At 40.3% G+C, this 118,954-nt stretch overlaps 4 protein-coding genes across 4 annotated transcripts; 1 reads left to right on the forward strand and 3 right to left on the reverse strand.

Moving 5' to 3' along the window:
• Positions 1-8,696: 8,696 nt before the first annotated feature.
• LOC149024894 (multicopper oxidase LPR1-like) lies at positions 8,697-12,920 on the reverse strand. The gene is made up of 3 exons (XM_089145092.1): positions 12,442-12,920; positions 9,765-11,219; positions 8,697-9,668 (listed from the first exon to the last, which is right to left on the reverse strand). The coding sequence occupies exons 1-3, from the start codon at positions 12,649-12,651 to the stop codon at positions 9,615-9,617; spliced, it is 1,719 nt and encodes a 572-aa protein (XP_089001218.1). The 5' UTR covers positions 12,652-12,920; the 3' UTR covers positions 8,697-9,614.
• A 7,270-nt stretch (positions 12,921-20,190) lies between these two features.
• Positions 20,191-74,665, forward strand: LOC149024895 (actin-interacting protein 1-2-like). Its single transcript, XM_089145093.1, has 6 exons — positions 20,191-20,685; positions 47,223-47,384; positions 62,138-62,324; positions 62,468-62,887; positions 65,611-66,018; positions 73,991-74,665. The coding sequence occupies exons 1-6, from the start codon at positions 20,294-20,296 to the stop codon at positions 74,246-74,248; spliced, it is 1,827 nt and encodes a 608-aa protein (XP_089001219.1). The 5' UTR covers positions 20,191-20,293; the 3' UTR covers positions 74,249-74,665.
• A 743-nt stretch (positions 74,666-75,408) lies between these two features.
• Positions 75,409-78,074, reverse strand: LOC149024896 (uncharacterized). Its single transcript, XM_089145094.1, has 3 exons — positions 77,553-78,074; positions 77,328-77,403; positions 75,409-76,816 (listed from the first exon to the last, which is right to left on the reverse strand). The coding sequence occupies exons 1-3, from the start codon at positions 77,589-77,591 to the stop codon at positions 75,720-75,722; spliced, it is 1,212 nt and encodes a 403-aa protein (XP_089001220.1). The 5' UTR covers positions 77,592-78,074; the 3' UTR covers positions 75,409-75,719.
• Positions 78,075-101,472: 23,398 nt separating this feature from the next.
• On the reverse strand, positions 101,473-112,745 carry LOC149024897 (U1 small nuclear ribonucleoprotein A-like). The gene is made up of 5 exons (XM_089145095.1): positions 111,975-112,745; positions 111,598-111,770; positions 111,338-111,431; positions 104,761-104,855; positions 101,473-102,665 (listed from the first exon to the last, which is right to left on the reverse strand). The coding sequence occupies exons 1-5, from the start codon at positions 112,057-112,059 to the stop codon at positions 102,372-102,374; spliced, it is 741 nt and encodes a 246-aa protein (XP_089001221.1). The 5' UTR covers positions 112,060-112,745; the 3' UTR covers positions 101,473-102,371.
• Positions 112,746-118,954: the final 6,209 nt, after the last annotated feature.

Below are 118,954 nucleotides of genomic sequence, written 5' to 3' on the forward strand. Positions count from 1 at the left end.
ATATTCGTTCATCAATCAACTTATATAGATAATATTTTGAAGAGATTTTATCTAGATAAAATACATCCATTGAGTACCCCAATGGTTGTGAGATCGCTCAATATAAAGAAAGATTCATTTCGACCCCAAGAAAATAGTGGAGAATTTCTTGGTCATGAAGTACCATATCTTAGTGCAATTGATGCATTAATGTATCTTGGTGATAATACACAATCGGATGTAGCATTTTCTATAAGTGTATTAACAATATTTATTTATTCTCCAATACGAAGACACTGAAATGTTATAAAACATATATTTCAATATATTTGAGAAATTATTGATATGATATTATTTTATGAATGTGGATATCAACTTACTAGTTTTGCAGATGCAGGATATTTATCTGATCTACATAAAACTAGATCTCAAACATGCTATTTATTTTCAAGTGAATGTTAGCTATTTTATATTTGGTTAAGATCAATGATACAACACATTCATGAAGTATGTAGTCTTCTACTAGAAGAAGGAATTTCAACAATATTATATGAGGATTATGCTGCATGCAAAGCTCAATTGAAGGGATGATACATCAAAGAAGATAGAACGAAGCATATTTCACCGAAATTCTTCTTCACTCTTGATCTTCAATGAAATGGTGAAATATATGTTCATTGAATTCGTTCAAGTGATAACTTGACAGGTTTATTTATTGAGGCGTTGCCTACTTCAAATGTTGAGAAGTTGGTATATGATAATGGAATGTACGTATTCAAAGATACTCAATGATGTTATCATCAGGGGGAGTAAAATACGTCTGCACTCTTTTTCCCTTAACCAAGGTTTTGTCCCACGGTTTTCCCGGTAAGGTTTTTAATGAGGCGACTACCAATACGTATTATTTAGATATGTATACTCTTTTTCCTTCACTAAGATTTTTTCCCACAGAGTTTTTCTTAGTAAGGTTTTAACGAGGTACATTATCTATTGATGGACATCCAAGGGGGAGTGTTATAAATAATATTTATTATGGATGTCCATTACCCCAAAGAGATTGTACTTCCAATTGAAGATCTCAATTACCTCAGGATGCAATATTGGTGAAGATCACAATCATCTCATTACACAATATTGGCAGTCAATATTTCCATTCTATGCACCTTCTATCTTGGGCGGCAATCTATCTTTCCATATCAAGAATATCTTTATTGTGCAAGAATCATATATTGTATTTCCATATCAGAGTAGATGTTCCTTCTACTATAAATATGTAATGCACTCAACTGAATGAATCAGTTCTGATTGAACTCATCTTGTCTTTCTTCTTTATATCTAATATATTTTCTCTTTATTTTATAACAAATAATAATAAATAGGACAAGATCGAATTATTTTTCATCACATATATTCCAGCTCTTATAACATCCATTCGAGTCTCACTTAAAGAATTATTTTATTATATTAAATAATAAATCCATGTATATTTTGTAGGCTACACATATTTGACAAAAATAAATAAATAAAATTTTATAATACAAAAATAGATAAATTTCATACTAGTATTTTTTTCAACAAGATATAAGGAAATAAAGCATCATACAAAAAAAAAATATACGTGACTTCAATCCTAAAAAGTAGAATGCAAACCAATATTTTTTTTTTGGTAACAGAGACCAATGGTAATTAATTATTTTACTATAGACATTTTATTTACAATATAAAATCAAATAACAAAAATTGCAGAAGAAATAAAAAATAATAATATAAAATTAAATAAAAATTAAAAAAAGAGAAATAATAAATAAATTGAGAAAGAGAAAGAGTTCCTAATTGTGGATAATATTTTTTTTGTCAAATTTTCCTTAACTCACACTTATAGAAACGGAAAAATAAATAGGAAGAAAGAAACCGAAGATAATAAATAAGAAGAAAATAAGAAAAAATGGGAGAATAGATAGGATTGAGGAGTTAGTTTCTAGTTATAAATGACATTTTGAATATCTAATAAGATTTTTTTTCTTCAAAAATATCATTTAACCCACTTTATAGAAAGATAAGAGAATAAATAAGAAAAAAAATGTGAGAGAGAAAAGAGGGGAGAATAAATGGATTCACATCCTCTTAATTCTCTTCCCTACAATTCCCTGCAATTCACATATAGGATTGTGACATGTGGCATTAAGTAATCATACGGTCACCCAATTCAAACTAAATCTAATTTTTATTTAAATTCGCCCATATTTTCCTCTCTCCTCTCTCTTCCTAAAATTTAGAAAAATCCCCAAATCTATGGGATCTTCTCGTTTCTCACTCTCCCTTCTTTTTTTTCTTTTTCTTTTTGGGTTGCCAACCCCGGTTGGATCTTCTCGTTTCTCACTCTCCCTTCTTTTTTTTCTTTTTTTTTTGGGTTGCCAACCCCAATTTCCAAGGCTTTGCTATGACTAATCCGGTGTTTGACCCAAGTCGCACACCTGGCTATGGTGGGTGAGTCTCCCCATGGGGATTTTTTGCATCTACAAGGTTTCGATACCGGAACCTTGCTCAAGCGGACCAAGCTGCTTACCACTTGAACCAACCCCGTTGGTTCTCACTCTCCCTTCTATGCTCATGGCTCTCACCTCTCTCTTCAAAAAATTCAGAAAAAAAAATCCAGATTTGCAGCAGTTTTCTCTCTTCTATGCTCACGGTTATGTCCTCTCTCTCCTCACAAAATTTAGAATACCCTAGAATTGCAATGAGATTAATTTAAATGAGGCGACGAAAAGCTTTGCAATTAGTCGTAGAGATGGGTTTCATTTACATATCATATGTTGTTGATGATAAAAACAATAAACTTACATCTACACAAGCAGGACTTGGAGATCTGTATTTTTTCTTTTTCTTTTTGGCTAGCACTTGGAGATCTTTATAGATAGGCAAAGAAAGTATCTAAGCTCCCGGTGATCTCAAGTGTATCAAGTCAAAAAAAAATCCTTCCATGGATGGTTTCCTCAGCAGAGGCAAAACGTTGTTTTGACATGGTATCACTCAGCCACAAGTTATCGCTGAGGAGAGAGATTAGGAGCAAGTTCAGGGCTTTTTTTCAATTTCGTGAAAAGAGATGAGAGAGCCGTGAGCATGGAAGAGTATAAATAATTTATAAATTTTAGGAAGAGAGAGGAGAGAGGAAAATATGGGTGGGTTTAAATAAAAATCAGATTTAGTTTGAATTGGCCGACCGTAGGATTACATAATGCCACATGGCACAATCCTAGATGGAATTGCAGGGAATTATAGGGAAGGAAAATACAGAAGATGTGAATCCATGAGGGAGCCATGAGCATGGAAGAGTATATGGGTGGGTTTAAATAAAAATCAGATTTAGTTTGAATTAGGTGACGGTAGGATTACTTAATGTCACATGGCACAATCCTAGATAGGAATTGCAAGGAATTGTAGGGAAGGGAATTACAGAGGATGTGAAACCATAGTTGTATGGACGGTGGACAGGCTAGGCAGAGAGGATCTAGACTCCTCTCTAACATGAAATCCACCTTGACTAAAAATCATGATCCACTAAAGAAACTAGCAAAAGAGTCATCTCTACCATGGGAAACCAATATCAAGCTAAAATTAACCCAAAAATGGATTCTTTTCATGCTCGATCGAGATATGAAACTACTTACCAAGCTAAAAACCCGAGGGTGGCTCAATTAAACCAACACCTCCAAGTAGAAAGTCAAGGTTTGAACCCCTCAGGACCAGGCCTGGGGCAAAGCTTTGCCTTATATTATCTAATGCCCCCATCCCTAATATAGAAAAGATCGCCAGTTCAAAAAAAAAAAAAAAAAAACCAACTAACCAAGGTCTGCAATCCCCATTCACTAGAGAAAGTTGTTGCTCCTACTTACTGACCTGGTCATTGGAGGCGGCTTCCCAATCCTCATGGCCAACACGCTCTCACTCTATAGTTTTCCTAGACCGGTCTAAGTCATTTGCATATTCACCCAGCCGGAAGTGTCATTTTGGAGGCAAAACTTGCTGAATATTCGTAGCCTCTTATACATGTGAGCTTCAAGCCTTAGTTTTATACCAAAACACCACTCTTCATCCTTAAATTCAGAATATAATCCCTTCATCACATCTTTCCTACTAAAGCAAAGTTTCAATTTCATAAAAGCATGGCCGAATTTTAGCTAGGCCAGATCAGTAGCTCCCCTTGGGTTCCTGATCTTATAGAATACTAGCTCCCCGAAGTGACTGCCATATAGTTAGAGCCAGGTTGTATGAGCTCAATGCCAAAATGTGATGAGAGGTACTTTATGAATATCAAGATTAATATACTAGTTTAGTTCTGCTTCTGCTACTTGAAATAGGCACCAAATGTGAGCCCAATCCATGTAGTCTTGCGATTGAAGGCTTAAAAATCTCTCAGCTAAGTCTTCTGCTATGAATGGGTGATATTCGTCTTGGAGGCCAAATTGCCAATGGAACTGTCAGGTGTCATTCTGATACGATCGCAAACGAAGAGAGAAATGAGGGGAAGAGTTCAGAAGAAAAGGAACAGAGCAGACGAAGTTTTGAGGAAGACGAAGTTCTTAATTCATTGCCTCTTACCCTTCCCTTTACAATTATATAGGGTTTCTTGTGTTACAAGGAATATTAGGTGCATCTCTACCATTAATTATTCACATCAGCCCTCATCCCTTGCCAATATAAATTTGCTGAAATGCGCTCGTAAGTTCGAAGATAACCCGCATGCCCACCTTGAGGGGAATTATGAAATTCTTGCAGGAATCTTTCTCGCATAGGTGAGGGAATGACTAAACGATTCTCAAATAATAAAAGTCCACTAGCAGTGGTATACCCGGCGGTAGATGGATCATTAGCGAGTAAAGCTGCGTGAATGCGTTGCAACTCCGACGAGGCTTCAGTGGCTTGTCGTAATTCAGGTAAGAAATCCCAAATTGGTTGAGATGATAGCACCTGGTTCAGCATGGTGAGTTGACTTGGTGTGCTTGAATCAGATGTGTTAGATGCAACTTGTTGGGCTAAGCTTAGCGTTGTGGGCTCATGGGCTCTTGACAAGGCATCTGCAGCTCCATTTTCCCGGCCCGGTTTGTAACGAATCTCAAAGACATAGCCCAGAAGTTTTGTGAGCCACTTTGTTTGTTCAGGTGTTTGAATCACCTAAGCTGTTAATTCCCTCAAACTATGCTGGTCAGTGAGTATGTAGAATTTTCGCCCTAACAAATATTGGCGCCATCGTCCCACTGCTTGGGTTATAGCATACATCTCCCGCACATACGTGGAGTCAGACCGCATTTTAGGTGAAAGCTCCTCTCGAAATAGGCAATTGGATGACCCGCTTGCATTAAGACGCCCCCCACCCCCAATCCCGATGCATCGGCTCTATAGTAAATGGCTCATTGAAATTGGGAAGAGCTAACACCGGGGTATGAGTGAGTAGGTGCTTGAGGTTGCCAAAGGCCACTTGAGCTTCGATGTCCAACTAAAAGCCCCTTTTTCAGCAAATTAGTAAGTGGAGCCGCCACCTTAGCATAATTTGGGATAAATCGCCTATAATAACCGTCAGCCCAAGGAACCCACGTAGCCCTTTCAAAGTAATGAGCTTGGGCCATGACATTACAGCTTCCACTTTTGCTTTATCCACTGCCAAACCTTGTGAAGAAACAACATGCCCAAGGTAATCCACACTTTCTTGTCCAAATGCACACTTAGAGATTTTAGCAAACAACTATGATCCCGCATCACTTCAAGTACTTTCCTCAAGTGTTGTAAGTGAGTTAACCATGTTGAGCTATAAATCAATAAATCATCAAAAAACACTAGCACAAACCTTCGCAAGAATGGCTTGAATATTGTATTCATCATAGATTGAAAAGTTGATGGCGCATTGGTCAAACCAAAGGGCATGACCATAAATTCATAATGCCCTTCATGAGTTCGAAAAGCGGTCTTTGGTATATCCTTCTCATTCACCCGTACTTGGTGGTAACCTGACCTTAGGTCCAACTTAGAGAAGTATCGGGCTTCATGCAATTCATCAAATAATTCATCAATAGTTGGAATAGGAAACCCTGTCCAACAAAGGATCGCATTTAGAGCTCTATAATCCACACAAAACGCCATGTCCCATCTCTTTTTCACCAACAAGACGGGGAAGAAAATGGGCTCGGCTGGGCGTATAACTCCGAGTTAAGCATGTCCGCAACTTGCCTCTCTATTTCATTTTCGAAAATATGGGTATCTCGTAGGCCTTACATTTACGGGCCCATTTCGGGTAATAGATGAATGGTATGGTCTTGGGCTCGTGGAGGTGGAAGGCCCACGGCTCTTGAAAAATTGAGTCATATTCAGCTAACAATTGGGCTATATCGGGGGTACGGGCTTGAGTTCGGCTGGCCGCTTGAATTAATTCAAGTTTGTATAAGGTGAGCCCAGTCCCATTTGCAAGTAACCTTTTAAAACCCTGATACACTAGTAATTCTGGTTCTCGTGGCCCATCACCCAATAACATAATTGTGCTAGGCCCATTTTCAAATTGGACTGTTTTCTTTTTGTAATCAAACACTATTGGGCCCAAAGACTCCAACCATTGCACACCCAATACCAAATCGGCTCCACACAAAGGAAGGATGAAAACATCAATATTTGTAGAATAATCCCGAATAGTAATAGGCAAATTACGACCAGCCCTTCACAGTTAAGTTTATTGCCATCTCCCACCATACCTTCACGTTCAGCTGGCTCCACCATTAGATTCAAATGCTTCACCACGTGACTCAGAGGAAGTTATGTGTACCGCCTCCATCTAACAGAATTTGGGAACACCGACACCGTCCAGCAACAACGCCTGTTAATCGGATCGTTGTCGGGGAAGTAACTCCGGTAAGAGAATGATACGAGAGACCAGTGGGCGAAGTTTCAGTCATTGATGGCATTTCTTCATCCATTACAGAGGCTAAGTTCTCTCCTGCGGCTTCATCTTCATCTTCAAATTCTAGCAACAACAATTGACAATTCTTACATCGGTGTCCTGGCACGAATCGTTCGTCGCAATTAAAACATAGCCCTCGCTCTCTTCGTTGTTGCGCTCCGTTCCGTGAGTCTCTTTCCGGTAAAGTTTGATTAGCGAGGGAAGTAGGGTTGGCTTAGTTCCTCCACCGAGCCGCACTAAACGCAAGTGGTCGGGCATTAAGAGGAACAAGACGACGAAGGGTCGCTGCTCCATCATTTATGCTCGTGCGGCCTAGCTAACGCCACCCCGATCATTCTCGCTGGCCGGAATGCCTTTACTTCATTTCGGAGTTCTGGTTTTAGCCCTGAAACAAAGTTACTTACCAGAAAAGAAGTTGGAAGCCCTTCCACCCGATTGGCCGAGCCTCACCGAGCTGGATCCGCCACGGTGGTTTGCGGGTCAATTTTGCGAGAGACGCCCGAGGGTCTTCGAATCTCGTTGGTCCAAATCGTACCTCTAAAGCATGAGCGAAGGTTGCCCAATTCGGAATTAATTTGGATCGTTCATCCATTGAAACCACCGCAACGCCTTACCTTCCATGTGAAACGAGGATAGTATCAATCGCCGTCATCCGGAGTGAGATGATACTCGAAGAATTGTTCAGCTCGAAAGATCCAACCGGAAGGATCGTGGCCGTCAAACCTAGGAAAGTCCAAACGAATGGCACGAGTTTGAATTGCTCCACCGCATTTGACGTAGCCGATGCACCGGCACCGGCATCCCAATATTCCACGAGTTTCATGTGACGGCGATGCACTTCCCCGTGAATCCATGGTCGTAATTTGACCAAACTCCGCTAAAGTGCCCCCGCCGCTATAGCATCTTGCAGTGAAGTAATTGTCGCTGGGTGCGGTAGCGCGGTGGCGAAGAGTGTCGCGTATGTCGAGCCGAGTACCCTCCCATAGTATCCGGCAGGTCGGACCAAATGATACGATCGCAAACGAAGAGAGAAATGAGGGGAAGAGTCAAGAAAAGGAACAGAGCAGACGAAGTTTTGAGGAAGACGAAGTTCTTAATTCATTGCCTCTTACCCTTCCCTTTACAATTATATAGGGTTTCTTGTGTTACAAGGAATATTAGGTGCATCTCTACCATTAATTATTCAGCCCAAATCACAGCCGTCCAGCTACCTAACCATCTGGAAGAAACTAACATGCGCCTAAGTCCGGTAAATATCAAGAATACCGGGCGTTTGATTACGCGTGACGAGCGACGTGGCTGTGGTGTCTTCCCACTTGAGTTGCTGCTGCCCGAGTCTCCACTACTCAGATCCATATTCGCAACACATTCTCTCAGATATGCAGTTTGTTCAGCACACTGGGCTCATATCTAGTTCATTTATTACTGTAGATGTGTGATAAGTGTCTTAACATCACATTAACATCACATTTAAAGATTGAGATCCATTTATAAGTCACATTAATTTTTTTTTTAATTTAATCACAATTTTTTTATATGACTTGCAAAAAAAATCAACCATTTAATGTGATATTATGACACATATTACATCTCCACAAAGAAATGATGGTCTATTTCCTTGTCAAAATGGACTGGATAAATTTTCTGTAAAAACTTGCCTCTATGGCACATAAGGCTACTTTCATCAGTTACTGCAGTCACTGTTGCAAAGGACAGTGATTACGAAAGTGCAGGATTTGATCCCCAATGAAGCAGTTCAGAGATTAGCCTAGTTCAATGCCAGGATTATCTTCGTAGCCCACACGTTAATTACAAGGCAGAGAGATATCACCAAAAGGGTTGCGTTCAGTTGGCAAAGATTAACGTCTCTAAGTTAGAAGAAAACAACGCCAGCCACTTGGGGTTTGCCATACTTTAATATGACGAAATTAGGTTAGGTTAAGTTTGATATGCTGAATCGAGTGTAAGTATGAAAACCAAAGTTGAGAACCTCGTAAGGGATCTAATATTTTGGAAGCTGAGCTAGCTAGTGTGACAAATTAAAGCTATGTTAATATGTATTCTCAGTATAGATTCTGATCCCAAATATATATTGAAGCAATACGACATAAAAGAATTGGATTTCAGAAAACGTTCTAGATCCAGAATCTGTTCTGAGAATGCACACTAATTACACAGCCAAAGTTTGTTCCTGTTGGCATTGTGTAATGATATGGTGTTTTTCTTTTTCTTTTTCCGGTAAAGGTAATGATATGGTGTTGTGAACACTAATATGTAATGCAGAAATAAGACTAGTTATCAAGCAGAAATGGACCTGCTTAATGTTTGCTTCCTGCCCGCTGCTTCCTGCCCGCTAACCTCATCTCCTCTCTGCATGCATGCACGATTGATGTTCCCTCATCTTAAATGTATGAGTTTATATTCTTGCAAATACCACATTTTATCAAAGGCCACAAATTCCATACCATGCACTCTTTTGATTTTCAATTTGTATTCCTTCCTGTCATTCCCATTACAAGCCCTGAATATGACTAAACAAGAAAAACCAAACCCTTGGGGTCTCTAGATTTGCTTTGATCACTTCCAGTATAGCTAACCCAGCCTTTTGATATGGATATGAAAAACCCCAACAAAACCTGCAGGTCTTTCTATGGGGCTTTAGCCATTCATGCGGTTTACCTTACCTAACCTCTCAACTGATCATCTTGAAAGGCCGCATCATTTCATTGTCTTCATGATCCAGAATCTGCAATGAGGAGACAAATAGATTATCTAACCCACTTCTCTTCATGAGACATGTATATATAGGGAGAAGAAAAAAGTAAACTTGGACAGAACTTACATGGCAATGGTACACGTAGCCTGGCTCTGCTGTCGCATCGAATGTATAAGATGCATTTGAATGTATATATGAGAATCTGATTAGAATCCTTGTCAGATGACCTGGTGTCATCTTAAACACATTCTTCCATCCCTTCTCATGACTTGGCACCTTTATCTTCTTGCCACGTGCATATTTGCTTAGTTGGCACTTGACCGCATCATTCTTCTTCGTCATGCAATCTTTAAACTCATCAATATTCACCAGCTCTGTCTGATCCAATGTCACGAACAACCCCAGATGTATATGCAACGGATGATTATCTTCCGTCAGATTGATCACGTTCCAAATCTCAGTGGACCCAGATCTTGGCATCTCAGTTGCGGGCTCCTGATATGATTTGCCGTTAATAAACAGATGCGTTGGCTCATCGATGTTGCTTGTGTACTCATACATCGCGATGTATCGTGTGGTTCTAGCACTGGATACATCAGGACCAGGATATTTGACCAACTTCGCTGGCACACGGTAAGAGTCAACCTCTTGCTCCCGTTGGATCAGAAATTTCATTACTTTCCCATTAATCTCATCCGTCGGATCACCCGATGGGAATGGATATGCTGCATTATTGGCTAAGATCGCCGAATCGGATTTCGAAGTTGAAAAGTCAATAACAACATCAGCGATTTCCGATGGTGCCAAGAGAAGCTTCTTCAGCATGACTGGTCGAGATATATACGCAGAATCAGATCCGACGTGGATAAATCTCATGCCGTTGGTGAGGAAGAATCTAAAGAATCGGGCATTGCTGGCATTGATTATACGGAATCTGTACTTCCTACGCCGTACCGTCATACGAGGCCAAGCTTTGCCGTTCACGATGATCACATCGCCGAAATACTCCGGTTGCCATTGTGGGTGTATGGAGGGGTTGTTTCCGGTGGAGTTCATGTAGAGAGAGCCATCTTTGCGGAAGCTACGATCAAAAACAACCAACGGTCGATCGAATTCATCTCCATGAGGGAGGCCTAGTGGAGCTTCGGTTTCTTGGTGACGGATGATGTAGGCCCCAATCAAACCAGCCAGGAGGTTGACTCTGGTCAATCCCATCGCGTGATCGTGGTACCAGAGATTCCCTGGCTGTTGAAAATTTTCGTATGAATACGTCTTCTTGGACCAGGTGGGGCCCCTATCTTTAAATCCAGCGGTGAACCATGCTTTTGAATTGCCATCGCTCTGAGGCTCACCGATGCTACCATGAAGGTGGACCACCGTAGGGACACCTCCGTGATTGGGTTTGGCAGTTGGGATAGTGGGGTCCCATGGTAAGATGTGTTTTGGAGGGAGGTGATTCTGCCACCTCACATGAGTTTTGATCCCTTGAAGGGCCTCGATTGTCGGGCCAGGCACCGTCGCTCTACGCTTGGTCGCACCATAGGCATATACCTTCGTTGAAGGCAAGCCCCTGTGAAATTTCTGCAATCAAAAAGAAAGAATAAACATTTAGTGTTGCTTTCTTGAATATTCAATTCAAGGACGAGAGAACAAATGCTGCCTGTGAACTCTTTACCAAGAAGCTTGGGTCATTTCCAACTCAACAATCCTTTGACAATAATGCTGCATGAACTCTTGCTTGATACCAGTTTTGCTCGAGTCGATAAGACTATTTACCATGACTAGCAAGTAATGCAAAGTCATTTCTTTGTCACTGACTCACTTGTCAGTGATGAAAAGAAGATAAAACAATAACCAGTAGCCAATGTGGTGTTCTACCGTTCAATCGAAATCGATTGATTATACCCGAATGCAAAATCTTTGATTCGAAAAATCAAAGCCATGCCCATAAATTTTTTTTTGGTAAAGCCATGCCCATAAATGATGTCAAGTAAATTCTTACCAAAAAATCTAAAAAAACCTATTCAGGTGAAGTGAAAAAAATTGAAAGCAGCCCTTCGCTAAAATCAGTTTTTCTTTAAGTAAAAATCTTAAAATCCGATTGATCAAAGCAAAATTTAGATCTTGGATTTTTTTTCTTTTTTGGAGGGGGATTAAAAGATCTTTGATTTTAAGATTAAGCCATAATGATGTGAAGGTTTCTTACCAAAACCAGATTTTCAAAAATTAATAAACTAATCAGGTGGACTGAATTCTTACCCACAAAAAAAAAAAATTAAAGAAAAATTGGGTGGAGTGGATTACTAATCACTAAAGGTGAAGCCTTCTTCTTGGCTTTCGTCGCTTTCTCCCCCCAAAAATCCTTTCCTATGTGAATTTTGGGGACTGAACAATTCTAGTATTTCAAAGCCTACTTCAGCTATCAATGATTGCCTTTGCAGAAACTCCGAGAGAAGAAGCGATAAGAAATATGAAACAATCCATGGTGGTGTGGTGGTGAGTCATTTTTCTAGAGCTTTCCACTGAAAAAGCTAAACAGAAAGCCAAGTAATGATACTGAAACAAAGCCAGGGTGCACATGTGACTCCATTTTTCTAAACTTTTGATTCCATGGCATATAGAACAAAGAACAAAGCAACAGACAGACAACCACTGGCTCATGCTCCTGGGGCTCCACATTTGTTTTTAGCCCCAGACCCAGAACCAGAGTGCTCGTGATAAAGCTTCTTTTGAAACTTGAAACCATTACCAGATGAAGATTGAACAGATAAGAGTAGAAGGAGAAGTAGCACAGAGAGCTTACCCATCTTTTAAGGTACATGCCGATCTTGATGGTTTTGGAGACGGGAACACCATCCCTAACGCTGAAGCCTTGGACTCTGGGCATGTCTGGAAGTTCATCCACAAACATTTTCAACCTAGATGGGCTTATCAATTTGTCATCAGACGATGCACTGTTTGCAGTTCCCCAGAAAGCTAAAGATAAGAAGAATAAGAGCAGAGAAACCTTCATGGCTGGCTTCTCTGCTCAGGCTGAAAAACCAACTTGAGGCTTGGAATGTAAGACAGATTGAATTAATAGGAAGGAGAACCTGAGAAAATATAACGTGCAGAGATCTACACAATTAAAAACCACGAAAAGAAACGATTTGGTAGGTATTCATCTTGAGAAGTGGAGAAGGAGTCGCTAATTACTTCTGGTATTCTTTCCTTTGGGTTTTTTCTTTTTGTTTTTGGTTGGAGGGAGTAATAAGTCTTTCCTTTTGGCTTAATCAATTATTCTAACTCTCGCATACTTTTTTTCCTCTTTACTCTAGTCTTCTTTCTCTCCTGAACTTTTTAAATACCTAAACCACCCCTAACCTGCTAACCCCTATTCCCTCAATTGATTTTTCTTTCTGTTTGCTGTCGCAATATCGAGGAAGTTCTTGGAAGGCGACACTAGATCCTTTAGGATCCAATGGCTGTGATCTTTTTAGTTTATGTGATCAAACTTGTTGAATTCTAATAAGTTCCAAGTATCCAACTGTTGTTTTACAAAAAATAATTAAATATCTTCTGCCCAATAGCAAATAAAGACTCCTTTCCAACCTCATCTTCTCTGTCCAACGGCCTCCGCGTTTTTTACACTGGAGGTGATCTGTATTGAAATTTGAAAGTAAAAAATAATAAATAAATAAAAAGTAAAAGAAAAATAGAAAAAAATAATATACACACCCTTATTTTTGGCATTGCAAAAGGGAAGAGAGGAACCAATGGGAGTTGGTCCAAATGGTAAGCAGCTTGATTTTCTTAAGCAAGTTTCTGGTATCTTTATAAACCGGGTTTGACAAACCCAAAAAAAAAAAAAGAGAAGAGGCCACCAAAAAAACCAATTATATAGGCTAGTGAAACAGCCTAACTCCAGATCTACCCAGTGCTTCATTGCTTCTCTCTTATAGAATAAAAGATGGCTGCTTAAATTTTTTCTATTTAGTTAAATATTTGAGTGCCTACAAAATCACTCTTTATTTAATTATGAGATTTTGAACCCGTAAAAATCTTTTGAATTTTGTTAATTTTGTATGTTTAGAGGTATGCAAAATGTGTTGTAGATTCTTTGTCCACAATGGTCTTGTTAGTTAAGCTCTTGATTGAATGGCTATTGTCCACTCCTTGGTCATTATTCTTAAGAGCTCTTGTTCTCAATGATTAATTTTCTTATCAAAAGATAAAAGAAGTTTTTTATGTGTGGATCTTCTTAATAAGTATATTACATCAAAATCCCATGGCAACAAACACGTTTCTTAGTATTAAGTTTTTTCAACTTTCTTTTACCTCCCCCCTCCCCAAAAAAAAATCAATCTAATGACCAAAATACCCCTCACTATATATCTTATTTTATTTCTTATGCCAATGGCCTAATCCTAACCAAAGTTATGGCTTTTGATACTTAGGCAACCACTCCAAGTCTTGAAGTCTCATGTCACTCTCCCTCTTCCTCCACAACTCTCATTGGTAGTGGTAGGATGTCTACAACCCTCATCGTGGTCACAGGTAGGTGCGTTGTAGGCCACTGGATACTTCCTTTGCAACATCCATGTTTGACCGAATCGTATCGGGTTAGATTTAGGGTTTAATGTACACTAAAACACACATTGCCCACTTGTTTGCTTACAATTACCCTTATTGAGCCATTTACACACAAACACACACTCACTCAAACTCAAACACTGTATTGGTAACACGCCACACAAGGTGCTCGACAAGTTGCATAAGTGAACACCGTGTAGTGCACACACACACACATAGAGTGCCCCACATGCTGACTTGGGCACGCAACCCCCACCCCCACCCATACCCGGCACACACGCACGCCCAACACCCCCACATTGCACCCACACCCCCACCTACAGCCAGCACACACGCTCGCCCAGCGCCCCACACAATTAGCCTCCTCCATACACGTGGAAAGACTCTTTAATTGTTATATTTCATCTTATTTTGCATTCAATTCTCTTTAACTTTCACAAAAATAAAATTCTCTGTAATTTATACAAATAGTAAAAAATAGAGGTAAATGATATCATTGTTGAATATGATTTTAAATTTTTTCCATGTAATACATTGTATAAATTTAGGTGGCTAGCTTACACAAGAATAGCTAGCAATGATTATAAAAAATTAATTTTAGAAATATAGAGGATAAGTCTCTGAATTCAAATTCAAATCCACCGTAACTAGCTCTATTATCTTGATCTTATTTCCAACCGATCAAGAATAATTTGAGTTATAATTAAAGTATCAACAAGTAGTAGAATTTGATAGTAAATAAATTGTAATTTGATCAAACTCTATAATTTTTTAATACTTTAACTATAACTCAAATTCTTCTTGATCGGTTGGAGATAAGATCAATCGAGAATAGAGCTAAATACGGTGGATTTGAATTCAAAGACTTATCTTTTACAATAAATTTAAATTTGACTTCCTTTCTCTTTATTACCTATGCAACCAAACGTAATTTATGTTTTATGAGAAACCATTGCCACCACATTTTTTTTAAAAAAGCTTTTATTGCATTTTTAGAGAATCTTTACTTTTAATTTTTAAAAACGAAACTATACATCATTGTTCCTTAATCGATTCTTCAATAAAATACCAAACATCTCTCCTCCCCTTGATGTTATCTTTAATTGATAATAAATGAGTGAAAATAAAAAGGAAATGAAAAAATAAATGATGATCTTTAATAATAAATGAAAAAATATAGAAGCTAATCTTGAACTTTTCCACAACTCAAAATAGATAGTCTTACCAAACTTGTTTGGGTGTTGCGCCACCGGGCAGCCTACAAATCAAGATTAAAACTTGTGGTCCACTCGTTTTGCAGTTCAACTTTACCCAAAATAAATTCATTTACACAAAACGAGTGATAGAAATAACCTATCGGTTTTCGAAAGGATTCTATTGGATTCATATGATAATCAGATAATTATTTTCTTAAGTAAATTATTCTAAATGGCCATGAATATAGATTGAATACAAGTTTTCGACTACCTGTTTACATCTTTACCTTTTTATTTTGTGAGGGCTAGATTTGAAATTTAAGAATTTAATAACTTTAGCAGTTATTTTAATAGAAAATATAGAAAAATAGTCATAAAATTTATTAAATTAAAAATAATAAATCCAAATAAGTAACTTAATCGGATAATTTTATCAGAAAGATAGTAATCAGTAAGACAGGGGTATACCATATCCGCATACTATTAATAATCAAACGCAAATTTCAGTTATCCATTTACACCCCTAGCTGTACACAGCATAAACAATTCTATTATCCCACCGCACCCTTAAGGAGAAATTTTTACAATATTGAAGAAAAAAAAATCCTAATTGATAACCACAAAAAGTATGGGAATATATACCTGCAAATATTTGTCCTTTCTTTTTTTATCTTTTAGAATCATATTCTATCAAAACCCTTTTCATCGAGTACTACCTGAACACTTTTTTTTTTTGGTAAGGTTACCTGAACACTTTTGACTATCCGGTGAATATTCTCATTGAACTCAGCATTTTTTTCCTAACCAAACCCTACAAAAAAAAAGGAAAAATCGTTGCTCCTTTCCGTCTAAGAAAAAGAAAGATTGCTATTACAGCTTAAACTATCTTGTGCCTCAGAAAATAATTTTTTCATGTATCCCAAGGAATGGCTGTTTGAGTATGTAGCGTGGAGTCTGGACGACCATGATCTGATGAGAATGCAAAAGGAAGCATCGTTGTCTGATTTAGACTCAAGTAAGCTTTCTGGTCTCCCTGAAAAGCAAAGAAAACAGAACTAACTGGAGTTTTGTGGTTTTAATTTCTTCAGATGATTTGTGGATTTATGTGTTGGAATAGAAAATATATAAACTAACTAAAAATAAGCCAACGAATTATTGTGTGATTGAATGACCTTTAGATGATCAAAATTATTTTTGATTTCATGAGGGTTTTGATATTAGTTTTGACAAATCTCTCATGCCTTAAACTAGCTTAATTTCCATGAAACCCCTTTTAAGGGTGGATTCCACTAGACAAGGTTTCGCTTTCAATTTGAAATTTCTTGAAATGAGGGTGCAGAGTTGCAGGTGGAGACTTTGAGGATAGAGAGATTTTGGATTGATTTAATCTCTCTATGTTTTGGTGAACCATTTTTCAAAAACAAGTTCTTGCTCTTTGTGTGTCTCATGCGGAAATTAAATAGTGGAAACGTGTCTGCATGAAAGCCATTTGGTTGTGATTCTGGTTTTGATTCCCATAACCTAGATATGCTTAGACTTTCTGTGTCAGTCCATCTCTTCCACTAGTCAGCTTGGGGGAATAAAATTCCAAAAGATCTGATAAGAAGGCAAGAAGGAAATGACAAAACCACTGAAATAAGAAGAATGACAAGAACGATAGCGACCTGCACTTTCGTAGTTCCAACTTTGGCCCATGAATCCTAAAGTAAATCCTTGATTAGCTAGCTCTTTGATGTCTTTCATCATCAGAGTAATATCTCCATTTTGCTTTTGTGGCTTCTTCTTCAATGAAATGAATGATTAAGAGCTTTAAAATCTCATTTTCTGGAGGAAAAATTGGATTTGTCTAAAGGGTAAATGGGCCAGCTCAGATCTTTTCTTTCTATCCATCATTTTTCTTCTCCTCCATGTGGCACAATTTTATGGATTGAATGTGAAGGCTCATATGGGGGCTTTCAAAGGTCTTTTTGGCTGGCAGAGTTGAATGCTGAGAGACAAATGGGTGGTGCTCGAATCTCGGTCTCGATTTTGATCATTGGCATCACAGTACTGTACATTTAATGGGCAACACTAAAGTTGAATCCCTCAACCCTTCTGACAGTAGGGGAGGCACGTTGGGGCGGAGGTCATGCCCCCAGATTTTTTAAAATTTGAAAACCCTTATGTGTTTTCTTTAATTTTTTCACTTTACATGTGAAATACTACTATTTGTCCTCTTCCAAAAATTATAAAAAATAAAAAAAATAATAAAAAAAGATGATGGGTAAATATGTCATTTTTAATCATTATCTAATAGTTATCATTAAACTCTTAGTTTTATGAGATAAAAGGTTAAATTCTAATTAAAAACTAACTCACGAACCGTGAATTTCTCCCTATTTATTCTGTCATATTTTCATTTATATTTATTTTCTCGTGAATCTCCTTTTCTATTCCTTATTTTTTCTTTCTTTTTTTCCTCACATGTCTCACAAAATATTGGAGTAGTTAGTAGATATTGGAGTTTTCCTAAATCTTTTCCACAGTTATCAGGTATTTACAGTTAGTAGATATTGGAGTTAGTTAGTAGATATTGGAGTTTTCTTAAATCTTTTCCACAGTTAACAGGTATTTACTCTCTCTTTCTCAAAATTTTCATCTCTCTCTCTCTTTTTCAAATTATTTCTCTCTCTCACACTCACAATTTTTCTAGTATTCTTTTCATAAAGCATAATTTTTTTTTAATTTATTTCGTTGTTCTTTATTTCTTCTCAAATTTTGATTCTACTAATAGTAATTTAAATCTCGTTAGAATTCAGCATTAATTTTATCAGATCTAATCATAATCATTGATTTTTTTTAATCCTTAAACTTTCTCTTAAAATTTCATTTTCTATTAATGAAAATTTAAATCTCTTTTAGAATTTCAGCCATCAATTTTATCATATCTAATTATAATCATTTAATTTTTTACTTTTTAATCCCTGAACTTTCTTAGGGCCTGTTTGATTACTTGAATCCAAAAATTTTAAATCTTTGGATTCATGAATCTAAGAATTATACCCGTTTGGTTGTAAAAATCTATAGATTCACCTTTTTACACTAAAAAACGTGAATCTGTAGATTTATGGGTGAGGGGTGAAATCCGAAGATTTCAAAAAAACTATACATTTGCACATTCACAAAAATCACGTCGATCAAATAGTTTTTTTTAAGATGAATCCACAAATTTCATTCCACAACCAAACATTTAATTTTATAAATTATGACTCCATAGATTGAAAATCTCTAGATATTTGAAATCTCCAAACTCATGTAACCAAACAGGCCCTTATAAAGTTTCGATTCCTACTATCTCTCATAATTTTAGCCCCTATGATTTATTTCTCACTAGAACAGCTGATCAGCATCTCCACTCTTGATAGGAAGTAAATGACAAAAAATAATAGAACTGAAAAACGCAAGTCCCGACATGATTAGATTTGACATTTCAATCTTAATCTAGTCAATCTTGATCCTAAATTTTTTATGCAACTTTCATCCTCAAGATAAGACAAGATGACTTTAAATTATCATAATCAAACTTAACAAACTAATTTTTTTTTATTAAATAAAATAACAACAAAACGTGAGATTAAATTGAGGACTTCTATATTACCAACAAAAATATAATAATTGAGGACTTCTATTTTGTAAAAACCAGGCCAGACTCGTTCAATTCTTCTCTAGATGACTTTTTGGTACGAATGTTAATATATTGGATTCAGTTTAATAAATGGTATTACTATATTGATATCGGATATTCTGTCTAATTCAGTACCAACAAAAAAAGAAGTAATAATCTATAGATTTTCAAATGAATTTGAAATAATAAATACATGAACGTGCGTTAAATATTAATTTTTTACTATCTATCGACGTATATATGCCTAATGTATCCCAAACATATGCCTTGTTATTCCTTGTTGTGTGTTTTTTCTTCTTCCGATAGAGTCGAGGTTCATTCAGATTAGCTTACGCGTATTTTGACTACATCCTCACGACGACTTTACACCATAGACTAAGGGCCACACATTGATGGGTTTCACTTTTTTATTATTTTTCACTTTTAAACCCTACTATGCATATGTGGTTATGAAGCCGTTGGGGGAGCGTCAACGGAGATGATCCACGAGTTCACATGCATCCTCTATAATTCCTTGTAATTCCTATCTAGGATTACGACACGTGGCAGTTAATCATCCAATAGTCATAATTAAAACTCAACTAAAAATTGAATCAATAAATCTTAAAATTTTATCTAACTTGTTTTTTTGAAGGATTTATTAGATTCAATTTATAATCGGATTTTAATTATAACCCTTGGATAATTAACTGTTGCAATCTTAGATATGAATAACAAGAAATTGTAGTGGGTGAATATTGTAGATGATGTGAATCCGATGATCCACGTTCGTTAAAAGACCGTGATTCTTGAGATCATCAAAAACATTATGGATGTTGTCCAATGGTGGGTTAGTAAAGCGGTTAAAGCTCAACCTTCAAGGGGGAGGTCTTGAGTTAGTATTCATTTTGCGGCATTAATATTCTCATTCCCATCCTGGTATATAAGAAGTTCTTAATAAATAAATAAATAAAAACATTGCATATATTCGAGATCTTTTAGGGCGGGTCCGGTTTTAGGCACCATATCCGAGACTCCGAATCAATTTAGTTGCGCGCATAATCCACGTGGCAAACGGTTCGTCACTCTAAACCCGCTCAAAATGATATCCCCGATTCGCTGATTCCACTTGGCACTCTCGCTCTCTCTGGAATTCCTCTGCTCTCTCTGGCAATTGCAGAAACAAAAAGAATCCAAGGGGAAGATCTGCGAATCTCGTTATTATAACGACGAAAAACTAGAAAATGGCGGAACTTTCAGAAACGTACGTTTGCGTTCCCTTGACTGAGCGAGGTCGAGGGATTTTAATCTCCGGAGATCCTAAGTCGAACTCTATCCTCTACTGCAATGGCAGATCCGTCGTTATTCGCTACCTCGACAGGCCTCTTAAAGTTTCTATCTACGCCGAGCATGCTTACCAAGCCACTGTCGCTCGCTACTCCCCCAATGGCGAGTGGATTGCTTCTGCCGATGTTTCTGGGACCGTTAAAATCTGGGGCGTGCATAATGATTTCGTCCTCAAGGCTGAGTTTAAGGTTCTTTCTGGTCGGATCGATGATTTACAGTGGTCACCTGATTGCCAGAGGATCGTAGCTACCGGTGATGGGAAGGGCAAATCCTTCGTCCGGGCTTTCGTGTGAGCTTCCTGTTCCCTTTCTTTTCCATTTTATCTGGTTCTATTAGAAGTGATTATGACGGAGGGCTTTTTGTTCCTTCTTCCAAAATGTTTCCATAGTTACATTATAAAATTGGAAAATTTTGATCCCCAGTTCTATCTTGGTTTTATACATCATAAAGTAGTAGTGACCCAAGATATTGACCAATATATATATACACATATATTTTTTTAAAAATAAAGATCGATCGCATTAAGAATGGAAAATAAAAAATAAAAAATAAAAAGGAAAAATTACATTTGGAGAGCATTGATAGCCTTTTGAGGTAGAAAAACTCTTTCCTTATCAGAAAAGCCAATGATGTAAATTCAATTGTTTCATTCCACTGTTTCTTTCTCCACCAAAAGTATTTTTGCAAAATTTTTAAAAGTAATCTCCCTTCACATACTATTTCAGATCTCCCTTTCTCCAAGACCCGAGAGAGGCTAATTCCTTCTCCCTCGCCCACAAGTCTCCCAGTTTTTTCCCCGCAAATTAATCTGATGATTCGTATCCAAGCGTCTTGGCCTTGGCACAACACCTAATCCCCAACCATTGAATCAACCGCTAAATTATGAGACACTTTATCAATGGGGTAGTAGAATCTAAGTTTTGCCCACCGAATTCTGAGAATCCCTCTACTCTGTAAATTGCTTTATGTGGGCCCCTTCAATTGAATTCGTAGTAGACTCCAAGTTCTGCCAAAAAACCAAAGTCTAAGAATACCCCTCATATGCAAATTGCTTTATGTGGCCCCTCTATGGGCAATGTGTCTACCACCCTATCATTGTCAAAATTTTCTAAAATTCAAAATTTAAAATTCAAAATTTAAAATTCTAGAATCCACTTCATCATCCATCTCTTCCTTATAGGCCCCATCAATTTGATTCATGGTGGACTCCAAGTTCTCCCCAGATTTTGAGTTCTAAGAATCCCCTCCTGTGCAAATTGCTTTGTGTGGGCCCCTCTATTGGCAACGTGGCTACCACTATATCCTTTTCAAAAATTTTTAAAAAATTTCTGAATTTTCAAAATTTAAAACTCTAGTATCCACTTCATCATCCATCTTTTTCTCATCTTAATGGCTTCTAAGCATCAAAAGATTGAGAAAAAAATAGGGATTTCCACCAAATTTGCCAGAGTTGTACTCAGAGTGGACTCCTTCCTATCCACACCAACCAACGCATCTTTCACCACTAGAACTCCGTCAAGGGTCTTCTTCCTTGTCATTGGTAGCTCCTCCACCACCACAAAAGGCTGGGATTTTTTGAAGGTATATTGGGTTTCTAAGTGACCAAATTGCCTACAAGAGCAACACATTTTCTCCCTAGCCTCATTCACTACACTGAAGACATTCCCTGATCCGGGTTCACTTTGCTCAACTTGAACTTCATCCACTCGCTCAAATTCCTTGTCCACTTCTACCAGGATATGGGCAAAGTTCCCTAACATTCCCTGCTTCATTCTAGTGTCTAGAGCAATAGGACTACCTATTGCCTTAGAAAATAGTACATGACATGCCAACATTCTAATGGCAACTCCGAGAAACACACCCAAACCAATTTCATAGAAGTTGGGCAGCATTAATGTTAAAGCCTAGCCTTTATCATTGAAACCACATCAATTGTGAACCAATCCCACATGGACCATGTCTCCAAATATCGGCCATATCGCCCTAAGAACTGAATTGAAAATTTACAAACCCCTTCGCTATAGAGCGCAGGCTGATTACAGCCCCTACTTCCATGCTAGCACCTCCTTTCGCACCTCATCTGTAGTGGTTTTCCAGAAATAAAACCTACCAATTAGAGCAAACCTGAATGGTTATGTTGCATCTCATACTCTGCCTGAGGGATCACCACGTGCCTGTATTTTCCAGCCTAAATTGGCTCTAGAAGGCTTTCCAAGGAAATTCCTGAGCCCCACCCTACCACACTAGCTTAAGAAACTTGCTTACCACCCCTTGAGCAGATAAGAGGTCCTCCCCTCCCCTTGCTGGCTGCAAATATCGCCATCACCAAAATTTTCTCTCTCATCCAAATTTCTTGGTTCTTCTCCCTCCTCCATCACGAGTTCGTCTACCCAAAGTTTAATCAAGATATTTAAATTGGGTGAAAATCATAAAATATGATTAATTTTTTTTAATCTCAATTACATCAGGCTTACTTGAAACCAAAAGTTCTTTCATGTTAAAACAAACACCATTGCAATACTGGTGGACCGGAAAGGTAAATAGAGAAATTTATGCACCTTCCTAGAATGATCTTGTGGAACCAAAATATACTTGGTTTCTTCATTTGGCATCAAATTTGAGAAGTAGTTCTCCAAGCTGAACCTATTCCACTAGGTATATTTTGTTTCAAATTGTTGCATCCCAAACCAACCTACTAGGTGTGTTGATCTAAATGGAACCTAGTCACAATGGAAATGGTGAGTGCGGGCTGACTTGGTTGGTTGGGAAGCTGCCTTCGAGGATTCAGTTAGTTAGTGGAAGCAACACTACCCCGAGGCTGTGGCTGAGAAAGGCTCCGTACTAAGTAATTACTGAGTTAGTGAGAAATGAGCTTTCATTAATTACCTTTGAGTGAAGTAGGTGAGGGGTTTAAATAATATGACTTGATCATTGTGGGCAATTGGATGGTCTAGCTGGTGTTGATTTCCATCCTATTATGTTCGTAGGATCTTTGGTGGTTATGACATTCCATAATGGGCTCACTGTTATAGCCCGCCTAAATATAGGCCCACCGGACCAACCTGATAAGCCTATAGGCCTAACTTGTGAGGCCCACATGGCCTAGTTCATAAAAGTTCCTACTGAGCTAAGATTAGTGCATTATTTAGAAGATCCTATACCTAGGGAGAAGTCTAGAAAGATCTATCCTTCTGTAAATATCTAGCTTCTAGAAATCTACTTTAGAAATATGTAGAACTAGTTCTCCACCATTGGATGAAGACGCTTGCATAGATCCTATCCATACATTGTATAGTAGAGTGCCTATAAATAGGGGAGGACTTGTTGTGGAGAGGCACCAAGCAATTGAGTCTAAGAGCTTATATACAAGTTCAAGAGTAATAGAAGTTCTATTCTCAAACTCTCTACCATAAACTTCAATTCTCTCCTTCTCACTTGTGTAGTGGTGTTGTGGGCTGACTTAGTACTAACGGGGTGCTAAGTGTTGGCACAGGTTTGTCTAGTAGAGTACTAGGTTGTGGTAATTTGGTACCAGAGCTTCAATTGTTACATGGTCAAGCTTCTAGGTATAATCATCATAACTAGCAGAAGGGAGACCAATACCAACAAGGAGAAGCGAATGGGGCAAGGACAAGTTGGTTGATGTTGAAAGTGCTATGGAGCCATGCCTAACTTTGTTGAGTTGGCAATGGCCAAGATAAGGGAACTTCTTGATGTTGAAGAGCAAAGTAGGAAGGAGCTCAACAGTCGGGTGGAGAAGCTCAGGGAATCCTTATTGGGAGCTCTCAACACTATGGCACATAAACAACAACAACTTGATGCCTTCAAAGCTCAAGTGTTGGAAAGGGTGCCCCAAGTGGAAGCTCGTGTCAAGGAGTTGAGTGAGGAATTGGCAACTTGTAGGAGGTTGATGACCGGAGGAGCCACTATATGGCCGAAGGCACCTAAGATATAGGTGCCAAAGCCTAAGCCATTTGAGGAAATGAGGGATGTAAGGGAGGTTGACAACTTCCTATGGCATATGCAAAGGTACTTTGAGGCAATGACAATCAAAGATGAGCCATAAAAATAAGGATACGCTTTACCTCACCAAGACAGAAACTCTATGGTGGCAAAGGAGGCATGCCAACATGGCAAGAGGCACTTGCACCATAGACACTTGGGATAATTTCAAGAAGGAATTCAAGAAGCAATTCTATATAGAAAATACAGCTTTCTTGGCTAGAAGAATTATTAAAAGGTTTAAGCACATGGATCTATTTGGGATTACATCAAAGAGTTCTCCACAGTTATGCTAGAAGTCTCGAGTATGACTGAAGAAGAACTTCTCTTTGACTTTATAGGTGGTCTCCAATGTTGGGCTTTGCAAGAGTTACAACGTCGTGGCATACAAGATCTTGCATTGGCTATAGTAGTGGCAGAGTCATTTGTGGAGTTCAAAAGAAAAGAGCACCCGAAGGCCAAGAAGGAGCATGTTGGCAAAGGTGGGGGGGGGGGGGAAGGGTCCAAGACCAATCACTTCAGGAAGGCACGAGCAAGCCCTCTTAAAGTAAGGAAGGCAACCCTCAACAAGACAAGAATAACAAGGTCACATCCAGGGACAATTGCTTCCTTTGTGATGGTCCACATTGGGCTAGAGATTGCCTAAGAGGAAGGCTCTCAATGCGTTACTCGAAGGGAAGGGTGCGGAAGAAGTGGCCATGGGGTCCCTACAACAACTAGGTGCCACTAAGGCCAAACTAGTAGAGGATGGCCTAAGACAATTAACTAGCTCGCCCCATCAATGGTGTTGCTTGAGGGATCGAGATGACTATCGGAGCATGGAAGGGCACTATGGACTTGTCTGTGGTGGTCATGGATGACTTTTAGGTAGTATTGGGTATGAAGTTCCTAAGTTGAGTCAAGGCCATGCCAATGCCTTCATTAGCACGGTGTGCATCATGGAGGAAGGCACACCATGCATGATCCTGATGATTCGAGGAACTAAGGAAGGTTCTAAACTTCTTTCTGCCATCAGTTGGAGAAAGGAGTAAAGAAGGGTGGAGATCACCAATTTGGCGGCACTATTTGAACAAAAGGAAGATGCTCCTACAAAGGTATTGCTTAAGCAAATTGAGAAGACCTTTGAAGAGGTTTCAAGGATGTTATGCCCCTAGAACTACCCAAGAGACTTCCACCGGAGAGAGAGGTGGACCATGTGATCGAGTTGGAGTCCAATGCCAAACCACCTTCCATGGCACCTTATTGGATGTCTAATGTAACCAGGGTTTGTGTTAGATCTTCAGGATCTTCTTTGATAGGAACTGGCAGAAAATAGAGTTTCTGGGTGTTTCGCTAGGGGTTTTACGGTCTCTAAGCCTGCTGAATATGGAAATCAGATCTGAATTCTATTGAATTTCAAAATTCAGATTTGAAATTTAAATTCTATGGCAAGCTAGGGTTTTAGTTAGGATTGGGAGAGGGGCTAGGCTTGCAGGTTTTGCAGATCAGAACTGTCTTCTATTGTAGTTCCTTCAGCTAGAATAGGATCTAATTGATAGAGCTTAAATAAATTCAGATTTTTGAAATTCTGAAAATTTTGCAAAACTCAAGGAAGAAGATTAAGTGTAGGTTTTTTAGAACTTAGGGGAATTGGACTGCTTTGAGGAAACTAAGAGTAGGGATGAGGTCTAGAAGGTTATGCCATCCCAATGGAGGGAGAATGGGTTAAAACAGAGTAGAGAATAGGGATTTCCTAAAGGGAGTGGGACTTGGGAGCCGTGGGAGAGAAGGGGAAGAGACGCTTGCAGGTGTTAGGGCAAGAGGGGGAAGAGGCTGGGGATGTAGTGGGGATGAGGGGGGAGCGCTTAGGGAAGGTTGCGGCCAAGAGAGGGAGGGCTGGAATGGGGTGTGCGTGCTTCTTTGACTTACTTGAATGCTTGAAGATGGCTGTACTTGAATGCTGTGACTAGATGCTTGATTACTTGAAGAAGATGAAGTTGCTTTCTGGAATTTCTGAAGTCTGAGAATTACTCTCCAGCCCAGGCCGTAAGGGTTTCCTTCTCCCCGGCCCAAGCCTCTGTTTAACTGAATTAATCCAATTTGCTTTCTTATGAAATAAATAGGTACCTATAGCCAATTACAAGACACTTTGACTCAACTTGGGACTCCCTATCTAATAGGGATCCAACAACCTTACTACTTAACAAACACTTACTAAAATAGACTCAAATGGCTAATTTCAGAAATAAACAAACTGTAAGGAACTTAAATAACTGACTTCTACATAGAAACAAAATCTAAAATATATGATCCCCTTTCTAGATAAGGAATCTTATCCACAATCAACTAATTCAATATAATTTTAAAAGGACTATAGCTCTTAAACTACTCATTCAAACAGAAAACTGAAAGTACATCCCTAACCCTTGGATCCAGGGGATTTTGTCAAGATCAATATTGAGCCCCAAAATGGGGATTGGAAAATGAACAAAATAACCCTGGGTTATTCGGCCAGCTTTAAGTGCCCCTTTTTGGATCTAGTTTTTGGACCCAATTTTAGGGGGTCCAATCATGGTTGCATCAATGTCCCCACAGGAGTTGGAGGAGCTAAAGAAATAACTCAAAGTTCTACTTGATGTTAGCTTTATACGACTTTCTAAGGCTCCCTAGTATGCGCCATTATTGTTCCAACGGAAGCATGGTGAGTCACTGTGGCTAAATATCGACTACAGGGTGTTGAATAAGGTAACCATCAAAAACAAATATCCCATTTCTTTGATGGGTTTGGTGGTGCAAGATACTTTACCAAGTTTGATCTGTGGTCAGAATACTATCAAGTCTATATTGCCAAAGAAGATGAGCCAAAGACTGCATATGTAACTCGGTATGGTGCATACGAGTTCTTAGTTATGCCCTGTGGTCTCACCAACACACCGGCCACATTCTGTACCTTGATGAACAAAATCTTCCAGCCCTACCGCAAAAAGTTCGTGGTAGTATCCTTAGATGACATCATCATCTGTAATAATACCCTAGAGGAGCATGCTTGATAAGACCCCGATCTCAACAGAAGAACAATGGACAAATTGGCACAAAAAGATAATAGCAATACTGAACTTAGATCAAATAATCTCCAGACAGAACACACTACAGCCGTAGGTGATCCTATTCTACTCGAGAGCAATTGCCCCCTCCCTTATTTCCCTAACAACTCAAAACGCATAATCTCCTATTCTCCCTTCCCCTACTAATAGTAATTATTTTCCTAACATAATTCCTGAACCAAATCACTCCAAATCCAATCCTAAAAGGCATCCTGTATCTTAACAGAATCCCCCACATTTATTCCTATAAGCCAGTAAATATTTCTCAAGTATTTCCTTCTATTCCTGGCTGCTGTGCAACAGATCTTGTACCTCTCTTTCCTTGCCTGCGAGTATAGACTCGTGAGATGAGGGGTCTATCAATACTCCCCTCCAAAAGTTTCACCTTGTCCTCAAGGTGAAAGTCTGGAAAATTGGACTGCAGCGCATCAAAATCTTCCCATGTATTCTCACAAGAGGGAAGTCCTTTCCACTAATCAGAACTTCCAATACCCCCTAAACAGAGAAACGAATGCTGATCAAATGTTCTGTTGTGAGTTGTAACTCGCCGTTCTCTCGCAAACAGGAGGGAAGAGGCTGGGGAACCATGTGTTGACCAACTGCTGGTTTCAACTGCGAAACGTGGAACACAGGGTGGATGCAAGTCCCTTCTGGTAATTGTAACCGATAGGCAGCTGGGCCCACTTGCTCTATGATTTGGTATGGCCCATAGAAATGATGACTTAGCTTTTCATTTGGGCGGTTGGCAAGCTTTTGAAAACGATAAGGCTGGAGCTTAAGAAAGACCTCATCCCCCACTTTGTAGTGCACTTCTCGGCAATTGGGATCCGCGGAAGCGTGCATCCGTTCTTGGGTCACCCGGAGGTTAGATTTGAGATCATCCAGTACACGATTGCGCTCACGAAGGAACACATCAACATCGACCTTGGACCGACCATCTTCCCAATGCAAAAGCCAAGGTGGTTCACGGCCATACACAATTTGAAATGGAGACATTTTAGTGGCTGAATGAAATGTCTTGTTGTACCAATACTCCGCCCAAGGTAACCAATTAATCCAATCCTTTGGTTGGCGAGAGCAAAAACAACGTAAGTAAACTTCAAGGCTGCGATTCACCACTTCTGTTTGGCCATCGGTTTGTGGATGATAGGCGCTGCTATACTTCAGGTGGGTGCCTGCTAGTTTGAATAATTCCATCCAAAATTGACTAAGGAAGACACAATCTCGATCAGAAACAATGGGTTGCGGAAATCCATGCAAGCGGATAACTTCCCTAGTGAAGGAGACAGCCACATCCTTCGTGGGGTAAGGGTGCGAAAGAGCAAGGAAATGGGCGTATTTTGAGAGACGATCAACTACCACCAGCACTGTATCCCCCGCCTTTAGTCTTGGGTAACCCGCCAATAAAATCCATACTAATATCCTCCCAAATGGGTTCCAAAATTGGCAGCGGTTGAAGGAGACCTACGGGTTTCATAGCTAAGTATTTACTGCAGCTGGCAAGCATCACAACTAGCCACAAAGTCATGAACAACAGCCTTCATTCCCACCCAATAGACCATAGCCGTCAATCACTTGTAGGTCCGCAGAAATCTTGAATGTCCACCGAATGGGGTGGAGTGATACTCGGACAATAATTTGGGGATTAGGGGGTATCCTTCAGGGATGACTAACCTATTTTTATAGAGAAATGTTCTGTGTTGGAGCTGATAGCTAGGATAGTCTTGGGATCCTTTCATCAAGGCTTGAATAATCTTTTGGTAACGTTCTGAGGCGTGAACTTTCGCATCTAAACCCTTACTTTCCGCCAGGTTGTTTCTGTCATAGAGAGAAGCTGCATATCACCCTCTGACCGTCGCGAGAGAGCGTCGGCGGCTTTGTTCTTGCTGCTCGGACAGTACAATATCTCAAAATCAAATCCCAATAGCTTCAAGACCCACTTTTGTTGATCAGTAGCCACAATGCGTTGTTCCAGCAAATATTTCAAACTTTTTTGATCAGTTTGTACTTTGAAGCGTCTCCCCATCAAGTAGTGCTACCATTTCTGGATAGCTAGCACAATTGCCATTAGTTCTTTCTCATAGATAGACATGGTTTGTGCTCGAGGGGGCAACACTTGGCTCTAGTAAACAATTGATGGCCATCTTGCGTCAAAACCGCACCTTGCCCAAAACCTGAAGCATCAGTTTTCACCCAAAACTCCTTTGTGAAGTCGGGCATAACCAACACTGGAATGGTTGTCATGGCTGTCTTTAGGGTGTTAAACGCCGTTGTTGCCTCGTTATTCCATTGAAATGCATCTTTCTTCAATAAGTTAGTGAGCGGAGTGGCAATCTTACCATAATTTTGGACGAATATGCGGTAATACCCAGTTAAACCTCAAAAACCCTCATAGGGCTTTAAGATTTTTGGGTTGGGGCCACTCCACCATGCACTTGATCTTCCGTGGATCCGCTGCAACTTCGTCTTTAGATATGATGTGCCCTAAATACTCCAGTGTAGCAACATCAAACATGCATTTTTTTCGGTTGACGACGAGGTTGTGCTATGTGAAGAGTATAAAGGTGGTTCGTAAATGACCCACATATTCCTCCAAGGTCTATACACCAAAATATCGTCAAAGAACACCAAAATAAATTTTCGCAAATGTTCCCAAAATACCTCATTCATGAGTGATTGAAGTGCGGCCGGGGCATTCGAGAGCCCAAATGGCATCACCAGGAACTCGTAATGCCCATTATGGGTACGTAAGGCCGTCTTTTCCTCATCACCTTCCACCATTCTGATCTAGTGGTAACCTGCTTTCAAATCAAGCTTGGTGAACACTGTGGCTCCTCCTAACTCATCCAACAGTTTGTCAATTGCGGGAATAGGGAACTTGTCAGGAACCGTTAGTTTATTTAGGGCACGATAATCCACGCAGAAGCGCCGCCTGCCATCCTTCTTTCGGACCAACAATACCGGACTGGAGTAAGGACTCACATTAGGCCGTACCAATCTTGCCATTAACATTTCTTGTACCAACCTTTCGACCCTCATTCTTTTGAGAGTGTGGGTAATGATAGGGTCAAATATTAGGTGGTGTACTTCTCTCGGCTAGTCATATCCTGTGGTCTTGTTTCCTCCTTGGCGGCAATTCAGTGGGTTCCGCAAATAGTGGAGCAAAATTAGTTAATAAATTGGATACTGCTGTACTCTCGTGTCCCTCTATAGCATCACATTCGGGATGTTGAGGCTGCAGCCAGTATCCATTACCGCCTGCTTGAACGGACTGTAGCACGCTTTCAATGTCGTTTCCAATCGCAGCAAAGTCGGCTCCCCATTCAGTTTCGCGGGTCGTCCTTGCCACTCAAAACTCATGGTTCTCAAACGCCAATTACTTCAGACCTCCCCGAGTGTTTGCAACCATTCTACGCCCAAGATTATATCAATGCTACCCAAATTGAAAGGGTAAAAATTTTGTACAAAGACCTCACTGCCCAAGTGAATCGGAATCTGTTGACAGACTCCAATACCTTTGCTAATCGTTCCATTTCCTAAAGCGACCTGAAATTTTGTCTTGTGGACCTTCAAACCCAACGGCTCCACCAACTCTTGAGCAATGAAGTTGTGCGTTGCACCACAATCAATCAAAACGATGACCTCACAACCATTTATCTTCCCGTCAGTTTCAGGGTATGTGGTGAATTGATTCCCACCAAGGAAGTATGCGAGAGTTCCGTCTCAAGCATAGGTTCCATTTCGACTTTAGTACTGTCGTCATCGAGCACTCCTACTGACGCTGCAACTTCTGGATTATCGTCGTCGTGTAGTAACAACAACCTTAGTTGCTTCAGGGGGCATCGATGGCCTTTGGAGTATGGAGCGTCGCACCCAAAACACACTCCTTTGTCCATTTTATATTTGATTTCTTCCTGGGATAGCCATCGTGATCGTCCGGAGCTTCCTGTCGCCACTGTAGTTGCAGATCGAGAATGTGAGGAAGAAGACGATGGTTCAACTTTTTGGTTTGCGCGAATCAGAGTGTTAAATCCCTGGTTCATTCCGGTTCCTTTATTATTGGTGTTGGATGGGCTGAAATTTATGTAGCGTGAAGTTTGGGCCGTTTGAGTGGGCTGGGCCCAAGTGGATTTCTTAAATTTCTCAACTCCATTCTTGGCCTCCACCGCTTGGGCCAGATCCATTATTTGGCCCAGATTAGTGAGGCCAAATAATCGAACCTCAGCCCTCACCTCTTCTTTTAATCTAGCCAGAAACACCCCTTTCAACCATTCTTCTTCTACCGCTCCGGCAGCCGCTGCAAGTTTCTCAAACCCTTCTCTATATGCTGCAAACGTCCCACTCTGCTTATGGTTAATCATCGCCTCTTGGGGAGTCTTCATCTGTGCCAAGCTAAATCGCTGGATCATCGATTCTTTCAATCCTCTCCACGATAACAATGGCTGCTGCAATTTTCGGAAGCGTATCCACCCCAATGCTGCCCCTTCAAAACAAAGAGTTGCAATTCGGAGTTTCTCTCCATCGCTCAGTTTATACAAATCAAAATACCTCTCAGCCCTTGCGATCCACCCCATTGGATCTTCTCCCATAAAGATCGGCACTTGAAGTTGCCTAGGAAGGAAGTCTCTCGACTTCTCTGTTTTGCCCAATCTCTCGTCGTACGCTGGAGTTCCATCGATCTCAGTCATCTTTGGCATTAAGGTATGCACATCGGCTGATTTTCCTTTCATAAACATAAACCTCAGTTCCTCTCTAAAGTCTTCATTAGCTTTTTCTCCTTTTTCTATTTGTTGTGCTAATACCCCTGCTTGTCCTTGAATCTCTTTCACGATACTTTCCAAGTCCTCTACCCTTTGCTCCATTCGACTCTTTACCATTCCCCTGGAATCAATGGCTCTGATACCAAATTGATAGGACCCCGATCTCAATAGAAGAACAATGGACAAATTGGCACAAAAAGATAATAGCAATACTGAACTTAAATCAAATAATCTCCAGAATATAACACACTACAGCCGTAAGTGATCCTATTCTACCCGAGAGCAATTGACCCCTCCCTTATTTCCTTAACAACTCAAAACGCGTAATCTCCTATTCTCCCTTCCCCTACTAATAGTAATTATTTTCCTAACATAATCCCTTAACCAAATCACTCCAAATCCAATCCTAAAAGGCATCATGTATCTTAACAGAATCACCCCACATTTATTCCTATAAGCCAGTAAATATTTCTCAAGTATTTCCTTCTATTCCTGGCTGCTGTGCAGCAGATCTTGTATCTCTCTTCCTTGCCTGTGAGTATAGACTCGTGAGATGAGGGGTCTATCAATGCTCAACACTTAAGGGTTGTTTTTCGAACACTAAAGGACAACCAACTCTATGTTAAGAAGGAGAAGTGCTCGTTTGCTCGAGAAGAGGTGATATTTTTAGGTCATAAGGTAGGGGGTGGAACACTAAGGATGGATGAGAGTAAGATATGAGCTATTCAAGAATGGGAAGCACCTACCAAAGTTATTGAATTGAGGTCATGCCTTGGCCTAGTGAACTACTATTGTTGGTTCATAGCGGCGCACTCCAAGAGGGCAGCTCCACTCATGGATCTTCTAAAGAACAACTAGGCATGGGACTGGTCCAACTCATGCCAAGATGCCTTTGATGACTTGAAAAAGGCGATCATAGAGGAACCAATGCTTGCAATTGCCAACTTATGGTAAACCATTTGAGGTACATACAGATGCATCTGATTTTTCCATCAGAAGGTTGTTGATGCTGGAGAGGCTCCCCATCGCATGAGAGAGTTGCAAGCTTAATGACACAAAGTGGCGCTACATTGTCGTTGATGCATTTGTATAATAGAGTGCCAATAAATAGGAGAGGCACCAAGCAATTGAGTCTAAGAGCTTGTAAGCAAGTTCAGAGTAATAAAAGTCCTGTTTTCTCAAACTCTCTTCCATAAACTTCAATTCTCTCCTCCTCACTCTCATAGTGGTGTTGTGGGCTGACTTAGTATTGGCGGGGTGCTGAGTGTCGGCACGGTTAGCTTAGTAGAGTACTAAGGCCGTGACATCCCACAATCATATCCCATGAAAGTCAGAGAGTTTGTTACGCAGCCATATCCTAGCGAAGTTGGGGTGTGCTCTGACCATTATGGATCTGGCGCCTAATCTCCTGCTTGGAGTGGATATGTTGCTTAGTCAGCTGATGTCGCCCATTGATATGGAGAGATTATGATCAGACCGGGTTCATACCTGGTCCGACCCTCGACCACGGTCGAGACGGAGAGATCCGACTCGCTCCCGAGCGAACCGGATCCGGAAGATGGCTTGCTGAAGAAGAAAGCTTATTCGGCTGCAAGCGCGCCCTAATCCTACTTATGGATTAGGGTAATCACCCTAATAATGGCAGACTCGAATTGACGGCTGTGGATAATCATTATCGAAGGGATAATCATCACATAACCTAAAGGTTATCTCAGGAGTCCTCTAGATCAGCAGCCGCAGTAGCCACTACACAACGCAATTCCGGTGTTCAGATCCCTGGATTGAATAATCCAGATATTCCCCAGGAAAGCCAAAATCCTATCGAGGTAGATGGTGGCCAGGGAGGACGTAATCCTCCTGATACAATCCAAGATCAATTGGATCAGGTAAAGATTCAACTCTTGGAGGTGAGCCAAGCACTCCGCATGCTCACTAGACGAGTGGTTTTACCACAAGAGCCTGATCAACGCGATTCAGGGAGACGTGCATTGCCACGTGACCAGAGATTGGCTAAAGACCGGAATATCGATCAGAATTTCCGTGAAGGAGACCGAGGACTTAGGAGGATCGATGATCAACCGAGGCGAGACGATCGGTTCGACGGACCGCAAGAGAGTACAAGCGATTCAAACACAAGGTTGGATACGGGGTAAGAACTCACTCACCCATTGTCGGAAGAACCGTTCGTGATGATCGAGCGATTCGCGACGAGCGGAATGCTCGGGAAGGACGGGCTGTTCGTGATGATCGAGTAGCACGGGATGATCGTGTTAATCGAGGTCGTGATCATATTGCTTGAAGATCACCCGACCCAGATTGGTCAAGAATTGGCCAACATCAATGAGAAATTAGGGCGGTTGGCTAAGGGAAGAATAAGCGAGGATATTTACTCGGTCATTCGGAAGACTCCTTTGCCGAGCCAATTGCGGGATATCGGTTTCCCCGTAACTTCCGTTTGCCTACCTTTTCAACATTCGATGGCTCAGGAGATCCAACAGCTCACATCGGCTATTACCAACGGACCATGGCGGTTTCGAGTAATTCGATGAAATTTTATGCGAGGTTTTTGGTTCATCACTTACTGGAGCAACACAAAAGTGGTTTTCGAACCTCCCCTCGGAAGGATCGTAAACTTTGACGAATTGCGCGCCAATTCATAGGCGATTCCGAGAGTGGAATACGAGTCAAGAAAACGGAAGAAACCTTGTTTACTATCAAACAAGGAAAGAGCGAATCAATCGAGAGAGTTTCCGAAAAGATTCAACAAAGTGACGATGGAGATAGAAAATTTGGATGAACAAGTAGCCAAAAGCTGCTCTATTCACGGGACTCACTAATCGGAAACTCCTGGAGTTATTACTACGGGATATGCCTGCGACTTATGCTCGAGTTGGTACGAGAGATGCCAAAAGCGAGGCTGAAGTCATGGAGATTCTAGATGTGTGCCAAGGAGATAATAAAGTCTCCAATAAGGAACAGAAGGCTCCTGAGCAGAAGCGAAGCCAAAGAAAAATGTTCGTGATCGGGTTGGAAAATCTCAGCCTTGGCGCCAAAGGTCCCCCGGTAAAAGTGAGTACACTCCATTGAATGCTCCTCGGGCTGATATTTTAAATATCCTCAAAAGAAAAAATATTTTAAAGTGGCCGCCTAAAATTCTTTTGAAACTCGGAGAGCGAGCGGGATCGAGAAAAGTATTGCCGATTCCACAAGGACTATGGTCATTATACTAATGATTGTCGTCATCGAAGGCAGATATTGAGAGATTAATATCTCGGGGACATCTGTCCGATTTCGTTAGCGAAGAAGGGAGGAGCCACGTGAGCCACGTGCGGCTGCTCCGAAAAGGGATCGTTTGGTTGGTTCGGAACGATCAAGGGAGGCCCCGAAATCTAAGAAGGGCAAGGAGGTGATTGAAGCTACTCGGTCACCAATCCTTACCATCTTCGGGGGACCAGAGCCCGAATCACTCCGAGTCGAAAACAAAATCCAAATTTGTTGGAACCGGAGAGAGCGAGAAGCGGAAGAAGCTGAATGGTGAAGATTCTATCACCTTTAGCGAGGAAGACGAAAGAGATGTTTGTTTACCTCATGATGATGCTAGAGTCATCAAGGTAGAGATTGCACGACGGGAAGTGCATAGAGTTTTGATTGATACGAGTGCTGCGGCTGACCTAATTTCCTACGAAGTGGATCAAAAATTGAAGGTGGATCGGGACTTGATGAAACCTTCATCCACACATCTATATGGTTTTGCGGGGTCATCTGCGGTGGCGGAAGGATCGGTCCGGTTGGATTTATCCATTGGAAGTTTTCCTAAGGAAACAAACTGTCCGAATCAATTTTTTGGTGGTTCGTGAACTGCCCGACTTATAATATAATCCTCGGGCGACCATCTTTATCCAAGATAGGTGCTATTGTTTCAACAAAGCACCTGAAGATAAAATTCCCGACTGATATGGGAATTGGTCAAGTCTCCTCTAACGGGAAGATCTCTCGGCGGTGTTATGTTGCCTATTTAAAAGACAAGGAGGGCCCGAGGAAGGTAACTGCCCTCCCCATAGAAGTTCGAGATGATCGGGAAGAGACAGAGATGCAAAGACCCGAACCGGTGGAGAAGCTGGAACAAATCCAGGTGTGTACCGAGGATGAGAAAAACATTACTTATATTGGGTCCGAGCATTTGGAAGAATTTAAAGATGAGTTGAAGTTTTTTCTTCAACGAGAATAAAGATGTATTTGCATGGTCTGCTGAGGACATGCCCGGAATCGATCGGGCCATTGCAGAGCACAAACTCTGGATGGACCCTAAGGCGAAACCGGTGATACGAGAAAGAAGAAATTTCTCCATTGAAAAGTATGAAGCCGTTCGAAGCGAAGTTGAAAAACTTAAGAATTCTGGTTTCATAGAACCAATTGAGTGCCCAACTTGGTTGGCCAACGTGGTAATGGTAAAAAAGGCGAATGGGAAGTGGAGGATGTGTACAGACTACACGGATCTTAACAAAGCTTGCCCAAAAGATTGCTACCCGTTGCCTCGGATTGACCTCTTGATAGATGCGATTGCAGGATATGAAACTTTAAGTTTCATGGATGCCTACTCGGGTATAATCGGATCCTTATGAATAAGGAGGATGAGAAGTATACGGCTTTCATGACTGATCGTGAGAGCTATTATTACAAGGTCATGCCTTTTGGCCCGAAGAATGCGGGAGCAACATATCGGAGGGCCGTCAACAAGATTTTCAAAAAGCTGATAGGAAAGAATGTTGAAGCTTATGTTGACGACATGCTAGTGAAAAGCTTTACAAAAGCAAATCATATTGCAGACTTGGGCGAGGTATTCTCAGATCTGCGGAGAAACATCAAATGAAGCTAAACCCGAGAAAAATGTGCCTTTGGAGTCTCCTCGGGCAAATTTTTGGGCTTCATGGTATCACGAGAGGGAATTGAGGCTAATCCTGCCAAAATACAAGCTCGATTGATATGGAGGCTCCCAAAACTGTTCGGGATGTGCGGTGTTTAACGGGGAGAGTTCTTGCTTTAAATCGATTCATCTCCAAGTCGGAGAAAATGTTTGCCTTTCTTCAAGGCACTTAAAGACCTGAAGGGCGATAAGGAAGCAAAGTGGACTGAAGAGTGCCGGAAAGCTTTCGAGGAATTAAAAGAAGCACTTGGACAACCACCGATCCTGTCCGGACAGGAGAAGGGGGAAATATTACAGCTATATCTAGCGACGTCCCTTTCGGCGGTCAGTGCAGTACTTGTTCGGGAAAAAGATAAAAAATAGTGGCCGATTTACTATGTAAGCCACGTGTTGCTAGATGCGGAGACAAGATATTCACGGATTGAGAAGCGGGCTCGGCTCTCATGATGGCCGCCGGGAAGCTAAGGCCATATTTTCAGGCTTATCCAATTGAGGTATTTATAACTTTTCCTCTTAGTAAAGTTCTTAACAAACCTGATTTGTTTGGAAGGATGGTGTCCTGGTCGGTTGAACTCAGCGAGTTCCAAGTGAGCTTTAAGCCCAGAACTGCAATCAAGGCTCGGGCATAAGCCGACTTTGTAGTAGAAACTACTGCACCGGTGGAACCCACCATTGAGGATCCCATTATACCAACCACTTGGGAGGTATATGTGGATGGTTCGAGAATAAAGATGGAGCAGGAGCTGGAATTCTATTAAAAAGTCCAGCAGGATTTATTATTCGATATGCTTTGAGATTCGCATTTGACGCAAGTAATAACGAAGCAGAATATGAGGCTCTGATAGTAGGACTTCGGTTGTCAAAAGCATTATCTATTGCAGATGTTACTATTTATAGTGACTCCCAACTTATAGTCAACCAAGTCCAGGGGGAGTATGGTATTAAAGAACCACGCTTGCAGAAATATCAAGAGATAGTGCGGGCATTTCAAAACCAATTTCGGAATTTGAAGATATCTCGGATTTCGAGGAATGAAAATTCGGTGGCGAGATGAGCTATCCCGACTAGCCAATGCCAAGGAAAAGAATCTAGACCCTTCGGTCTACATTGAAGAGATAACTTTTCCAAGTTATCATGAGAAATAAATTTCTTATATTGAAGCGAACGTTGCTTTGGATGGATCCAATAATCGAGTATCTAAGGGATGACAAATTACCACGAAGATCCGGTAGAGGCAAGGTTGATCAAGATTCGATCAGCTAGATTTGTCATTCGGAATGGGAGACTATACAAAAGATCTTATGCTTTGGACCCCTTATGAGATGTATAGGCCCCGAAGGAGCAAAATCAGCTTTGGGTGAGGTTCATGAAGGAATTTGTGGAGCTCACATGGGTGGACGAGCCCCGGCTCACAAAATTCCGAGACTTGGGTTATATTGGCCTAAGGTCCAAAAGGCTGCTATGGAATACGTTCGTCGATGTGGTAAGCTGTCAAATTCAGGCTACGATATCGAAGCGCCGGCGGAAACTATGACTTCAATTCTAAATCCCATTCCCTTTGCGATGTGGGGAATTGATATCATGGGCAAATTCACCAAGGCATCGGGCGGACGGGAATATCCGATAGTAGCAATTGATTACTTCACAAAATGGGTAGAAGCCGATGTGCTCTGGCGGCAATTGCGAGAAAAAAGTGGAGAAATTTGTGCTTGAATCAATCATATATCGCTTTGGGATTCCAAAGATTATTGTCCAATGACCATGGTACTCGGTTCGATTGTCCACAATTTGAGCAATTCTGTGGAACATATATGATCGAGCATCGTATGTCCTCGGTGGCATACCCCCAAAGCAATGGACGGGTAGAGGTTACTAACCGAACGCTTTGGAAGAAATAAAGAGAAGACTCGAAGGCGACAAAGCTTCTTGGGTCGAAGAACTTCATAATGTCTTGTGGGCTTATAGAACTACGGTTCGAACACCCACAGGAGAAACTCCATTCAGGTTGGCATATGGATCCGAAGCATTGGCACCAGTGGAGATAATGGCAGGGACATTACGGGATCGTGAGTTCGAGGAAAAAGCAAATGAACAAGGGCTGCTTGATAGTCTTGATTTGTTGGACGAAGTTCGGGCAAAGGCAATAGCACGAACTCAACATTATCAAAGAAGGATAGCGTCTCATTATAATACTCGAGTGAAGAATCGTCGGTACTTTGCCGGAGATTTGGTGTTGAGAAACACCCTAGCTTCCGACCCGCATCACCAAAGAAAATTAGACCCTTCCTGGGAAGGACCTTATATGGTTGTGAAACCGGTTGGTTCAGGAGCTTACAGGCTGAAGAACATCAACACCCAGAAAGAGTTGGATCGTTTGTGGAATGCTAGGCATCTCAAAAAGTTTTATCCTTGAGGATGATTTCAATTTTGTTCGCGATGTAATCATTTTCAACTTAATCAATGCAATTTTTGGCTTTCAACAAACTATCTTTTTGATTGGGGGGCATCATACACCACATTCAAGAACAAGATCCAAATATAAAGCATCGGATGAAAATTCGTGTGGGTCCTTCAACACTTATGGAAATTTTTGGACTTTCTTAAGTCGAGGCATCGGATGAAAATCCGAGTGAGTTCCTTTTGCAAGGCGTCGGTTTAAAACCCGAGTAAGTTCCTTCAAGACTTATTGAATTTTTGAATTATCCTTAAGTAAAGGCATCGGTTTAAAACCCGAGTGAGTTCCTTCTCAGACTTATTGTATTTCTCCGAAAATCCTTAAGTAAAGGCATCGGTTTAAAACCCGAGTGAGTTCCTTCTCAGACTTATTGTATTTCTCCGGAAATCCTTAAGTAAAGGCATTGTTTCAAACAACTAAGACCTAATGCAACAGCGATTCAAGTGGCTAGCAAAGTTCAAGATAAAGATAATTTCTTATTTCTTCAAAAGATCCAAAGAGGCCAGTATCAAAACAATTACAAGAGCTGGATACAATCTTCGGTCAAAAAAGAAAGTCATCATAGGTGATTGTTGAGAAGTTATACAAGATCGACGCGACTTTGCTAGAACCAACATATGAGTCAACCATTGGTGGGGATTCAAGGAAAAGAAGAGAAGAATTACAAAAATATTTCGGTATGCATAAAATCCTCCGCAATTTCATACTCTTTGTCCAGCTTGTCCGGGAGAAGCATGGTCCTCGACCAAACTCGCATTCAGGACAAGCTCGTCATAATTGACTTCTTCCAGGGGAGAATAAACGGGAGATTCTTCCGGATAATGCATAATATCTGGATCGGAAGGTGGAGGATCAATCTTATCCTTGGTCCGGTCGGGAGGAGGAATACCCGGGTCGGTAAATACTTCGGGATGGCAAAAACGACCTTGTAGGGAGTCGTATCAAAATGAGGATCCTTCCTTAATATTGATTCCCATACTTCGTTCTCACCATCCCGATGCTCTGCAAGTTATAAGCATTCAGCATATCAACAAAAGGCTTCTTGTGTAAATACTTGAAGACGAGGCTCTGCGAACATCGGTTGGAAGGGATTTGGGCAAAGGAACGACAGCTTGCCTTTCGGGTAACGTTTGAGATCCTTTGGCTCCGACTTTCCAACTGTTCGCTCCAATCGCCGGATCTTCTCCCTGGCATCATCCAAGTCCGACCGAAGACGACCAATCATCGAATTTTTTTCTCCTGCCACCTCCCAAGCTAGATTCCGAAGGCGAGCAATCTCAACATCTTTAGCTTCGGAGATTTCCCGAAGCCTAGAAACTTCATTGCTCAATCTACTGAGCTTAGTAACTGCTTCCACTTAGTTGTGGAAGTTACCAGCAAAACTCCTGCAAACAACTTCTGAGTTAACGAGGAGCGAGAAAAGTAATTTTTCAGAATCGAGAGGATAATGAAGAAAGACTTACATCACCGGTGACTTCGTAAAGACTTCATCCGGAAGTTTGGAAAGAAGCTGCGCTCTCAGAAGTCATTCGAGCAGCAGTACACCATTCCAACGCTCTGTCAAACTCGTTTGACACTAATTCAGGCGAAGGATGAGAAGGATGAGCTACACCAAGAGAAGGATGAGCTGCATCACTTGTCACCCGACGGCGCTTCCTAGTGGCAAAATCCTCCAACTCGGAAGGAGAGGAGGAGGATGCCAAACAAGCACTGGAGTTGGAAATAGGAGCAGCACCTGTTGGGACCACACCTTCATCAGACGCCAACATAGTTGCCTCAGATGCCCGAAGAGTCTCTTTCGGGGGTGCACCATGATCTCACCAGCAGGGCGTCGGCGGCACCATCGGCAACGGAGTGATCAAGATCTTCCTGGGAAAGACGAGCGATCACTTCGGGCAAAGGAGGCGCGAGGACGGCATCAATAGAAGCTGTGGGAATCGACTTGAAGATTCACCGGCAGCGATCGCCTTACGCTTGGAGGATTCACTAGCTGAAACCACCGCACCGGCCCCAACCACCACCGACGGAACGATTTTCTTGCAAGATTTTGCTCGGATAAAGTTCGGGCTGATCTTGGGAGCCACTATGCAAACAAACAAGCCGTATCAGTACAGAAATAGACGACAACAACAAGAGGGAAAACCCTAGTTTTTTATTACTTCCAACAAAACCAAATAACTAAACCCCAAGTATAACTACTGTGCAGTTTACTCAGGGGGGAAGTGGGGAAAGAGATGAGTAATCAAGAAACTCACTTGTTCAGAAGTTGATAGAGCTATTGTTGGAGTACGAGGAATACGGAAGCGAGGCCGAAGGACGAAAGGTCGCTTTAACACTTTAGCAAATCTAACTTGCGAGAAGACGGGATAGATGGAGAGTACCCACGAAGGCTTTAAATAGCCTCAGGTATTAAGACGACGGTTGAAGGCTAAGGACAACCGACGACCTAGATCAAAATGATGCTTCGAAATCCGTAGAAAGCAAGATCAACGGTCGGAGGGATGCCACATGGAAACATGTGGAAGCGAGCACTGATGCGAGAGATACCTCCAATCGTCGCACCGCCATTAAAATAATGGATGTATTTCCGATTCATTGGAAACATTGAATGGTATACAAAGGCAAGAAAACGTTTGAACTTCGCAGAAGGGAAACGTGCGGACTTTGCAATAAATGAAGTAGTGGAGAAGATTAATGCATCTTCCCGAAACGCATCTTCACAATATTTCTACAAGATTATTATTCGGCGAAGAATGTAAAGTTAAGGGATGAGTTTTATCATTAATACTTTGATATTCAAGGCAAGATTTCGGCAGGAGACGGGGAAATATAAAGGCCAACATGAGAAAGAAATGTCTATTCATTAAATAGAGGGTAAATCTGTACAAAAAGATAACTCCCTAAGCCTTTTCTTCATTGTTGCCCGAGGGACCTTGGTCGGGAGGACTTTTCTCAGGATCATGAGAAGAGCCTTCCTCAAGAATGGCATCGGCTGAGTCCTCTACAGCAGTAAATTGAGACTCGGCTTGTGATTTCTCCTCTGGAAGTACCGGCTCGTCAGCGAGGTATGCCTCATATTGAGGGTCAGCTGGAAAAGGATCATCTTCTTCCTGAGCCCAGTCTGGGAGATCCATACCAACTTTCCCGAAGACCTCTTTGTGGCACACCTCACGAAAGGGAGCAGTGTCGAAGGCAGTGATTGATCCGAGGATTCGCTCCCAAACGTCGTTCTGCCCCAAGCGATAAGCTTGAAGGTTGTAGATACCTAGCAGCTCGGAGAAAGGAACGCTGTTCAGGTATTTCCGAACACACTCCTTCCGAAGCTCTGGCTTTATATGCTCGGGCTTGCTAGGGATCGCCAACTTCAGATGTTCTTCGAGCTCCCTACTTTTGAATTCAAGCCTGTCACCAAACAACGTGGCAGCTGCTTTTTGCTTCCTGGCCTCGCGCTCGGCAGCAGCGGCACGAATCTTCGACGCTTCGAGGGCCTCCTTGAGGGAGATCACTTCTTCCTCATGCTTTTTCTGCAGCTCCACGGCAGCTGCGATCGGCTGGTCTATTTCGGAATTGGCTTTCGCCAAATTCTCTTCACGGAGTTTGCGGCAAGGAGCTGGTGCGACCAACCCGGCTCAATGCTTCCATGTGTTGATAAAAGCTCAACACGGCATTCTCGGGAAGGCGGAAAATATCGGAAGAAGTCATAAGGAATTATGAAAAAATAACTAAGCAAGAAGACCGGTACCTTGTAGATTGACTAACAAGGGAGGTGTCATCCAGGGCTTCAAATTCCTGGCGATCAGAAGGAGCAAGATTGAGGGAGCTCCATTCTGCAGCTTTCTCGGGATCCCGAGTCACCCTGTCGGTCAGCTTCAGGGTCCACTGGGGGGTGAAGACCTCCTCACCATCCGTTGAAGCTTTGGACTTTTTATTGGAGGGAGCATCTATTGTGTCATGCCTCCTCTTGGTTCGGGCGGAGGAAGAGACATTAGACCTCTCCACCATCGGTTTCTTCCCTTTACCCGAAGCATCAGCCACGGGCCTGATATTCCTGATACCCCTATAAGAGGGGTCGGGAGAGGGAATAGAAGCCTCTTGATCTACGGTCAAGGCTCTAGGCGATCGTTGCTCGGCTGTCACAACGGCCCTAGCGGCCTTCACCCCGAGGCTTTCGGGGTTCATTCTTGGAGGCTACGCAAAGAAGAAGGACAAGAGTCGAATTAAAAACATATCACTTCAGTCAAATTAAATGATGGTGGTTAGAAGCTCACAATGATCCAAGCCCCAGTACTGAAGGATGGAGTTATACTCCACTTCAAGTCCATGTATCTCTTGATACCATGGAATGGATTTGATCTTCCTGACGGCCGCCTCGTCTTCTCTGGATAAGGGAAGGCCTCGATTATTCTCGGAAGAAGAAGTACACCTCCTCCAGGTGGTTGGGAAGTTAAGATCGATGGAGGCGCTCGACGAGAAAAAGTATCGTTCGCGCCATCTTTTGTGGTTAGAAGGGCAAGTTCCTTTGACAAGGATGCTGCCCCTCCAATCAAGTTCAGCCTTATTGCTTTTGGACAGAAAAACCCATCCGGGAGGATGGGAGATAGAAAGAACATGAAAATGTACAAAGAGAGAAAGAGATGGCGTAATGCCAAGTTCAAAACACAAACCCAAGAAGCCGACGATAAGACGCTAGCTATTGGGGAGGAGCATTCCGGGACAAATGTTCCAATGATTCAGAACTGCGGAGAACAAAGGATTAAAAAAGGGAAAGCGAACCCCGCTTTCCGGTGCATCTATATACGAGAGAAAATTCACCCGAAAGGGATGAATCAACCCTCTCATCGGGGTGGGGAGCCCTAACCTGATATGAGGAAGGAAAATCAAAATCTTGGACAAAGCTGAAAGAAGGGTTTCCTCATTGTAAATGGAGGGAACAGAGCCAGGTCCACCATCGGACCCGGAAGTTTGAGGCTGCCTAGAAGACTCGACAATCTTGGAAAATCCGGACTCGAGAAGGACGGGAGAAGTTTCGGTTTTTCTTTCTAAACCTTTTGAGAAACTTCAGCGAACTCGCGCCGGAAGGACGATTAGGGTTTTGTTATCACTATTCGATTGTTCGGGAGCGGGGAGAAGCAAAAGCCTCACTTGCTATTACCAACACTTGGGTACCCGAGAGAAGCCCTATCGTCCGCCATTACTTGTTTCAGTAAACTACAAAAAGAAAAAGACCGGTAAACTTACCGATTCGGTGAGGCGGAAGCTTGAGAGCGAGGAAGGCGCGAAGCGAGACAACAAAGGTTCAAATTCCAGGACGGGAAGAATGAAACCTGCGAAGACAATGAACCGCTTTTAAAACTCCAAGCACGAGTGTTCGGGAATCGAACGATCGAGATTGATTCAAAATCAGCGATCAAGATTGAAAGACGTTTTGAAAGTTTGAACTCACGAATCCGAAATAGGCGTTCGGAAACCGTCGCTTGGATGACGTGAGCCACGACAGATCAAGCGCAAGGAGATATGTGGCCTTACACTCACAATGCTCGAGGAAAAGTGACCACCGCATTAAATGTGATATGACATTTAATGAAGCACGCAGAGATTATCACCTGACGAGCGAACCCGAGTTAAAAACCAAGCCCTCGGGATCGATCGAACGCTTGGTCTAGGGGGCTCGTGATATGGAGAGATTATGATCAGACCGGGTTCATACCTGGTCCGACCCTCGACCCCGGTCCAGACGGAGAGATCCGACTCGCTCCCGAGCGAACCGGATCCGGAAGATGGCTTCTTGAAGAAGAAAGCTTATTCGGCTGCAAGCGCGCCCTAATCCTACTTATGGATTAGGGTAATCACCCTAATAATGGCAGACTCGAATTGACGGCTGCGGATAATCATTATCGAAGGGATAATCATCACATAACCTAAAGGTTATCTCAGGAGTCTTCTACTAGTCCAAACTAGTAGAAGTCCATTGCTCAACGGATCTAACTGTTAAGATCCAACGACTACCCGAAGAAGACTCAGGTGCATCCAACGAAGGAGATTCGAAGGTACACTCATATAAACCTCACTACCATACAAGGTGAGGGGATCGAAAAGAATACTATCTGAGACTCAGGTTCAGATACATACTGATAGACCTAAACTATCAGCGATCTGCTATCTAGATCACCTTTCCCAGTTCTTCATTCCTTAGCTCTGCGCTTCTAGCAGAGCCGTTTGTGATTAAGTTCATCAACTGACTTAGCCTTCGGAGGTGGACTCCCGACCCCAGCGGTCGGGCCACATCTGACGCTTTCGTTTTGCAGGACATCACGAGGAGATCTAAGGGCTGAGCAGATTTTGGACGCATCACCCATAACGGTCATTGGTGCTCTGGAGCTGATTGATCCTTCTTGAACTTTGTCATTTGTGTGTTCAAGGGTTTTGATAAGTCTTGGTCCTTTAGCTGATGTCCATATCTTCTCCCCTCGAGCCGTTGTCCGATCTCCTCAGGACTCTAGGTTGAGCCCCCCGGTCCACCCTGGGTTAGGTTGGTAGGAAAATGTGCACCCGGTTCGTCTAACAGTTCGGGACTGAGCTGGGTCACTTAGTGAAATGTGGTATAACAGAAATCAAGTTTGTCTTTTCCAAGCTGCAGTTTTACAGAATGAAATTTCACGAATTACTTATATTCAATTCGTTCTTGATAGCCACCTAAATCCACACTTCTATAAGTGTAAGGGGTCTTTCAATATGATGATTACACTGTGTAATCTTACTTTTTGGTTTCAAAAAATCACATGGTGCACCAAAGTGGGGATATATTTCAAGACAAGCTGTCCCTCCCACTCCTAATCATGAGTTCTATTTCTATTTCTATCATACAATTAACTGAATTTTTTTTTCAAACTATGTTTTTTATAAAAAGAATAAAAAAACTTACACTTCCAAACATGATTCAATGCACAACCTTGGGTTTCCAAGCATAAGTCTATAAGGTAAAGAATGATGACAGTGCTAAAAGACATCTCAGAAATTTGCTATGGTGCCATGGTAGTACTTCTTCTTGCCTTGATTACGTAGGCCTTTCCTTTCAGCTGCATCGGTTAACAGTCTATCCCTACCTACATCTTCCTCCCCCCTTCTCTTACCCCCACCAAAAAAATAATAGAAAAAGAAGGAACAAAACGAAAATAGAAAATGGTGGTCAGGAGGATCTTGATTCCTCATACCCTGCAAATCATTAATCAATCATAAATCAGAAATCATTGTGAGAGACACCCACTGTATCCTGCAAAATTTTCTAGCTGAACAATGGATGGAAGGTTGCTCAAGTCCTTTATGTTCCAGGGTCTTACTGAAATAAAATAATCTGTTAGGTTCTGGTCGAAATTAGTGCTCCATTCTCTTAACTTGAAGTGATAGATGTACATAGTTAATGTTAAATATTTGATTCCATTTGTTTCTGTTTTGCAAATCTATGTTCTTATTGTAGATAAATGTCTGAAATTTGTAACTTCATCCATCACTCTCAACTACTTTTCTGCCTCATTTGCTTTCTTCTTTGTGGGTCTATCTTATTTTTTGTAGTGATCAAATAATCAATAACATACTCTTATGTAGGTGGGATTCAGGCAATACTGTAGGGGATTTTGATGGCCATTCAAGGCGTGTTTTGAGTTGTGCATTTAAACCAACAAGACCATTTCGCATCGTCACATGTGGCGAGGATTTTCTGGTGAACTTCTATGAAGGGCCACCATTTCAATTCAAGCACTCTCACAGGTTTGCTGTGATTAGTTTTATTTGCATAATTAGTTTGAAATTTATCATTGTTTCAAAAATAAAATGCATCTTGATTGAGTGAGATCAATCCAAGATTGACTTGGTTTCTGATTTGGATTGTTTCACGCTAGATTGCCAGATCCTTTCATGGATCAGGAAATCATACTGCACTGTATATGGGGATCAGATGGGATCAATACAGTCACTGGTCCCAACTTTCAAAACCTTAACAAAATGCCTTTGTGTGTGGACATCTCAGACACATTTGTTAGATCATGATTCCATGAATTGGTTCTTTCTTTGTTGCTGCATTAGGTTTGACAATGTTTTTCAAGCAAGGGATTTTCAATGTTGACATATTATCAGTGCTGCAACAAGCATTTAATGATACTGTACATAATTACTGTAATTACTTGGAAACTTTAAAATAATGAAAGTTCAATTTGATCAAATGATTCTAAAAACCAACAGTGCATCATGTAATAATTTGGGTAATAGAATCCACATCCGGATAATACACATTCTGTAGTGTAGATGTTCTTAAGAGCACGAAACTAACATAAAAAATAAAAAATTCCTTCCAGCGACAGAAGGTACCAGATGAAAAGTCAATTGGAGATGATTCGAACCATGTAAAATAAAGGCAGGTGCACCATGAGCCTGTGTATATGTGAACACGCCTGAGAACATGTTAGTTCATAATAGCTAGCCTCTTATTCACTTAAAGAATATATGAGAACATGATGCAAAATTTAGATATTGTGACACTTACATGTATACTTTTCTTTTTTGGTTTGTTCTTATATGTATACTGGATCCATGGATACTGTGATATGCTAGGTACATCCAATATGTACCGTGCTGGTTTATATTTATTAATGGATGTAGAAGTGAGGGTTGGATTACTATATTGGCAAGAACTGTCTTGAGATGTTTATGGACCCCCTCATCCATCTGAAAATGGTTGAAACAAGTCTCCCCATCACTGTTTTTGCTGAGTCTGGATGAATCTGACTGAATTACGCTGAATTCACCAGGGATCATGTTGGCATAACAAGCTGCTGATGTGCTTCCAAACCTTAGACCCTTGGTGCAGGAGTGCTGAAGATCCACCACTGGTTCCAATAAATGGAAACTTTAGCAAGGGCCCAGCCTATTGAAAAGGCTTGGATCCATTTTGGTTTTAAGTCTACTCTATTTTCATGTGATAGGCCCCTCATAACCAGGGTATACAAGCGAAGGGATAAGGGGGAGTATGCAACATTACCTACAGCTGCTACAGGGGATCCAAATGAAGAGAATACAGATGGCAGCCTCCCATTGGACAGCAACCAATACCCTGCTGTGAACAGAGGAGCAGAAGAAACAGTCCAGGTCCAGGTCGTAAGAGTTTGTTAGAATGGATGAGTATGTAAGGGAAGAGAGGGAGGGATGTTGGGGAAAGGAAGAGAAGAGACAAGCGAGTGCCTGGGGAGAGGGAAACCTCTGGGGAATGGCCTAGCCATTGGGCTATTCTAGTTTATCTGAGTTCCATTAGTTGTTCTTAATTTCAGAAGTGTTTACCAGTTGTAGAATCAGTCTGTATTTATTCAGCAATATCCATACAGGAATGCTAATGAAATTGACTGTTACATGAACATCATTCTACTGAGTATACTGTACTGAGTTCATAGCTTCAAAAATTAGTCCTTATATGTTTATAGCAGTAAGAGGTTCATGGAGATTCATTGAGTGTTCTATCAATCTGGTATCAAAGCTGGTCGATCCCAGGGAATGGTAAAGAGCCACATGGAGTTAAGAGTCGAGATTGTGGAGACTAGCGTGAAGGACCTGCAGAATCAGCTAACTTTGATTGAGTCGAAATTATATAGGGTTGAACAAAGCCAGACAGCATTCGTAAGTGAGTTAAGAGCATACCTGTTGAAGGGAAAGTGTGTGGAGGCTGGAGAAACATCACCGGAAGTCACCGTAACCAGAGGAGAAGATGTGCCGAGTACCCTGTTACAAAAGCGACGAGTTCTGACTTCTATGGGACGATGCGATATCTTCCCTAGGTATCTGGAACTTCCCATTTTCAATGGTGATGCAGAGCTGAAAGATACTTTATGCTACAGGGCCTTATGGAAGCAGAGAAGTTACAGGCTACTCTAATTTGCTTTGAAGGACCGGCGTTGGGGTGGGTACAGTCCAGGGAATTGCAGAATCCTCTCCATTCGTGGGTAGAACTGAAGTATGAACTACAAAGAAGGTTCGGTTCGACACAAGCAAAGTCACCCTTGGAAGCGATCTTGGAGCTCCGACAGAATCGAACGGTTGTGGAGTATTAGGGTCACTTTGAGACTCTTGTTGCTGCTGTCGGCGCCAAGGAAGACGACTGGCTTCAAGGGGCATTTCTCTCAGGGTTGAAGGAGACGATTTGGGGTGAGCTCCAACTATTCCAGCCTAGGGGGTTAACCCAAATAATGGATATGGCCCAATTCATTGAGGCCAAGAATCAAGCCGTAAATGGGCCAAAAGCGATATCCATGACACAACCCATGATTGGATGGGGGCAACCCACGGCCCAATTAGTGGTAGCAGTGAACCGACCAAATACAAATGGGCCGCGGCCTACTTCTATCGGTCCAATAAACCCACCTGCCTCTTGTTCAACCATAAGTAACCAACCCAACTTAGGGCAAACCAACCCACCATCGTCTTCATCTTCGAAGAGCGCCCCTGCAACTCCATCCAGCGGAAGTAGCAAGCCTCGGTGGTTGACTCCGGAAGAAATGAAGACAAAAATAGACAAAGGACTCTGTTTTTGGTGCGACAGGCCTTACTCTCGAGGACATCAATGTCCCATGAAACAATTACGAGTGATGCTACTTCACGAAGGTAAACTGAGCGAAGATGCAGAGGATAATTCCGCTGGGACTGTGAATGGCGACGACAAGCACAACTCACCTACTAACCAAATTGAACTATCGCACAGCTCCTTCGCGGGACTCGACTCACCTCGCACACTGAAACTCAAAAGAAAAATAGGTGATGTCTTGGTTATACTGTTAGTCGATTGTGGCGCAACCCATAACTTTATTTCAAGGAAGATGGCAGAGAAGATAGGGTTGGCGATTGAGGGTGAGGCACATTTCCATGTGACATTGGGCGATGGCAAGAATGTCCGAGGACAGGGAGTCTGCCATAAAGTACCGATCGTTATCAATGGAATCACATTTGTGCAGGAACTACTACCATTTGAATTGGGTGGACTAGACGTCATCGTGGGAGTGGAATGGGGCTATCTTCGTTGGGTGATGTTCAGAGCAATTGGAGGCTACAAACTATGCAATTCATGTGGGAAGATAGACAAGTGAAGTTGAAAGGAGATTCGGCGTTACTCAAGCTAGAAACAACATTGCCAAAGCTCTAGAAGATGGCTCTAAAAGAAGGACAGGGTTTCTGGTTGAAGCCAAAGCTGGTAGACGTACCGGAAAATGTCAACAGCAATGAACAGGTACGTGGGTTGTTAGAGGAGTTCATATCCTTGTTTGCAGAACCTAGAGAGCTTCCATTGTGGAGACCCTACGATCATTCGATAAGGCTGATCAAAGGCAACAACCCTCCTAATCTCAGGCCTTATCGTTATCCCCATTCACAGAAGAATGAAGTAGAGAGGTTGGTAAATGAAATGTTAGCTGCTGGGTTAATTCGTACAAGTGTTAGCCCATATTCAAGCCCGGTGCTTTTGGTGCGAAAGAAGGATGAAAGTTAGAGATTTTGTGTAGACTATCGGGCACTCAACAAGCTAACAATACCTGATAAATTCCCCATACCATCCATTGAAGATTTGCTCAATGAGCTTGGAGGGGCTGAGGTGTTTAGCAAGCTTGACCTTAAGTCAAGGTACCACCAAATCAGGATTGTTGAAGGTGACAAAGAGAAGACAGCATTCTGAACACATGATGGGCACTATGAGTTTCTTGTAATGCCATTTGGGCTCTCGAATGCACTTGCTACCTTCCAAGTGCTAATAAATGAGGTATTCGAGAACACTTGAGGAAGTTTGTCCTAGTGTTTTTTGATGATATCTTGGTGTATAGAAGATCCCTGAAGGACCCCTTGAGTCACCTTCGATTGCTCTTGAATCTCCTAACCCAACATTGTTTGGTGGTGAATAAAAAGAAGTGCTCGTTTGTAGTGACCACACTAGACTACTTGGGACATATAATTTCAGCAGGTGGTGTAGCAGTAGATCCACAGAAAGTACAATGCATGATCGAGTGGCCACTACTGAAGAATGTACGAGCTCTTAGGGGATTCCTCGGTCTCACTAGGTACTATCGACGTTTTGTTTGGGATTATGGGAAAATCGCAACACCTCTCACTAATCTATTGAAGAAAGACGCCTTTCAGTGGGACGACTTAGCTACCAAGGCCTTTGAAGCATTGAAGGCAGCGATGACCACGGTACCTGTACTTGCCATGCTGGAGTTCTCTAAAGAGTTTGTGGTAGAAACCGATGCCTCCAGAGTCGGTTTGGGAGCTGTCCTTATGCAAGAAGGACACCCCATAGCCTTTTGGAGTAAAGCGTTGTCCCAAGACTCCCAACGAGCCTGAAACAAATTAGTTTGTGAGAAAGAATTGATGGCTGTCTTGCTTGCCATTCAAAAATGGCGTCATTACTTGTTAGGGAGGCATTTCAAGGTTCGTACGGACCAAAGGAGCTTAAGGTACTTGTTGGATCAAAAGTTAGTAGCGGAGGACCAGAGAAGTGGATCATGAAGTTGTTGGGCTTTGATTTCGAAATCATTTATAGGCCGCGGTGTGAGAAAAAAGCTGTTGATGCATTGTCCTGACAGATGAAAGGCTCAATACGACTCACTAGTCTATCGGCATCAGCATGGGAGGAAGAAGAAAGTTTATAAACTGAAATTCAGCAGTCCGAGCGTTATTGAAAGATCATTCAAGCCTTAGTCAGCGGCTCTACTGAATTTCCAGATTTCAAACGATGAAAGGGGACACTCTTTTATAAGGGTCACTTGGTCATTCCCGAAAACTCCAAGTTAATCCCTAGGCTGCTGGCTGAATTCCACTCCACTCCTTTTGGAGGTCACTCCGGGTATTTCCGCACCTACAAAAGGGTCGCGGCAATTGTGTATTGGATTGGCATGAAAAGAAGTGTGAAGGAATTCGTGGCAAGCTGTGACACTTGTCAACGGAGCAAGCATCAAGCAATGGAACCTGCAGGGCTGCTTCAACCTCTCCCAATACCTGACCAAATATGGGAAAACATCAGCTTAGACTTCATTGGGGGATTACCAAAGACCCGAGGAGGCGATGCTATACTGGTAGTGGTGGATAGATTGTCAAAGTATGGCCATTTCATTGCACTCACGCATCCATATACAGCAAAACAGGTGGCTATGATCTTTAGCAAGGAGATAGTAAAACTTCATGGGTTTCCCAAGTCGATTGTCTCTGATAAGGATCGGGCATGAGTAGCTTTTGGAAAGAACTTTTCAAATTAGCGGGAACCAATCTGAAGTTCAGCAATGCTTATCATCCTCAAACTGATGGACAAACGGAAGTGGTGAACCAAGGATTAGTGGTGAACTGAGGATTAGAAATCTATCTCTATTGTTTTTGTGCTAGGCAGCCTAAAGATTGGACCACTTGGATGTCATGGGTTGAGTATTGGTACAACACCACTTTCCATTCAGCTACCAAAATGACTCCCTTTCAAACTGTCTATGGTCTCCAACCTTGCTTAAGTGGGAAGGGAGCAGCTCCAAGGTGGAAGAAGTTGATATTCTCCTACATACACGAGATAGCATCCTCGATGAGTTGAAGACTAATTTGCGTGTGGCTCAAGACCGCATGCGCGCATCCACTAACCAACATCGAAGGGATGTCACTTACCAAGTAGGGGAGGAAGTTTTTCTCAAACTTCAGCCATATCGCTTCAAGAAGCTCGCTAAGTGCCCCAATGAGAAGCTCAGCCATCACTACTATGGCCCATATCCTATTGCAGCTCAAATCGGTCCCATGGCTTACAAATTGACGCTTCCAGCCAATTCCAAAGTTCATTCGGTCTTTCATGTATCACAACTTAAGAAGTTGGTAGGTCTGAACATCACAACTCAGCCGCTGCCAGCATGTTTAGCCGATGATGGAGAACTCCAACTCACCCTTGAAGAATTGTTAGACATCTGTTATTCACCTCGAGGAGTACTTGAAGTACTGATCCACTGGAAGCATCTACCGGGCTGTGAGAACACTTGGGGGGACTTCCTCGAACTGCATAACCAATTTCCCGATTTTCACCTTGAGGACAAGGTGAAACTGAAGGGAAGGAGCGTTGATAGGCCCCTCATAACTAGGGTATACAAGCGAGGGATAAGGGGAGTATGCAACATTACCTACAGCTGCTACAGGGGATCCAAATGAAGAGAATACAGATGGCAGCCTCCCATTGGACAGCGACCAATACCCTGCTGTGAACAGAGGAGCAGAAGAAACAGTCCAGGTGGCAAGAATTGATTGAGTGAATGTGTAAGAGTTTGTTATGCGTAAGAGTTTGTTAGAATGGATGAGTATGTAAGGGAAGAGAGGGAGGGATGTTGGGGAAAGGAAGAGAAGAGACAAGCGAGTGCTTGGGGAGAGGGAAACCTCTGGGGAATGGCCTAGCCATTGGGCTATTCTAGTTTATCTGAGTTCCATTAGTTGTTCTTAATTTCAGAAGTGTTTACCAGTTGTAGAATCAGTCTGTATTTATTCAGCAATATCCATACAGGAATGCTAATGAAATTGACTGTTACATGAACATCATTCTACTAAGTATACTGTACTGAGTTCATAGCTTCAGAAATTAGTCCTTATATGTTTATAGCAGTAAGAGGTTCATGGAGATTTTGGTTTTAAGTCTACTCTATTTTCATGTATTGAAATTTTCTCATTAACACCCTTCTAGATTTCTATTTTTCTATTCTTACTTTTTGTCACTTTATTAGAAAACTTAATCTTTTTTCCAAGTGGAAATAATGGTGTTACTTCACATATGTACTCGAAAACTGTGCATAACGTTGACATCTTTTGGTAATGACATTATGATGTCCCTTTTAGATTGTGTTTGAGAACCCTCATATACCCCTGAAAAGATTTTGGGACTTAGACAAGGAGGCAATTAAAAGGAGTCAAGTTCTAAAAGCACATATGAAGGTGTCATTCAACGACACCCTTTATGTTTTGAGTTATTACAAGTTTGTCCAAGTTGAATCAGTGAAGTTGGTCACATAAGTCAAATATTCTGTTTGTTGTCATTAAATTTTTAAGGTTGGGTCCACATTCTCTTAAATTCTTTAAACTTCAGAGAGAAAGAGCAAATAAGAGGAGTCCCTGCTTGGCTTCAACTCTGTACCCCACGGTTTTTGCTATTGACAATTCCTTTCTTTATTTAGGCTCCTTGCATGGAGGCTGCTTCCTTTTGGTTGACCAAGGTGTGATTGGTGGTGACTGCAATCAATAACTACTGGCTAGAAGCCCAGGTACTGCTGCCTCTATTTGCTTTTATCACAACCTGTTTGTTAGATGGGGAAAAGTGGAAAAGGTGAAAGGGGGTGGGAAACTTGGTACTTATTTCCTCGAAATCCCACAAATAGGAGTGTTCGATTAAGTGGGGTGCAAAACTTTCAAGATCACCTCATTCAATGCATTTATTCTTGTGTCTTATGATTGGCATCCCAAGTTTTCCCACACGATTCACTTTCAAAGTTCTACCAATTCAGTATGACTTTGGCAATATTAGTAGAAAAGTTATGTTGTCTCTCCTCTCTCCTTTCATCTTCCGTATTTGCCACCAAATCCCACTTTATTTCCATTTTTTCTCTTTTCCTCTAAACCCCACCCCCATTAAAAAGCACTTCGATGTGAAACAGGGATCTAGGGTTTAATTGATTAATGAGCCCTAGATCTAGGTTCACCTGCAGGATCCTCTTCAAGTGAATCAGCAGTAAACTAGGTTTTAACACCCTATGGTTGAGGGAATAGGGTTGTTTTGTTGAAGTTAGGATTTAGGAAGGGGTTGGGAGGGATCCAGCTAGGGTTTAGGGTTTAAGGGATATGATTTCTTACAGAGAAAGGTTAGGTTAATGCTTTGTGGTCAAATATGATATACCCTGACTAAGATGATATTGAGGATCTCAAGGATACATAGCCTATCCCATGGGAGATATGGGATAAATTCTTTGAGATGGGAAGCTGGGGTCTATAGGTGTCAAAGTGGGTTGAAATTGGAGGGAATATAGGTAATATTATAGGAATATGATCCCCCAAGTTTGGTGGGATTTGGATGTCTAAATTAAAAGATATTAAAGTTCTTGATTGTAGGGTTATCAGAAGTACAAAAACTCAAGTAAAGAATTGTAATTTGAAATCCGACAATCAGAATAGGTCAAATTGGGATCTAAGATCACTAGGGTCGGGGGGATGAGGTTCCTAAAGTTTGGGACAGATCAATCGATTAGATTGGCGTAGATCTAGCCTTGAATTTTGGGTCTTTAGAAAAGTCTGAAAATTCAAGAAAATCCAAGAAAATGAAAAGAAAGGTGCGATGGAAGAGGGAAGAAGAGGGAAGGCTAGGGGGCAGAGGTGGGAAATGTTTACTTACTTGTTGTAGAAGAGAGAAGGTTGAAAAGTGTAGAAAATTAGAATGCTCAAAGCTGCCACAGGTTTCCTCCCTTGGAAACCCACAACTTCACAGATATCTCCTTCAATCAAATTTTATTAATCATCAAAAATGTCCTTTACAAGCTTTGGGGGCTATATTTATAGCCTTACATGAATAGGCTCACTCTAGGACTCAAGATTAGAAGGTGATTCAAACTATGACTTCTACTTGGTCTCAAATTGGAAAGAAAACAAACAAGGACTCTTAGATAAAAGTGCAAACACATAAGGACTTCCATTGAAGTAGGAATGCCTTTTAAGATTGTACTCCAACTTAGAAACCAAAATAAGGAAGGACTTCTACTTGACTTGGGGCTCGCACTCTACTAAGGACTCTCATATAACTCATCCTGGGATGATTCAAATTACAAAACAAGGTAGATATAGACTAGACTCCTTGTAGAAAGTGGAGTGCAACTAAGGAGATCCCTCTCTAGTTGGGACTCCTAACCTAATTGGAACTCTTTTATAACTAATCAAAGATTAACTCAAATTCAAAAATAAAAGTAGATATGGACTTCTAAAAATACTCTATGTCCAATTAGACCCATTAAGACCCCAAAAGAGAGGGCCAAATGACCAATTTGCCTAGTTGGATTCGGCCTTCATGGAGGGCTGCAGGAAATTGGGCAGGGATCCTCCCTGGTTACAGTGTTCCCCTTCCTTGTCAACCCAACCTGCAGCATGTGGGACTTATCAAACTGCCCTTGTATCCTCTTGCATTCTACCCAGTCTGAGTTCCTGATATTCATTTGTCCTATACTTGCTAAAACTGTCACATTAATTTTTTTTTTAATATTTTATGAATAAATAAATTCATTAACCAAAGAGGAGAAAAGGTGAAGGGAAAAGTACAAAGCCAAAGATAGGCTCAATTAAGCAAGTGTAGAACACAAGCACAAGTGGCATGAAGCCATACAATCAAACTAGAAAATACATTAGCACAACCAAAATGGACCAAAAGGGCAGTAAACCAGCTAGATCAACACAGTCTCTCGATCAGTCGATGACACTAGAAACCTTCATTGCAACAATCCGCAAGACATGCAACAGGGAGAAACGCAGCGCCATAGACACTAGGGTTGGTAGCATCAGAGGATTGAGACGAAGAAAGGTAGAAAGGGAGAGCGATAGAGAAGGAGAAATGGAGGGAGGAGATGAAACTAGAGCAGAATTCGAACCTGAATGGGAGAGATCAACAACGATGGTTCTCATGGCTTTCCCCCGATTTTGTTTTTGGGGGGGGGGGAGGAAAGAGAAGAATGAAAGAAAGGAGGAGATGAATCTAGAACTGAGATTGAGCCCTATTTGGAGAGATCAGCAATGATGGCCTTCACAACATTCCCCTAACACTATAGAGGCCATTGATTAGAACCCTCAACGAAGAAGTTGAACCTAAAAATAGAAAGGGGAGAGGGAGAAGAAGGGGAGTTAGAGGGAGGAAATGAGTCCAGATCTGGGACCCAAACAAATCGGAGAGATCAGCAATGAGGCCCTCATGGCTTACCCCCCATGCCTGAGAGACCTCCAAACAGGAACCCTCGATGACTTGAACCAAAACCCTGTAACAGCCAATCTTTCCTTCTTTTTTCTTCTTCTTGTTCCTCTTCTGCTAAGTCGAACAGAGAGGAGAGAGGGGAGGAGATGAGAAACAGGGAGAAGATGAGAACAAGGGGTGGTGAGGCAAAGAGAAGATGAGCAAGGATGGGGGAAAAGAGAGAAGTTGAGAATGAGAGGCGGAGAAGTAAAGAGAGAGAGAAGAGGAGGAAGAAGAAGTGGTAGAGAGGAGAATTAAAGAGAGAGGAGAAAGAGGTGGAGTGATGCTGGCAGTATGCACTGGATTTCAAGGCAAGGTTCTCACCAGAAACCCAAGGGACAGAAGCCTGGATGACTCATCACCTGTCATCCCAGCATCACCACAGTTTCAAAATATTTAAAAACAGAGAGCAACTGAAAACAACAGGTAGAGAAGTCGAGAGGGAGATAGAGAGGAGAAAAAGAAGAAGAAGATAAAGAAGCGGAGGAGAGACAAGGAGAATCAGAGAGAGAGGAGAGGAGAAAGAGAGTGACAATCAATAAAAGTAACAAAGTACCTATGGCCAGTAATAGACACACGTCGGCAGGGACCCCACACATCAGTATGAATTAGCATAAAAGGAATAGGTTTTTTATTATGAAGAGAAGGTAAATAAGTAGAATGAGTCTGCTTCGCAAAAATGCAGGCTTCACAAAAAAAATTATCCTCATTACAAGAAGAAACCAAATTAGGAAATATTTTCTTAAGAGTTCCTAGAGGGGGATGACCTAGCCTACGGTGCCACTGATGAAGGTCTGATATTACAGAATGGACCGAATTAGAAGATGTAGTCAAAGAAGACGTAGATTCTACAATCGACTCGAGCAAATAAAGTCCATTGTCTAGTTTACCACGTCCAATTTCCTTCCCCGTGACCAGATCCTGGAAGACACAGTAAAATGGGAAAAAATCACTTTACAATTCAGGTCATGTGTGAGACTACTGATGAGAGCAAGTTAGTAGAGAAAGAGGGAACATGTAAAAACTTTAGACAAAGAAAGTGATGGAGAATGCTGAATGGTCCCTTTTCCAACAATATAAGAATAGGAACCATCCGCAATTCGAACTTTATCCTTTCCAGAAGTTGGAGAATATTGTAAGAAAGAGGTGGATAAACTTGTCATATGATCTGTGGCTCCTGTATCAATGATCCAAGGAGTAGAAATTGAAGAAGCTTGAAAGCTTGTAAAAGTTTTACCTGAAGTAGCAAGGCAGGAGTTGGTATGGGTAGTAGAGGAAGCAGTGGTTGAGGCTGTACTGGAAGTAGAAGACTGCAGAATACGTCGCAGAGTAGCGAACTCCTCCTATAAAAAACCAATGTCTGCAGAGGGTGTGGTGGAAACTATCTCAGAAATATTAGCCTTTGGTTTTCCCTTTCTTTTTGCTCCATTTTGCTCAAAATCAGCAGGCTTCCCATGCAGTTTCTAACAATTTTCCTTGGTATGATATGGTTTGTGACAGTGCTCACACTTGACAATCTCCTTAGTCGGATCAGATTTAGTGCGAACAGACTGTAAAGCTGATTTCTCCATAATAGGAGTATGAAGCATGGCTAATCGACGACTTTCTTCACACTGAACAAGAGCATAAGACTCTTCTAGTGTAGGAAAGGGAGAACAACTTAAGACTTGCACTCTGATCTTATCGTACTCCACGTTCAAACCTGCCAAGAAGTCATATACTCAAATTTTATCAATGTGCTTCTTATAAGTCGCCACATCATATGGATTGGTGGGGTGATAATCCCCACAATGATTCAACTCTTGCCAAAGAGATGGCAACTCAGCATAATAGTGGGCCACAGTCAGTTCCTTTTGGGTAGTCTCATGAAGCTTCTTTCATAGCTCATAAACTTGTGCATCATTCCCCAACTGTCCATAGGTTTCAGTAGTAGCCTTTCAGATTTGAGCTGCAGTATCAAGTAATAGGTAACCTCGGCCAATATTTGGATGCATGGAATTCAAAAGGAATGACATAATAAGAGATTCATTTGATATCCATTTATCCTGTAAAGCACGTGCGGTAGTAGGTTTGATAGTTGTGCCAATAATGTATCCAACTAGTCATCTTCCAGCAATAGTTAGGTAAGCAGATCGAGACCAGATTAAATAGTTTGTGCCATCAAATCTTACCGAAAGAGGATGAAGAGTGGGATAATGTTCGGATCCAGTGGGAGCAGTAGTACCATCAGTGGTTGCCATGTTGACAGAATTGTCTGCAGTTCTTCAGTCTTCACCCCTTCAAAGTAATCGAAATGTCGGTGCAATGCAACAACCAAACCACCTAAAAAAAAAAAAAAAACCCCCCTTTTTTTTTCTTTTTTTCTTTTCAGTAATGACAAATATGTCCCTGAAAAATTTGAATTTGCAAATGAATCTCAGAACTTATGCAAATTTACATATAAGTCCCTGCAATGCAAATTTACCAAAATAACCCTCAAACATCTATTTTATTTGGGCTAATTGAATTACCTCAGATGAAGAATCGATCCTCAATCGCAGGCTTAAGAAGAACAACCCCTAATCGAAGAACCTCAATAGCAGAACACCGATCGAAGAACCTCAATCGCAGGTTCATATGAAGAACCAGGCTTCAGATGAAGAATCAGAGAGAAAAAAAGTTGCAGGAGCAACGGTAGTTGCAGGAGTTGAAGATGAAGCTGTTGCAGTTGCGGAAGCAGCGGAAGTTGCTGATTTCTTCTTCTCTTCTTCTTTCCTCTGTTTTCTGTTCTTATTCGTCGAATTGAGACGGAACTGAATCGTCGTCTTCTTCTTTCTTCTTTTTTTTCTGTTTCAGTTGGCGACCAAGACGGTACTGAAAAACTGCCAGCAGTAGAACTGAAGATTGGCGATGGGTTTGAAATAAAAATCAGAAGAAGAAGAAGGTAGGTCGCTTCCCTAATCGAACGATAGGTTACAGAATTTCTGTGATAGTTGCAGAAAATTCCTGCGACTGTTGCAGAAAAATTCTGCGCAGAAAATTCTGCAACAATTGGAGAAAATCTGTGATGAGTTTTGCAGAAAAAAAAGGTCATAATCAAGGCTGGATTTCGACACTCTGGATTTTGAGGCTGCCAGAAAGAAAGGGCAATGGATTTCCTTTTTTCTTTTTCTCTCACTTCCCTAATCGTATTTAGGCTCTGATGCCATGTAGAAATACAATGTTTGGCAGAATGGCTTATTGATCCATGATCTTAAGCCCTCTATTTATAATTAAGTGGAAAGTAGACTATTACAAGGAATAGAATTTTACATGAATGTAAACTCTAATTTAACTCCTATACAAACTCTTATTAGACTCCTAATAGAATCCAACACTTTTCTTTCTTTTCTTGTCATTGTTAGATCTGGAGGTTCCTCCAATCAAGAGGGTAGTAATTTTTTCTTCTGGAAGTCCCAAAAGCTTTCTTTCGCCCCAAAACGTTGGATCTTCGACCACTTTCAACCTATTCTCCCCAAAACCTTGAATCGCCAACCCAAAAGCTTTCTTTCACTCCTCAATACCTTGAAGTTCTCTAGTTCACATTGAAGTTGTTCTGATCTGATGGTTTAAATTCTGGTTTTGGTAATCTTCAGTCAATCAACAATACACTCTTTCTGAATCTGTTTCAGATCTCAATTCTTCTGGTTATTAGATACAGTCCTACTTGGAGTAGGATTAGATTTTTCTGACTTGAGAGTTAGGATTGATATGCATATTTTACTGATCTATTTGGCCTGAATCTAGCACATGTTTAAATTTACTGTTGGGCAATTTGAATCTCTCCTGAGATTTGTCACATGATTTAATCTCCTGTTGCCCAACTTCTGTCTTCTGGTCATTTGTACAATAAATAAATATTCTGGCAGAGTTTGATCTATCCTAAACCCCTTAATACATATGTGTCCACATCAGGTGATCTGCCATTGGCTCTTGCTGAAAATTTTGGCATAGATTATACCCTTTAGCAGAAGAAGTCGACCAGGATTATAAAAACCTAATCTGGTTTGTATATTTGATCCTATGTATTTTCTCCTAATTCTTCAGTTTGTTTACTCTATTCCGAATATGTGTTGGTACCATTTTAACATCTTAATCAGGATCACATTATTTTAGACTTTTAGTGATATTTAAAACCCATGTGAGAAAAAGAAGTAGAAACTGAAAAGTAATTTTTAGGAAGAACAGAAAGCTTCAATTTAACCATAATAAACTCACATCTATGGCATGCAGCTCAAAACAAGCAAAGTCTCTACCAGGACTATAGTTTGCAATAGTTGCATTGAAGGACTGAGTCCATACGTATTATTTGTATTCTGTTGGAAGTAGTTACTTATGGCTGCAAATGACTAGAATTATTGGCATTCTTTACCTTGAAGTGTACCAATAAGTGGAGATACTGCATTCTGACAGTTGCATTAGGAGGAAGAGTGTCGCTACTACGCAAGTGATGGTACACTGCATTCTTGAAAGTTTTCCTCTGGATCTGCAGGGACCATTCAAATTTTGTCAATTGTGTCAGATTTTCTCCTGATGGAAGCAAGTTCATCACTGTAAGCTCAGATAAGAAGGGTATAATATATGATGGCAAGACCGGAGAAAAGGTTGGAGAGCTGTCATCCGAAGATGACCACAAGGGCAGCATATATGCTGTTAGTTGGAGTCCTGATGGTAAACAGGTAAACTAGCAAAGTTTGTATCTCTTCCTTCATTTACACCCTTTTCCCTCTCAATGCTTGTGCATCTCATCTATTGCATAGTTGTGTACTGAGTCAAAGTAGTAACGATAAATTACCCGCTCAAAATATGTTAAATATTTCAGGTGCTGACCGTTTCTGCTGACAGAACTGCAAAAATATGGGAAATCTCCGAGGATGGTAGTGGGAAGGTGAAGAAAACACTGGTATGTCCGGGTTCAGGAGTGGATGATATGCTCGTTGGATGTCTTTGGCAGAATGACCATCTTGTTACTGTTTCCCTTGGTGGTAAAATTAATTTATTTTCAGCAAGTGATCCAGAAAAATCTCCAGTATCATTTTCTGGTCACATGAAGAGTGTCAATTCATTATCTGTACTTCAGAGAAACCCAAAGGTCATCTTGTCTAGCAGCTATGATGGTGTAATAGTCAGGTGGATTCAAGGTATCGGTTACAGTGGTAGAATGGAAAGGAAAGAGAGTACTCAAATTAAATGCTTTATTGCTGTTGAAGAAGAGATTGTTTCATCAGCATTTGATAATAAGGTAAGTGATGAAGATTCATAGACATCAGGTTTGGTTTGTTGATGCTGATATACCAATTTCAGCCCTCGTCAGGTTTGTTTTTGTTCTGGTTCTTATACTTGTTCTATGCCACAATCCTAGAGCTGTGGGTTTTCATTTGAGAAATTTTACATCTGCAATTTTATTATTAGGTGCAAGAAAATCGACGCATTTTGAAGTCTAGCTAAATTTATCTCTTCATGAATGTCTGTCTTGTTTGACCCCGTAAAAGCTAGTAGCATGATGAAGATCCAGCACCCCTAGTTGGCCTATTTTCCTTAAAAATCAACTTTGGTTGACAGATATAGGTGGTAGCCTTTGTTTAGTAGGTTTATGTGCTTATGGGCCTATACTACAGGCCCAAAAGTTTAGTACCTAAACTAAGTAGGAAAATAGTTTAGTTAATTGCTTTAATTGATCTAAATAGTATACTTTATAAGGGCAGAATAGTATTTTCTTATGTTTTATTTAAGTTTTAAGAGTCTTGAGTTAATGTTGGCTAGTTAGTTTCTAATTTTGAGTTAGAGTCCAACTCGAAGTCCACATCAGATTAGGACTCTAGCGTATCATGTATAAATTGACCTTGCCACTTGAAGGGAAGAGAGCATATTTGATTGTTGAAGAAAGAATTTTTATTTTTTTATTTTTTTATCTTCGAGTAATTTATCGTGTATTTGTTAGTAAGTGTTGTGAGAGTCGACTATGATAGAATAGCTTGAAAGAATGAATGTGATTCCTAAGCCTTTTATTTATAATGTTATGAAAAATACAATATTACAAAAATGCCCTTACTTGGGAAACAAGTAACAATAATAAACTGACGAAATAGACCAAACTACTACTACTATAAACGAACCAGTCTACAGTAAGTCCTAGTTCTATCGATTGGGATCTATAGATCCAAGGCTGAGAAAGTTTCTAAGGTGAAAGCAAGCCTTGATACCTACAAGTGGTTGAAGTTTAAAGTTCAGCCTTAATTGTCCATCTCAGTATTCCATCCTTAAGGCTCCATTCAGCTATCACTGGCAGCCTACTTCAATCCCCTTTTCCTATCACATTTTTTTATCTTTTCTATTTTTCTTGAATTTCCTTGAATTTTAGTAGTTCACATGACACCCAAAATTCAAGGTCAAATCAACGCCTATGTAACTGTTAGATCTGTCCCACACCTTAGGTACATCATCCCCCCAGCCCTAGTGACCTTAGATCCCATATTGACTCCATTCGTACCTTCTGATTTCAAGACATAAATATTTTGTTGAATTTTCGTACTCCCTCATACCCCTATAACAAGAACCCTCATGTCTTTTAATTTAACCATCCAAACCCAAGCCAAACTTGGGGGATCATATCCTTGTATCATTACTTACGTCTCCTCCAAGTTTTGCCCTATTCCTATAACTTTTCATCCTATGTCTCCAAAACCTTTCCAATCCCACCAGATACTCCACCTTCTAATTTCTCCAAAACCAACACCCCATCAGCCTTGATACGACTTCATTTCAATTAACCCAACCAGGAAGTTCAAAGGTCACTAGTTAAATCCAGTTGATATCATCACCAGTCCATGACTGGAATTTCAAGAAACCCTTTCTTGACCCCATATGAGTTGGTTCTTTTAAAAAAAATTGTAAGAAGTGGCCCTCATTAAATTGGGGTTTTGGGACTGCATCATAGCGGGCTTTCTTTTTTGTATGTGCCCCACCACAAGCCTGAATCTAGATTTCTGCATTAATGCCTTGCCTTTTTGAAAGTGTATGGTTTAACTCTAAATCTGCTGGGGGAAAAAAATCATTTCTTTTTTTTTTTTTTTTTTTTTTTTGGGGGGGGGGGGATTGGGATCTTCATTGCATTTTCAACAGACTTGCTATTTGCATGACTTCATAAAAGTTTAATTTCAATGCAAAGTTTGTACCAAATTGTGAGATTCAAAACATGGATAGAGGAGACATATGGGAAACTTTGTCATGGCTAAAATTTTTCCTTTATTAACTTTCATATTTGTCATGCATTTTTAGTAAGGAATGTTAATGTCATCACAATATCTCTCTGAGTGCTCTCTCAGAAGCAATATTGTTTGGTGAGTTGATTTTTGTTGCTAAAGTAATGGAAACCAAACTATGAGGACCACATATATCATGGGCATCTATTTGTAACTTCAAGTCCCAAACATATGGAATTGCAACTTCCTAGATAAACCATCTCAAACTCTAATATTTTCTTTACTTTTGGGAAAATATGTATTACCTCAAGAAGGTTCAAATTTATCTGATTACACATAGTCGACTTACCATATTTCTGCTTTAGAAGGAAACTGGTATTTTGATGTTACTAGTATGATTGAATCCTTTCATACAAACCCTACTGGATGATGGAAGTGTTGCTTGTTTGCCCTTATCATATGGATTTGAAACCCTTTTATAAAGCAAAATATGGTATTTCCTGTTCTTCCAACTATTTCAGTGATATCCGCATCTATAAGATAGGATCATATATTAAGCATGGCTTCACAAAATGCAAATGCATGTCATTACAAGCTTTCTACTGTTTGGAAGCAAATCTCTCTGCATTCATTTATAATATTTCATCTTATTCTTTTTCTCTTTTTTTCTGTTGAAGTCATCATCATAGTCTGTACCACAAGCTTCATTGTTAATACTTCTATTTCCATGACTTCATTATTTTCCTTTCCCTGCAAAAATAAGGTAATGAGGATTCCTTTGCTTGGGGATCAATGTGGAGAGGCATCATCCATTGATGTTGGCAGTCAGCCCAAGGACCTGAACCTTGCGTTTAAGTGTCCTGAACTTGCTTTGATTTCAACTGATTCAGGAGTTGTTCTACTTCGTGGATCAGAAGTAGTTTCAAAAGTCAACCTCGGGTTTTCTGTAACTGCAGCATCAATTTCACCGGATGGGAGTGAAGCTGTTGTGGGTGGACAGGATGGTAAACTGCATGTGTATTCTATCAAAGGTGATACGCTTACTGAAGAAACTGTTCTTGAGAAGCACCGGGGTGCCATAAGTGTCATACATTACTCCCCTGATGCTTCTATGTTTGCTTCGGGGGATCTTAATCGAGAAGCTGTTGTTTGGGACTCTGTGTCTCGAGAGGTAACGAAAAACCACCAATTTAGTTTCATCTTTGTATTGCTCTCGTTCTTTGACAATAAGCTCTGAATGGTATATCTACAGCATCATGTTTTCTTTATTTGAGCTTTCTCCAATGGAAGAAACTCTGATTCTAATCTTGAATTAGATAAATATAGATGCTGTAAGTGCTCATTGAAAGTGTTGGTGGTGCTATAATTGCTTTATGAGGTTGATCACAGTATCATTAGTTGTTGCAGAATGCTTGTGATCTTTCAAAATGATCATGACTATGATTTCAAGGATTCTGAGCCAATCAAGATTATTGACTGGATCAAAGCTGACATCCATGCAAATTGGCTGAAGATCAGGGTTGTTCGACTTGATCAGCAGCCACTAATCTGGTGTACAATACCGGTCTTTGAATCCTGAAGTATTAGTCCGCTGGAAGTAACTAGGGGAAATATATTTTTAGATGGAAAACCTGAGAGAAAAATTTCTTCAACTTAGTGAGAAGTCAAAAGCCATCATATACTGAAATTTTTGTTAGGGAGTATGCTGGGGATGGAATTGTGATTGATGGTCTAAGAGTACTACAACTAGTGGAAGGAGAAGAACTTCCAAATCTCAAACTTTTAGTGAGCAAATCTGGTAATCACAGATAGGAGCCTGGTAAGAGGTGGTATCTTTATGTTGTTGATATTCTTATTTTATTTGTGTCCTCATTTACCCATTCTCATTGGGATGGTGTATGGGTTTTTGCAGCTCTCTAATCTTGTTTCTACATCATGTGCCAACAGATCTTATTTTATCTTCTCCCTCCTTCAAATGGTTTGTTATTTGTGAAGTCATCATAACATATGATCTTGAAAATGATTTGGGAGAATAACAGGGGGATGCTGCTCATCTGATCTTGAAGCTTGTTGGCTGCATTTTATTGTCTTTTGTGTTCTGTGTTTTCTGTTGCTGCATTTCCTTGCTGTAGATTGTTTTCCCTTTTTCATTCTCTCTCTTTAAATTTTTTTTGGGTTAAGTTGGGGTGATTATGATAATCCATTGCATTCCTGTTTATGTTCTTCTATTTCCTTGGTTACCTGGGTCGTTTCCATTCCTCCTTTTGTCCTCTAATTAATCCTTTCTTCATTGCCAAGGACGGAAAGATTTGCAACCCTCAATTCCAAGAAGAGAAATGTTGGAATTTATTAATATGATTAATAAATTAAATGCCCAAGGGCAATATTGGAAACTCACTATTAAGGCGGTTACAAAATAGGGTTATATATTTTGGTAACCACCGCATTAGTGAGTAAGTGTGTAATTCATTCGCACGAGATTTATCTCTGAGAAATGGCGGCTCCATCTCTCTCTCCCTCTCTCTTAGAATCGCAGGCTTGGAAATTTTTTCCTTTCCTTGTTTTTGATCTTCATTCCATTAATCCACAGCATTTGGGTTGTGGATATCATTCCATTTCCTAGTGATTGTGGAATCGCCCCGGTAGAGCTTTGGTGGTTGAACGAGAACGTGGGTCTAGACTTCCGCTGCGAATACTTCAAAAAAGGGAAAGCGAATCCAGGTAAGGAATCTTTCCCTAGTCAATTAATTGAATTGAACTACTTTTGAAGTATTACCCACATTGGTACCAGAGCAATTGGTTCCCACGTTTTTTTTTGTTCCTCCCCATTGTTTAATTTTATTGTATGGATCCAATGGGAGGATCAAGGATTTACAGAGAATCCAGGGTTAAATAACGAAACCTATGGGAGAATTGATAGGGTTTATGGAAACCCTTATTTTGGTTCGGATCCGAGTGGGAGATCCTTGTGAATTTCCCTAATGAAGATTTGCATGAATTGATAATCCATGATGATAATTTTTTGTTTAAAATTTATTGTTGGATTTTTTTCATGTGTTTTTGGATGATATTTTGAGTGAAAAAACGTGTTTTACCGTTTTTTTGGAAAAATTTTGTTTATGAAAAATCCAGAAAAAACGTTGTTTTCTGGTCACAGAATGCCAGACAGAATTTCCGTTGGGCAAACGGTCATCCGTCTGGGCATAAAAGGCAGACGGAATTCCGTCTGGGCGGACGGCAGTCCGTCTAGGAGATGGATTTTTTGTGGATATTGGTCTGTCCAGTTCAGAATGTGTTTCTAACTTATTGGACACCAATGGCCCGACAATCTGTGTGATGTTTGGGCATTGAGGGCCCAATGTGGCCTAGTGGGAGCTAATGAGGTAAAAGTGTTCTGTGTGAACCACCTCATAGCTTTAACATGATTGCATGTTTTATTTTAATAAAACTATTTTTTATATATGGGTCTTTCAATCATGTTTCTTTGCACGAATGAAGCTAGTGTATAAGTCTATGTGGGTTTGCATGAGAATTTGATTGAATGTTTTTTAGCATTTCTTTTGGTTTAAATGCTTATCCCATAGGTTGACTATGCTAGTGTGATTTGCTGTTGCTTGAGTTGTGTTTTATGCTAGAATAGTTGAACTCACCCTAGTATGTAATGTCTCTAGAATAAATGGCTGCTACCAAGAGCATTGGTGCTAACTTCGCGAAAGGAGATAAACCGAATGAGAGGTATTATGACCTTTGGCACCGAAAGGTGCAGTATCTCCTAGAAGAATAGAACATGCTGGAAACCGTAAACTAGACCATGTCCCCACCTGAGGAAGGTACCACTGCACAGTATAGCAGGAACCTTGAGCTTTACAATGCCTGGAAGAGGAAAGACCGGGTAGCTAGGATTAATATCCTAAGCACCATGAGGAATGACCTGATGCTTCGGTTTGAGAAGCATAGGACTGCAAAGTCTTTGTGGGAGGCTGTGAAGTTCCAGTATAAAGGGACTTCCACCACAAGAGGCCGCCAGCTCAGACTCACATTTGATGGTTATAAGATGCACCAGGGTCACACCATGAGGAAGCATATAACCAAAAAGTTTGCAGTCCTCATGATTAGTGAGTTGAGCGCATGTGGGCGCCAAAAGACTGATGAAGAGCAAGTTTGCAGTCCTCAGGTCATTGCCTAAGTCTTGGGAGCATATGAAGATCTTCTTGACTCATGCTGATGAGGTCAAGACATTTGATCAAGCTGCCAAGCACCTTGAGCTAGAGGAGGATCGGATGTTGGCCGATGTCCCTCACACTGAAGTAGTTGCTGCTGAAGCAACCACTAGTAAGGGTGCAGGCTTCAAGCGCAAGAAGGAGAGAGCTCAACCTCAGTGGTCTAGGCAAAGTAACAGAGGTATTTGAAAACAATTCTTTGGTTTTGTATCTGGGTGATACAGTTTATGGTTATGGTTTTCTTCTGAATGGTTTCATTGTATTGGATACAATTGATTATTCATTTAATTCTTGTAGTGCTTTTGTTTGCCAAAATACTGTGTGTATTGATTCTAATTTGTGGCATGCTAGACTAGGACATATTGGCTTAGATAGGATGAACAGGTTGGCAAGAGAAGGTCTCTTAAGCCAAGGTTCACTATCCGATTTGCCAACCTTGTGAGTCATGTCTAGCGAGAAAAGCAACTAGAAAACCATTTAAAAAGGCTTTGAAAGCCTCTCTTCCTTTAGAACTTATCCATTCAGATGTGTGTAGACCCATGAATGTGCATACTAGAAAAGGACAGGCTTATTTCATCACATTCATAGATGACTATACACGGTATGGTCACATTTATCTAATTTCTTATAAGTCAGAAGCTCTGGAATGTTTTTAAGAAATTCATGAGCTTAGTTGAGAATCAGTTAGATAAAAGGATTAAAACTCTTAGAACGGATAGAGGTAGAGAGTATCTCTCCGATATGTTCAAAGGGTTATGTGATGAAAAGGGGATATCTAGACAACTTACTATTCCAGGGACTCCACAAAGAAATGGGGTTGCTGAGAGGAGGAATAGAACCTTGCTAGACATGGTGAGATCCATGATGGCGCGAGCAAATCTACCCATCTCTTATTGGGGAGATGCTTTGCTGACTGCGGCCTATATCCTCAACAGAGTTCCAACCAAATCGGTTCCTTCCACACCATATGAGTTGTGGACCGGAAGGAAGCCAGATTTGAGTTACTTGCGCGCATGGGGATGTGCAGCATATGTTCACTCTACTTCTCACCAATATGGAAAGCTTGGACCCGGAGGAAGAAAGTGTATCTTTGTGAGATATTCTGAACCCTCAAAGGGCCATGTCTTCATTGGACTAGATGAGAATGAGAGGAGAACGGAACTTGAGTCTAGAAAAACAACATTCTTGGAGAATGATTTTCCATCTCTTTCAGGAGTTAACAAAGAATCATCGGAATTTTTTGAGATACAAGATAGTGGTCTTGTCACTCCAGGGATTCAGATTCTGGATAATGAACCTGGGGTTCATCCAGAAGATCCTAGTGGGAGTGGGAGTGCAGATGTGATAGCTACCTTAGACGGTGAGCGATCTGACATGCACTTACGCCGTAGTGGGCGCGGGCTAGTTCCTCGTCGACATTTCGACATAGAGGATGAAGCCTACATGGTAACTCCTGAAGAGATCGACTGTGAGATGACTTCATTCGATGAGCATGAACCAAAGAGCGTGCAGGAAGCTCTTACGGGGTCAAGCTCAAATGAATGGTTGAAAGCAATAAAGGAAGAGTTGGAGTCGATGAAAGTTAATCATGTCTGGGACTTGGTTGACTTGCCGCCAGGCCGAAAACCAATTGGGAACAAGTGGGTTCTCAAGATCAAAAGAAAGGCGGATGGATCTATTGAGAGATTCAAGGCTCATTTAGTGGCTAAGGGCTACACCCAACGAGAGGGCGTTGATTATGAGGAAACTTTTTCCCCTGTGGTTAGGTTTGCCTCAATTCGCCTCATACTAGCCATTGTTGCTCAGTTGGACTTGGAGCTTTATCAAATGGATGTAAAAACTACTTTTCTCAATGGAGAACTTGAGGAAGAAATCTATATGGATCAACCTCAAGGCTTTGAAGCAAATGGACTTGAGCGCAAAGTGTGCAAGCTTAAGAAGTCCATATATGCCTTAAAGCAAGCATCTAGACAGTGGAATGTGCGCTTCCGCCAAGCTATGATGGAAAATGGTTTTTCCATGCTTGAGGAAGACCACCGTGTTTACACCAAGAGATCTCGATAATAATTATGTCATTCTGACACTGTACGTAGATGACATACTTATGGCTAGCAATAGCAAGGAGCTATTGGAAACCATTAAGAAATGGTTGTCCTCCGTATTTGATATGAAGGACATGGGTGAAGCAAGCTATGTGCTTGGTGTCAAGATTGTCAGAAATAGGCAAAAGAGATTACTCGGTTTATCTCAAGAGACCTATATTGACAATGTCTTGACGAGATACCAGATGCACAACTGCAAACCAATTGATACTCTAGTGGAGAAGGGTTTGCATTTGAGCCTTGATATGGGTCCTAAGACTCCAGAGGAGAAAACCAAGATGGAAAGAGTTCCATTTTCCAGTGCAGTGGGTAGCCTTATGTACGCTATGATGTGTACTAGGCCGGATATTTGTTATGCAGTGGGTTTGGTTAGTCGGTACCAATCAAACCTAGGCATAGAGCACTGGAAAGCAGTCAAAGGATATTGAGATATCTCAAAGGAACGAGTAACTACATGTTGTGTTACCAAGGATTGGATTTGCGCTTAGTTGGCTATAGTGATGCCGATTGGGCTGGAGACATCGATGAGTGCAAATCAACCTCTGGATATGCTTTCTTGCTGAATGGCGGGGCCATTTCGTGGTGTAGCAAGAAGCAGGCTTGTATATCCCTCTCGACCATGGAAGCAGAGTATGTGGCATGCTCAGCTGCGGTTCAAGAGGCTGTTTGGTTAAGGTGATTCCTTCGACATACTGAGATTGTGATGACATCCAAAGAGGCTGCCCTTGTCTACTGTGATAGTACGGCAGCTCTTAGCTATGTCAAGGACCCCAAGTATCATGGAAAGACCAAACATATACAGTTGAGATATCACTTTGTTAGAGACATTACATCAAGGAAGAAAGTTGTACTTAAGCACATATCTACTAGTCAGATGGTAGCTGACCCTCTTACCAAACCTATAGCCAAGGATGTTTTTATTTCTCATGTAAAATCCTTGGGCTTGCGTGAGATTGTGACTTATTTTTGTACCGAGACTTTCTTATTAATGAGTAATATGAGTTCATTCCAGCATTTATTTTTATTCACTTTCTGTGTGATTGTGTTTCTTCTAGCATAAAACAAGATATGTCAATAGGCAAGAGAATGGCTCACTCACACGAGCATTCGCCTCTGGCGCCTTGGAGGCGAGCAGAGATGAGACGGATTGTGAATGACTTTGTGTAGGTCAATTCATAATCATGATGTCGCCTTGATTTGGAATCAAGATGAGTTTCTCTATTGTGAAGAGAATCGACATGAATGTTCCCACTATTCATGTTGCCTATAAGAGCTAGTGCGAGTACTTTATGTGGCGCTAGGGTGGCGACAATAAAGAAACTCGGGTTAGGCGCAAGAGGTTGCGACTAGACTAAGACCCGTATGATGTTGAGATGGACATACGTTCTATTGTATATAGAATGCTCCACCATAGCACATATATCATACTATGTGTGCTTAGCGATCATTGGAAATAAGAGGATGGATCCTCGCTCCTCTCATTGTGTGAGTCCTGGACCTTATGGTCCATTAGTGTTCTTAGTGACTTTCGACGACATCATGAAATGAAGGGTTGATGTGGCTACTTTGGGGTGTTACCTATGGTCATAATTGATTCGACCTAAAGGGGCACTACCGGGAAAGGAGTCAATCCTAAGTGTAGTGATGGTCTGGGGCGAAAGGAAAGGTTTGATTCAACCGCACCCTAAAAAGTGTTTCTGTCGGCGCCAACCGTATGTGTTACAGTAGTGAACATTTTAAGGACAAGAAGGTGATCTCTCAGAGAGATCGAGATACCTTTAGTCTGGTGAGTTTGAATAAACCTAGGACACTGTGTTATACTAATGCTTATTTGATTTGTTTCTATGAGTGATGTGCCATTCTGGCCTTCTGGGAAGGTTTCTAGTTTGGGGCTCACGCGTGCAGGTATATCACCGGTCGCACAACCCATTTTGCCAGTATGACTTGTGGATATTAGTGTCTGGGACACAGGTGGTCTATGTATCTAGGATACATAGTGAAGAGATCAATATATATATATATGTATATCTAGGATATACATGTGTGTCTGGGACACAAGAGGTCTATGTATCTAGGATACATAACAGAGAGATTGAATATGTATATCTAGGATATACATGTGTGTCTGGGACACAAGAGGTCTATGTATCTGGAATACATAGCAGAGAGATTGAATATGTATATCTGGGATATACAAGTGTGTCTGGGACACATTGAAAGATTAACACTTGCCCTTGTGCAAGTGGGAGTTGTTGGAATTTATTAATATGATTAATAAATTAAATGCCCAAGGGCAATATTGGAAACTCACTATTAGGGCAGTTACAAAATAGGGTTATATATTTTGGTAACCACCGCATTAGTGAGTAAGTGTGTAATTCATTCGCACGAGATTTATCTTTGAGAAACGGCGGCTCCATCTCTCTCTCTCCCCTCTCTCTTAGAATCGCAGGCTTGGAAATTTTTTCCTTTCCTCGTTTTTTTATCTTCATTCCATTAATCCACAGCATTTGGGTTGTGGATATCATTCTCTTTCCTAGTGATTGTGGAATCGCCCCGGTAGAGCTTTGGTGGTTGAACTAGAACGTGGGTCTAGACTTCCGCTGCGAATACTTCATAAAAGGGAAAGCGAATTCAGGTAAGGAATCTTTCCCCAGTCAATTAATTGAATTGAACTACTTTTGAAGTATTACCCACAAGAAGAAATATTAGAGAAGTCACATTGGCACATGACATATTGATCATACTTTTAGATGTGAATTATCTGGTTCCTTGAAACAGAGACATTGTATTCTTATTTATGACAACTGATCTTTTTCAGGTGAAGCTTAAAAACATGCTGTTCCATACTGCCCGTATAAATTGTCTGGCTTGGTCCCCGGATAACGCTAGAGTTGCAACTGGATCGCTTGACACATGCGTTATCATGTACGAAATTGATAAGCCTGCTTCAAGTCGAGTAACCATTAAAGGTGCTCACTTGGGTGGTGTTAACGGAGTGGCCTTCACAGATGAGTCCAGTCTGGTGAGTGCAGGAGAAGATGCATGTGTGCGAGTATGGAGGTTGATTCCACAGTAGAGTGTGGCAACAGATCAGGCGAAACTCCGGAGTTGGGGCAATAATAGCATTGGTTTTATTTGTTGAGAGTTTATCCCATGCATGGGGGAGGGGGCTGGGGGAGGAGATAGGCTTTAATCGAACATTGAATTGCCCCTCTTCAATGTGTTTATGTATCTTGATCCACTCAGTGCTTGCTTCTGGAAAGAAATGGATTTCATATTGTAGAAAAACAGTAACGTTGACGATCACACTTTTTCCCTATTAAATGAATCAACCAGTTTTTGTATTGAATCTTGAATATTGCGAGGCATTTCCTTCAAATTTGTTGGCAAAAACAATACATTTCCTTTTTCACTCGCCCTGTTTCTCATTTATCTTCAAAATGGCTACAGGGCATATGAAGGTGAAGAGAATTGTTTACACCCACTGCCTCGTTTGATGGTGAGATGAGTCTCTTGTTGGCTGACAGCATTTCAGTACTTTTATTACAAATGAGTAGGTAATCATGACAGTTGATTCTTGAAGTGGTCTTATATGAAAGAAAGAAAGGGCAGGGAGAAAAGCCTCGGGGTAGATATGGGCTGGGATGTCAGTCAATTTTGGACTAGAAACGATACTGGGAAAGGAGCTGTCTCACCAACAATCAAAACCAGCTCACCTAACAGCTTATTGGTATGGAACTGGTCCAATCGGACACATCACTTGTGCTAGTGATCAGATCCAGCAGAACTGGAAGAGTTACCTGAAATATTTTGAAAAGCATATATATATTCTCAGATAAGTTAGAGGAATCTTAGATTTGAAATCAACTAGTTTATTAGATTGGTCCAATCCTGGTCTTAATTCATGGAATTAGAACCCTATTGAAACCCCTATAGATGGGGGAGACAGAAGATATCCGACAACAGAGCTAGAAGAAAGATGGGCAGAATCAGAAAACCTGTAGATTTTAATGATGACCAGGAAAACAGATTTAGAGAGTGCAGTTACAAGTATGGAATTGAAAGACACAGATGCAAAGCAGAAGCAGATGCGCGCGTTCTGGGCTGGGGACTCTTTAACTAATCACTTGGAATCCCCCTTCTGGCTTTGGGCTTTCCTAAAACTATCCACCGGACAAGAGTCAAAGAAGTGCAACTTACAGTTCACAGAATCCCTACTGCCACCGAATCAAAGACAATAATTCAAACAGCGCACGTGAAGAAAACCTGCCCCCTTCACCAAACTTACAAACCCATTCAATCAATAAGTTGACTCAGACCTTTTGATCAACAAAAACCATGAACAAAGAGCACAGAAACATTGGGAATGAGAAACAAACAAGGATTAAAGACAAACAAGCCAAACATTTGCAAAAGCGGATCAAAACATTCTTTTAAGACAGCTAAAACCCATTAAGGAAAAGGTACAAGAAAGAAGATACATAACTAGAGAGTAGAGACAACCCGCATGCTACCTCTCTCAAATAGTCAAATGGACCACATTTGCCTTACATAACAACACAGCTGTTTGAGTTTTCATCATCATTAAACATATGAGTTTCAGAGTTAGAAGAACCACTGTTGTCTGGCTGCGGTGTGGGGCAAGTGTAAGGAGGATATGGGTAAGTGTTAGGGTAAGAATATGGGCTGTTGTAGTCATAGTAATAGCCAGTGCTGGGAGTAATGGTAGGAGCCCTGTTGTACATCATTTGGGGCTGCATATTCCTTGCCTCATTCATCATCAGATTGATGTTATTCCTGTTCTGCATGTTCATTGCTGATGATGATGGATGATTGAACTGGTAACCCTGCAAGTTGTTCGTCATGGCTGATGGATGGTGTCCACCTGCCTCAAACCCACCAGCTGGGAATCCAGCAGATGATCCTTGGAAGTTATTGTTCATCTGGGTTTGAAAACCTAATCCATTACCTCCAAAGCCAACACCAGAACCTTGGCCATGAGCATTAAGCCCCGCTAACAAAGCATTGATGTCATTACCCTTTTTAAAGTCACCGGCATTTCCATGCCCACCACCCAAATGGGTGGCAGCATTTATCTTCGCAGCTGCCATGTTCTTCTGATCCATTCCACCGTTCCCAACCATATTCTGATTAGGGATTCCTCCACCGTTGCCACCACCACCACCATCTTTCTTTCCAGCTTGTCCATTTGCTCCATTTGCTCCATTGTTCATTTTGCCATTGTTGGGGGGCCCTGCACCATTTTTCTTAGCATTAGCCAACATATTGCCTTGCTGTCCGAGCAAACCCAAATGAGCTTTCTCTTGGAGCAAACGTAACCCTTCTTCAAAATCATCATCATCATCATAATCGATTTCATCCTCTTCTAAATTAAATGCTGGGAACTTATGCTGATTACCGAAGGCCTTGAGACCGTTCATCATACCCTGCTTCTGATCTTTGCTATTCTTATCATCTTTGATGCAATTTGTTTGCTGTTGTTTCTGGTTATTGTTGGATTTCGCAGACCAAATCTCTGCATGCTTACCAGCTCTGACCAGCTTCTTGATCAAAGTTGCAGGATCTACAATTCCTGAGACTGTGACCTTCTGTTGCTCTGCATCAATGTTAACTGTAAAAACACCTGAAACAGAGCAAAAGAAATAAGCAGGACTGATACATACTAAAACACAAGATGAATAGTAGTACAGCGATTAGAAGAAGAAACAGCATTTTGATGTTGTAACTTACACCCCCAAAAAAGGACGTTATTGTAACGTTACATTGTTCTCTACCTCTCAGCTTTTAAAGCAACTGCAGATTTTTCAGTTCTACAGCTCAAGACAGAGCAATCGACTCATATGTTACAGAAGTACAGGTGAGACTATTTAACATACAGCATCAGTCAACAAATCCTCTTCTTTTTCACTTTCCATGTCAAACAAAATTCCTAGCGTTCCAAAATTCAAACAAGGTCGACACCAGAGGAAGAGTCCTCTCTCCTATACTTTACAACTGCAAACTAACAAATCACAAGCTCCTCGAAAAGAAAAATGAAAATGATAAGAGGTTTTCAAAGTTTAGAGCCAAAATGCAGGAAAATGGGAACAGGAAACGGAGGTTAGAAGCCATTTAAAGTGTGAAAGTATTTTTACCTTCGATTCTCTGGAGGAGTTTCTTCACTTTTTGCCTACATCCGTCACAATGTAGGTTCACTTTGAGAACACAAGTCTGTCAAAAGGAAACAAAGAGAAAACCCAAGTCCAAAAACAAACAAGAAGCAAAATTTCAGTAAGGAAAAGACCATGCCCAACTTTGTCATCTTAAAAAACAAAGAGCCTCAAAAGACAGGCAGAGAGAGAGAGAGAGAGAGAGAGGACCTGTATCTTGAGGAGCTTAAAGTCTTCATCTTTAGTCATTTCTTCTGTAGTCTACTCAGGATTGAACTATCACTCTGCACCAAAACAAGGAAGAAGGGAAAAATACGGTGGCGCTATTGGTGAAATGGTTGCATTGGAGGTTCTTCAACAGTTTCTTCCTCAGTTGTTCTTATCAGCAACAGCCCAATCAAACCCACATGGGGTCCAATGCCTTAACAATTAAAAACTGTAAAAATGGGGTGAAAAAAATACAGTTTTACAGTGTAAGAGTAGACAGCACCAAGTAATGAGAAAACAAAAATCTAAAGAAAATCTCAAAATAATACTCTGAGGAGAGAGCGAAGCACTCAAAGTCAGATGAAGGAGAAAATACTCAAAATAGTTGGATTCAGACTGGGGTACTTGAAGTCTGGAATTTGGAGAAAGGGGCGAACTTTTCAAGCTGGAAATACAAAAGAAATAGTGAAGCGACTCAGGTGTGATGTGATATGACAATATGAAATAGTGAAGACTACAATAAAAAGGAACCGTGACTTGACAGGTCTACTTTTATGCTACTTTCTTCTTTGTCTGTTTGTCACTCGTTTACTCTGTTTCTTGTGGGAATTTGAGAACCATTTGTTTCTTTTACAATTCAGAACTTACTGCTACAGTGCTACTGACCTCTGTACATGTGATTAATTTATAAATATTCCTTTCTCATCAAAAGAAAATTCATAACTTACTGCACTTTCAAAGAGTGTAGCTACCCACTTCATGGTGCTCACTCCCCACCTCATTATTCTCCCAACTCCATTATAAATTTTATCCTTTTAGTCTTAAAGATAAATAAATGAATACGGATGTTTCCAACAAGAATTTGATATTTAGTTAATTTTGAGATTTCCAGAAAAGGTTAGAGATTAGGTTTTGCACTGGGTAATAATTTATTAGTTCAATCTGAAATGACCTTTTAGTGCTCCTTTATCCATTATGTGGTTACGTGGCAAATTGCTTATCTTTCCTTCTTTCATAAAATATAGAAACAAGACAGAGAAATTATGTTATGTGAGGAAAAAAATCATGCAGAGAAGCTTCTCATGTGTCAATCTTATGATTATTTTGAGCTGCCTATTGGATGAATTCATGGATTAAAAGTAATTATTTTCTTCTCAAGACTCACCAACTAATTCAACTCATCCATTTAAAATTCAAATCAGTCTCAAAACCCAGAACCTGAACTTTATACTTTCTGGTGGAAGAAATTACATAGAATAGTTACAATTTTCTTCCAGTTGGGGTTTCAAACATAAAGATTACTTGCTTTATTATGATTCTTTTACTAATGCTTCTAATTAAAACTCTACTACTAGTATTAGAAATCATGTCTTCAGATGTAAGATTTTATTTTTTTCAGATGTAAGATGGGTGGGATATGAGAATTAAGGAAAGAAAGGTTAGAATAAATTACAAAGACAAAGACAAGTGAAGAAAGAGAGAAAGCCTAGCCAGTGAGCCTGGGCCATCAGTGTTGCGTTTCTATTGCACCTAACAGTCAATCTGGTATTAGTATATAAAATTCTCAAAAAAGAAAAGAAAAAAGTACTTACATAAAATTTCGGCACATCATTCTAGTACCTCTTTTTTTTTTTTTTTTTTTTTTTTGGATAAATAGCTGAATTCATTTAAAAGAAAAGCCCCTTGGATACAAAGCACCGATTACATTAAAATGCAAGAGCCAAAGAACAAGGGGGGGGAGAGAAAAAAAAAAGCCTGTGAAGTAGCAGCATAAGAAACTAGTCTTCTTTTTTTTTTTTTGTTTTTGGTAAACATAAAAAGTTAGTCTATCAGCTACAAAGTTGTCTTCTCTATGTGTATGATTTACAATTTTTTTTTTTTTTGGTAACTAAACTTCTATTGAGAAAGACAGGAACAACACACTGGGCTTAACTCCGTCGAGTCAAGGAACCAGGGATTGGAAAGTGGCCAAAACGTCCTCCCCGAAACAGACGTGGCCTTCCTAGCCAGGCGGTCAGCCGCACTGTTACCTAACCTGGGAACATAAGAAAACTTACAATCCACAATGGACAAACCCAACTGGATAATGTCCGATACAACCTCTCTTGCTACTACGGCTATTGGCATACCTCCATTAATGGAATTTATGAGTTCCAAGCTATCAGACTCAGCAATAATGTAGTCAATTCCTTCACCAATGGCCAATATAAGACCTTCTCTCATTGCTAAGGCCTCCCCCAGCAAAACGTCACCAAACCGGACTGGGTCAGAAACTGCAAGGCGAACCTCTCCCGTATGGCTTATAATGACAAATCCAATGCCTGAACCATTAGAGTTAAGACTCGCATCTGAATTAGCTTGAAGTAAGGTTCCATGGGTGTCCTCCATTTGGGTCTCTGATCCACTTTCCGCTTCTGGACCACTTCACTTGGGCTTGAGGTGAGGATGAGTTGTTTGGCCTGAAGGAAAGTCTCCCATTCCTTCACCGCTCTACATGCCGTCACATCAGGCTGCATTGATGACCCATCAAACATAAACCTGTTTCGATCCTTCCAGATATTCCAGCACAAATATGATGCCAAGCCCGCTAACTCCTTGGAGCTCTTTTTCTCCTTGCTAAGAAATTTCCAACTTTCAATAAATCGATGGAGCTTTGGTTCATTTGGGGGATGGTAACCAAGCGGGGAGGCGTGCCATGCTGCTCTAGCAAAATCACATTCAAACAAAATGTGATCAATAGATTCAAGGGCTCCACCACAACGCTGGCAACCGGGGGTCAATGTTGATCTGTCTACGAACCAAATTTTCAGTAGATGAGACACCGCCCGCACATGCTCTCCACATAAAACTTCTCACCTTTGGTTCTGAGTCACAACTCCAGATGTTTCTCCAAGTTTCTTTGCATACCTCGTCTGTCTTGCTCACAAGAGTGCTATCCATCCGATTCTTGAGCATATGGTATGCTAATTTCGAAGTAAACACCCCATTTCTTGTCTCTCCCCAAATCTGACTATCCTCTTTAGGAAACACACTTAATGGTATACTTAAGATAGCATCCACATCTTCTTGATGAAATATTGACCTGATCAAGTCCTCCTTCCAACATCTTGTGCTAGCATCTATTAAATCAGCATGATTTACAATTAAAACATCAAACAGTAAGGAAAGACTGAAAATATCATGTATGTAATGACTGATCTTCCAAAGTGGAGTCTTTGATTTGTTGTTGAACAGACTAACAACTTTATTGTCACTTTCAATAATTATGTTCTTTAGATTAAGGGAGATAGCTAGTGATGAGGAAAGAATAAACAGGCTTGAACGAACTTGGTTCGAGCCCAGTTCAACCTGGTCTAAGCCTAGTTCGACCTGACCAGTTCGGTTGAAGCGACCAGATCGGAATCAAACCAGTTCGGTTTGGGCCTAGTCCGACCAGCTTGGATTGCCAACGGACCGACCAAGTCAAGGTCAGTCAAACAAATTCAAAGGCTGAGTAACAAGGTAAATCTGAATAAGATTCTAGCCAAAGAAGCAGTATTCAGTCACGACTCAACTACTCGTGTTTGAATAGGACTCAATGACTAAGAGTCAGATCACAACCTAACTAGGGTTTGAATCTCGCTCAAACTCATACATGGAAAATCTATAAAAAGGTAAGGAGGCACAAGAGAAAGGTACGCTGAATAGAATTATCACTATTCGTATTATTATTGTTCATTACTTTCTTGCCTTCCTTAGTCGGATTTCTAACTAGATCGTCGGAGGTGAAAACTCGACCTCCACGGTCGAGCTCATCGGCGTGTTTAACCGGCTGAAGGGACGAACAGGATTGTGCAGCAACAATTGGCGCCTGTGGGAACTTGATCAAAAGGCTATTATGAAGACGAGATCAGGTTTGGTAATCGAAGAGTTGTCTGGTGGAGAAAAGGAGGTCGACCAGGGTGGGATGGAAAAAATTCCCGAACTCCAGATTCAGCAAGATTCTCCAATTCTCCCAGACACACCAGCAAATCCATATGTGACAACACATCAAATTGTCGAAGTTCAAAAGGAACAAGTTGAGATGAGAAAAGAAATCTCATCCTTAGGCGAGTTGATCGGGATGGCCATACAACACATAATTGCTCCAGAGGCGATTCTCGGAAAAACAAAAAGTCTCGAGGGGAGCAGGCGTGACCGACCACCAGTGATCGACCAGATCCCTCAACAATCTCAAAAAGAGCTGGCGAAATCTCGAGCATCGAAGGAGGATAATCCTCCAGTCAACAACGATGAAGATCGAGGAAGCAGTACAGATCCAGCAAAGGCCTCAAAGGGCAAAAAAGATCATAATGGTTCAAAGAAGCGTGATGACGAGATGAATAAGAAAATTGCCGACCTTGACGAAACAGTCAAAAAGGCGTTAAAACTCGGCAAGGAAGAGTTATACGCCGTCTTAAAGGAGGACCCTTTCATAAAAAGCGTCTCGGAGGCGGAGATGCCAAAAGGCTTCAAATGTCCGACCTTCAAGGCGTACGATGGATCGAAGTGTCCTAAGCACCACATCACCCATTATAAGTCTGTCATGTCTACTCAAAGACATAATAAAGCAGCCATGTGCCGTAGTTTCCCAGCATCATTGACCGGAGCTGCTTTAGATTGGTACCAAGCTCTGCCTCGGGGCACAATAAAAAGTTTCGAACATCTAGGTCGGACTTTCTTATTGCGTTTCCAAAGCGGAGTAGAAACCAAAAAGAGAGAAGATACCATGTTTGCCGTAAAACAGGGGCGAACGGAGTCCATTAGAGATTTCCTTGAGAGATTCAATAAACTGACCATGTAGATTGAGAATCTGGATGAAAAGATAGCCTTTCACGCCTTGTACCAAGGGCTCAGCCATGAAGGCCTACTTGAAAGACTTTTGAATGACATGCCAGAAACATATAACGATCTCCGTGAGCGATGTCACAAGCAAGCTGAGATATCAGAAACAATTGAATCTCGAAAGAAGGAGCATCCGAACATGGAGACACGAACATATAAAGAAAAGTACCAACCTGTCAGAAGGTCGACCATAAACCCGACCGGGGGATGGTCGACCTGAACGAGAAAGGTTACCGACCATGAGGAGATCGGAAATCCCGATGCAGATTAAAGATTGAGGAATCCCAACAAGAAAAGAAAGAAAGGACAAAAGAAAAGGACTCACAAAGACAGGAAGAGAGAGGAAACTAAAAGAAGAAATGAAGAACATGATCAAGGGAGAAAACAAACAGATCAAAACAAGTAGAAGGGGTAGGAAGAGAAGACTAGAAGAAGGAAAAACAAGTCGACACGAGAAGGAGGAGATAATAAAAAAGACACCAATATTACGATTTGGTGGTCCAACGAGGAGTCAGAGGCAAGCAAAAGAAAAGAGATATGTGGGGAATGGAGCTTGAAAAACCAGGTGAGAAGATCACGAGAACCAATCACCTCAACAAAGATAAGGGGGGAAAACAGGATGCCGTCACAAAGCACGGGAACAGAGGTCCAAGAGTCCTAGTAGATACGGGCATCAGAGATATCTTGTCGTTAAAAGCTAAAATAAGCTAGATGAGAAAATGGATCCGTGGGAGCACATACGGTTTCACGGAACCCAACCCGAGAGAGGGCACTATCATATTGGATCTTTGTATTGGTGATCACCGAGACAGGGCGTCCAAACAAATTTTATGGTCGTAGAGATCGCACTATAATATGATCTTAGGACGACCAACACTTGACCCGGAGGCGGTAGTATCATCTTTACACATGAAGATGAAATTCCCAACAAAAAAGGGAATAGGAGAATGTCCGACCAAAAGGGAAGCGGGAGCACGCAATTACATGAGAAAGAGAGTAAAAACAAGCTCTACCATGGGGTTGAAGTGAGATGATCGTGATGAAGAAAACATGCAAAGAGGAACCGGTAGAAAAATTGGAAAAGATTATGCTGAATTCAAGGGAAGATCAAGGAACTATGATCGGAGTAGAACAAGAAGAAGAATTTAAAAATAGTCAAGTTGAAAAATAGAGCTTTGCTGGTGGAAGACATGGGAACGAGGAAAAGTAGCGAGCAGGGTTGAATATTGACCGCAGAATTCCAATAATACAAAAAGAAGAAATTTTTCTTTGGAAAAGCATGAGGCAATCCGAAGAGGCGAAGCTAAAGCGCGGATTCATTAAACCACGACCACCAACTGGTTGGAAGTGGTGATGGTAAAAAAGACAACGAAAAATGGAGAATGGAGATATAGACCAACAAAGGTCCAAAGGATTGTTATCCTCTACCAAGGATAGACGCCACGATGCAACGGGGAGAGATGCCGGTTCATGGAGATAGGATAAACAAATCTGAGAACCAGACGAGAAACATAGGATCATGAGAGACAGGGATAGTTATTATTACAAAGTAATGCCCTTTGGTCTAAAAATGGGGGCAACCAACGAGCGGCAACAAAATTTGAACAAAGAGAAGGCGGGAATATGGAGGTATACGTTGATGACATGGATAAAGAGACATCTCAAACAACCATCGAAGGACCTAGGAAGTCTTGAGGTACTCGAGCATACAAAATGAAGCAATCGAGAAATGCGCTTTTGGAGTATCTTGGAAAATTTCTAGGGTTCATGGTATCCCGAAGAGGAATAGAAGCTAATCGAGAAGATAAAAGCCATACAAGAGATGAAACCACCAAAAAGCATCAAGGAAATACAAAGTCTCACTGGTGGGTAGAGCCTTAAAGAGTTCATAGCTCGGTCGGGAGAGAGATGTTCACCTTTCTTCCAAGCCCTAAAAACTTATCCAAAAGGGAGTACCGAGAATGAAGCGAGGAGTGTCAACAAGCTTTGAACACCTAAAAGAAAAGTAACTACCCACCCCACGAGACCAACCACAGAAAGGAACGATCGCTACGGCAACTTCACCCTTGGGTTAGTGCGGTATTAGTGCAAGAGGAAGGAAAAGGTAAACCGGTTTACTATGTGAGCCATGTGCTCCTTGATGCTGAAACAAGATATCCGAAGTGGACAAGCAAGCTTTGGCCTTGGTCATAGCAGAGAAAACTGAGACCATATTTTCAGTCACATCCTATTGCAAGGTCGACAAATTTTCATGAAAAAAAGCACGAGGACTTGGCCGGAAGAGGTATCTGGGCGGTGAGCTAAGTGAACATCAAATAGAATTGACCAAGACCAGCTATTAAAGCTCGGGACCTAGTGATTTCATCCTTGAAACTTCGAACAGAGCATGAACAAGAGGAAGAGGCCACTCCCAAAAATATCAAAAGATGGATACTTTCAGTGGATGGTTCTAGCAACGCACAGGGGAGTGGAGCGGGATTGCTCCTAATTAGCCCAGGAGGATTCCACATCCGATATGCCCACGCCAGTTCAAGGCCTCAAATAATGAAGCAGAATATGAAGCACTGATAGCCGGTCTTCGCATAGCAAAAGCCCTCGACATTCAGAATATTGAAGTTAGAAGCGATTCACAACTAATTGTGAATCAAGTGAACGGGCTATATGAAGCAAAAGAAAAAAGGATGACTAAATATCGACCATGGTCAACCAATACAGACAATTCTTCAAAAACATCCAAATCCAACAAGTCCCTAGAGCAGAAAATGAACAGGCAGATGCCTTATCTAGGTTGGCTATGGATGAGATAGAAGCAGACCCGGTTATATATATGGAAGAGCTACAATTTCCGAGCATCAATCTAACCGACCAGATGCACATTCAGTCCGAGCACGGTTGGATGACTCCAATAATCAATTATCTTGAAGGTGATTTACTACCAGAAGATCCAAAAGAAGCTCGAACGTAGCAAAGCGAGAGAGCGAGTTAGATACACTGTCAGAAATGACAAGTTGTACAAAAAGTCTCTCACCCGACCATTATTACGATGTGTGGGGGCTCCAAAAGCAGCCGTCATCCTAAAAGAAATTCATGAAGGAAATTGCGGAGGTCATATAGGAGCGAGCCTTAGCGAGATAAGGTAATAAGGCAAGGATATTATTGGCCCACACTACAACAAGATTCGAAGGCTCACGTCGGCAAATGTGACAAGTGCCGAGGCACACGCAACATACCTCATGCTCCCGCAATGCCTCTAACATCAACTCTCTCTCCGATTCCATTCGCTAGATGGGGGATAGACTTGGTAGGAAAACTACCAAAGGCCACAGGGAAGCGAGAGAGTACTTGGTGGTGGCGGTCGATTACTTTACTAAATGGGTGGAAGTGAAGCACGGCATCCATAAATACCGATCAGATGAAAAAATTCGTCACGCATAATATCATGTATCGGTATGGTATCCCAAAAATCATAGTCACGACCACGGTAAACAGTTCGAAAATGCTGAATCGAACGATTCTCAGAAAGAGCAAGGCATAGAGCACCGTTGGTCTTCTCGAGCATATCCACGAGCAATGGTCAAGTGGAAGTGACTAATAGATCAATGTTGGAAGGATTAAAGAAAAGATTGGACCAGTCTAAAGGCAGATGGGTAGAGGAACTACCTAAAGTTACGTGGTCTTACCGAACTACGCGGGACGACCACCGGCGAATCTCCATTCCGACTAGCTTATGGAGTCGAAGCACGGATTCCGTAGAGGTTAAGGTCGGATCTATCGGAGAAGAAGAATTCAATGAAGAAGCTAACATCGAAGGGATGAGGGCCAACATAGACTTCATTGAGGAAATCGAGAGATAAAGCACAATATCGATTGGAGGAATACCATAGACGCATTGCAACACATTACAATGCAAGGGTAAAAATGCGACAAGTATCTTCTGGAGATCTGGTCCTCCGCAAATCATCGCTCTCGATCCTACAAATCAAGGAAAGCTTGCTCCTAAGCGGGAAGGACCGTACATCATAGTACAACAAGTTGCCCCGGGAGCATACAAAGCTGCGCGATCCGAGAGACCGGCCAACTTATACCTCGGACTGGAATTCAAACAACTTGAGGAAGTACTATCAATAGTATAAAAGCCTCAACAAATTTTGGAATTTTCTTTCAGTTTTCGTCTTTAAATTGTTTAGATACTCACTACAATTGGTGATTCAGACATTTTGATTTGAATAAAGTTTTTGAAATTTCTACATATCATTACAGCTTAAGCTATAGTACTTAGCTAAGATGATCATGGGAGTATTGACAAACAACTGAAATTCATCAACCGACCTACTAAGGTCGGAAAACAAAAGCCCTAAGCAACTTAGGCATAAAAAGCCCAAAGCAACTTAGGCTCAAAAAGCCCTTAGTCACTTGGGCACAAAAAGCCCTAAGTCACTTAGGCCACCGACCTACTAAGATCGGAAAACAAAAGCCCTAAGTCACTTAGGCATAAAAAGCCCTAAGCAACTTAGGCATAAAAAGCCCTAAGCAACTTAGGCACAAAAAGCCCTAAGTCACTTAGGCACAAAAAGCCCTAAGTCACTTAGGCCACCGACCTACTAAGGTCGGAAAACAAAAGCCCTAAGTCACTTAGGCACAAAAAGCCAAGAAGCCCAAGCAACTTAGGCATAAAAAGCCCTAAGCAACTTAGGCACAAAAAGCCGTAAGTCACTTAGGCACAAAAAACCCTAAGTCACTTAGGCCACCGACCTACTAAGGTCGGAAAACAAAAGCCCTAAGTCACTTAGGCATAAAAAGCCCTAAGCAACTTAGGCATAAAAAGCCCTAAGCAACTTAGGCACAAAAGCCCTAAGTCACTTAGGCACCAAAAAGCTCCAAGTCACTTAGGTCGGAAAAAGCCCTAAGCAACTAAGGCACAAAAGTCCTAGGATACTTAGGCGACCGACCTACCGAGGTCGATAAAGTAAAAGTTCCCCGAGCACAAGAAGATGATACTTGGGAAGAAAGGAATAACGATTGACCAAAAAACATCTTTGGACATTAAAATTATATTCCATTTCAAACAAGAAAGTGTCATCCATACAAAAGGAATCATAACCTTAAAAACTCAAGGACGCCAAAAAGCAAAATTTACAAGGAAATAAGCTAAGGTGTGATATTTGGTTTCTTCAGACTGGATCCATTCTTCGAAGTGGAAGTTCCCGAGCTACCAACCTCGGGCAAAGGATCCCAATTAGAATCTAGAAACTCAGCCACTTCCCGGTTGCGGCTTAGGAAACCTAGCTCGGGAAACACACCAAGAAGGACGGGGAATCTTAAGATCGTCATAAATCCCAGGATCGATCAAATCTTGAAACCGTTCCAAGTCCAAGTCTTTGAAAGCTGCAATGATACCCGATAGGCATGACGACGAGCATAAATGTACCCCGGTGCAGCGATCTTGGTCATGAATTCTTGACTGGACTTCTTGACCCACTTTAATCACCTCCCCGAAGCTCGGTAGGGATATCTTCGAAAACACAAGGAGCTTTCTCCTCAATTGCCTTCATCAACTTGGCCACCGGTGATCCGAGCTCTCTAACTTGGCATGGAGGCTAGAAATCTCGCATCCTTGCCGACCAAGGAACCTTGGGTTTCCTCCAAGCTAGTCCGAAGAGAAGATTTCTCTGCTCTATAGCTTCATTCCTTCCTTTAAGGCAGCAACCTCACGAGAAGCTCGCTCCGAGCAATTAAAGAATCCTTGCTGCTTTCCGGAAGACGCCAGCTCCAACTCCTTAAGCGTTGCTCGGATTTCGCAAAGCAAAGTAATCCTCCCGACGAGTGAATACTTTGACCCGATTGAACCATAGCACGGGCCATCCTACACACAAAAGGATTGGTCAAAATACATTAAGGAAAGGAAAGAAACGACCAAAGAACTACATAGACATCACTACATTGAATAGCATGGGCTTTGAGACGACCAAAATTCTCAAGATAAGCCATGCAGCAGGAAGAAGCACCCCGGACATCCACTCATTAGCAACTCGGGAAATGACGAAGAGGTTCCATCAAAACCGAGGAGCTAGCATCTAATGACCAATCGGGTCGAAGAATGTGGGATGACCCCGAAGCTCCAGCCTCCGACCCGGGGATGTCCCCGGAGGACATGTTTTCTCCCAATGAGGGAAGAGGCTCGAGTCCGCTTCTCCGAGCTGGCCATTTTCTTTGAAGGGGGGGGAGGCGGTCGCGTTTCTCCTTTCGAACCCGGCGCTTTCCCTTGGGGGAGGAAACCGGATCACTTGGAGCCTTATCCGACTAGTCGGATGTTTCTTTTCCACTTGCTGCATCGTGGCAGCAACCTCCTCAAAATCATCTTCTCCGAGCATCACCGCATCATTTCCCGAGTAAGATAACTTGGAACATGAGAAAACACATAGACAAAAAGAAGAAAACTCTTCTTACCGTTAAGAACCCCATGATGAAGGATATTCGATATTCCGGACAATATCCGTCACGGCAAGCAAGTTCCGATCTTCGGTAGGAATCCTCCGAATTCGATCCCTTGCTTCGTTCGGAATGAGAAAGAGGAGGAATAGCATTTGAATCCTCCCTAGGTCGTTTAGGCCAGGAGGTCGGAAAGCCTGGGAGGGGAAGGGGACCGAACAAAGAAATACCGGGACCTCCAACCTTTGGTATTGGTCGGAAGAGTACCCGATCCTACAAAGTTACCTACCCATCCGGTTTGCAAAGAAGTTCGTTTGGAGAGATAGAACCAACGACTTTGTTCTTGTTTTTATACATAAAAAATTGAAGGAATAAAGGTAAGGTCGGAATAACACCGACCTCGGACGCTCTGAATCCCCGAAGCAAATTATGTTACGCCAACTATTTGGCGCCAACATTCCTGGACAAACCCCAAAATGATTAAGTACATCAGAAAAAATTGGGTGCACTGGAAGCCTGAAGCCACTGACAAAGGCATTTTCATACACTACAAACTCACCAGGAGAAGGTCGGTGAGCCCGGTCATGAAAAGAAGGGACCCTTAGTATAAAGCTATCAGGAATGGAGTACCGAGCTCGGATATCCTTCAAATCTGTTTCGGTAAGCTCGGACGGATAAAAACTGGGACCCGAGGTACTAGGGTCGAAATCTATGTGCTCGGAAGTCTTAGGACGACTTCTCTCAAAAGCTAAGGCTGAAGAAGAAAGCAAGCGCCAACGCGTCTGTTCCGAACCGACTACGAATACTTAGTGAAGTTAATTCAGCATCACTAAGTAGGTTGGGACGACTACCGGAGACAAGGTCGGATCAAGTTCAGTGTCACTTTCCGTGTCACTGTCAGAAGAAGCAGCTCCACTGTTCTCAGAAAGAACAGAAGAGCTCCCAGAAGAGGGGGGAATAGGGGATCTAGAGGGCCTAGAAGCTTTCTTCTTAACACCCATAAAAAACAAGAAGACTACATGAAGGCTAGAGTTGCAAAAATGAAAGAGCTGACGAGCAAAACCCAAGGAAAATAAAAAGAAAAACATAAAGGGTAAAGCACGCTCAGAATACAACACTAAATGAAAAATAAAGTGGATGAAAATAACCAGAAGAGGAAGACGAACTTACTTGTGAAAGGAATTGAAGAAGGAGCTCCTGTGAAGGTCGAAGAGAAAACACTGCAACTCGTCTTCTCCAACAGATACGAAAATGAACACAGTAAAAAGTGAAATAGGAAACAAAGAGGCAGGTTTTATATACTCTCTAAAATTCCAATCGATGGATAAAAAGGAGAGTAGGAAAAAACCTAATCTAAAGATTCCTAGGACATTACCATCTAATAGACCAAATCAGGAGTTCTGGAAAAGATCCCAATCGAACGATAGAAATTCTGAGCCAAGAAACGTTTGAAATTCGTGATTTTTGAACTTCTAAAAACGACATGATGACAAATCATAAATGAGATGCCACTTGTCATTAAAGAAGAACGTGCAGAAAAGTAGTGCGCCGTCATTACCCATTTTCAAGGCGCAGTATAAATGAAGGATGACGTCACCATCAAACTTCAAAAACCGAAATGCCGTGGATATTACCACAAGTAACACTGGTCGGAAATGTCATCATAGTCGGTCACAAATCTCTAAAGCCCGACCAAATAAAGCTCGGACTCGAGACTGGGGGCTTATGATGAGGAAAGAATAAACGAGCTTGAACGAACTTGGTTCGAGCCCGGTTCAACCTGGTCTAAGCCTAGTTCAACCCGACCGTTCGGTTGAAGCGACCAGATCGGAATCAAACCAGTTCGGTTTGGGCCTAGTCCGACCAGCTTGGATTGCCAACGGACCGACCAAGTCAAGGTCAGTCAAACAAATTCAAAGGTGAGTAACAAGGTAAATCGAATAAGATTCTAGCCAAATAAGCAGTATTCAGTCACGACTCAACTACTCGTGTTTGAATAGGACTCAATGACTAAGAGTCAGATCACAACCTAACTAGGGTTTGAATCTCGCTCAAACTCATACATGGAAAATCTATAAAAAGGTAAGGAGGCACAAGAGAAAGGTACGCTGAATAGAATTATCACTATTCGTATTATTATTGTTCATTACTTTCTTGCCTTCCTTAGTCGGATTTCTAACTAGATCGTCGGAGGTGAAAACTCGACCTCCACGGTCGAGCTCATCTGTGCAGATTTAACCGGCTGAAGGGACGAACAGGATTGTGCAGCAACAGCTAGCTTCATTCCTTCTTGAATTACAGCTAGCTTCATTCCTTCTTGAATTACAGTAGCTTCCATTTGAATGGCTTGTGAGTTTCCTCATTAGTTCTTTTCATTCTTTCTTCTTCTTCTTTTCTTTTTTTTTTTTTTTTTTCTTCAGATAACTCATACACTTCCATCATTGAAGAGCGCACATGCCTGTCGAGAGAAGTTATTCCTTTTCATGTCTTTACTCTTTACTTATTATCTTGTGATATTTTTTAGAAAAAGTTACACAACTCCTACTATATTTGGGGTAAAAAATGAAATTTTTTAAGTCATGCGCATGAAGGTCAAGCAAGATTTTGGTCAGTTGAAGAGAAATCTCGACCGAAATTTCGACCTAACAGACCCAAATGATTCGTTTGACAGTCTTGAACATTAAATACGCAAGACTGAAGCAAAGTCCCTACTCACTATTATCTCAAAAATTACATGGCACCCACATGCACATAATTACATGTGTTGTTAAAATGAGTAGTGAAATTACTCAAATACCCTTACCCTTCTTCATTCATTTAAGATAATCCAACCCAACCCTTAGGAGGGTCACCGATCTTCTACCTCTTTTCAGTGAGGGCTTTAATAAAGATCTGCATCCTTTCCCTCAATTTAAGGACGTACTCCTTCTGAATGAACAGACTTAAACTATAGAATTTAAGGCAAGCTAATAAAAAAAATAATGGAAAACATTTTAGAACAAAAGATCCTTTAGAAATCGCCCAACTGCCCAGTTTTTCCCTTGTCGGAGTTTAAATATTTCAAGAGTTTCACCTCCGATTTATGCTAGGATAAGAATCATCGAAGTTGTTTTTGATCCATTTTCTCGAAACCGAAGGCTCTGGTGAAGAAGCCTAAAGTTTTCTAGATTCAAACTTTGAAGCAGATTTCCAGCCATGGCTTGGAATTGTCACCGACGTAAGACTTTCGATGAGAAAAATCCGTCGGACATACCCTCAATTGTTTCTTGGAAGCAGATTGCCCTTTTTCTTCTCATTTCTTTGATCAATTTTAACTTTGATTTTCTTCTTGTTTCTTTAAATTTTTTTTTATTCAGAGAATAGTTTTGTATTTTTCTCTAAATCAAGTTGATATTTATAGAGCAACTGAATCCCATTGATCACTGGCATTAACGTTTACCCCTGATTCAAGTAGGCATCAAAGTCTCCCCACATTGCTAGTCGTTGAAGCTTCAAATACATCGCCAATTCGAAATCTTTTGAGAGGAATTGAGCTTTTGAAGTCTTTAGGATCAAGATCTACTCCTTCCAGATCATAATCAATCATCCATGATTATCTCTCCGACATCTTTGGGAAACTATTTGTTTGTTTTCTAGGGTTACGATATCCTTCGTAGCTGCCGCCATGGTGCTGTTGAAGATGATTGAAAAGATAATATCAAGAGTGATTCCAAGGTGTGGAAGACATTCAATGAGAGTTTCAATGAAATCCAGTCGGTGCTGGATCAAAATCGTGTTTTGATTCAACAGATGTTTGAGAATCACCAGTCCAAGACCCAGATAAACTTGCCAAGAACTACATCTCTAGAGCCGAATTAACTGAGAAGGTGAAGTGAGATCTTGTTGGGGTTACTAAGACCACTGTCATTCAACACTGGAGTCTGGAGTAACACTATAATTTCAAATCGTTGTAGAGAGAGGGAGGAGAAGATATGTTAGAGAGAGAAGGGATTAGAGAAGGAGGGAGTGAGAGGTTGGGATATTTTTGTAATTTTTCTGCCCAAAAGGCATTTACATAATTTTAATTTCAATGTTTGAATAACTTAACAGGCTAAGGGTATTTATGTAATTTTATCTGACATCTAATAACAAATTAACTATAGATAATTTTTAGTTATGCATGTGAGTGTCATAATTTTTAAACTAATAGTGAATAATCATTAGTTTCACCTCAAATATAATGGATGCCGGATAATTTGCCCTATTTTTTTTTTATTTTTTGTTTTTGTTTGCCAACCCCGGTTTATAAACCGGTGTTTGACCCACGTCGCACATCTGGCTGTGGTAGGTGAGTCGCCCAGAAGATTTTTTGCATCTACAAGGATTCGATATTGAAACCTTGCTTAAACGAACCAAGCTGCTTACCACTTGGACCAACCCCGTTGGTTTTGTTCTATTTTTAAAGTCAGCAAAATTGGTATTAAACCAAAGTAATCTACCACCTTGGGCAATATTTATAGCTATAATAAATAATTACAAAGCCTTATTAGGGTCAATGGAGGGACCTTAAACCTAAACCCTTTCTAACCGAGGCAGCAATGATAACAGAGAAGGGTGTCTTTTTGTTTTCTTTTGAAAATACCTTTTAACTTAAGTTAATATTGGTGATTTTGTTATCATAAAAAAGCCAGCCTTTTCATTCTTGTTTGTTTTCCAAGTATCACAATTCCCAAATCACTCACTGCCTCTGTTTCCTCACCCACTTGAGTGAAAGAAAGAAAGAAAGGCCTACCTCATCTACACATGGAATGGGTGTAGAGGTGTGTGATTATTTCAAACTCTGTTTTCTTGGTTTCCAGTTTTGTGCTTTTGGCAGTTTTGGGTTCTAGCTGAAAGGAAAGGAAAACTTTGGGTTCATAGTTATTTAATATTTTGGGCAGAGAGCATGAGCAGAGCACAAGGATTGAAGGAAACGTAAACCAGTGTGTCTCATCATGACTGTCTCCCACTTCCTGCATATTTCTCTGTAACTTGTCGGCTACATGTCATCTTCTTCTTTCACCCATTTCCATATATCTCTCTCTCTTTCTCTATCTCTATCTCTCTCTGTTTGTGTTGGCTTGCATTGCAAGTCTGGGCTCTTCTGGAACTGAAATAATTTTTTATTGAAAACCCAGAAATAGGAAACTGAAATCATTTTTTTATTGAAAACCCAGAAATAGGAAAAAGAGAGTGGTCAGCCTAGCCTAGAAAACCTACAAGGCTGCAACGTGTTTGGCGTCACTAGCTTCATTACAGACGACGTCATACTCTGTTCTTAGTTTTTTACCAACTTCTTGTGACATTATCTGGTTCAGAAAATTTCCTTCACCTGCTTGGGTTTTTCCGTTGATCAGTTGGGTCAGAACGGCCGGATAAATTCAACACCAATCGAGATAATAAGACCCAGATGATTTTGTATGGGAATTGAGATTCAAAATGTAATCGAGTTGAGTAACGGAATCGAGAAAAAATATTGGATATACTGAAAACAGAAGGCAAAAGCTGAAAAGTAAACGAAAAAGCGACGAATTCATTGATAAAAGTGGGTCAATACACTGAAATTCTGGAAACCCTTATCTAAAACCCTTATATGACACAATTCTTATAAAACTTCAAGATGGAAAGATGATTGATTTGATTCTTTTTTGTGTTGTACCCATTACAGCCAAGAGATCCACTGAAACGAAACCAGTTGTATATATTCACAGGAAAAAATCGAAATCTTTATCCTTTTCAGATTCAAATCTTCTGAGCGAGTAACATCTGTGCGTCAGCTATATTGCCATGTATATACTTTAAATTATAATCATTTGTTCATTCCAAAAAAATTATAATCATCTGTGTTGAAAAAAAAATTTAGAACAAATTGTACTACACACCCCAAAATGAAAGCTTCAAAACACTGACACTTCACTTTATTGTGTTAAAATAGTTAGTTGTACAATCTTCAAGACTATTATACCCTTCTTAGCCATTTCATCCCTCTACCGATTCTCTCTCCTCACTCGGCCCTCCTCTCCTTCACCTTCTCTATCTTCAGCACCGACCACCAACCTTCTTCGTCTTCAACTCCAGCAGCTCATTCAAAGGAAAATAATGTGAATAAAATGTTTCATCAAACTAAGGCTCTGCTGCATTTCTTTTAGGGCAGTTGCTCACTAAAATAGGGTCTCTAGAGTCGAATCCTTCACCATCGTCACCTGCTGTGGGTGCTTGAAGAATAGTAGCATACTGGAAATCCATCATTCATTTATGTGGATAAAACCATCAAAGTGAACCCAACATAGAACTGATTCAGCAATGCAGTTCACCTGTTTTTTTTATTTGTTTCATGTCCCTTTTCCCGAATTAAAGAAAGAAGAAATCATGGTAGACGAAAAGAAGAAACCAGAGAAAACTAAACCAACACCATTGTGAGATAGTGATTCAGAATTGAAAAGTAAGAACCCAACGGTGTTCATTCATGGGAGTCCGGAGGTAGCCCTAATAGATGATGTAGCCATAATGGGATTGAGGGGATAGCAACCCAGATTTGTGCAAGAATTAGTGTACCGCCCAGATTTGTGCAAGATTTGTGTTGATTCATGATCGGAGTCTCTTTTCTAATTTGGTTTCCTTAATATTTCCGTCATCAATACAAATTTTCCAGTTCCATTTCTCCATCAAGCTCTCAAATTTAGTTCGTAAGCTTTGATAACCACGGAAGCCAGGAACAAAATCAGATTTAGGAAAGGGAACGAGGGGTTACTGTTGTGAACAGAAAGAGGGAAAAAAAAAGAAAAAAAAAAAAGAAGAGGAAGTTGGAGGCGGTGTCGGCGGCCTTGCCGGAGCGGAGGCGAAGGTGGAGAGCTGAGTGAGGAGAGAGAATAGACTGGGGGATGAAAGTATGGTTAAGTATTGGAAGAATAATGAGCACATGATTAGAATAAAATACATGTCAAACATCTAATGGTTCATTTTGTTTTTATTCTCAGATTTTGATAAGGGTATTTTTGGAATTAAAGAAAAATAAACAATGGGCTAATGGTTTCACTAACAGAGTGGACTAACATGTTTAATGAATTGGGGTGTCAGTGTTTTTTAAACATAAAGTGGGGTGTCAGTGTTTTTAGACATCCATTTTGGGGTGTCAGTGTAATTTGCTCAAAAATTTATTATCATTTGAAGATATGCTCAAATCATCTGAATTTTTGTTTGGTAGAAGCTCAAGTCATTTTATCTAAATGGACTAATGAGGGTTGAATCTAAATTTATTGGAACCAGCTGGAGTTGAAATAATTTGCTAAATCAAAACCTAAAACCTCTAACTTCGAAGTTGTATAAAAGAACATACTTCTTACAACTTGAGAGTTTAATGTTTTTGGTTTTGATTTTGCAAACCATTGTCTTTGGTTGTCCTTTTTATGGAAATGTCTTTTCAAAGAACCTTGCATGAGGTGAATTTGAAAGGGATCAAAAGATGTGGATATGAATTGTTCTATAATTGCTCTTTTTTACGAACAGGTCTGGTTTGGATCACAAGTTGGGAAGGGTTTTTAATTCAACAACGGATTAAAAACTGGGATGTGCTCTCTAGAAATGAGAAAAATTTTACTCAAAATAAATTTGTGTTAACCACCTTTATTATATGGTACAGTTGGAGACTTGGAGGGCAAGAAATGAATTTGTGTATAACAAAATTGACTGGTCCTTTGAAAATGTTTTGAATTTAGTGAATAAGGCATTCGAGGGGTTTGTTGTTGTGGCTATTTTTTCAAGGCAATATTGTTTTTTAGTCGAGGATTGAAGGGAATTAAATAGTAGCAGTACTTCTTGGGTCCCTTGAAAAAAAGAATTTTGTCAAAGTGGAATTGTGACAGAGTTTGGTTGCGAGGGTGATGGCAAAGGCCAAATATGGAATGGCGAAAAGAGATGAAAAAGGAAGAGTTTTAGCAGCATTTTCAAATGGAGTAAACTGTAGTTCTTCTTTGGTGGCCGAGGCATTAGCTCTTAATTTTGGTTTGGAGTTGGCGAGGCAAAAATGTTTCATAATGCAGAAGCCGAAATAGACCATCTGAATCTATTGAAAATGGTTCTCCAAGAGTCCCCTCCTACATAAGTGTTGGAGGAAGGAAAGATGATTCTCCTGGCCCTGGATCTGGTTCACTTTGAGCTGGTTCTCCTGAAATAAAAAAAGAGGTGAGAGTGGTGGCCATCTCTCGGGACGGAAAGCCACCTCCAATGATTAAATCAATCCTTAAGGAAGAAATTGCGGATCACTTCTTAGAGAAGTAAATGCCCAAGAAGGATGCTGGAGAATGAACCTTCCATCATTTTATAATGAACCTTTACCCTTGGTGATCTTAAGATCTGCTTTGGCCCTGCAATGGAAGTGAGTGGTGGAGATGGCTTCTGGATACGAATGATGCTACAGGCTGGTAGGCACTATTCTCAGGACAACTGTTGGCTCTGTAGGTGAATCAAGAAGTCAGCGTAAGTTTGATCTTGATGTGACATTGTTCCTCAGTTGAGGAGGCAAATGAGAAGTTCGTAGTATTTGAGACAGCATCGGAGCGAATGGGAAGCTACCAACCTGTCATAGGCATTTAATGGGATTCAGGGCATTCAATGCGGAATTAAATGTTAAAGGCATGACGCTTGGGAGACGATACTCCGAATCTCCTGTCCAACACTAATTCGGATGAAAAGCTATCATGCGACAACATTTGTCATCAAGCTCTGTGGCTCCTGCCTTTCTTGCTATCACTTGCTCCGAGAAGTGCCATTGCCTGGAGCCTGTCAGCAGGTCTTGTTTACATCGGACTTGGGGTCTTTGGTCTGACTTGGTTGGTTCGTTCTGGTTTAGCGGTTCATGCCGACTTGTCCATAACAATAAGGCTTGTTATTTTGGAGGATATCATGGATCTAAAGGAGTCTTTTGATCATTGTCATTTCTCATTCATCCAAGATTTGCTAATTCAGTGACAGATTTGAATTCAATGTCAAGGCTAGCCCTCTCAAAGGTGTTAAACCTGGACCTCCTCCTATGTGTGCTTCTTTTTGTGATAGGGCTTTTTAGGTAGAGTGTGGATCATCTCCCCGATGAAGAGCACAGAGTGCTCTCCCGATGGCATTACAACCACAAATTATGTGGGCCCACAAGTAAAAAATAATAAAACATAAAAATAAAAATAAAAATCTCACCACCCTAACCCTGTGGGCTCCCTGTAATTCGTGGTCAACAACCGTCGGAAGAGAAAATACAAACTCTTCGAGGCGTGCTCAAATGATAATGCTCTATGGATTCAATAAATGAGGTGAGTTCAACCAAACAAAAACAAAATAACCTAGGTGAGTGGGCCCATGCCACAAGCTAGTAGTAGGTTTCTTATAAACGCAGTCGAATTGGATTGTAGCATCTAAATTGGACAATGAGAATCTTGGAGTTGAGAGACAAAATCCCTCCAGGAGAAACTGCATGGATTTGGATCTGAAGCTGAAGAATCGCAAGGTGAGCCTACTGCCTACCACATATTTGTTTTATTTTTCATATCCTTATATACTTTTGGTGATTGGTGAAGTTTTTACTAAAATACTCAATATTAAGTATAGAAAATTTTGAAATGAAACCATTCCACAATGAATATATGTTCATGTTAAAATACTTCTTATTCAAACCTTTAGCTGTTATTAGACTAGTTGGTTAAGTTTGTAATCTCAATAATCGGATTGGCATTGTCCAAACTCGAGCCAAATATGACATTTTTGCCCCTCTCCCCGTTCGTTTTGTAAAAATTTCTTCTTCTAAACCTTTTTACCTTTGCTTAAATAAGAAATCGAATTTGGTCTCCATTGATACCAACTTGATATGACCAGAGATTAAGAACCATTGTTATAGGAACCATTTAATAACTTATAGAAATTTTTATATATATGCATCTCATTGCTCAAGATGATCCACTTATTTCTCTCCAGGATTAGTTGAAAAATAATCTGGTTATCTTATTCCCCTCTTTATCCCATTGCTAAGCTTCATATTTAACTAAAGTTTCATGGACTTTTGTAGAACCTACTGGATATCCAGATGCATTCTTCGCAAACTCACCCATCCATAAACCTAAAAATGACCACCCCAAACCATTTATTTATCATCACTTTACCAATGAGTGACTCCAAACTCCAAACTTACATGAAATCAACAAAAAGTGCTAAAGAACTTTAACCCATGTAGTTGTGGTCTTGGTGCTTCTAGCATTGCTTGGCAACATGGAGAGGTCTAACTAAAAAAGAAATCAAAGCCCAAGCATTGTTTGAGGGTGCCGAATTTTGGGGGTGCGGCAAAATTGAAACAACACTTAGTAGGGATACAAGGATGTGGCTAAGTGTCCTAGAGAACCTTATGAAGTTCAACAAGAAATTATTGCTAGCCTGAAAAGAGGGAGACTGAAGAGGGCAAAGAAAGAAATGCATAGAGATTGTTTTTGGATGTGGATGAGAAATCAGATGAAGATAAGGTTGCCAGAAAAAGTATGGGGTTGCATCACAAGCATAATAGAGACAAGTGAAGGTTGCTTTTGCTGCTAAGGGACATTCCTTACATTATGAAAGTGTGAGGCAATATGAACAGACGAAAGGAGCAGGTCCATCTAGCTCAGCTGCTTCATCTACATACGAGGGTGGTGGGAGGAAGAGGAATTGAAGAGGAAGACTAAACATAGGAGGACCCAACATACAGGGTGGTGCCATCTGTAGATCCTATACTTTAGCAAGACCCCAAATCTTCAAGCAGGAGGAATATTACCAACCAACCATCTTAAAAAAATTGGGTAGTAGTAGGGAAGATCAGGCAAGGAATGTAATCAGTAATTAAGGGATGATTGATGCAGTTGCTAGGACAAGTATAGGGATGAAAGGTCTCACACCATGAGAATTGATGAATGTGTACTTACCAAACCAGAAGAAGTTGGAAGAGTACATCAAGGCACTATCAGAGAAGAACCTAACTTCTTACTCAAAATCTGCATTCCGAAAATTGCCTCGCATGATAGGGTTTTTGTTACAAGATTAACTCGAACCAGATCAAAGAGAATCAAGATCAAATCTAATTCTTTAAGAATTTGTAACAGATAGATACACCTCTTTTGTGGGAATCATCTATGACTCCTAGGGGACAGATGATTCATATATCAAAGTAGAACATAACCTGATGATGTACAAAGGAGCATCAAGTTTAGAAACTCAAGATCAACTGGGATTAATAAATATCATCCCGATTAGATTCAATTTCTAATGGAAGCATTCATTTTCACAAATTTGTCTTTGTCCACTCAACCCCATTCATTTTCATTACCCACTTGATCTGCTTTGGCATTTGTTAAAAGAAAAAGAAAACTCAAGGAAAAACTGAACTGCTAACCTCTTCCTGACAACTGAGCTGTACAGGAAAATTGAATTGTTTGATGAGTATTGGTCACTGCTTCCCCTTGATTATAACTGAATCACTTGTTTTTGGATTTCATTCTTGTCTCAGACAGCCTCAGTTACTATTTCATTATATCATTGTACGACTCGTTATGTTTTGTTCCTTTGTCATTACACATCTTTAATCACCTTTATTTAATAAATCAAGGAATACTTACATTATGATTGCTGACATAATTACCATGATATGCACATATGCATCTTTGTATCTGTATATTATCTTATAGGGTTGCCATGCATCTGCCCTAGCATCCTACTTGTTCCATTAGGAATTGTTGTATTACTTGTGCTGTTTTGGGTTCTCTTTTATAACTTTCATTGTGCTTTTGTTTGTCTATGCAAACCGATTCTTAATCTCCTGCATGTATACCTTCACTAAAAGCTGTTGTGTGGTCACTTCAGATTCTTTTTTCATTCCTTTCCTTTTCCTTTTCTCATTTTTATGGAACATGCACCTATGAAGGTCATATATTACTTGCATCATCAGCTTAATATCTTTCTTTGTATCTTGTGAACATTTTAGGCCAAAATGTAGTTTTGATGCCAGTTAGCATACTTCATATATTGATGCTCCAAATCAAGCATGGACACAGACTTCAAGACAACAAAGGCAGAGTAGGCAACTATGAGAGCAAGAAGGTGAAGCTGATTTTGGGTGGACTAGGACTGATATAGAACGGATGATTGTTGAAACCCCCATCAAACCAAATAATGAAATTACAAGTTCTGATGATGATACTATGAGCTGACTTTGCAGCTGAGGATCCAATCAAAGAGTGGCATAAATGCTTATGTTCTTGAATTGCAGTTTCCTCTTTTGGCTTTTGACTCTTTTTTTAATAGTTGTCTAAGTGACTTTGAGTTTTCTCATTGTAAAATGCATAGACTTCTCAGCTTCCTCTTCTTTATTATTTTAGTTGGTAGTGAATTGTTTGGTTGAAATTTATCAATTCAGTTGGTAGAGATGCCATTGTTTAATCATACTTCCCATTAACATGAAGGTCAACCAATGCTAAAATAATTGAGAGTTGTCTTTTCTTTCAATGCGTTCTGTTGATCAACCTTGTATTGGACTATATTGTTTCATCTTAATAATTTTGTCTCATTTGGTTGATCAAATGATGCTTTTTTTTTTTTTTTTATATTTTTTTTTATTTTTATCTTGCTTGTGCTTTTATGCTTTATCTTTGTTATAGCAATGAGCTATAAACTGAGACTGAAGTTTTGGGTTATAGCAAATCTCCCTACTGCAACTGAATCTGTGTTGGTTTTGGCGATCCTTTTGCTCTGACTGTTGTATGAGGGGAAGCCTTATTAGATAAGATAGGACTCTTAGAAGTATAATCATATGTAGGCTCTCTCCGCTTAACGATTTTCTCCCATTGACATAGGCTTCACAATGAATGTTCAAACAATGTCTGTGTATGCTGTTGATAAACTGAACAGCTGACCGCTTTAACAGAATTAGTGGTCCTGCTGCATATTCGACATGTTGCGATGGGCAGGAATAGTAAAAAATGAGGAATACAAATTAGGAAGACAGAAGCACACAACTTGGACGATCATTTCACCGCGATTTTATGAACCAGTTGAATTTCTTAACAAAAATTTATCTGCCACTTCAGAAAGCATTCTAAGCCTACAACCCGTTCTGAAAATGCATGCCACAAGCTAAGAAATTCCCTGCTTACGCGATCTGGAGAACCAGCTATAGGCTCTTGGAGACTGGTATCTTCCAGTTACGATCAAACAGGATTCAACACTTACTGATTCTGCATTTTAAACTATCCTGTGAATTTTCGTTAGTACAGAGCCAGGTGCCAGACAGGAATTACTCTAACCAAAACCCGGAACATCGATGCCGCGATGACTTGCTCAGGAGAACTACCAACTTATATACATGCACCAGAAATAAAACTCTAAAAATCATTCTGTCAAAAATACTAGCACTACAGCAGTAACTATTCTAGTTGGTGAAACACAATAGATGCATCCTTGTTCTGAATGGGACCAGCAGGCAGTCAAAACATCTCTCTTATGGCCCTGGACCTATTTCTTTGCATAGGTAATGAGCATGGCATGCTGTGAGCTTATCTTAAAATTCTGTAGACCCTGCATTGCAAGCGTTGATTGCATCTCATCTCCATACTCAACAAAAGCAATTCCAGGCTTTGCCTCTACCATTCTAACCTCCTTAAATCCTGCATACTGGCAAAACAGCATTTGCAGCATCATTGTAGTTGCATCAGCAGGGAGATTTTGAATGAACAAAATGTTATTTGGTGGAGCAGGGGCCTCTGGAAGAGCAGACTTTGCGTCTCCCATGTATGGTAAATGAGATACCTGCAGAATTCGATAAAAGCAAAAGAACGTCTCAGCACCATCCAACAATGGGAATGGATAATCCACACCTTTGCATAATAAATGTAACAGAAACCAAGAAGGGCATCTTGTATTGCATGATCGCATCTCAATACTTGCCTTTTGTTTTAATATAAGTGCAACCTACAATCTGTGTGTCAAAAGTATACCAAAGAAATAAAATTACTAAAATCTAGAAAAATAATAAAATAAAATAAAAGACCAATCCACAAGGCTCCAACTACTGAGGGTCTGGGAGGGCTAAATGTATGCACCCTTAACTCCTGCCTCGCAGATGTGGCTGTGTCCAAGTTTCAAACCCACAAGTACAACTTAACTGTTGCACCTAGGCTTGTCCACTATTAAAGAAATATACATACAAGCAAATTTTATCAGGACAGAATTTTATTGTCACCCAAATCATAGAACCAATGGAGTTGGGATATTTTGTAATTAGCTGATGGGAATAGAAATAGGGAAATGAATAATAAACAGAACTGATGGACACAGTAATATCAAAAACAGAACAGTTGTAAAAACTGCAATAATTTGCCAGCAGAAATTCACTACCATCTATCCACACATCAAATTTCAAGCATCTGTGTCTTCAATTCAATCCACATGTGAATTATTCAAGGAAAATGGAATCTGCCATGGGCCAAACCAAATTCATTAAACTGTCAAATGTAGATCATTCAGTGGATAAACAACTTTGACATGGTTATATCAGACTCAGTAGGGAAGCTTCGCTATAGAGCAACCCATGTGGACCTGGATCACTTGACAAAGACCAACATCTCACAGTAATCATGCCAACTTTATTTGGGGCCTACATATGAATATACACACATACCCAGATCCTGCAGCGGCGGGAGCCTTGTGCACTTAGTATATACAACTATACTACATATATATCACCCTGGTTTGACAAATAGAAGCTCTTATGTAGGCTCCAGCTATATATTGAATGCTTTCTTGAATGGTAAGCTCTATCTCTATCATCAAGAAATATGGTAAGTTGTTTTTTCTTGAAGGATGGGAGCTCTTCATGAGCTTTAGAACTAGGTTATTCCTTTGATAGAACACAGATATTTAAGGTCTACCTCTCACACCAATGGAATACCATTGAGAAACAAGTAAATTGTGCATTCTCCATCTCCACAGAAGATATCTGACACACTAAGTGGTGCATTAATTTTATTATGCACAAGTCTACATCCACAAATCAAATTTTACACATCAGCACTACCCCTAAATTAACCTTTTAAACCTTACTCATTTCTAATCTACCCTACCACTATAATCGTTTATCCATTCCAACATCCACATCTCAGGCTCTCTTTTTTACCGTTTAAATCTATGATTATTTAATCTATAAACATAAATAGATGTATTTGGTACAATTTATGACCCCTGTTTCTTATTATAATAAATTGATATAAACATAAATCCATAAATAGGTCAAGGGATGTTTATGATTTATCACTTGTTAATTTTTATTTATGCGGCTACAGTGAATGAACATGTGCAGAATTACTATTTAAGTGCGGGGTAAAAAAGTAAAATTACAAAAAATTTGAAGAAAACCTCATTTTTCTCTCTCCAACCTCCACATTTCTCCCATTTCCGCTTTAACAATATTTTAAGTAAATCAAAATTAGCCCAAACCAATAAAAATGAGATAAAACCAAAACTAAAACCCAATATATATTTTACAAAGTAAACCAAAACTAGCCAAAAACCAAACTGATGTTACATAATATATCATTCCCCAATGGAACCAAACCTTTTTCTTGTTATATAATATATTTTATTAACAAAATGAAAATTGTTTATCACTCAAAACCTATTATTATAATTGATTATTCCTAAATGTCATAAATACAAATATAAATTATGCCAAAGAGAGCTTCAGCTATAACTCCATTGAAGAATACTTTGCTCTACGCTGTGTAATATAGACACCTAATATGATTTACCATCACCTTGAATAGAATGATCACAATCATGTAGGCAAGTATTAAAATGTAGGTGATCAAATAGGTAGATCCCGCATATAAAAGGACAGAAATCTTACAGGAGGTGTTGCACCGAAGGCACTGCCATAAGTGGAATTTATACCCATCCCTGCTTGATTAGCATCATGATGCTGTTCTTTTTTCTTTCTCTCAGCTGCAATAAAGGATGAGACACATCTTCAGAAGAGGGGGCAGCTGCTATAAGAAGAAATGGTACAATGCTAACACAAAACAAAATTGAGCAAAAAGAGAATAAAACTTCTAGATATAATGCTGACAGGAATCCACTTAGTAATTTAGAAAAGCATGTCTGTTTCTAGAAAACATGCTAAAGGTGGTATAGAGGAAGAATCACTTGAATTTGGACATCATCTGAATGAATTTGAATCTATAAACCACCTATGTATAAGAACATTATCATCGTGGTCTGTAACCATAAAAAAAAAGGGTTTACAGTTGCAATTTGCAAACAACCCAAGAAATAACAAGGCCACTGACATTCACTTTTGTTTTGTTTTGCCATCACCGGGATATAATTCTATAGGGGGCAATAGAAAATCTTACCTGTGTTCCTCTGGTATGCCTCAGTAAACTCTGTACTTTGCTAATTTGAGGAATTTCTTTCTGTTCTCTCCCCCGCCCCCAAAACAACAGGAAAAAAAAAAAAAAAAAAAGAAAGAAGGAAAAGCCACTAAAATTTAGGATCTAAGGTTCCGAGAAGTGAGAACATGGAAGAAGAATAATGCAGAAAAGCTCCTGCCATTAGTCTTGGTTCAGCTTTTAGCCAACTAACGGCCCAGTTTCGGGTCTGACTCAACCTAGTGATTCAAGTAAGGTTAATCCCCTAGAGGACAGGAAGGCCAGGACTCATGAGTCAAAAGGCCCAGAATGGAAAAGTTTTACAGCTTGCAGTTAAAAGGCTTCCTGGGTCTTAGAGACTTATCCTTTGGACTTGGTCCAAGTCATGGTAGTTTATTAATGGGGCTAGGTTAGGATTCTCTTAGTTCAGCCTTTTGGGTCAATTTTCAGCTGTACTAATTTAAGTTATCAAAAAAATTAGGAGACTTCATGTCAGCAAATGGCTAGAGGAATTTTTCCTTTGCTGCTTGATTTATTTTTTTAAGAGTTTACAGTAATCCACAGCTGGAAGGGGTATCATTTATCGTTTAAGAGACTTTTTAAGTTGTTAAAAGTTAGTTAAAAACTTCTCAATGGTAGTAGGTAATTTTCTTTAAGTTTCTATTTTATTGTATTTTTCTGAAACAATCAGGATTGAGTCAAAAGTTAGTATTACAAATATGGTGCAAGGATTTTCAACCCTCACAATTTGATCATAAATAGAATTTTTTTTAAAAATTTTTGTTGGGAAGAGTGAAAATGTTCTCCCTTACATCTCTTCCCTCTCCCTACAATATTTTCTTTCCCCTCCCATGGTCTAGTTTCTCAAGTTCTTCCCCCAACTTATCTTATCCTTGGGCTTTTGAGCAGGGATATCTAAGAGTAAAACATCATCGCATCACTTTAGTGACAGAATATTGTGAAGGATATCTGGAACTGTAACTATGAAGATCACCTCATACTGATTCTGTAAAAGGCACAAAGATCTGAAGAACAAGATCAGACTTCTGATGGGGTGATTAAATATGGTTTTCAGTGAATTAGGAAATGAAAAATTAAGTATGAGAAATTGTAAATTTCAAAAAGACAGAATTTTCCCTGATTTACATAGCATCTGACCATGACATGACTTGTTCTCTTCTCTCTACATTAATAAGGAAATGAGAAACCTCCGTGTATGATCAACTTTCAGTTGGAGGTTGATAGGTCTCTTGGACTAGATCCCAAGCAAAACTAACTCAGATAAATAACCCAAAATTAACATTATATTGAACCTTCACAAATGAGGATGCTAAGATGGATGAGTGGTGAAACTAAGAAGGATAACACAAGGAATGATCATATTCTGGGACTAGCTCCAATAAGTGATAAACCATGAGAAAGTTCAACAGAGGCATGTAAATGCCCCTATACGGAGAAGTGATATAATTTAGATTGAAGGCATTAGAAGAGCTAGAGGCAGACCTCCAATAACCTTAATAGAAGTGGTGAGAAAGGATATGCAGAGGTTAGTCCTTGTATCTAGCATGGCCTCAAACAAAGCTGATTGGAAGGCAAGAATCCATGTAGCCAACCCCATTTAGTTGGGATAAGGCTAGATGATGATGATGATGATGATTGAACCTTCTCAAATGAAGGTCAAATTAAAGGAATCAAGCACAAATATGAATTATGGACGGCAGGGGATGTATAACTTGGTTTCCAAAGTGAAAGATCAGCTTTCTACTTGGAAAGCTAACTCAAAATCTCTTGTGGGGCGAATCACTCCAGCAAATTTCGGCTGTTATGACTATACCTTATTACTGAATGCAAACTGCTTCCATTCCCAAAGGGCGTTTTGCAGGAGGTGGAAGCCTGTAGGACATTTGTTTGGGGTGAGTCTCAATAAAAAAAGAGGATCCCTTTAATGAGTTGGAACGGTCTGTGTTACCCCATCAAAGAGGGTGGCGTGGGGCTTAGAAACCTTGGGAAGGTTAACAATGCTTTCATGATGAAGTTGGTTTGGAAAAACCTTCAACAGAAATTACTGTGGTGGAAGTTGTTCACTCAAAATATGACTTAGTAGGAGAAAGTCTCATTTTTCTGCCAGCAGTCTGGACTCCATTGTGGAAAGCGAAGCGTCACGTAGCTCCAATGGTGTTAGAGAACACTAGTATTTCTATTGGAGATGGTGAGAACTCCCTCTTTTGGCTGGGTAACTGGGTTGAACCAGGTTTAGACCTAGAATCAATGGTGGTTTCCCCAAGTTTGAGGTCTTTAAAAACGAAGAAGGTTATCAAGTATGTAGACATTGTCGGATCTGGTGTTGGAGTCAATTCGAAACTTGATTCCACGGGATATTTGTTTCAAGAGTAATAGATGGGTACATCCGTCATTGAACCTTGGTAGGTATGTTTTTGTTTGGAACCTTTCAACTAAAGGTTTCTCAGTCTAGTTTGTGTACAAGTATTTGTTGAGTGTAGATTTGCCCTTGGTTAGTGATGCTATGGATGCTAATATTTGGAAAGCAATCTGGAGATTAAAGGTTCCCTTCTGAATTTGTGCGTTCCTCTGGTTGGTTGCAATGACAGGTTACTCACCAACTCCAGAAAGCAGACACTGCATTTATTGGACCATGAGTCATGTAGTTTTCATTTAAATGGGGGAGGATAGCATGCATGTATTAAGAAAATGCAGTTTTGTAAAGGGCATCTGCAGTAGGGTGGTTTCAGAGCAGCACTGCAATTGGCTCTTCACTTGTGGGCGTGAAAATTGGCTGGCATCTAACCTGTGCAGGCAGTCAGGCACACTTCAAAGTCATCAGCTGAATGGTCGATCAGGTTTTCTTGTACATTGTATCTTCTATGGGGTTGGTGAAACAGAGATGTGCATTAACCTGATTTTATGAGGCCTGGTAATGGCATTACCGTGATAAGCAAGTATTGCTCAACGGTCATAGATGCTTGGTCAACTTGCCTTAATACAGTGGTAAGGCCAGCCAGGAAAAGGATTACAGATGGGTGGAGATCGGAGGTTGTTGGAGGTTTCAAGTGCAATGTGGATGCAGCAGTATGCAAGAATGTGGGCTTCACACAAGTTGGAGGAGTCTTCCAAGACCAGGAGGGTGCATACATGGGAGGATCTGCATTAAAAGGCTGGATGAGTGTTCAGTCCTCAAAGCTGAACATAGAGCAATCAAGGAGGGGATTAGTTTGGCTGTGGATTTAGGGAGGCTACTACTGCATGTGGAGTCTGATGTGAAGAAAGCTATTTTGCCTCTTGATCACAATAGGGAATTGGATGGGAGATTTGCTAGACTGGTTGCTGATATTAGAGTCCTGTCTACCTCTAATGTATTGATCAGTTTTTGCCACGTAGGTAAAGAGGCAAATCATGCTGCTGATTGGATGTCTAAGATGTAGCTAAGCTTGGCTAACTCTTTGACATTCTTTCCGAATCCTCCTAGGAATTCAGAGAAGATTCTACAGGCGGATATAGCCTATTGTAGTGCTGCTTCTGTTTAGTTTCTGCTCCTGAGGTCTTCGACCCCATTTTTTATCGAAAAAGAAAATGGACAGATCAGATCTAATTAGAAGAATAGCAATGGCTGAAACTTGGACATTGAAAAAACTTAAATTTAATTAGAACTAACCCTCAGTAACTGCACATCTACAAGTCAAAATCCTCTAAAACCTTGGTTGAAACCTTTAAGCACACCCATTCTGTGTTGTTTCAATTCACTTCACAAACAAGCTTCACTTTTTTTTGGGGTTGATAAATGTGACATAAGGAAAGATGCCAAACAAAGAAAACAAGCATCAGGTTAACACCATTGGTGCAAGTAACTAAGCGTAAATACCCTTTAAAATCTAAAGGGATAATGTGGATGTGGGTGTTAGTGGTCTTGATACTACACGTAAGTCGCACCCCCAGATTCCAATCTACCATAATTTCTAAGTTGGCTATGATACAGGATCACCATGAGAAAAAAGATCAAGCAATCCATTTGGTTTTGATTAATTTGATAGGAAAACAATCAATCTCACTCTCTCAGAAAAGCTTGTCAATGGAGGCCTTAAATTGGTTCTGTTGACTTTCTACATCTCAAATTTCTATTGAAGGAGGTTAATTATCACGTAGCTTTTTTGGGTTGACCTTCAGGCAAACCAAGCAAATCACAACCCACAGTTAGTTCACCAAGGCTCCAATGGCTCCCTTCATATGCTGCTGCATTAATCACTGGTGATTCAACATGCATCACCAAATCGATTTAAAAATTTTGGGTTCCATTCAAGTGAAACATCTATGGCACAACTCCAGGGCCATTGTTGCTCACTAGTTAATCCCCCCACTTAGGCTTATAAGGTAAGGGCTTTCATTAGTTTGTATGTTCACCTTCATTCCTGATCATTCACCTTGAAATCAAAACTTTCTAGTTGACTAATAGAATAAACTAGGTCTGGAATCATCATAAATGGAGAACCCCAAACACATCATCAACCCATCATGTAGTGAGAGGGAGAAAGAAGAAACGATTAACATGGTGAATTGCATCTCAACCACAAAGTTTTCTATCTGACCAGTTACATGATTTGACTGCTTGGAATCAAGGTCACAAGATCCCCACATAAATGGGCACAAGAGCTGTCTGCAATCAATCTTCAATATGAAACTAAATCAGAATCATCTTGAGCTTTTCCATGTCATAATTGAGTGGAGTTGCAGGAATAAAAAGCATGCAGTGGGAGGAAGAAAACTATCTCCAATCCCTTAATTGTTCTAGGGTAGATTTGTTTAAAAACTGGGAGGAATGCTGTACTGACTGGTTTTGCAAATCTAAAATCAACTTTGTCTAATCTTATTAGACTAAAGAGCAAGTGGTTAGTTCTGTAAAAGACAACCCAATAGTTTTATTTCTCATAACTTTCCCTCTTTTTATTTAGCTTTTGTGATAATTAAGGAGTCTCCTAATCTGGGGTAAATTTGATAAAATTGGGAGGAACGCTGTACTGACTTGTTTTGCAAATCTAAACTCAACTTTGTCTAATCTTATTAGACTAAAGAGTAAGTGGTTAGTTCTGTAAGAGATGACCCAATAGTTTTATCTCTTAACTTTCCCTCTTTTTATTTAGTTATTGTGATAATTAAGGAATCTCCTTTTTGTAACCCTGCGCAAGAAAGGACACTACCTTATCTGACTAAGTTATTATTAGTGGTTGACTGATGATAGAACTCCTCCTATAGCAGCAGCTCTGCAGGAAGAACTAAAAGATAAGTTTTAAAAGTCAATAGAGAACTGCCAACTCAACCAATCAATTGATAGTTCAGAGTTCAGCTTTAGTTCTGTGTCTTATATTTTCAGCATTGTAAAATGATTGTGAAAGCCAGCAGCCTCCATGATGTGATTTTGGAACAGAATTTGTTGTTAAGTGAGATTGTGATCTTTCTCTCTTCTCTCTTTTCTTCCAAAGTTACCAAAAAATAGCTACTGTTAACAACCCTAATCTTCTCATCATGGCAGATCCTTCTTTTGATCTGAATCATCCACAGGCTTTAATTTCATAAGCATATGGTCTCCTAACTGACCTATTAAATTGTCCAAAAAGCAGTTATCACAACCAGTCGGCATTCTTTAGAATTCGTGCCACAGATGATGTCACTCCCATCTATAAAACTTTCTTATACAACTCATAGATTAGTCACTAATTAACAGAAGACACAAGTCCACTACACCCACCAACTTCTGATTCCACAGGGAAAATCTTCTCATCGGTGAAACCATACCAGAAACAATCAATAAATGGACAGGATGCACATTGTGACATTGAGAAATATAGACGGAATTCTACAAAGCGGCCCGATTCCAAGTTTTCTTATTTATCCAGCCTAGATTAAACAACAAAACAACCACTTCATCTAAGTGTGCTTGACAAAGCTCATATGAATCAACCAAAAAGCATTTAAACAAAAGTAAGCAATGGCAACAAGAAAGTATAACGAACAAAAGGGAAACCAACAACCAGAAGAGCAACACGTTACCTCTATCATCATGCTTCTTCCGCCTTTCCCTAGGAACAAAAGTACCATCAGCCTTCGCTGTCACATCTGATTTTGTTTTTGCATATTGTATCCTCTGGATTAAAAAATTAGAATTCATCAAAAAAGAAAGCCTGTAACGACCATAACACAACATCTCTGCTAGTAGATAGATATTTGAGGTTCAAATTCGTGTTCTTACAAAATCCGTCCCTCTTAGGCCTAGATTCACAAACTGGTGAAAGAAGTACAGTACAGCATACCATTGGCTTGTCATAGAACGGAAAACCCTGCATTTGCCGGAGGGCATTGGTGGCCGAGGAAACTTCTTCAAAGACAACCCAAGCTTGGCCTTTATGCTTCAAAGTCTTGAATGCTAAAACCTCCAAGATCTTCCCAAACTGTGAGAAGACCGCTAATAAGGACTTCTTCAGCTCTGTATTAAAGCAACTCGTTAGATTCAGAAAGAAGACAATAAAATCCCAAACCAGTCGAACGCAGAAAGAAATTGATTCAAGAGGAATGCCCTATTCTATTCTTGTTTTCCAAACAATATATACCTTAAGAAAAGTTTCAAGCTTCAGAAACAGAAACAAGACCTAGCTTGAACAAAGGAAAATTGAAACGATGAGTTCCATACCTTCGAGTTTAGTTTTCTCATTGAGATTGTTGATGTAAATGGTCATGTTAGGAGGAATCTCGCCTGTGCTCATCTCTGCAACCATTTTCCTTACAAGTTACAAACACACTACTTTTTGCGCCTAACTGGGGTGAGAGAGCGCTTTAACACTTCAATTAGAAATAAAAAAATGACAACAATGTGGCAGCTGTGATCATATTAGGCGTGATGCCGATAAGGCTGCGGACTCAATTTCCAAAGTGTCCTTTCATCTGAGTCCACTTTCAAGGGTGTTCCTCTGAGTTTGGAGGAGATCGGCGGACTGTAGGCATTGATTCTTGTAGTTTTTCCTTGGGTCTTTGATTCCGGTACCCAATTTTTTCTAGTTATTGAATTTAGCAAACAAGGCATTCAAGAACTTTGCTGTTGTGACTATGTTTTTTTAGGGCAATATTCTTCCTCAGATGGATTGAAGGGAATTCGATAGCAGCAGTACTTCTTGGGTCCCTCCAGGAAATTGAATTGTGGCAGAGCTTGGTTGAAGGATGATAGATAGGAGAGGCGGTATTTGAGATGGTGATTAGTGATGAAAAATGAAGAATTTTAGCATCATTTTCAAATAGAGTTTATTGCAGTTCTTCTCTGGTGGCCGAGGATTAGTTCTTAGATCTAGTATAGAGTTGGGAGGCAAAAAGGTATTCGTAATGTCGAAGCAGAAATAAACTGGCTGGATCTATTGAAAGTGATTCTCAAATGTCCCCTTTTACCGGAGAGCTTATTATTTTGGTGATTCCTTGGTTTGTTCCTAGACCAAAATAATGGTAAAAGTGGACCGCCTCTGAGGATGGGATGCCATCTCCAATAATTAAGTTAGTTCACCTAAGAGAATCAGAGACTCCCCTTGAAGAATAAATGTTCAAGGTGATGAAGAAGAGAATGTTCTTCAAGAGTCAATGCAGGAGAGAAATGGCTTGAGTATTCAAGTCTTATCTTTGTTCATGCATAGTGATGGTTTATATAACTGGTTCGTACCTAAATTGATAGTGGATGCTTTATAGCCCTTAGATGAGCATGGCTTGGATGAAGGGTGGGGTTGACTTTTGGAGAGGCTTGTTCCAGCAAGCTAAACTGTGTGATCTTCACGACAGCTGAATATCCTATTGGTGAATCAAGCGGTTAGCATCAAGTTGATCTTAATGTGACACCAGCTCACAGTTTGGGGGACAAAAAGTGTTGATGCAGTACTCGAGGCAGGCTTTGAACGAATGAGAAGCTTCCTCACCAGCAATGAGTATTTAATGATTTGTGGAGCATTCAATGCTGAATTAAATGCTATGATTAACTTATGGATAAAGATACGCCGAATCTCTTATCTGCAATACTTTTGCCGAGAAGTCGCATGAGGATAATTGTGTGTCACTGCATGGACTTCTTTGCAGCTTCTTAGCTGGTATTTCTTTCGAGAAGTACCAAGTCTGAGAAGTACTAAATGAATCATCTTGGGCTGAATTTGAACCATTTGCTTGGTCCAAATGATCTACTCTGGTTCATTGGCTTAAACCATGATGACCGTTCCAAGATTTGCTAATTCAATGGCAAATTTGATGTCAAGGCTAGCCCTTTCACTGAGGCTCTCCAATAAAGTCCTCCTAAGATTGGAAAAACATAATAGTGGGGAGGGATGTATTAAAAAGGGGGCAAAAAGGAGCATTGGAAATGATTTATCAACTAGAATCTATAGTGACCATTGGATCCCACACCTTAATTCTCATTATCTGTCGAAAACCTCACTTTTACCTGGTCATTTACTTGTCAAGAATTAATTGATTGGTCAAAATCTGAAAGGAGTGGATGTTGTCCACTACATGGTTTTTGCATCTTTGTAAATTGAAATGCAGCTCTTCTTGGCAATGAGTTTTCAATATCTTACCCAAAAGAGAAAAGCTAATCATTTCACGGTTTCACCCGGTTTTGTTTGAATAAAAATTAATTAAACCACGATTTAATTTATTCAAATAAATCACTTGATTATATATTATATATGCAAATCAATGGTTATGATTTAAAATATGAACATGGCAACATCTCAACGGTCGAAGCACAGGAAGCATAGGTCTTGATGCCATAGAGGATTTGATGCATGATAGTTAACCGACAAATCATTTGCAAACCATGTCATGGGAATGACAAACCTTGACCTTGTGAAATGCTCAAGGTTTCATTTGAGGGCCTAGATGCATTCAGATGACCTCTTTCCAACATATGCCTTGAGAATTTGAATTCTTTGAATTGACTGGTTGTGTGTATGTAACTATTTGGAAATCTTGTGTTGTTTTTTTTCAGTATTTTTGTAATTTTGCTTGGGTCATATGTATTAACGTCAAGCGAGATTTTGGACCGTCAAATCTAAAATCTCTATCAAAATTTAATTTCGACCATTGAATTTTAAAGGCCAATATCAAAATTCCGACAAAATTTTCAATCTAAGCAAAGTTTATCATGTTAGGCCCATCCAAAGCAACCAGGCAAATGTGTAGCTGCTAAAAGGCATGCCATTGTTATGAATGCAAACAATACATGCATTGTGGGCTTGAAAGATGGTTATAAGAAAACATTGCAACCTTCTTGAACTCTAAATGTCTGTTTGATATAATATGAATCAAAATAATAATTATGACCTATCAAATTCAAACACTAAGATATTGGAGAAAACTAATTCGGTAAATTTACGTTTGTCAACCTTTTCAAATTTAGTTTTTCAAATGCTATAGTTTATGGTTCAAAGATAAAGAATTGATAAGTATTGGAATATTGATATATAACTACACTAATCCATTCCTCAGTTCCTCAATGACATTGTTTTTTTTTTTTTTTTTTTTTTTTTTAAATAATATTATTATTAGACAATTATTTGATATTCTTTACTTTCTATTCGTGGCGTGGATTTTTCATTAAGTGTGCTCAAAACTTCCTTTGGGCTTGCAGAATCTTTCTTTAATATTTTAAACCTCTAGCATGAAAGAGAAGCCAATAATTTACAATGGAATATGCCGAACAACTATCAACAGAGACCGGTGTATTTGAATCACCATCTTCATTTGGTAAGAAGTCATTCTTGTCAAGTTTTTATAATTTTAGTTGCTTGAAATTTGAAGCTAATCTCAGCTGATGAGGATTTTGTATTAGGATTAGGAATCATCTCACACTATAATAAGTCCCAAAAGTCATCAATGTCTATCTCATTTGATTCATAGCCAACAAACGATGTGGAGGCCTCGCCTTCTTTTCTGGAGATGTTTAAGCAACCCGATATTTAACTTTGAACTTTTTAAGGGGCTGTTCATGTTGACAAGATTTTTTCTTTTGAGAACTAAATTTTATTTTGCATTAAATTGACCATCCAGACTCAACAAGTTGAAGACACCATATAATATACTCAAAAGACTTGCTTGTTGCCAAATTTTTTGGCATTTATGTATATATGTATATAGACAACCAACTTATTGCTTATCACAATAAAAAAATCATATCAATTTGTTATTAAAATTTTACTTGAGAATGGCCTAGAAATGCTTGTTTGTGAGTCTTTTTATGTTATTATTATTGTTTTCACTTTCATTAATATGACTTTTAGCAGTGAATTGGTAGATTTTATTAGGTTTTTAAAGCCAAGCAACATAATTAAACTTTTTTTTTTGGTAAAAAGTTCCATTAATGAGGGGCAGAAGTCAAGGTTGAGGAAGACAACCAAGGAGTGGAGAGTGGCCAAACCGTCGAGCCTGTAATCGACGTTGCCTTCTGAGCTAGGACATGAGCAATTACATTGCATGACCTAGGTAATTACATCAAATTTGACCTCAGAGAAAAGGATTCTTAAGTTATGTATGTCCTGGATGATGGGATCCAAATCCTGGGGAATAGGTGTAATTGGCTGGTGTAAGTATCTGATGAGAGTTGCACAGTCTGATTGGAAAATAACCTTGTCCATACCGATACCCAAAGCCTCCATCATAGCTGACCGTAATGCTAAAGTCTCTCCTATTATGGCTGAGTCATATAAGATCATTGAGTTGGAACCATAGAAAAACCAAGGAGTTCCAAATTTCAATCTAATTTCATAATAGACTAATTCTTGGACTTACATGATATTATTTCCTTATGAGACCATATCAAAACCAAAATGAATGATCAGAACCGAACGAATTGCCACCCTTATTCATGCGGTGGGGTTTTCTTGGAATGAAAATGTTAAAAGGTAAATTTTTATCAAAAAAGAACTGTTAAGATAAAATTTATTATCCCATAGTACTTCATAGTTGTCCCATTATATTGCATCTAGTGAAGTGGGATCATGCTTGTAACCTTATTATATTTTGTGTTTTAGCCAAGCTAATGTTCTTTTGAAACATTTAATTCGACTTTTCATGTCATTTTTAATTAAGCTTTTAGTTGAGAGTGGTTTGAAAATACATGTTTAATATGGATTATTTGATAGTATTAACATTGTTTTTGTTTTTATTTAGATTTTTAATGGCCGATAAAACCCTTATGTATGGTGGGTCCGAAATGGATCAAGACACTATTTAGAAGACCTTGAGGTAAGTGATCAGGTTACTCTTGTCATAGCCAATGATTAATTTCCCATACGGTTGGGCAAATGATAATGCAAGTTATTCCAAGAAGATACGAGTCTCAATATGAACCTGTACAGTCCGCAAAGTCGGTTGAACGAGTTGGCCTTAATGCAATGCAGTAGATTTAATAACAAATAGAACTTCAGATTAAGGTTCTTACCCGACTGGGACCGGGAAAAGGACAAAAAAAAATGACTAAATATCTAAGGAAACAACCATTTGAGATCCAAAAATGGAAGAAGTATTAGAGAGCACTCTTCAAAGAGACTCATCAAAAGAATTTATCATATATGGCAAAACTTGAATGCTTGGAATATTTTCTTACTTGGGAGTCCTCCATTTTCTCCAAAATCAAATTTACAGGAACTTGATCAGATATAAGGAAGTGTTTTTATTTAGTATTAATAAAGGAAGTGTTTCAATCTTTTTAAGGGACTTTTTAGTATCAATTCTCATTCTTAATTTCGGATATTTTTTCTTTATTTATATTTTTTTATGTGGTTGGTCTCATTGTACAAAATATTGGCAAAATATCACTTAAACTCGATTTCGCTGTGTTGCTAGGTGGCAAAATGAAAAAAAGGAGATCGAAAAGTCGGTAAAAAATTGGCCAATTATTCATTTTATTGCAATAAATTCAGCAATATTACTCCTACTAATTAAGAATGTACAATAATAATAATTTACACAATATTACAAAATAATACAAGATAAAAAAAGTGAATTGGGAAGAGAATTATATGATGAGGGTAGTGATTAGAGGATCTTGGTAGATATGAAAAGATGAGGTGGAAAGATAATGCGATGAAAGTGGTGATTGGTGAATCTCAATAGATATGAATGGATGATGTATGAAGATAATGTAATGAAGGTAATGATATAGAGAATCATAGTAGAAATGTAGAATGTTTTCTAATCTACTCCACTAGTTAGGAATGCACAATCATAATAATTTACTAGTTAGAAAGGGGCTATTACATGCTATATAGCTTCACGTTCCCCGTGTGATTATATGTTCAGACTCAGCTACAACAATGGTGTTGAAAAAGTCCTCAATCCCATGGAAGGTGGTAGACATTGTGGAAGACATTAGAGTGATGGCGTCGCAATTTCAAGGGTATTTATTTCAACATAATTTTCGGGAGGTTAATACCTGTGCTGATTTTTTTGCTAGATTTCTTTCCGTGCTGAAGGAAGTGGTCTTTGACTATAACCTTCTTCCGCCTAGGTTGGCTGAGCTTGTTTATAGTGACGCCTCTGGCAGAACTTATTACCGTATGTAATCTCATGTATAGTCTTTTCTTTTATTAATATTATCATCTACTTCTTCTAAAAAAAAAAAAAATTAGGCTAGGCACTAAATTTTGATCCAAAATTACCTAAAATACACCTTGAAACTAGGGGTGAAATTTGACCGAAATTTTTGCAAATGTCAACGAAATTTTGCCAACATGTCAAGGTCTTGGAGGTTTCCCCAACCACCGAAACCCAAACATGGGGGGAAATTTCAGACATTGGTTGGTATCCATTTTGGATCTTATTTTTATTTAAAAGAATAAAATAATCTCAAAAATCCATAATAGACTAAAGTCTGCTATGAATTTTGGGTCAAAATTTCATTATGCGCAAGTCATTTAAAATCCTAAGTACATATCGAAGATATAATAGTCAATACACAATCTTCTTATGAAACCTGTCATTTTTCTGCATTGCCTTCAAACGCCCTATAGATTTTTCTCACATCGCCATTCATGGCCTCGCTTGCTGAAGACTTCTCAAACTCTATTCATGGCTTCTCCTTTGGTCGGACATCTCTCTATTGAGACAGATCGACATGGGTTTTAAAGTGGAGGAGAGTATAGAAGTATCTACACGCCTATTTGAGTAGAACAAGAATGCAGATCTAGAAGATAGACTAAGCACCAACCCAAATCTAAGCAACTGCAGCCTGATTGATCTAAAGAACACAGATCAATCAACAAAGTGAAACATCGATATGCCTTACATTGCAACACTTTGGATCCAAGAGGTCATGAACTGAAACTCAAACACAGAGATTTAGATGAGATGACTCCAAGATCCAATGGAACAAACAAGAAAGGGGAACTTCCAAGGTTCACTGTGTCGGCGATATATCGCCCTGTCGCTGGGGGGCGACACGACTCCCCCCAGTGACACGACATTTACCATATGTCGGCGATATATCGCCCTGTGTCGCGATATATCGCTAAATTTGCCATATATAACTGTATTTCGTTTGTTTTTTGCCGATTTTTCATTCGTTTTTTGCCAAGGTGATATAGGGCCTCTAAAAGCTCCGGGGCGCTGCCCCACACACCCCGCCCGCCCGCTCACCGGGGAGCGGGA

The sequence above is a fragment of the Hakea prostrata genome, chromosome 2, assembly GCF_041222555.1.
Source record: "Hakea prostrata isolate BN-2017 chromosome 2, UWA_Hpros_2, whole genome shotgun sequence".
NCBI classification, from domain to species: domain Eukaryota; kingdom Viridiplantae; phylum Streptophyta; class Magnoliopsida; order Proteales; family Proteaceae; genus Hakea; species Hakea prostrata.

What these genes read in the sequence shown, in the direction of transcription:
- LOC149024894 (XM_089145092.1), bottom strand. Translation starts at nt 12,651, where the DNA reads ATGAAGGTTTCTCTGCTCTTATTCTTCTTATCTTTAGCTTTCTGGGGA. An exon ending in GCATGTACCTTAAAAGATGG is followed by an intron (nt 11,220 to 12,441) that starts GTAAGCTCTCTG and finishes TTTTGATTGCAG; the next exon opens with AAATTTCACAGGGGCTTGCC. An exon ending in GCTACGTGTACCATTGCCAT is followed by an intron (nt 9,669 to 9,764) that starts GTAAGTTCTGTC and finishes TCCTCATTGCAG; the next exon opens with ATTCTGGATCATGAAGACAA.
- LOC149024895 (XM_089145093.1), top strand. Translation starts at nt 20,294, where the DNA reads ATGGCGGAACTTTCAGAAACGTACGTTTGCGTTCCCTTGACTGAGCGA. An exon ending in TCCTTCGTCCGGGCTTTCGT is followed by an intron (nt 20,686 to 47,222) that starts GTGAGCTTCCTG and finishes ACTCTTATGTAG; the next exon opens with GTGGGATTCAGGCAATACTG. An exon ending in GGGACTCTGTGTCTCGAGAG is followed by an intron (nt 66,019 to 73,990) that starts GTAACGAAAAAC and finishes GATCTTTTTCAG; the next exon opens with GTGAAGCTTAAAAACATGCT.
- LOC149024896 (XM_089145094.1), bottom strand. Translation starts at nt 77,591, where the DNA reads ATGACTAAAGATGAAGACTTTAAGCTCCTCAAGATACAG. An exon ending in TTAAGCTCCTCAAGATACAG is followed by an intron (nt 77,404 to 77,552) that starts GTCCTCTCTCTC and finishes TCCTTTTGACAG; the next exon opens with ACTTGTGTTCTCAAAGTGAA. An exon ending in ACTCCTCCAGAGAATCGAAG is followed by an intron (nt 76,817 to 77,327) that starts GTAAAAATACTT and finishes GCTCTGTTTCAG; the next exon opens with GTGTTTTTACAGTTAACATT.
- LOC149024897 (XM_089145095.1), bottom strand. Translation starts at nt 112,059, where the DNA reads ATGGTTGCAGAGATGAGCACAGGCGAGATTCCTCCTAACATGACCATT. An exon ending in CGTTCTATGACAAGCCAATG is followed by an intron (nt 111,432 to 111,597) that starts GTATGCTGTACT and finishes TTTTTAATCCAG; the next exon opens with AGGATACAATATGCAAAAAC. An exon ending in CCTTCGGTGCAACACCTCCT is followed by an intron (nt 102,666 to 104,760) that starts GTAAGATTTCTG and finishes CGAATTCTGCAG; the next exon opens with GTATCTCATTTACCATACAT.